The sequence below is a fragment of the Phoenix dactylifera genome, chromosome 11, assembly GCF_051530095.1.
Source record: "Phoenix dactylifera cultivar Ajwa chromosome 11, Ajwa_hap1_PhDact_Kaust_v1.1, whole genome shotgun sequence".
Lineage (NCBI taxonomy): Eukaryota > Viridiplantae > Streptophyta > Magnoliopsida > Arecales > Arecaceae > Phoenix > Phoenix dactylifera.
This window is the reverse complement of record NC_143200.1, coordinates 344,629-460,421: the sequence shown is the minus strand read 5'-3', so window position 1 is coordinate 460,421 and position 115,793 is coordinate 344,629. Positions and strand designations below refer to the sequence as shown.

General features: G+C 43.0%; 8 protein-coding genes across 14 annotated transcripts; 4 read left to right on the top strand and 4 right to left on the bottom strand.

Moving 5' to 3' along the window:
• Window positions 1-32,720: 32,720 nt before the first annotated feature.
• Window positions 32,721-41,842, top strand: LOC120104585 (putative cellulose synthase A catalytic subunit 9 [UDP-forming]). Of its 2 annotated transcripts, XM_089926164.1 has the most exons (11): window positions 32,721-33,003; window positions 33,804-34,002; window positions 34,114-34,349; window positions 34,428-34,521; window positions 34,660-34,843; window positions 35,831-36,097; window positions 36,190-36,535; window positions 36,855-36,992; window positions 38,550-38,675; window positions 38,808-39,020; window positions 39,136-39,480. In XM_089926164.1, exons 1-11 carry the CDS (start codon window positions 32,923-32,925, stop codon window positions 39,442-39,444), a joined length of 2,193 nt encoding a protein of 730 aa, XP_089782290.1. In that variant the 5' UTR covers window positions 32,721-32,922; the 3' UTR covers window positions 39,445-39,480. The 2 variants fall into 2 exon arrangements, with proteins under 2 accessions (XP_089782290.1, XP_088562385.1); XM_088706259.2 differs by lacking the exons at window positions 32,721-33,003; window positions 33,804-34,002; window positions 34,114-34,349; ... (1 more) ...; window positions 34,660-34,843; window positions 35,831-36,097 and adding exons at window positions 39,506-39,692; window positions 39,779-40,129; window positions 40,461-41,842 and having other exon boundaries at window positions 39,136-39,419.
• A 1,504-nt stretch (window positions 41,843-43,346) lies between these two features.
• LOC103710094 (protein YIP4b-like) lies at window positions 43,347-47,990 on the top strand. The gene is made up of 3 exons (XM_008795709.6): window positions 43,347-44,028; window positions 47,176-47,250; window positions 47,359-47,990. Exons 1-3 carry the CDS (start codon window positions 43,537-43,539, stop codon window positions 47,617-47,619), a joined length of 828 nt encoding a protein of 275 aa, XP_008793931.3. The 5' UTR covers window positions 43,347-43,536; the 3' UTR covers window positions 47,620-47,990.
• A 9,022-nt stretch (window positions 47,991-57,012) lies between these two features.
• On the bottom strand, window positions 57,013-65,455 carry LOC103710092 (L10-interacting MYB domain-containing protein-like). 3 transcript variants are annotated; one of them, XM_008795707.5, is made up of 4 exons: window positions 64,638-65,455; window positions 58,280-58,637; window positions 57,654-58,200; window positions 57,013-57,355 (listed from the first exon to the last, which is right to left on the bottom strand). In XM_008795707.5, the coding sequence occupies exons 1-4, from the start codon at window positions 64,643-64,645 to the stop codon at window positions 57,336-57,338; spliced, it is 933 nt and encodes a 310-aa protein (XP_008793929.2). In that variant the 5' UTR covers window positions 64,646-65,455; the 3' UTR covers window positions 57,013-57,335. The 3 variants fall into 3 exon arrangements, with proteins under 3 accessions (XP_008793929.2, XP_008793930.2, XP_008793928.2); XM_008795708.5 differs by having other exon boundaries at window positions 57,013-57,349; window positions 64,638-65,330; XM_008795706.5 differs by lacking the exon at window positions 57,013-57,355 and having other exon boundaries at window positions 57,418-58,200; window positions 64,638-65,330.
• Window positions 65,456-66,182: 727 nt separating this feature from the next.
• LOC103710091 (large ribosomal subunit protein uL3y) lies at window positions 66,183-71,425 on the top strand. The gene is made up of 6 exons (XM_008795705.4): window positions 66,183-66,322; window positions 67,058-67,162; window positions 67,797-67,907; window positions 68,256-68,560; window positions 70,339-70,748; window positions 70,946-71,425. Exons 2-6 carry the CDS (start codon window positions 67,078-67,080, stop codon window positions 71,202-71,204), a joined length of 1,170 nt encoding a protein of 389 aa, XP_008793927.3. The 5' UTR covers window positions 66,183-66,322; window positions 67,058-67,077; the 3' UTR covers window positions 71,205-71,425.
• Window positions 71,426-72,294: 869 nt separating this feature from the next.
• On the top strand, window positions 72,295-86,130 carry LOC103710090 (polypyrimidine tract-binding protein homolog 3-like). Of its 2 annotated transcripts, XM_008795704.5 has the most exons (16): window positions 72,295-73,315; window positions 73,579-73,651; window positions 73,752-73,823; window positions 73,920-73,996; window positions 77,493-77,577; window positions 79,342-79,474; window positions 79,693-79,757; window positions 79,850-79,899; window positions 79,994-80,035; window positions 83,303-83,354; window positions 83,549-83,600; window positions 83,688-83,701; window positions 83,871-83,978; window positions 84,077-84,220; window positions 85,291-85,708; window positions 85,805-86,130. In XM_008795704.5, the coding sequence occupies exons 2-15, from the start codon at window positions 73,595-73,597 to the stop codon at window positions 85,678-85,680; spliced, it is 1,341 nt and encodes a 446-aa protein (XP_008793926.1). In that variant the 5' UTR covers window positions 72,295-73,315; window positions 73,579-73,594; the 3' UTR covers window positions 85,681-85,708; window positions 85,805-86,130. The 2 variants fall into 2 exon arrangements, with proteins under 2 accessions (XP_008793926.1, XP_088562383.1); XM_088706257.1 differs by lacking the exon at window positions 79,994-80,035 and having other exon boundaries at window positions 73,064-73,315.
• Window positions 86,131-88,554: 2,424 nt separating this feature from the next.
• Window positions 88,555-91,126, bottom strand: LOC103710089 (uncharacterized). Of its 2 annotated transcripts, none has more exons than XM_008795701.6 (2): window positions 90,569-91,126; window positions 88,555-89,332 (listed from the first exon to the last, which is right to left on the bottom strand). In XM_008795701.6, the coding sequence occupies exons 1-2, from the start codon at window positions 90,981-90,983 to the stop codon at window positions 88,641-88,643; spliced, it is 1,107 nt and encodes a 368-aa protein (XP_008793923.4). In that variant the 5' UTR covers window positions 90,984-91,126; the 3' UTR covers window positions 88,555-88,640. The 2 variants fall into 2 exon arrangements, with proteins under 2 accessions (XP_008793923.4, XP_008793924.4); XM_008795702.6 differs by having other exon boundaries at window positions 88,555-89,326.
• Window positions 91,127-96,885: 5,759 nt separating this feature from the next.
• LOC103710088 (protein S-acyltransferase 8-like) lies at window positions 96,886-105,996 on the bottom strand. Of its 2 annotated transcripts, XM_026805814.3 has the most exons (6): window positions 105,482-105,996; window positions 104,071-104,256; window positions 100,941-101,237; window positions 98,494-98,727; window positions 97,203-98,209; window positions 96,886-97,119 (listed from the first exon to the last, which is right to left on the bottom strand). In XM_026805814.3, the coding sequence occupies exons 1-5, from the start codon at window positions 105,518-105,520 to the stop codon at window positions 97,706-97,708; spliced, it is 1,260 nt and encodes a 419-aa protein (XP_026661615.2). In that variant the 5' UTR covers window positions 105,521-105,996; the 3' UTR covers window positions 96,886-97,119; window positions 97,203-97,705. The 2 variants fall into 2 exon arrangements, with proteins under 2 accessions (XP_026661615.2, XP_089782306.1); XM_089926180.1 differs by lacking the exons at window positions 96,886-97,119; window positions 104,071-104,256 and having other exon boundaries at window positions 97,342-98,209; window positions 105,482-105,816.
• A 2,712-nt stretch (window positions 105,997-108,708) lies between these two features.
• On the bottom strand, window positions 108,709-111,758 carry LOC103710087 (peroxidase 12-like). Its single transcript, XM_088706255.1, has 3 exons — window positions 111,506-111,758; window positions 111,127-111,312; window positions 108,709-109,406 (listed from the first exon to the last, which is right to left on the bottom strand). Exons 1-3 carry the CDS (start codon window positions 111,734-111,736, stop codon window positions 108,792-108,794), a joined length of 1,032 nt encoding a protein of 343 aa, XP_088562381.1. The 5' UTR covers window positions 111,737-111,758; the 3' UTR covers window positions 108,709-108,791.
• Between the last annotated feature and the right edge of the window lie 4,035 nt (window positions 111,759-115,793).

The following is a 115,793-nucleotide window of genomic DNA, read 5'->3' as shown; positions in this document are numbered from 1 at the left end:
AGGAGGGGCTTATGAGGAGAAATGGCCAGTATATTGACCTTGAAAATCAATGGGGGAAAGATCTTTTTTAAGGGGGAGAAGTTCCCCTTTTATAGGAGGATACAGGGTTACCTGAGATGTGACTGGGCGAGTTACCGTCATGATTCCGCATGATCATGTGCATTAATGAGTTGTCGTTGATGATCGAACCGGAAGGAGTGAGTCAATGAGTTGTCGTGGATGGCCTGAGATTTTGAGTAGGCCGGAGATCTGCGGAGGCTATGCACATTAATTGCTGACAGTCGCTCAGGGCATGGTCCCTGGTATGTCGTAGCACGGCTTGGTGAGGTTGTTGCAGGGTGTGGCCAAGGCGCGTGAACGGCCAGGTCGGCCTTCTGAGGTCGGCTCGGCGTTTTGAAGTCGGGGATGTCGAGATCGGGTGCCTTGGGGGCGGGCGCCTGTCGAGCGCCTTCAGGTCGGGCGCCTCCAGGTCGGACGCCTCCAGGTCACGTGCCGGTGATGCGTTCATGCATTTTGGGGCAATCCGTTTTTCCCCCAACACTACCCTCCGACTTTCGAGTTCGAGCTGCTTACGAGCTCAGACGAAGGAAGTAGTTGCATTTATTGTACTAGCGGGGCCAGGTGGCTTTAAGTTACTTTGCCGTTTTGCGCGCTTTAGGGCATCTTTAATGGGAGAAGACGGGGCGACGCCCTTTCGCCTTTCGAGGTTGCTTCACGTCGTGGGCTCATGATGGGGCTCCGGGATCCGACGGGACGCCGCCTCGATTCTACTTTTAAGGTGTTGATCCAGGTTGGTATGTCGCTTTGATTTTCGGGGCTGACACGTGGTGCGATCTAGACAGAAGGCGGGATCCGGTCCCGCCAATCTGGGCCATCGGGAAGGTCTATATAAACCTCCTGACTTAGCCCTAGAAAGGTCTTGTTTGGCCGCTGCAGTTGCTGCTCCCCTCTCTTTTCTTTGTCTCTTTTCTTCCTTTTCCCGTCGCGACCGAGTCTTTCTGGTGGTGCCCTGAGGTGATTTCCGGCGACTCCACAGTAGGTCATTTTCCCACGTTGGCTCGGGGGATCTTCTTCTTCTTCTTCTTCTTTCCTCCTTCATTCTTTGTTTTCTTCTTCGTCTTTCTTTCTGCAATGGGTCGTGGTCCAAGTGAGGTCGGGTCTAGCCTAACTGAGGAGGAACTGGGGCTGGTCCGTTTTCGGTTTTTCTTCCGGCCCGAGTTTCGTCTCGAGCCTGCAGAGTCGGAGGACCGGGTAGTGAGACCTCCTCTAGGTCGGATCGGGGTGTACATTGAGACCCTCTAGGCCGGCGTTAGGTTCCCCCTGCACAAGTTTGTGAACGAGTTGCTAGTGGCGTACCAGCTTGTCCCAGCACAACTCGCTCCGAACTCGTGGAGGACCATCATCGGGTTCATATCCCTTTGCCTTGCGCACGGGATACCGACCTCGGTGAACGTCTTCCGCCGGTGCTTCATGTTGAAATCTAACCCGGCGGACGGAGAGTGGCTCTATCTCGCCTTTCGGGGCGGCAGGCTACTCTTCCGAGGTGCCCCTTCCTCCATCCATGAGTGGAAGAGAAAATTTTTCTTTCTTTCCTCCGAGCTCATGTAGGGATTTGACCCGAGGTAGGGGCACCCCCGGCTGAAGGCCCTCAATAGGCTTCCCCAGCTTTTGGTGGACGAGCAGAGGGTTCTCGATGCTCTGCATGGCCTCGGGGGGGATATCCTTCTGACCGACCTCCAGAGCGAGGAGGCCCTGGTGAACGTCGGTCTGAGCTCGGCGCGTCCCGAGGGTAAGAGTAGTCGCACTGCTCCTTCATTTTGCTGTCTTTTGTCTCATTCGTTTCTTTCCTTCTCTTTCTGGTGCTGGTTTGACACTTGAAAATTTTTTCTTCTTTTCAGACATTCCTAATATGGTGACCAGTAACACTGCGCTCTTCGCCCGACTGAAAAGGAGAGCGGCCAAGGCCGGTGGGGCTCATCCCGAGCCTAGAAAGAAGGTCAGGTCGGCCTCAACTTCTGCTCCTACAGAGGCGAGGGGCTCTGGGGCCGGAACTTTTGGATCTATCCGAGAAGAGACTCCAGTCGCCGAGCACGCGAGCTCGGGTTCTAGGAGGGCAACAGATTCGGCGCCCCCAGCCTGCCCCGCCCCCATTTCTCAACGGCCAGGTTGGCCAGTCGTTCGTTTGCGGCGCTCGGGCCTTGAGCCGAGCAGGAGCCCTGGGGTCCCGAGCGCATCTCATCTCGCCGTTGCGAGTCCAGGCAGGCCAGGCTCGTCGGGGGCCAACTTTCCGAGCTCATCCGGGGTTGGGGATCGCTCTGAGAGGGGGTCTGATGACCCGGAGTCTTCGATTCATGAGGGCGATTCGGCCCTCCGTGACAGCAATGTCGCGCATGAGGTATTTCGCCGCGCATTGCTCCCAGCTGATCGGGCCGAATTCGAGGCCACCGATCCCGATAGTCTCGTCGATGAGACTTACTGCACTGCCGTCCGAGTAAGTCGTCTCCTCGTTTTTGCTTTTTGTCTTGATCGTTGGCATCTTCTTGACCTTTACTGACTTTCGTTTTCTTTCTTTCTCCTCCTCTTTTCTTTGCAGCACCTTCATCAGCTCGACATGTTGGTGCTCATCGCGTCAAAGTGCGATAGTGAGGCTCGGAGGAGCCGAAGGCAGCTGGAGGGGGCCGAGAAGAAACTCGCCGACTCCGAGGCCGCGCGGCGGGAGGCCATCGCGCGGATGGAGGCTGCCGAAGCCGAGCGGCGATCGACGATCGACCAGCTCAAGGAGGAAAAGGCCTCACATGCTTTGGCGAGGTCGAAGTTGTGCGCTTCCGAGGCGCGTCTGGCCGAGGCCCGCTCTGAGGCCGCCGGCCACAAGTATGAGGTGGGCGTTCTCCGCCTGAAAGCCGAGCAGCTCGAAGCTCGGGAAAAAAGGGCGCTGGAGCAGGCCCGGGACGCGGTGGCACTCTTCAAGGAGTTGGAAGAGTTCCGCGATCTAATGAAGGAGGCCGTGGATGGATTACTCCGTGGCTTCGAAAACTTTCGTAGGCAAATACAGCGGTTTTGCCCCCAGCTCGACCTCAAAGGCATCCGTCCCAGAATAGGGCTCGGCGGAGACGAGGGCGAGCCCAGAAGTTCCAACGAATGGACCTGCGACGCCCCTGCAATTCTCGGGGCTGAGCAGGAGGCTGTTGAGGCCGAGACTGATGCGGCCGAGCAGGCGGCGCGGGAGGTTTCCTCCGCGGAAGCCACCGGGGGCGCTCCAGAGGCCACTGGCGAAGCCCCGTCCGAGGTCGCTGCTGATGGTCCCGAAACAATTTCTGCCGAGGACCCCCAAGTGATTATTGTGGACGACCCCGAGGTCGGTGCTGAAGCAGCTGTTGCCTTTTAGGACTTAGCCTCCTTTTTTCTTTCTTTTTTTTGTTCTTTTTTGTAAGTAAGGTCGGCCTTCGAAATTATTGTACGGTCGAACCTTAATTTTGTACTTAGCTTTCGGGCTTTTATCAATGAAAAACTTTCTTTTTCTTCCTTCATTGAGTGTTTCCACTTGTGCCACCGATAAACTATTATCGTTGGTCGCCTGAGTTGAGTTCCTATTTGGCGAATTTCTTCAAGTCTTCAAGCTCAGCTAAGTCTTTAGACCTAGGTTCCGATGGAATTCAGTAGAACTCCCCAAGTCTTTGAGCTTGACTTTAGAAGAACTCGCCAAATCGTTGAGCTCGGGCTCCGAAGAAATCCTGCTAAGCCTTCAGGCTTATCCTTTGGAAAAATTTCACCAAGTCCTTGGGCTTGGCTTCCAGAAGAAGCTTGTCGAAGCTTTGAGCTCAGGCTTAATGATAACACAAGCCGAGGCCGGGCTATTATTGGAGCCTTCATGCTTTTTGATCTCGAACTTGGTCGGAGTGTCATTAGGCAGAATTTGAACTTATGGCGAGCGACTTAGTATGTCCGAGCTCGGTCAGAGCAGAGCTCGAGGTCGTCATTACAGGCTGTCTCAGCTTGAGTTGACAATTGGACTTGGCCGGGCCTTCGTTCGAAGGAGTCTGGAGTAATTTAAGATCGGACTGAAGATTGGTGGTAAGGAGCTTCCTGAGCTTGGCCGGAAGATTATGCGCGAGGTCGAGGGAACCTCGGCTCATGGTCGATTCAGAAGGGCACCCCGGCCTTAGTCAGAGGGGTCCCGAGCTTGGTCGGAATTTTGTTGATCGTTCTGCGATATAAGCAAGTGAGCGTAATAATGTAGATGCCGGGTAGCATATACCTCTCGTACAATCGGAGCCGGGCATCTCAGGTTGAGGTAAGCGACTCCGCTCCAAGGTCGACTTTCAGTGGCGTTCTTTGGCCTGTAATCAACCCGGTAGGGTGCCCTCGTTCAGCTCAGGGCGTATTATCATGAGGGGCATCAAGCGGCGCCGAATATTGTCGTAGTGTCGTGGGGATGTCATCGAATGTCTTTCCAAGGTCGAGGGAGTTTGGGCTCGCTGTCGACTCAGCGGGGCATCCCGACCTTAGTCGAAGGATCGAGCACGAGGTCGAGGGAGCTTGGGCTCGCTGTCGACCCCACGACGCTTTCCGAGGTCGAGGGAGCTTGGGCTCGCTGTCGACTCAGCGGGGCATCCCGACCTTAGTCGAGGGATCGAGCACGAGGTCGAGAGAGCTTGGGCTCGCTGTCGACTCAGCGGGACATCCCGACCTTAGTCGAGGGATCGAGCACGAGGTCGAGGGAGCTTGGGCCCGCTGTCGACTCAGTGGGGCATCCCGACCTTAGTCGAGGGATCGAGCACGAGGTCGAGGGAGCTTGGGCTCACTATCAACCCGGTGACGCTTTCCGAGGTCAAGGAAGCTTTGGCTCACTGTCGACTCAGCGGGGCATCCCGACCTTAGTCGAGGGATCGAGCACGAGATCGAGGGAGCTTGAACTCGCTGTCGATCCGGTGACGCTTTCCGAGGTCGAGGAAGCTTGGGCTCACTATCGACTCAGCGGGGCATCCCGACCTTAGTCGAGGGATCGAGCACGAGGTCGAGGGAGCTCGGGCTTGCTGTCGACCTCGCGATGCTTCCCGAGGTCGAGGGAGCTTGGGCTCACTGTCGACTAAGTGGGGCATCCCGATCTTGATCGGATTCTTTGATGGAGAATGAGACTGAGCTCGATGTCAGCGTAGCGAGGTGTTCCACACTTGGCCGGGGCATCCGAACTTGGTCGGGCACTCGAACTTTGTTGGGCATCCGAACTTGGTCGGGTACTCGAACTTCGTTGGGCATCCGAGCTTGGTCGGGCATCCAAACTTAGTCGAATTTCCTGAAGTTCACAAACATCCCAATATCAGGAAGAGCATAGAATAATTAAAGGAGAGCTGTGAATGAATTAACATGAGAGGGGGACGAGAATTGTGTTTCCAATTGTCGAGGACCCCTGGGGGGCTCTACTGGTAATACATCCGAAGGTTTTCGGAATTTCAGCTTCATGGAATGAGGGTCCCTTCAAGAGACTCCAACTTGTATGCTCCGGGCCGCTGGACTCGTGCAATCCGGTATGACCCTTCCCAGTTCGGGGCAAGCTTTTCCTGCTCGGCAAGCTGAGAAGCTTCAGCTCTCCTGAGGACGAGATCTCCTGCCTTAAAAAGCTTGGCCTTTACTCTGGAGTTGTAGTACTGTGCCGTTTTCTATTGATATCTCGCCATGCGGACTCGGGCTGCCTTCCTTGTCTCTTCGACGAGGTCCAAATTATTCTTGAGCTGACAGGAGTTGGAATTTACATCGTAGTGCTCTACCCTTGGTGAGGGAAGTCCGATTTCCAAGAGGATGACAGCTTCCGTTCCGTACGCCAGGTTGAAGGGGGTCTCGCCGGTGGAAAGTCGGAACATGGTCCTGTAAGCCCAGAGAGCATTGTATAGGTCTTCGACCCATTGCCCTTTGGATCGGTCGAGCCTAGTCTTGAGCCCCTGAAGAATGGTGCGGTTCGTCACCTCGGTTTCTCCATTTATCTGTGGATGGGCGACCGAGGTGAAACGGTGGTCGATGCCGAGCTCGGAGTAGAATTTCCTAAAACGGATATTGTCGAACTGATGGCCGTTGTCAGATATAAGGATGTAAAGAAGTCCAAATCTACAAATTATTGACTTTCAAACAAAATCTCGCATCTTATGCTTGGAGATCAGGGCCGCTGGTTCGGCTTCGACCCATTTGGTGAAGTAGTCGATGGAGACAACTAGAAATTTTCTCTGCCTGGTGGTCAGAAAAAATGATCCCAGGATGTCAATCTTCCATTGGGCGAATGGTCAGGGAGCACTGATCGAGGTCAGCGGGGCCGAGGGTTGGCATTCCGCTGACACCGATCGCACCTTCGGACGAAGTCCGATGCGTCCTTTTGAAATGTGGGCCAGTAGTATCCTTGGCGCAGAATTTTGTGGGCCAGTGCTCGGCCTCCCAAATGGTTCCCGCAGATCCCTTCATGAACCTCTCGCATAGCATAGTCCGCCTCTGACGGACGGAGGCATCTAAGGGGGGGAGAGGTAAACGACCTGCGGTAGAGCTTGCCTTCATATAGCATGTATCGGGAGGCTTAACGCCTAATTCGGCGGGCCTCGAGCTCGTCATTGGGGAGGACTTCGTTCTGCATATAGCTGACGAGCTCGTTCATCTAGCTCGGCTTGGTCTCGATGCAGAGGGTTGGCTCGGGCTCCTCTGTGCTGGGCATTTGGAGGTTTTCGAGTACTGTTGCCTTAGGGAGCTCGCTCATGCAGGAGGTCGCCAGCTTCAACAGTTGGTCTGCCCTTAGGTTCTCTGTTCTGAAAATGTGCTGGATATTGAAGGAGCCCAAGATGGACGTAAGGTCTCGCACCTTTTGGAGATATCTCTGCATCGATGGCTCTCTTGTTTCAAAGTCTCTCAAGATCTGGCTCACGACCAGTTGGGAATCACTGAAGACCTTTAGGTCCTCCACTTTCAGCTCGTTTGCCAATTTGAGCCCGACAATGAGCGCCTCGTACTCTGCTTCATTGTTCGAGACGGAGAACTCGAAGCGTAGAATCTGCTCCGTGACTACCCCATTTGGGCTGGTGAGAATGAGGCCTGCTCCGCGACTACCCATCTGGGCTGATGAGAATGAGGCCTACTCCGCGACTACCCCATCTGGGCTGGTGAGAATGAGGCCTGCTCCGCTACCCCCCAAGGTCGAGGAGCCGTCCACATGTAGAACCCATGGTTGCCTCGGGGTCTCCTTCGCTGGTGTGCGTGCGAGTCCGGGATCGTCCGGCAAGGTGCACTCCACAATAAAGTCAGCGAGCGCCTGGACTTTGATCGTCGGCCTTGGACAGTATTCAAGATCGAACTCTCCGAGCTCGACTGCCCACTTTGCAATCCTTCCGGCGCGGTCCGACCGTTGCAGAATTTGCTTCCTAGGCTGGTCGGTCAGTATGGCCACAGTGTGGGCCTGAAAGTAGGGTCGGAGCCTTCGAGCCGAGGTGACCAGGGCAAAGATTGTTTTCTCCAATTTAGAATATTGGGTCTCAGCATCCCTCAGGATCCGGATGGTATAGTACACTGGTCTTTGGAGCTTGTTCTCTTCTCGGATCAGGACTGAGCTTACCGCGACCGGGGAGACGGCCAGGTACAAATAGAGGAGCTCACCCTACTGGGGTTTGGTGAGTAGTGGAGGGGAAGCAAGAAGGCGCCTAAGCTCTTCGAAAACTTGCTGACATTCCTCCGACCATAAAAAGTTCTTCGGTCGCTTGAGGACTTTGAAGAATGGGAGGCACCGCTCGGCTGACCTGGAAACAAATCTTCTCAGAGCCACGACCCGCTCAGTGAGCCATTGTACTTCCTTGACTGTCTTCAGTGGCACCATCTCTTGCAGCGCTCGGATCTTCTCGGGGTTCGCTTCGATTCCACGTTGGGTTACTACGAAGCCAAGGAATTTGCCCGAGGTGACTCCGAATGCGCACTTGGCAGGGTTGAGCTTCATTCGATACTTTCTGAGTGTGGAGAATGTCTCATTGAGGTCAGCCACATGGTGTCATGCTGTTCGGCTCTTCACCAGCATGACGTCCATATAGACCTCCATGTTTTGGCCTATTTGATTTATAAAGATCTGGCTGACCAGCCTTTGATATGTTGCTCCGGCATTCTTCAACCCGAACGGCATCACTTTGTAGCAATAAATGCCCATGTCGGTGATGAAGGCCGTTTTCTTCTCGTCTTCTGGCGCCATTCGGATTTGGTTATATCCCGAGAAGGCATCCATTAAGGTTAGCAACTGATGTCCCAAGGTGGAGTCAACGAGCTGGTCGATGCTGGGAAGTGGAAAGCTGTCCTTTGGGCAGGCTTTTTTAAAGTCGGTGTAGTCCACGCACATGCGCCACTTTCCGTTAGCTTTTCTCACAAGGACCACGTTGGCGAGCCAATCTAGATAGAAGACCTCCCGGATGAAGCCGACCTCGAGAAGTTTGTCCACTTCCTCGGCCGCTGCTTGTTGTCGCTCCGGGGCGGAGCCCCGTTTCTTCTACCTCACAGATTTGCAGGTCGGTTTTACCAGGAGTCGGTGAACCATAACCTCGGGGTCTATCCCCGGCATGTTGGCGGGCGACCAGGCGAAGACGTCCATATTGGACCGAAGGAACTCGATTAGGTGGTCTCTCTCGCGGGAGCTCAGGCCGGAGCCGACCTGCACGGTTAGCTCCAGGCAATTTTCTTTTAAGGGGATCTGGGTAAGAAGCTTACCAGTTTCTACCCGTTCCTTCCGGGGGTCGTCCCGCACTTCCAAGGTTTCGATGGGCAGCGTCTGATCTAACGTTTGGGTTGGCACCTTGGCCGGCTGCTCCTCTTGACTTGGTGCTTTAGCCGATTGCTTTGCTTTGTGAGTCACTATGTAGCATCGCTTGGCTATTGACTGATTTCCACGAACTTCGCCCACTCCTTGGTCGGTGGGGAACCGCATGAGCAGGTGATAGGTTGAGACCACAGCTCAAAGGGCGTTAAGCCCTGGTCGTCCAAGGATGGCGTTGTAGGCCGAAGACAGGCGGACCACAAAAAAATCCGTCCTCACAGTGCTTTCTCGAGGGGCGAGCCCAACCGTGACAAGAAGGCTAACCTCGCCCTCGACCGGGACTGAATCTCCGGTGAATCCGACCAGTGGAGCATTCATTCTCCGAAGCTGGCTTTCCGTCATTCTCATTTTTTAGTAGGCATCATAGTACAAAATATTTGTCGAACTTTCATTATCAACTAAGACGCGCTTTACATCAAATTTATTTACAATCATAGAGATGACCACAGCGTCATCATGAGGAGTTTCAACTCCTTCCAAGTCCTTGTCCGAAAATGAGATGGCTTCGGAGGTGCGCGGGCGCTTCGGAGGGGTCCTTCTCCCGATTGGTTCTTCAACCGAGCTTCCTCCTCCGATGGTGTTGATGGTGCCGGCGATAGGCCTGTTGTCATTTGGATCTTCGGGTAGTGCGGCATTTTCTACCGGCCTCCTTTCCTCGCACCGGTTCCGCACAAATCGGTTGAGTACTCCACAGCGGATGAGTGCCTCGATCTCATTCCGAAGCTGGAAGCACTCCTCTGTGTCGTGGCCGTGGTCCCGGTGGAAGCGGCAATACTTCCTAGGATTGTGTCGAGCTCCTGTATCCCGCATCGGGGGTGAAGGTCGGAAGTAGTCTCAACCTTCTATCTCCATTAGGATCTCTGCCCGGGGTACATTAAGGGGAGGGTAGTTCTTGTACTTCTCCGAGAGCATTCGTGGCCGTGGTGGAGATCTCGGTCAAGGCGGAGACCTCGGTTAAAGCTGTCCTCGCTGTCGAGCTGGACTCCTTAGCCAAGGTAGGTTCTTATCTCGGTGGGAAGACCGACTTCTCGGGTGGCCGCACTCCTCGCGGCGTCTCTGCTTCTTTGAGGCCTGCTCGGTCGCACCCCGCCTGGAGGCGATAGCCTCTTCGGCCTTCGCATACTTCCGAGCTCGGGCCAACATCTTAGTGAAGTCGGCGGGGAAACTCTTCTCAAAGAGAAGAAAAACCTGTAGGATCGAGCTCCACTCTTCAGTGCCGACATGGCTATCGACTGGTCGAGCTCCAGTCACCCTCGCGCCTTGCCTTCCAGCTGTGGAGCGCCTCAATCTGGCGCTCGAGCTTCTCGACTTTCCTGTCGAGTTCCCCGCCCTGGGGGTCGCCACGGTATTCTGCCCCGGTTTGGGTTGGTCCAGGGCTGACTCAGCTTCCGAGTGCTGTGGCCTTCTGTCTATACTCCTCCTTGGCGGTTCTCTCTGGGGAGACGCTCGGGCTGAGCCTTGGTAGCAGCACCGTTCTTCATTGTTAGCTCTCGAGGAGCCATGGAGATTTTGGCCATGGGCTCCGGTTCGTCTGGAAGAAGCACTGGCCGGACCTGGGCCTGTGGAGGCAGCATAGGTGGGGCCTCCGCACGTTGCAGGCCTTGGACGGTTGCGGCCAAGGCTTGAACTTGTTGCACCAGGATATTGAACTGTTCCGGCTGGACTTGGAGGACTAGGTCCGTCAGAGGTTGTGGTGGTGAATTCTGGACAGAGCGTCCAGGGCTTGGCGGGGAACGCCCGGAGGCATTGGAGGCTCCTTTGCTTCTCAACTTCATGGCCACAACTCGGGCCCTTCCTCTAGCGCCAACTGTTGCTGGAAAGTGGACCCGAGGGCGACCGCTCGGCTGAGAAGGAGGAGCTCCGGCAGGCGGTGTGGTACGCCGGTGCGCTGCGTCCTCCGGAGGACCTGCAAAAAGCCGGTGGCCGGGGTTTCCGGCGTCGACCCTCCGATGCTTAAGTCAGGAGGGGCTTAGGAGGAGAAATGGCCAGTATATTGATCCTGGAAATCAGTGGGGGAAAGACCTTTTTTAAGGAGGAGAAGTTTTCCTTTTATAGGGAGATACGGGATTACCTGAGATGTGACTAGGCGAGTTACCGTCATGATTCCGCGTGATCATGTGCATTAATGAATTGCCGTAGATGATCGATCCGGGAGGAGTGAGTCAATGAGTTGCCATGGATGGCTTGAGATTTTGAGTAGGCCGGAGATCTGCGGAGGTCGTGCGCATTAATTGTTGAGTAAGCCAGAGATCTGTGGAGGCTATGCGCATTAATTGCTGACAGTCGCTCAGGGCATGATCCCTGGTATGTCGTAGCACGGCTGGCGGGTGGGGCATGGCGTGGTGAGGTTGTTGCAGGGTGTGGCCATGGCGCGTGAACGGCCAGGTCAGCCTTCTGAGGTCGGCTCGGCGTTTTGAAGTCAGGGATGTCAAGATCGGGTGCCTTGGGGGCGGGTGCCTGTCGGGCGCTTCCAGGTCGGGCATCTCCAAGTCGGGTGCCCCCAGGTCATGTGCCGGTGATGCGTTCATGCGTTTTGGGGCCATCCGTTTTTTCTCCAACAATAGCCATTGCTCAGCATCTTTGGTAGTGTTATATGTTATGATGGTTCCTTGTAATAGGTGCAACAAACTTCTGAAAAAAAAAAAATCAAAAAGCATATATGGCATTACTGTCTTTTCTGGCCCCATGAATTGAACACACCAATTAGCATCCAAAACATGCAATGCTGAATGACAAAACCAGGTGCCATTTTGGTGGTTGCGTTTGCTCACCAAGAAAAAAAGAAAAAAAAAGAGCAGCACTCGGTTGGCGAACCGTCCTTTGCTTTTGAAAGGGTCCGGCCAGCGCTAAACCTCGAGGCTCCTCATGGTTATTCCCTCCACGCAAAGTGCAAGAGCAGTCCACTGTACCGCCTTGGCAAAACAGCCACCATCCTTCTTTTAAATCTTCTGGCCCCCACATATGCCACGTGCCGCTTCCGCATAGGTCACATTTTGCGCGTCGTCGACTCTACTCGTGTTGGGGGGTTAGGTAGGAAAGGGTGCACACCCATGATCGCGCGCACTGCATGTCGACGTGGCTTGATATGAGTGGATAAACGGATAGAGTACTCGGGGGACCATGATAGCAGCCAGCGAGGCCGAATGAGTCGATTTGGTGAGCACATGGGAACCCAACATGCTGGTCGCGGGCCCCATCGCATCCATGATCGGGCCGGTAACCAAAGAGACCCAGGGTAGAGACGCACGAAACTGACCTCCTCCCCTTAGGCGGTCTGATGTCATGTGGGGCCAAGTGATGTCACACAACGTTTTGTGACGCACTTCTGTGCTTGTTTTAATCCCACATGCAAGGGGCACCCAGGAAGGCGACTTTAGGAAGTTACCCTGCGAAACCCAAGCTAATCCCGTTGCATCTTCTTTTCGTAAAAAGGAAGTTTAATAATATTAATGATGATGTGAGAGGGGCATGTGGAGAATTTGAATTTAGCTATGGCGAAAGCCAAAGCCAGTTGAATAATTCCCTATAATGAGGACTGGGAGGATAATGTGTACCTGCTGCCTTGCAACCAGCTATGAAGAAATAAAGTGTCTAATAATAGTGGCGTGGGTGGAGGTCACCTGCTGTTCTAACTCTTTTTTGCAATATTATTTATCAGGATCACGTATCTATTATTAGCATTGTCTTGACGATATTAATATTTCTTCAAGTATGGTTCGCTGTAATATCGATATTTTCGATACCTCTAGGATCAATTAACCTTGTCTGAGCTATCTATAGAGGCGGCTGGTTAATTGATCGCTAATCCTAAAACCAACGGGCAGAACATGTATACATTCAAATTTGGTACCATCTTATTGGAGGAAAAATGGATTGACCCGAAGCACGTGGATGCATCGCCGGCACGTGATGACGGGTGCCACGACAACAACCCTCAAGGCGCCCGACCTTAGGGCTCACAGTTGTGCGGCCTTGATCGACCTTAGGTCCGAAGAAGATTCAGTCAAAGAATGAAGCAAATCTCTCCACTTCACCGGGAATCAAGCTCCTCTCCTTCTCTCCCAGGATCTAATCCTGCGATCTCCGCCTGAGCGACTGTCAACAATTAAATGTGCACGATCTCCACGGACCTCCAGCTTACTCAAAATCTCAGGCCATCCATGGCAACTAGTTGACTCACTCAACTCCGTCCAGTCACCCACAGCAACTCATTAATTAACACAATCACGCCTAATCATGACGGTAACTCATTAATTTGCCCGGTCACATCACAGGTAACCCTGTATCCCTCTTATAAAAGGAAAACTTCTTCCTCTTTAAGGGAGACTCTCAGACTTTGCATGCAACCTCTCTCTCTTTCTCCACGAAAGCCCCTCTCTGACTTAAGCATCGGAGGGCCGGCGTCGGAAATCCCGGCCACCGGCTTTTTGCAGGTCTCCCGGAGGACGCAGCCCGCCGACGCGCCACCCACTGGAGCTCCTCCTTCTCAGCCAGTGGTCACCCATGGGTCCAATTTCCAGCAACAGTTGGCGCTAGAGGAAGGGCCCGAGTCATGGCCATGAAGCTAAGGAGCAAAGGAGCTTCTAAGGCCTCCCGCCACCACGCACCAAGTCCTGGACGCTTAGTCCAGAACTCGCCACCAAGGCCTCCGACGGATCCAGTCCCTCAAGTCCAATCGGAGCAGTTCAATATCCTGGTGCAACAAGTTCAAGCCTTGGCTGCCACCGTGGCAGTTCCTCAGGGTGGAGAACTCAACAGGAAGGTCGAGAAGCTTGAGCGGTAGATTGAGGCGCTCCACAGCCAGAAGGCAAAACGCGAGGGTGACTTTGAGTTCTCCACCAATTCACCCTTCTCCCACCAGATCGAGGATGAACCGGTCCCACCAAGGTTCAAAATGCCTCAGGTAGAGCCCTACAATGGGACTACTGACCTCCTTGACCACCTGGAAAGCTATCGGGCCCTCATGGCACTGCAAGGGTCCTCGGAGGCCGTGCTCTGCAAGACCTTCTCTGCAATACTCTGAGGAACAGCTCGGCTTTGGTTATCCGGACTGAAACCGAGCACCGTGTCATCCTTCGAGCAGCTCGGCAGACAGTTCGCCACCAACTTTGCTGCCAGCCAACGCCAGCGGCGAACATCAGACTCCCTCCTCGATATCAAGCAAAAAGAGGAAGAGTCCCTCAAAGACTACCTCGACCGCTTCACCGCTGCAACTTGGGAGGTCCACGAGCTCGATCAGTCGATAGCTATGTCAGCGTTAAAGACAGGAGCTCGGTCCTACATGTTCCTCTTCTCCATTGAAAAGAATGTCCCCACCGACTTCACCGAGATGCTAGCCCGAGCTCGGAAGTATGCGAAGGCTGAGGAGGCCATCGCCTCCAGGCAGGGCACGATCGAGCTAGCCTCGAAAAAGCAGAAGAGGCGTCGCGAGCAGCGCGGCCGCCCAAGAAGTTGGTCTCCCCGTCTAGAGAAAAACCTGCCTCGATTGAGGAGTCCGCCTCGACAGCGGGCGCAGCCTCGACCGAGATCCCCACCTCGACAGTGGATGCCCCTGGGAAGGTACAAGAACTACACTCTACTCAATACGCCCCGGGCAGAGATCCTCATTGAGATAGAAGGCTGAGACTATCTTCAACCTCCACCCCCGATGCGGGAGTCAGAACTCCGACGCCACTTCAGGAAGTACTGCTGCTTCCGCCGAGACCACAACCACGACACAGATGAGTATTTTCGACTCCGGAATGAGATCGAGGCACTCATTCGCCCTCGGTCTACAACGCCATCCTTGGATGACCAGGGCTCAACGCTCTTCGAGTCGTGGTCTCGACGTATCACCTGCTCATGTGGTTCCCTACCGAGCAAGAAGTAGGCGAGGTTCGTGGGGACCAGATGACAGCCAAACAATGCTATATGGCGACCCTCAAAGCAAAGCAACCGGCCAAAGTACCGAGCTGAGTAGAATAATCAATTGAGGCGCCAGCCCAAGCATCGGACCAGGTCCTGCCCATTGAAACCTTGGAAGTGCGAGACGAGCCTCAAAGAGAACGGGTAGAACCTGGTGAGCTCCTCATCCAAATTCCCTTGAGAAGAGACTGCCTAGAGCTAACCATGCAGATTGGCTCCGGCCTAAGTTCTTGCGAACGGGATCGCCTGATCAAGTTCCTCCAGTCCAACATGGATGTCTTCACCTGGTCGCCTACGGATATGCCGGAAATAGATCCCGAGGTCATGGTTCACCGACTTCAGGTGAAACCGACCTGCAAGCCCGTAAGGCAGAAGAAGCAGAGTTCCGCGCCGGAACGACAACGAGCAATGGACAAACTCCTCGAGGCCGGCTTCATCCGAGAGGTCTCCTACCCCGACTGGCTTACCAATGTAGTCCTCGTGAAAAAAAAACTAATGGAAAATGGTGCATGTGCGTGGACTACACCGACCTGAACAAAGCCAGTCCAAAAAACAGCTTTTCCCTCCCTAGGATCGACCAGCTCGTCGACTCTACCTCGGGACACCAGCTGCTGACCTTCATTGACGCCTTCTCGAGGTACAATCAGATCCGAATGGCGCCTGAGGACGAGGAGAAGACAGCCTTCCATCACCGACAATGGTCTCTACTGCTACAAAGTAATACTATTCGGGTTGAAGAACGCCGGAGCGACATATCAAAGGCTGGTCAGCCATATCTTTAAAGACCAAATAGGCCGAAATATGGAGGTCTATGTAGACAACATGCTGGTGAAGAGCCAGACGGCGGAGCATCACATCTCCGATCTCAATGAAGCATTCTCCACCCTCAGAAAGTACCAAATAAAGTTCAACCCCACCAAGTGCGCCTTCGGAGTTACCTCGGGCAAGTTTCTCGATTTCGTGGTAACCTAGCGCGGAATCGAAGCGAACCCCAAGAAGATCCGAGCACTACAGGAGATGGTGCCACCAAAAACAGTCAAGAAGGTACAACGGCTCACCGGACGAGTTGCGGCCCTGGAAAGGTTCGTCTCGAAGTCGGCAGAACGGTGCCTCCCATTCTTCAAGATTCTCAAGCGGCCGAAGAACTTCTTATGGTCGTGTAATAACCCCAAAAAAAAAAATTTTTTATATAAAAGGGATAGAATAGTCCTTTAAAATTGATATAAGGGGTAAAATTGGAAGGAATCAAAAGATAATGGCATAGTTGTAGATGCATTGAAGTGGTAAGGGTAAAATTGGAAGGAATCAAAAGTTAATGGCATAACGGTAGATATGTTGAAGTGTTAGGGGCAAAATGGGAATTTAATAATATTAAACAAAGGGTGAATAGTGTTTTGATGTGATTTAATTGGAGGGTTTGAGCTGGTGAAACCGAGAGAAAGAGGGAGGGGGTTCTCAGGCGTGAAACAGAGGAAAGAAAGAAAGAAAAAAAGGAAGAGGAAAGGAAAGGAAGAAAGGAAGAGGAAGGAGATCCCGGTTGCGCTGCCAGCTGAAGGAAAAAGTGTAGATTTCCTTCCCCTCTACGCAAGGACCTCGATTTCCAAAAAGAAAAAGGTAAATATCCATCCCTATCTAGTCTTTTGATGACATTAGGCTATACAAAGGGTGGATATAGTCTAGAGGGGTCGGATAAGGGTTGTAGAGGTGGTTAAAAGAAGAAGAATCGGATTTTGACAAATTTTTCCGGCACTACGGAAAAACTGTGTCGAAGTCCCAACTTCGGCAAATTATTTAGGGGGTCAAACGGCCTCCGATGATGATGCATGTTATCTCTTGGGAATCCTCTGTGAGTGTAGAATGTTAGGTAAAAATTTCATCAAATTTGGAGTCCTGAAAGTGGATCAAAACCGGGATGAAGTAACCCACTGTCAGTTCGGGTTACTGTTCATCCGGGTGGAAAATAGGGGATTTCATGCCATAATAGGGTATTAAGCCCAGATTAAGCTAAGGGAGACCTTGTACTCGTGCAAGGGAGTCCCTAATACACATAAATGATGAGTTAATTAATAGAAAAAGAAAAAGAGAAAGAAAAGAAAAGATTTAGGGAACGGGGGAGTTGAATCAATTAAAGTTCCCTATATTATAATTGGCACGTAGATTATGGCCCTTGATACAAGACTAAATGTATTGTAAATGCATGTCACAGTTGGGCAAGAAGCTAGGGAACAAGAGGAAGAAGTTCCCCACTGCCTGCTGTAGATTTTTGGAGGCGTATCAGGGCTGTGCCGGATTGACAAGTGAGTGGGAGTCATGTACTTTGCACCATGAGCATCCTTAATTCATTTTCATGAATGTCGCCAAGTGTGAATTGATTCCACTTGAGCATATTGATTGATATTGTGGTAGATTCCTCTATGTTTTGTTCTCCATGCTTGATTATTCTGTACATGCATTTGAGGGAACATTGAGAGGAATTACGAGGGGTAGATGAGTAATTAAATTGGTTCCAAATTGTGAATTAACTTCTTTTGTAAATTGATTTCATTTCCTCCATTTCAAAGATTTGTAGAGCCTTTTTAGTGGTATATTGAGTTGTATTGCACTTCCTTGACCCTCACTCCTAACCCTGATGTTAGTTTATGATTGGGTCATGATCGAGTGAGTGGTAATCTTGATTATACTCCTTTTTAGTAGAGTATTGGGAGGGTGCATTATGGCATTTATGCATGGCTTGGCAGTATCTGCAGGACACCTATAGTCGATGGGGTTGAACATCGGCCTTTGTGCACATAGTAGCCTTCTGGGTGGGCGGAGCCCAGTCCCTTCCTAGGGGGGGACACGGCCCTAGGCGTAGGATCGGCCGGTCCTACGACTTATATTCTGCTTGCCGCCGGGCATAGTAAGACCCCGCGAGGTGCAGTATGGCTTTCCGCGGATGTAGAATTCCCGCGAGGTGCCGTTTAGTATGTAGATATGAGATGGATTTCTGTTCTGGATACTGGCCAGCATTTATATGATCAGTGTGGTGTCTTATCCTGCATATGCATGTGACAGTAGAGAGTTGTTGCTGGTTCGCCTGGGGCGTAAAACCCACCTCCCGATAGCTGTCTAGCATTTACATTATCGATATGGTGTCTTATCCTGCATATGCATGTGACAGTGGGGAGTTGTTGCTGGTTCGCCTGGGGCGTAAAACCCACCTCCCGACAGCTGTCTAGTGATGATTTACATATTGGTGTGGTGTCATATTCGATATATGCATATGGCAGTAGGGAGTTGTTGCTGGTTCGCCTGGGGCGTAAAACCCACCTCCCGATAGCTGTCTAGTGATGATTTCAGCATATTGACACCTGATTTGTATGTTCCAGCATTATGATCTGTTGAGCATATTCATGAGTAGCATATATGTTTACTTGATTATTCCATATATGCTTCAGATGAGTTGATATTGATTGTGGTGATTTTGATGATTTACTCCATATTCTCTATGTTGAGATCATGTTCATCTTGTTATTGATCTTGAGATTTCATCTCGAGCCATGATTATATTCTGTCTCATGTGCATAGTACTCTCTACTCCACTCACTGAGTATTCATATACTCACTCCCCAGTTTGGTGTTTTTGATTGCAGGGCAGGTATTGTATAGAGAAGAGCAGGGTTAGAGATTGCCTGCTAGCTGTGCCGCTCCATAGTATAGTATAGTATAATGTAGATAGAGGTTTATCCCCTTTTGGTGTATTATAAACCTTCTATTGTATATAGTGTATAGTTACAGTCATAGATCCTGTTGTGGATATGGGTTTGACCATGGATGGATTGGGAAGCAGGTATATATATGTGTGCAGATCAGTTGTGTGCCTGTGATAATGTATTGCTATATATTGTCCAGGTTTATATGTGACAGATTATGTGATTGCTGCTCTGACAGGTAGTGTGTTGTATGTATTGAGATAATCCTGACAGGTCACTATAGGAAAAGTGATCATTTTGTGCATGCATCATGCCAAATTTTTCAAGATTTATTGATGATTGATAGGTAGTAGGGTTCTACGCGGTGGCTGGTGGCCTTATGCCTACCCGCACCCTAGGACCGTCGCGGCGGCCCGCCGGGAACGGGGCGGGGGTCGTGACAAAGCTTGGTATCAGAGCAAAGGTTAAGAAGAGTCCTGTCAGAGCAATAGGATGAGTCAGGATTAAGTATAGGATTATACTATGGAGCATAGGATTTTTCTGTATGTTATTTTATGAGTCATTTACAACTCAGTAAAATATATCATGACTCAGTGTGTAACGACCATCCTCTCTTTTTGACTTTTTTAGAAAGATATAAAGAATACCTCCAAGGAGAGGATCTGCTCGTCCTGGAAGGAGGATGGAGCCAGATATAGCATTGGATGCGGGTTCCACACATATCGAGCCCCAAAGAGAAAAATCTCCTCCTGCAGACAGGCGGAGAGTTGATGATCAAGGGGAGGTAGGAAATAGAGATGCATTGATGGAACAGTTACTGGCGGAGAATCAGGCTCTGAGGGAGCAGATTGCTCGGGGGAAATCTCCTGCCCCGTCAGTAGTATCCATCCCACCTCCTGTACCTGTGCCAAGAAGTTTGGCCAGGCGGGCTCTAGATGATGAGGGGATTACTGTACAGGAATTTCTGAGACTCAGAACCTCGGAGTTTAAGGGGATAGTATAAAAGCGAAGTATGTGTATCCTACCTGTGTGGTAGAGATAGAAGGTAAAACACTTCTAATTGATTTGATTTCCAATACCACACCGAGCAGAATATGAAAAGCAGATACACTCACCCCTTTGAGTAATCAGGTGATTTACTCTTTTAAATTCGAGGACGAATTTTATATAAGGAGGGGAGGATGTAATAACCCCAAAAAAAAAAATTTTTTATATAAAAGGGATAGAATAGTCCTTTAAAATTGATATAAGGGGTAAAATTGGAAGGAATCAAAAGATAATGGCATAGTTGTAGATGCATTGAAGTGGTAAGGGTAAAATTGGAAGGAATCAAAAGTTAATGGCATAACGGTAGATATGTTGAAGTGTTAGGGGCAAAATGGGAATTTAATAATATTAAACAAAGGGTGAATAGTGTTTTGATGTGATTTAATTGGAGGGTTTGAGCTGGTGAAACCGAGAGAAAGAGGGAGGGGGTTCTCAGGCGTGAAACAGAGGAAAGAAAGAAAGAAAAAAAGGAAGAGGAAAGGAAAGGAAGAAAGGAAGAGGAAGGAGATCCCGGTTGCGCTGCCAGCTGAAGGAAAAAGTGTAGATTTCCTTCCCCTCTACGCAAGGACCTCGATTTCCAAAAAGAAAAAGGTAAATATCCATCCCTATCTAGTCTTTTGATGACATTAGGCTATACAAAGGGTGGATATAGTCTAGAGGGGTCGGATAAGGGTTGTAGAGGTGGTTAAAAGAAGAAGAATCGGATTTTGACAAATTTTTCCGGCACTACGGAAAAACTGTGTCGAAGTCCCAACTTCGGCAAATTATTTAGGGGGTCAAACGGCCTCCGATGATGATGCATGTTATCTCTTGGGAATCCTCTGTGAGTGTAGAATGTTAGGTAAAAATTTCATCAAATTTGGAGTCCTGAAAGTGGATCAAAACCGGGATGAAGTAACCCACTGTCAGTTCGGGTTACTGTTCATCCGGGTGGAAAATAGGGGATTTCATGCCATAATAGGGTATTAAGCCCAGATTAAGCTAAGGGAGACCTTGTACTCGTGCAAGGGAGTCCCTAATACACATAAATGATGAGTTAATTAATAGAAAAAGAAAAAGAGAAAGAAAAGAAAAGATTTAGGGAACGGGGGAGTTGAATCAATTAAAGTTCCCTATATTATAATTGGCACGTAGATTATGGCCCTTGATACAAGACTAAATGTATTGTAAATGCATGTCACAGTTGGGCAAGAAGCTAGGGAACAAGAGGAAGAAGTTCCCCACTGCCTGCTGTAGATTTTTGGAGGCGTATCAGGGCTGTGCCGGATTGACAAGTGAGTGGGAGTCATGTACTTTGCACCATGAGCATCCTTAATTCATTTTCATGAATGTCGCCAAGTGTGAATTGATTCCACTTGAGCATATTGATTGATATTGTGGTAGATTCCTCTATGTTTTGTTCTCCATGCTTGATTATTCTGTACATGCATTTGAGGGAACATTGAGAGGAATTACGAGGGGTAGATGAGTAATTAAATTGGTTCCAAATTGTGAATTAACTTCTTTTGTAAATTGATTTCATTTCCTCCATTTCAAAGATTTGTAGAGCCTTTTTAGTGGTATATTGAGTTGTATTGCACTTCCTTGACCCTCACTCCTAACCCTGATGTTAGTTTATGATTGGGTCATGATCGAGTGAGTGGTAATCTTGATTATACTCCTTTTTAGTAGAGTATTGGGAGGGTGCATTATGGCATTTATGCATGGCTTGGCAGTATCTGCAGGACACCTATAGTCGATGGGGTTGAACATCGGCCTTTGTGCACATAGTAGCCTTCTGGGTGGGCGGAGCCCAGTCCCTTCCTAGGGGGGGACACGGCCCTAGGCGTAGGATCGGCCGGTCCTACGACTTATATTCTGCTTGCCGCCGGGCATAGTAAGACCCCGCGAGGTGCAGTATGGCTTTCCGCGGATGTAGAATTCCCGCGAGGTGCCGTTTAGTATGTAGATATGAGATGGATTTCTGTTCTGGATACTGGCCAGCATTTATATGATCAGTGTGGTGTCTTATCCTGCATATGCATGTGACAGTAGGGAGTTGTTGCTGGTTCGCCTGGGGCGTAAAACCCACCTCCCGATAGCTGTCTAGCATTTACATTATCGATATGGTGTCTTATCCTGCATATGCATGTGACAGTGGGGAGTTGTTGCTGGTTCGCCTGGGGCGTAAAACCCACCTCCCGACAGCTGTCTAGTGATGATTTACATATTGGTGTGGTGTCATATTCGATATATGCATATGGCAGTAGGGAGTTGTTGCTGGTTCGCCTGGGGCGTAAAACCCACCTCCCGATAGCTGTCTAGTGATGATTTCAGCATATTGACACCTGATTTGTATGTTCCAGCATTATGATCTGTTGAGCATATTCATGAGTAGCATATATGTTTACTTGATTATTCCATATATGCTTCAGATGAGTTGATATTGATTGTGGTGATTTTGATGATTTACTCCATATTCTCTATGTTGAGATCATGTTCATCTTGTTATTGATCTTGAGATTTCATCTCGAGCCATGATTATATTCTGTCTCATGTGCATAGTACTCTCTACTCCACTCACTGAGTATTCATATACTCACTCCCCAGTTTGGTGTTTTTGATTGCAGGGCAGGTATTGTATAGAGAAGAGCAGGGTTAGAGATTGCCTGCTAGCTGTGCCGCTCCATAGTATAGTATAGTATAATGTAGATAGAGGTTTATCCCCTTTTGGTGTATTATAAACCTTCTATTGTATATAGTGTATAGTTACAGTCATAGATCCTGTTGTGGATATGGGTTTGACCATGGATGGATTGGGAAGCAGGTATATATATGTGTGCAGATCAGTTGTGTGCCTGTGATAATGTATTGCTATATATTGTCCAGGTTTATATGTGACAGATTATGTGATTGCTGCTCTGACAGGTAGTGTGTTGTATGTATTGAGATAATCCTGACAGGTCACTATAGGAAAAGTGATCATTTTGTGCATGCATCATGCCAAATTTTTCAAGATTTATTGATGATTGATAGGTAGTAGGGTTCTACGCGGTGGCTGGTGGCCTTATGCCTACCCGCACCCTAGGACCGTCGCGGCGGCCCGCCGGGAACGGGGCGGGGGTCGTGACAGGTCGGAGGAATGCTAACAAGCCTTTAAAGAGCTCAGACGCTATCTCGTCTCCCCTTCATTACTCATGAAGCCTCAGTAGGGTGAGCTCCTTTATCTATACCTGGTCGTCTCCCCGGTAGCGATGAACTCGGTTCTAGTCCGAGAAGAGGACAAGTCTCAAAGGCCAGTATATTACACCAGCCGGGTCTTGAGGGATGCCGAGACTCGATACTCCAAGCTGGAAAAGACGATCTATGCACTGGTCACATCAGCTCGAAGGCTCCGACCCTACTTCCAGGCCCACACTGTGGCCATATTGACCGACCAGCCTATAAACCAAGTTCTGCAACGGTCGGATCGTGCGGGAAGGATTGCAAAGTAGGTGGTCGAGCTCGGGGAGTTCGACCTTGAATATCGCCTGAGACCGGCAGTCAAGGCCCAAGTGCTCGCTGATTTTATTGTAGAATGCACTCTGCCAGACGATCCCGAGCCCGAGCTCACACCAACAGAAGAGACCCCGGGGCAGCCATGGGTTCTACATGTAGATGGCTCCTCGACCTCGGGGGGTAGCGGAGCGAGCCTCATCCTTACCAGCCCAGACGGGGTAGTTGCAGAGCAGGCCCTACGCTTCGAATTTTCCGCCTCGAACAATGAGGCGGAGTATGAGGCGCTTATCGCCGAGCTAAAACTGGCAAAGAAGCTGAAGGTCGGAAACTTAAAGGTCTTCAGCGACTTCCAACTGATCGTGAGCCAGATTTCGGAAGATTTTGAAGCAAGAAAGCTGTCAATGCAGAACTACCTCCAAAAGGTGCGGGACATTACCTCCTCACTGAGCACCCTCGACATTCAGCATATCCCCAGAGCGGAGAACACGAGGGCGGACCAATTATCAAAACTAGCGACTTCCTGCATGAGCGAGCTTCCGAAGACCACAGTGCTCGAGTACCTCCAAGCACCTAGCACCGAGGAGCCTAAACCAGCTCTCTGTATCGAGATCAAGCCGAGCTGGATGGACGCGTTCGTCACTTACCTGCAGAGCGAAGTCCTCCCCAATGACGAGCTCGAAGCCCGCCGGATTAAGCGTCAAGCTTCCCAATACCTCATGTACGAAGGCAAGCTCTACCGCAGGTCATGCACTTCTCCTCTTCTCAGATGTCTCCGCCCCTCAGAGACGAATTATGCCATACGAGAGGTTCCCGAAGGAATCTGCGGGAACCACTTAGGAGGTCGGGCCCTAGCCCACAAGATTCTGCGCCAAGGATATTACTGGCCCACGCTCCAAAAAGATGTATTGGACTTTGTCCAAAAGTACGAACAGTGTCAGCGGAACGCCAACATTCAGCGCCGACCCTCGGTTCCACTGACCTCGATCAGCGCCCCCTGGCCATTTGCCCAATGGGAGATCGACATCTTGGGACCATTTTTTCAAGCCACCGGACAGAGAAAGTTCCTTATTGTCTCCATCGACTACTTCACCAAGTGGGTTGAAGCTGAACCGGTGGTCCGGATATCTGAGCCAAAGATACGAAACTTTATCTGGAAGTCGATAATCTGCAGATTTGGACTTCCCCACATCCTCATATCCGACAACGACCGCCAGTTCGACAATGCTCACTTCCGAGAGTTCTGCTCCGAGCTCGGCATCGACCATCGTTTCACCTCGGTCGCTCATCCACAGACGAATGGAGAAACCGAGGTGACGAACCGCACCATCCTCCAAGGACTCAAAGCTAGACTCGACCGAGCCAAAGGGCAATGGGTCGAAGATCTTTATAATGTCCTCTGGGCCTACAGGACTACATTTTGACTCTCCACTGGCGAGACTCCCTTTAATTTGGCCTACGGAACGGAAGCCGTCATCTTCTTGGAAATCGGGCTTCCATCGCTAAGGGTGGAGAACTATGATGAAGCCTCCAACTTATCTCAACTCGGAAACAATTTGGATCTCGTCGAGGAAACAAGGGAGGTTGCCCGAGTCCGCATGGCAAGATACCAGCGGAAAGCAGCACAGTACTACAACTCCAGGGTGAAGGTCAAACTCTTCAAGGTGGGGGATCTCGTCCTGAGGAAAACTGAAGCTTCTCAACCTACCGAATAAGAAAAGCTTGCCCCAAATTAGAGGGGGCCATACCGAGTTGCTCGAGTCCAGCGGTCCGGAGTACAAGTTGGAGTCCCTTGAGGGAACCCCCATTTTCCGAAGTTGGAACTCTGAAAATCTCCGAATGTATTATCAGTAGAGCCTCCAGGGGTCTCCGATGTTTGAGAATATAACTAACACTTCTCCTCATGTTAATCTACTTACGGCTCTTCTTTAATTATTCAATACTTCTCCTGATATTAATCCACTTGTGAACTTTAGTATGCCCGGCCAAGTCCGGATGCCCCAATTAAGCTCGGGACGCTTCGTCGCGACAATTCCAAGTTCGGTCCTCATCTCCGACAAGTCCTCGACTATGCTCGGCATGCCCCACTGAGTCAACTGCAGGCCCAAGCCCCCTCGACCTCATGCATGATCCCCCGACTAAGGTCGGGATGCCTCGCTGCATCGACCGCGAGCCAAATCTTCCTCGACCTTAGGAAGCATTGTAGAGTCGACCGTGAGCCCAGGCTCCCTCGACCTCGCACATGATCCCCGACTAAGGTCGGAAAGCCCCACTGCATCGACCGCGAGCCAAGTCTCCCTCAACCTCGGGAAGCATCGCAGAGTCGACCGCGAGCCCCGGCTCCCTCGACCTCGCGCATGATCCCTCGACTAAGGTCGGGATGCCCCGCTGCGTCGACCGCGAGCCAAGTCTCCCTCGACCTTAGGAAGCATCGTAGAGTCGACCGCGAGCCCAGGCTTCCTCGACCTCGCGCATGATCCCCCGACTAAGGTCGGGATGCTCCGCTGCATCGACCGCGAGCTAAGTCTCCCTCGACCTCGGGATGCCCCGCTGAGTTGACCGCGAGCCAAGTCTCCCTCGATCTCGGGAAGCACTGCTGGGCGCTGCTGAGTCAACCGCGAGCCAAATCTCCCTCGACCTCAGGGCAACATCTCCATGACTTTTCGACGACATTCAGCGCCCCCCGACTCCTCCTACGACAATGCACCTCGATTTGATTAGAGGCACCTTGCTGAGTCGACCACAGGCCGCTGAAGTCGACCTCGGAGCAGAGTCGCTTAGCTCGGCTCAGACAGCTCGACCTGAGACACTTAGCTCCAGCTACACGAGAGGTATACCCTACTCGGCACATACATTTCTCTATATTTACTTGGTTATATTACAGAACGATCAACGGACGAGGCCCGCCTCCTATGTGTATCCCCGATAAAGCCTCGACCAGGCTCGGGATGCCCCGCTGAATCGACCGTGAGTTGAGTCTCCCTCGACCTCGGGAAGCATCGCAGAGTCGCCCACGTCAAGCTCCCTCGACCTCACGCACGATCCCCCGACCAAGTTCGGGATGCCCCGACCAAGCTCTGAATGCTCCACACCGCCAATCTCCAGCTCGATCTCCACCAACTTCAAATTTCTCCAAACAAAGGCCCAGCCTAAAGACTTAGCGAATTCTACCAGAAACTGAGCCTAAAGATTTAGCGTATTCAACCGGAAGTTGAGTCTAAAAACTTAGCGGGATTTTCCCGGAGTCCGAGCCCAAGGCTTTAACAAGATTTTTCCGAAAACCGAGCTCGAAGACTTGGTGAAATTTGCCAAACAAGAGTTAAATTCAAGCAGCAAAGATAACATTTTATTGACTGCACAAATAAAAACAAATACGCAATAGAATTTGAAAAAGAAGATTTTTCATTGATCAAAAGCCCGAAGGCTAAGTACAAAGTTAGATCTCGAGGCCGACCCATCTGGCCGTACAGTGGCTACAGAAGCCAACCTCATTTACAAAAAGGAGGAGAAAAAAACTTAGTCCTAAGGAGCAACAGTAGCTTCGACGCCGACCTTGAGGTTGTCCACGACGATCACCTCGGAATTTTCAGCGAGAGTCGCCTCTGGGTCCTCCACTGGTCCGCGCGCGTCCACAGTGGCCTCAGCCGGGACTTCGTTAGCAACCTCGGAAGCAGCCTCGGGCACTCCTTCAGGGGCGTCTTCAGTAACTTTTCCAAGGAGAACTTCCCGAGTTGTCTGCTCGGCCGCCTCAGCCTCAGCCTCGATGGTCTCCCGTTCGGCCTCAGGGCTCGTAGGCGCGCCGCTGGTCGCACCGTCGTCCGCCGGACTCCCGGGCTCGCCCTCGTCCTCGGCGATCCCCATGCCGGGCTGAAGACCACTGAGATCGAACTGGGGCAGATCCGCTGCATCTGCCTTCAGAAGTCCTCGAAACCGCGGATGAGCCCGTCCACGGCCTCCTCTTCCATTAAGTCACGGAACTCTTCCGACTCATGGAAGAGTTGCACCGCATTTTGGGCTTGCTCCAAAGCCCTCTTCTCTCGAGCCTCAAGTTGCTCGATCTTCAGCAGGGGGACCCCCGCCTCGTACCGATGGCTGGCGATCGAGGAGTGGGCTTCGACCAGACGCGCCTCCGTGGCGCGCAGCTCCGACCTGGCCAAGGCATGCGAGGCCTTCTCTTCCTCGAGCTGCTCAACCGCCGATCGCCGCTCGGCCTCGGCAGCCTCCATCCTCGTGATGGCCTCCCTCCGCAAGGCCTCGGCTTTGCCGAGCCTCCTCTCAACCTCTTGCGCCCTTTGGCTCCTCCGAGCCTTAACCTGATAATCGGCCGCCACGGAGATCAACATGTCGACCTCGTAAAGATGCTGTTAAAAAAAAAGAAAAAAAAAGAGAGGAAGAAAGGAGTAAGCAAAGGTCGAGAGTCCAAAAGAATATGAAAGTTAAGGCAAGAAGATAACTTACCCGGATGGCGGAGCAGTAGGTTTGATCGACAAAGCTACCAAAGTTAGAAGCCGCGAACTCGGCCGGTGAACCGGAAGCAGCGCGCAACGGAACACTTGGCGCGCGATTTGGGCGTCATGGATGGCCGAGTCGTTCTCATAGACCACCCACTCCGGGCAGAAGGGCCTCCTCTCCAGACGGGCCTTGGCCCTCGAAGAGCTCGGGAGGTTGGATCTCGCCGAGCTCGGCAGAGATAAGCTCGGGACCCTGAGACCGCTGCCTGGCTCGGGGCCCGAGCGCCGCAGACGAATGACCTGGCGAATCAGCCGCTGGAAAACGGGGTCGGGGCAAGCAGGAGTCATGGAGCTCGAGCCCGCGCGCTCGATGGAGGGAACCTCCTTCCGGACAAAGTCAGAAGCCCCGGCCTCAGGGCCCCTCACCTCGGTAGGAGCAGAAGTCGAGGCCGACCTAGCCTTCTTCCTAGGCTCGGGTGGAGCCCCACCGGCCTCGGCTGCCCTCCTCTTGTACCGGGCAAAAGGAGATGTATTGCTGGTCACCATCCTTGAAATGTCTGAAAAGGAAAAAGCGCCCAAGTGTCAGGTCGTCACCAAAGAATGATAATAAAAAGAAGAAGAAAACAAGTAAGACGAAAGACAACAAAATAGAGGAGCAGTGCAACCGTACTTACTCTGGGGGCGCGCCAAGCTCAGGCCGACGTTCACCAAAGCCTCCTTGCTCAGAAGGTCGTTTAGAAGAATATTCTCTTCAAGGCCATAAAGAGCATCGAGAGTCTTCTGCTCGCTCTCTGAAAATCTAGGGAGCTTGTTGACGGCCTTGAGCCGGGGCTGCCCCCATCTCGGGTCGAATCCCCACGTGCGCTCAGAGAAAAGAAAGAAAAATTTCTCCTTCCACCCACGAATAGAGGAAGGAGCACCTTGGAAGAATGGCCTACCGTCCCAAAGGGCGAGGTAGAGCCATTCCCCGTCCGCCGGGTTGGACTTCAACATGAAGCACCGGCGAAAGACGTTTACCGAGGTCGGTATCCCGTGCGCAACGCAAAGGGATAAGAAACCGACGATGGTCCTCCGCGAGTTCGGAGCGAGCTGCACTGGGACGAGCTGGTACGCCACCAGGAGCTCGTTCACAAACCCGTGTAGGGGGAATTGCAGGCCGGCCTAGAGTGTCTCTACGTACACCCCGATCCGACCTGGAGGAGGTCTCGTCACCCGATCCTCCGACCCTGCGGGCTCAAGGCGAAACCCGCGTTGAGGAAAAAACCGGGCGTGGATCAACTCCAACTCTTCCTCGGCCAATCTGGACCCGACTTCGTCCGGACCGTGATCCATCTCCGAGAGAAAGACAAAGAAGGAGAAAAGAAAAAAGGGAGCAAAAAAACAAAAACCCTCCGAGCAAACGTGGGTAGAAGACCTACTGCAGATTTCGCTGGGAACGTCAACGGCCGAAAGCAAAGGATCAAGACGGTCACCGGAAATTGCCTTGGAGCACCGCCGGGAAAAACTGAGCAACAATCGGAAGAGAAAGAGAGAAGAAAATGGAAGGGGAAAGCAACAACAGCGGTGGTGAAATAAGAGCTTTTAGGGCCAGACCGGAGTTTATATAGACCCCCCGACGGCCCAGATTGACAGAGCCAGATCCCGCCTTCCGTCTAGATGATGCCACGTGTCGACCCTGAAAACCAAAGCGACGTATCAACCTGGATTGACGCTTTAAAAACGGAATCGAAGCGGCATTCCGTCGGATCCCGGAGCCTCATCATGAGCCCGCGGCTCAAAACCGCCTCGAAAAGCAAAAGGGTGTCGCCTTATGCCCTCGAGCCCTCATTAAAGACGCCCCGAAGCGCACGGAACGGCGGAGCAATTTAAAGCTATCTGGTCCCACCAGCATGATAAAGACAATTACTTCTTTCGCACGAGTTCGCGAGCGTTTCGGACTCGGAAGTCGGGAGGTAGTGTTGGAGGAAAAATGGATTGCCTCGAAGCACGTGGATGCATCGCCGGCACGTGATGACGGCTGCCACGGCAGCAACCCTCAAGGCGCCCGACCTCAGGGCTCACAGCTATGCGGCCTTGATCGACCTTAAGTCCGAAGAAGATTCAGTCAAAGAATGAAGTAGATTTCTCCACTCTACCGGGAATCAAGCTCCTCTCCTTCTCTCCTAGGATCTAATCCCGCGATCTCCACCTGAGCGACTGTCAACAATTAAATGCGCACGATCTCCACGGACCTCCAGCTTACTTAAAATCTCAGGCCATCCACAACAACTAGTTAACTCACTCAACTCCATCCAGTCACCCACGACAACTCATTAATTCACACGATCACACCCAATCATGACGATAACTCATTAATTCGCCCAGTCACATCACAGGTAACCCTATATCCCTCTTATAAAAGGGGAACTTCTTCCTCTTTAAGGGGACTCTCAGACTTTGCATGCAACCTCTCTCTCTTTCTCTACGGAAGCTTCCCTCTGACTTAAGCATCGGAGGGTCGGCGCCGGCCACCGGCTTTTTGCAGGTCCTCCGGAGGACGCAGCCCGCCGACGCGTCACCCGCCGGAGCTCCTCCTTCTCAGCCGGTGGTCTCCCCCGGGTCCAATTTCCAGCAGCACATCTTGACCTATTTGACTGTATTTTTACTATTTGAACTCCTAGACATTTTAAAAATATTAATCACCTTGGATAGAGAGAGAAAAAATAGAAAATGATAAAAATTGAAATGATATGTTTGAATTGATATTCAAATAAATGTAACGGTATCTTAGCCGTTGTGTGCGTTGTTTTATAGCTGACGTTAGGAGGAGAGTTAGTCAATGAAAGGTTTGATTTTTTTAAAACGTCCCTTTTAAAATATACGTTAGAATGGCAACCTCTTCTTGTCGGATGGTTTGTTTCTTGTGAGCTTTCTTAAACAAAGCTATCTCAGTGAGAAAAGAGAGCTCATCCCGGATTGGTTGACTTCCAAGAATAATATACTTAACCCAAAAGCTACCAACATATTGGATTTCATAATGAGCTTATAATTTTGTTCATGTCCCAAATTAGAACATATCATGATGGAGCTAGTATATTTTTTCAACACCCAAATTTTGATGCCTTATTTGCCATTTTAAATAGCATACAAATTTTCATAATTATGATGCAACAACATTTTGTTTACAATAAAGAAATTAAGGAAGGCAGGACATCTATCAACTTGTATAACTATGAGATGTCCTTAATTTGGACTCGTTGATTTTTTCGTGCAAATCTTGGAATGCCAGGACTTGGCATCCGCATGCCATTGCAAGGAAGCGTGGGACCAGCGGCTGATGCAAGCAATCATTACCTAATTAAGACTGTTAAGTATATATATTTTGTAAGATAAACACTCATTCATAAAATAACCATTCTGTACCAACCATGTACAAATCCCCTAGAAATTTATTTGATTTGGATGATGCCAGATTAATCTGATAATTTTTAAAAATTGTTTATCTACAAAAATAATTACCAGGGAAAATAAATTTTATTGCATTTGGTTAGTAAAAAAATTACTACTTAAAAGGATAATAAGAAAAAATTATTATGTTTGTTTGAAAATAATCTTGTAAAAAATATTACCAAATTTTCAATAATGCCTTAGATAAACAATTCAAATAATAATTTTTTTATACTCAGTCCATATGTATATATGACCCACTTGTCTAAAGATGGTTAATATTGGCCATTTCGAATATTAAAATATATTTATATAAGTTAATAAATATCTTTAAAGTAATACGTATATCAAAAAATAAATTTCTTATAATAAATAAAATTTAATATTAAATATTTTGAAATATATTTACATGAGATTCATCAAAAAATGATTAGCAAGTTTTATGTTTCGAGTTGAGACTGTTGTGGAGTTGACAATATTGAAAAGAAATAGTTGTGGGCTTCAATAAAAAAAAAAGGGAGCATTTCGTTGAGCAATAACAATTACATATTGTCGCCACTGGATAATTAAGCGTAAGAATAAAATACCATCTTTTTGGCATATTTATTTTACCTTCGCTCAATAAAATAGATGTGGGATCCATCATTTATTTTGGTATTTCCATCGTTCTTTTTTTATACCAAAAATAATAATCTATATATAGAATTTATTTTTTCATGCTAGAATAGTTGGCTGCAACCTCGTAACAAGGGTCCAAATTTTTATTCTTAGGTCGCTGGACATGCTATTGTGTACCCAGGACAAGGGATATATCATTGGACAACAAAGGGCAGAGAGATCTCCCATGGTGGTCCTATTATCAGTACCATGCATTGCATGTTGCTAGGTTTATTGGGCTTGCAATGGAGCAGAGTTGTTAATCAAGGGATCTCACTATACTTCATCCTTGTGCATGACAACTAGCAAATAAGAAGATCCAACTATTTTTCATATAAGAAAGAACTGAGATTTCAAAAGTTTTAGCCACCGATTGACCGGCACAATCCCTTCGACTCACTTATACATAAAAGCATCTTAAGCAGAGAAATAGCAATAGAAGATTGCAGCACCTAAAATGCTTCTAATTTTTATTGAGAGTACTGGTCAAATTGATAGAAAATCTTTTCTTATAACAATATAAATTAAAAAAGAATAAATATGGTAAAATGTAATGAAAATTTTTATTCTTATCCTGCTTTATCAAATTCACTAGTTTGTTATCATGGGGTAATCGGATTGGTATCAAAATCATGCAAACCATCCAACATGACATTCTTTGATGGTCATGTATACAATGGATGTGCTAAATATATATACATCCTGTTCAATCCCTTACACATCCAAAGTATGATAATAATAATAAAAAAAACACTTATTGTCTTAATTACAACCCGATCATAAAATTACTATGATTAGTCTAGAACCTATTTCCAATGAACACATACTTTACAATTTTTTTTTTTTAATGCACATCTTAACATGGTAATTGAAAACAGTAATCCTCCTACGGGGAGAGAGATGTAATTTCCGAAAAGCAACCATCAACAAATAAAACATGTGAAGATAACATTTGGTAATTTTTCTCTGCTTTCTCTCTCCTACACTGCCCAGATCCCTTTCACCGTACTCATATCCACAAGAAGAAAAAAAAAAAAGAAAAGGAGAAGACTGAGGCAACTTCAAAAATCAAAAAAAAAAAAAAAAAAAACTACTTTCTCTGTTACTCTGCCTTCGAGAAGGAAAGGAACGGGCTGAGAGATACTCTGGGCCCCGCGGCCCATGGCCACTCTTTACCAGGCCCCACCTCCCCCTTGCTCGAAGTCGGGTAGATTCTCTCTACTGCTCTCGGCTTGTCGGATCTCCCTTGGCGCGTTGAAATACTGATCTCTTTTCCTCTCTCTCTCTCTCTCTCTCTCCTTGCTCCGGTTTTTTACTGTCCTGTTTCTTTACCGCGTCTGTTTCTTTAAATTGGTTGGCGCTGCCCTCCCCGCTCCACAAGCTCGGTTTCCAGAAGCTACTCTCCTTGGAGCCCGGGCGGAGGAGGAAGGTGTTTGATCGGCCGAGGCGGGTGATGGATACGGGAGGGTGGCTTGTCGCGGGCTCTCGGAACCGGAACGAGTTCGTGGTCATCAATGCAGATGATTTCGGTCGCGTAAGTGTGATCAAAATCTCATCTTTGTTCGATTTAAGTACGGGTTTCTGTTGATTTGGGGGATGAATATTTGGTATTGAATTGACTGGAAGTGTCGGAAATTTGTGGGGTTTTTTGCGCGAATTTCTGTTAAAAATCTCATCTTTTGTATATTTCTCATGTTTTCTGTTCTTCTTCTCTTATGTTCGAGGTGCGCATTTCTGCATTTCGACTCCACTAGTTGATTCTGGGGAGTCTGCAATGGAGAAATTCACCTGCTTCCCCCCTTTCTTTTTGATTTCATAGGGAACATATTTCGAATATTCCTGCGACTGTTTTTTCACCTTAAGTTTTCTGTTAATATTTTCAGTGCCTCTTCTAACCGTTCATCTTAGTACTGGTGATAAGAAGGATGAATATAAGTACTATTAGTAGTTTTTAACCTTTTTGTTCCTTATCTTAGTACTCCAGTAGTATTTTTTCTGAAATGATAGTATTCCAGTACTATGACTATAAGTTTCTTGCTACTTCTTATAACGAGTTACATTAGTTTTTAAACCTTGGGGATCCTTATCTTAGTACTCCAGTAGTTTGACTATAAGTTCCTGCTACTTCTTACAGCGGGTTATGCTTTTATATGCTTTCGCACTTATGTTCTCTCTACTTTTTTTTTTTTAACAAAAAAGTTGAGTAGATTATGCAGTCGATCATACGAATGAAAATTTTAAGTTAGCAGCTGTTATTTCTTTATCCTACCAATTCTTCTGGTTTTCGCAACCTGTGCCTCATGGATCATTACTGCCTATTCTGGAACTTTGCAGGCCAAGTCTGTCCAAGATTCCAATGGGCAGAACTGCCAGATATGTGGAGATGATATCGAGATATTAGAGGAAGAAAAGGAGCCCTTTGTCGCCTGCAATGAGTGTGCCTTCCCTGTGTGCAGGACTTGCTATGAGTATGAGAGACGTGAGGGCAGTCAGTCCTGTCCCCAGTGCAAGACCCCATACAAGCGCCGCAAAGGTTTAATCTTTTTGCTCTCAATGAACCTCCTGAACTGATTATGAAACTTTATCGAATTTGTTTAGGGTGCATTGGCTGGTAAATTATCCTATCAAGTTGATACTTCTGCAGGTAGTGCAAGAGTAGAGGGTGACGAGGAAGAAGATGGTGATGATGATATTGAGAAAGAATTCAGTTTTGGTAATTTTGATACAAAGGAAACACCGAGCGTATCTTTGTCAAAGCTTCACAGCCAGCTTAGGATTGGACAGGGCTCTTTCACTGGGTCAGGGATTGGCACCTCCAGTGTCCACAATCCTAGTTTCTATACTGACACCAATATCCCACTTCTAACATATGGTGAAGAGGTAAGTTCTAAAATGCAAATTTAGAAATTCTATTAACTTCTATTTTCTGTAGGCAGTAACTGTAATTGATCTTTTTAGGCTGGTGGAATTTCTTCTGATCACCATGCTTTTGTTATTCATCCATATGTGACACAAATTCATTCAAGGCCTACTGCAGGATCATCTGTCTCTAGTAAGTTGATTGGTTATGGTTGGATACTTTCTGTATCTCTTGCTGTGGATTTTGGTAACCTGTTGGCTTGGTTAGATTTCTCTGGTTTCTCTTACCAAGTTTAACAAAGTGATACTTCCTTGCTTAATACTTTTGCAGCGCAATCTAGGCCTATAAACCCTGATAAAGACATAGCAGTGTATGGCTATGGAACTGTCGCATGGAAGGATAGAATTGATGACTGGAAGAAAAAGCAGCTTACTAAACTGCAAAGGCCTCAGCTTGAAGGTGGGGATGGTGGTGGCCTTGATGGAGATGGGCTAGATAACCCTGATTTGCCAAAGTAAGCTAACATCTTGCTCACCTTTATACTATATTATTTAGATTTATATGGTAGGAAAAGGACTAATTTTCTCCTTTATATGTATTATGTTTGAAAAGTTCTCTCCATTCATCAATACATTTTCTTTCATGCCACATATTTCTATGTTTCCACACTAACATTTTTTGATTATTTACTAGAATGATGCCAAATTATGGATTTACTACCGTGGACGAGTTTATTTTAATTTCAGCTTGCAATTTTTGGATGACAAATCATTAAATGAAGAACTCATTTGATCTCCTGATATTAATCAAATCAGAATCTTTCTTCGTATATAAAGAAAACATTTTCAATCTTACTTAATTCTTTATACTTCTAGTTCTTAGTATCGACTGATTGATGTAAGCGCCCAACAGGAAGAGAAAATCATTGGGAAGAAGTCTTAGAAGGCATGAAAGAGCTAAATTAGATATGTTCTTTTGTTACATATGTTGATAAAACACTTACCTAAGTTTCCATTTTCCCAGATACAACAGTGACGGTAAGAAAAAACCAATTGACAGGATTAGTTTAGTTCAATTGAAAGTTCGTATTTTACTCCACGAGAAATTGAACAAAAAGCTGCCGAATTGGCCTATTTCTTGCACATACCAATTGAAGTATTTTGAAATGAACTGAAGAAAAAATTGAAAAAGCTCAAAGACCTAGAATTCCAGTTTCTCCACCGCTCCACGGTTTCGAAGCTTCGGCTTGACCGCCTGCTCAATCAAAACCGGGGCTTTCTGCAGTCAGTTCCCATTCACCTATGTATATTGTTTTTGTTCTTTGTCCTCAAAAATCATCATGGTTTGTAATTGTCATTGGGGGCATAAAAGACCCTTGCTCTAAACTGAGACCTGATAACTTTAATTCAGCATATGTTCTTCTGATATCATTTATCAGTTATTAGATTGTCTACTTTTATCATATTTTTATTTATCCAGTGCTACTTATTTATGTTTCTAGGTCGGATGAAAGCAGACAACCATTGTCAAGGAAGCTACCCATTGCTTCCAGCAAGATAAACCCATACAGGATTATAATTTTGCTGAGGCTTGTCATACTTGGCTTCTTTTTCCATTATAGACTTCGGCATCCAGTTCCAGATGCTTATGGATTGTGGCTGACATCAGTTATATGTGAAATATGGTTTGCAATTTCATGGATTTTGGATCAATTCCCGAAATGGTATCCTGTAGAACGAGAGACATATTTGGATCGCCTGTCGCTGAGGTATCATATATTTCATTCAACTGCATGTTGTCATGTGTTTTATTCATTGTATAGTGCTGTATTATCATCTTTGTTTGTAACTCTGTACTCAGGTATGAGAAAGAAGGAAAACCATCTGAGTTAGCAGATATTGACATATTTGTAAGCACAGTTGATCCTATGAAAGAACCTCCACTTATCACTGCAAATACAGTTTTATCCATTCTGGCTGTGGATTATCCTGTTGATAAAGTTTCGTGTTACGTCTCGGATGATGGTGCTGCCATGCTTACCTTTGAAGCGCTTTCTGAAACTTCTGAATTTGCCAGGAGATGGGTCCCATTCTGCAAAAAGTTCAACATTGAGCCTCGTGCTCCTGAATGGTACTTTGCTCGGAAAATTGACTATCTAAAAGATAAAGTTCATCCAGATTTCGTGAGGGAGCGGCGTGCAATGAAGGTTTGTAATTACAAAAATACTTGGTCGTTATTTTGCTTTTTCTAACACTGAATAATTGCAGCTTGTCATATATTTTAAATGCAATCTGACTGAATATACCTGGTTGTAAGCTTTCATCCCTTTTGTACAAATGTAATTGTTACTATTTATCACAGCTTTCCCTTTTATACAAATATAATTGTTACTGAGTGTTTTATTATATTAACACTGTTTGCTAGCCAAATTCACACACTAGCTATTCATATATGCTCTACATTATTCATTAATACCTTATATGCTGATGTGCAAGTTAACTAATCTCTTTGTTTTGTGCATGCAGAGAGAATATGAGGAATTTAAGGTTCGTATCAATGGATTAGTGGCCATGGCACAAAAAGTTCCTGAAGAAGGCTGGATAATGCAGGATGGAACTCCATGGCCTGGAAACAATGTACAGGACCATCCAGGAATTATCCAGGTAATTCTTTACTGTTGTTGATTCTTATTAACTTGAATAATCTTCTTCTGATACTGTGGAGAAGCTGTCAATCTTCCTGATAATTAGATCCTAAAGGGATCACGGTTTAATGATCTGTCCTTCAGAGAAGAAGTTAAGTCGCAGATGTGAAAGAAAAGTAAGGATAGTACAATATACTTTGAAGAAACTGGTGGATAAAATAGATTGCTTTCTTGTTCATTGCTTGTGAATTCCCAAATATTGCTAGAAGTCTAGAGCCATTTCTGACCTTCCATTATCATGCTTAGATGCAGACTTGTGAATGGTCTGATCAAGTGATTTCTGTGAAGGCAGAATGGTTATATTTCGAGTTTGTAATTGGCAGGTCAAAAGGTGATTTACAGATTAAATGAACAATACTGAACATGCAAAACCCATTATTCATTGTCAGGAACTTGTGGTGGTATATGAGCCCTTAAATAACCTCAAATCATTGAGGCATACATTGATAACTATCACTATGCCTGTCTGTTTGAGGTGGCTTGTCGATTCCCTTTGAGGACCTGTTTCTAGTCTACAAATTTTGGCTGCTTTACTCATCTAGCTTTTGTTAGATATGAGCTTGCCATTCAGTTGGCTTTTTTATTACTTTAGCATCAACCTGTGTGAGGTTGAATTGTTGATAAAAGTTACTCTTTTATAACATATGCCTTTACTATGTTTACATTTCTCCACTTAAATACTCTCAACTTGTTTCATAAAATGTTTTTGAGCACCAACATATGTTGGCCTTAGTAATTACTGGAATTCATTTTTCATTACATTTTTTTTCTCCTTTTGAATTCATCTGCATATTTCAATGTTATGATACTCTAACAGTTCATATCGACCGCTGTGGCCCTACTCTAATTTTATTGGAATTGCTTAAACTGGATAATGAAAAGCTAATCCTGACAGCAGACTACCATCCAAAATCTGATCAGTACTGAAGATGGAGATGACTTGGGGAAACAGACTTGATTACTTTTGGGGCTTTGCTTACTACATCAATTGAGCATCTACCACAGTGTTTTTTAGTTACATGCAATCCCTGGTCTGCCTAAATTGATTTCATTGAACTGATTTCTTACTACACTTGGTTACCTTGGTGCGGCGTCTATCTGACATCACTCTGATATGGGCATCTAATATTTAGGTTTATATTTGCTCCATGTTGTAATTGGTCATAGATGGACCTGCTGGGTCCATTGCTTCTTTTCTAAGATGTTTTATATTTGTGTGTGTGTGTGTGTGTGTGCATTGTGACAATATTCGGACAACTCAGTAAGAGGCACCTGCTTCAACATTCATAAGTATGAAACTTAGGAAAGCAAATGATACATAAACACCCTGAATTGTTCATGTTAATAAGAGTTGTTTAGATCAATATCTTGGTAAGGTCATACAGTAACATAATTCGGTTCATCAACTGCATACATTTCTGAACTCTAACCTGATGAAAAACTTTTATATGATATGGTAAATATCATTCTCCTATATCATTTTAATCTTTGATATCTTGATGGGATGCTGTAACAGGTCTTTCTAGGTCATAATGGTGTGCTTGATGAGGCGGGAAATGAGCTCCCGTGTTTGGTCTATGTCTCTCGTGAGAAAAGACCAGGATATAATCACCACAAAAAAGCTGGTGCCATGAATGCTTTGGTAATACAAGTTGTTTCACAAAAAATTTCTGCTTAGTTTTGTTTATATTATTACGGAAGATCAAACTTTTTGAATGTCATCTTCTACTTTTTTTCAAATTTTCATTTTATTAATCTGTTATTATAATTCTAGGTGCGAGTGTCCGCTGTTCTCTCAAATGCCCCTTACATTTTGAATGTTGACTGTGACCATTATATAAACAATAGCAAGGCCCTGCGAGAAGCCATGTGCTTTATGATGGATCCCATATCAGGAAAGAAAGTTTGCTACGTGCAATTTCCTCAGAGATTTGATGGAATTGATAGGCATGACAGATATTCAAATCGAAATGTTGTGTTTTTTGATGTATGTATTTCTGTTTCTGGACTTGCCAGATAATATTCTATTGGATTTTTAATCTATTGTCTATCTACGCTCTGTCAAATTAAATAATCGATCTTGTTTCTCCTCTGGAAATCAGATCAACATGAAAGGCCTTGATGGGATCCAGGGACCAATCTATGTTGGGACAGGATGCGTTTTCAGAAGGCAAGCTCTATATGGATTTGATGCTCCTATTAAGGAGAAGCCCCCAGGAAAAACCTGCAATTGTTGGCCGAAATGGTGCTGCTGTTGCTGTGGATCTAAAAGGAAGAATAGGAGAGGGAAACAAGAGCAGGAGAGGAAGAAGACAGAGACAGAGCATAGAGAGTCATCTACACAAGTACATGCACTTGAGATAAGTAAAGAGGAAGCTAAAGGCGAGTTGAATACTTGGCTTGCTTACTGAATTTGCGCCATCCATCCCTAGCAGTCATTAAACCTATTATAATTTATACAGGACAAGAAAGTGAGAACTCAGCCTTGGTGCCTCGGGAAAAGCTTGAGAAAAGATTTGGGCAATCATCTGTGTTCATAGCTTCCACACTTGGGGAAAATGGTGGAATTGCAGAGGGTGTCAGTTTTGCTTCGTGTCTAAGTGAGGCCTTGCATGTAATTAGCTGTGGTTATGAAGATAAAACTGAATGGGGAAAGGAGGTATACATGGCATATCCTGAGTGCCAATGCCTGTCTGATTGCACATAATTAGTTGCCTACTTCTAATTCTCTTCGTGTTTGTGCAGGTTGGCTGGATATATGGATCTGTTACAGAGGATATTCTTACAGGTTTCAAGATGCATTGCCATGGCTGGCGCTCTGTTTACTGCATTCCTAAGAGAGCAGCATTTAAAGGGTCTGCTCCAATTAACCTCTCCGACCGTCTTCATCAAGTCTTGCAGTGGGCCCTTGGATCCGTTGAGATTTTTCTGAGCAAGCACTGCCCTATATGGTATGGCTATAGAGGTGGTTTGAAGTGGTTGGCGCGGTTTTCCTATGTAAACTCAGTTGTCTATCCTTGGACATCGATTCCCTTGGTCGCGTACTGTACCATGCCAGCAATCTGTCTTCTCACCGGGAAGTTTATTGTACCCGAGGTGCCATTCCAAAACCAATATTTCTTCAACATTTTTCCCTTTAGAAACACTATCAAGTCATGGCCCCTTTTTGGTAGCTACGGTCCGATGATTCTTCCCACATGTTCTGGAATCTTTCTTGGATGTCTGCGATAATTTTATCGTACATTTACTTGACGTGTTCGAGTGCCAAGCTGGCAAGAACAGTTAAAAGACGTTTTGGAGCAACAACCGGCCGGGGCAATATACAAGACAATACCGGACATGCCGGTCTTGATTTGATCCTCTTCAACATTTCTTGCTATACTCCTCCACACTAACTGAAACTTGTGCATGGCTCCTTTGTTTACAGATCAGCATCTATGCCAGCTTAGTATTCATAGCTCTCTTTGTCTCCATTGCTGCAACTGGTATCCTTGAGATGCAATGGGGAAAAGCGAGTGTTGACGACTGGTGGAGGAACGAGCAATTCTGGGTGATCGGTGGCGTCTCATCGCATCTCTTCGCTCTCTTCCGGGGTCTCCTAAAGGTTCTAGCCGGAGTTGACACCAACTTCACTGTCACATCCAAAGGAGGAGATGACGAAGAATTTGCAGAGCTTTATCTCTTCAAGTGGACCTCCTTACTGATCCCTCCCTTGACGCTGCTTATACTCAATTGCATCGGGGTTGTGGCTGGGATCTCCAACGCTATTACCCGTGGGTATGAATCATGGGGTCCACTCTTTGGTAGACTCTTCTTTGCCATCTGGGTCATCATGCATCTGTATCCATTCCTGAGAGGAATCACTGGGAAGCAGGATAGACTGCCCACCATCATCATTGTTTGGTCTACGTTACTTGCTTCGATTTGTTCGCTGCTATGGGTTCGGGTGAACCCATTCACCAGTAAATATGATGGGCCTGTATTAGAAGTTTGCGGGCTAGATTGTGATTGAAACCTGTTTATGTGTGGGAATTTTAGATGTTTTTTTTTTTTGTAGCTGGGAGTTGCAGAAGGGTGCTCTACTTTCAGCTGTGTTGAAAAATTCCATCTTTCCATGGTGACGGAGAGAGGTGGAAAGCGTAAAGGAAAGAGAGAAAGAAACAGAAAAAAAGGTTGCATGCCTCTGTAGATGGAAGCTGACGCATTGTTTTTGTTGTTGATAATGCTTTATTTATTGATTCATTATTGATACTGTACACCTTCTTTTGGTTGTTTTGAGGGGATGACAAGCTTAGGTGCGCAATCTTTTAGTTTTTATACTCGATATAATTGATCTTGACCTATATTTATTCTGCAGCAAGTATCGGCTTCACTGTTGGATGATGCCCGTCTTCTGGAAAGCTTGGATGCGGTAAGGATTTTGTTTTTCACGTTTCTAGTAAACTTCTAAGCTGAATCACCTCCAAGAGCCTATCAGCTGTGCCAGGAGCAGTTGCTATATATACTACAGTGGCAGGAATCCTTCGGGTGCACGGAAGCTAATACTAGCTGCTGCATGGTGTTGGAGTATTTCAAAATTATAAAATTTTGAAAAAAAAATAGATTGTGTGATTAAGTTGAAAAAAATTATAAATACAAATAAATTGTGTAATTAATACAAAATGATAATTTGTACCTCATTTTATTATTTACTATCAAAGTAAATTTTAATAATACAACTAGATAACATTATAAAAATAATAATAAGTTACATTACATATATTTGGAACTAATTTATTTTATTATAAATGGAAAAAAAAAGGAAAAATTGGGCTTGAACTTAATTAAAATTAAGCTGCCTACGTATCCTCTTGGGGTTTAGAGGAATCAAAGCCCTCGTAGTTCACTTACCTTCATGGTTGAGCAATTAACCCCCTTATCTCAATGATCAATCACTATCATTGCTTGACAAATATGTCGGATTTTGGAGCCCTTCCTTTTGATTGTGGATTTGATGGCGGAACTGTAAAATAACTTTCTTGAGTAGCTGCATTTGGATGCAATTCTTGTGGAGATTGAGTTAAATCAAACTCATCAATAGAGGGGGGTCGGTAATTTGGATCGAAAGTATTGGACATATTACAGCACTCAACATTAAAGGGAAGATCTGATTCGAAAATTGATGGAGGAATGTAATTTGGATCCCAAAAATTTGGGTTTGGAACATATTTTTCCTTGCCTTTATTTGAGCAGGAGGAAGACATTTTTGATAATTGGATTGGAAAAAATAAAAATATAACAAAATTATGTGGAATGTAATTATTTTTTTCTCAAAATTTGATGGAATTTTGAGAGAAAAATAATTAAGTTATGAAATGTGTAGAGAATTGGAATAGATTAAATAATTGAGAGAGTGAAAAATTGAGAGAGAGAGATTGGAAGATTGAGTGGTGTGGTGAAAAAATTGATTTGGAGAGGTATATATAGTGTTGGGGGTAATTTTCGTTTCCCAAAATGCCCTCAAACTAGCTATTTTTTAGTTGTTAGGAGGGGTAAAATTGTCTTTTGGATGAAAAAGTAAAAAAAAAAAATTAAGAAATTCAAACGGTCATTTCCATATGGCCGTTGGCCATTTGGAAATTCAAATGGTCATCATGATCGGGTCATGTGACCGTTTAAATTCAAATGGTCTTTTCATTTCTTTTTTTTTTTTTCGTGTTCGAACCGGAACCGAACCGCCGGTTCCGGTTCGGTTCCATCAAACCTGGAACCTTAACCGAACCGTATTCCTTAAGGTTCCGGTTCAGTTAAGAACCGTGAGACATGGTTCCGGTTCCGGTTCTTTCCGATTCGGTTCCGATCCAGTTCTCCTGTTAGAACCGGACCATGGTCAGGTCTAGCTCAACTGCTTTGGCTTGTGCATGCAAAAGGAGTGCTATATATATATATATATATATTCCACCTACTCGATAAAATCGATAAAAGTATGTTTAAATTAGTTTAGCCCTTTCTCAAGAGGGACAAACGGAAAAAAAATGAAGTGCATTGTGATCATAGCTCACTAATTATCTGCACATCAATCTATGTTCCTGTATTCTCTTGCAGTGCTATGTAAACAATGCTCCATGAAAGAGTAGATGAGATGGTTCTCAATGGACAAACTCGAGTGCCAATTACGAGTCCCTTGGAGACATTTCTTCATTACATGCTGTGGCCCAATAAGTTTTTGGGTCTGACCCAAACCCAAATCAACCCAAACCTGACGGTCCAAACGAGCGAGACAAACGGACGAACACTTCGATACAAATCCACCACACCATGTGTTATCTGCCCCGATCTTGACTTGAGTTACCTCCTAGCCTGTTTCACGCTTGGGAACAAGCAGCTACTGTAGAACCCAAGAAAAGAAAGCGCCCAGCCCCGGCGTCTTTCTCTCTAAGCCCCAATCCCTCTCCCCTTGTGCTCTCGTCTCGTCCTCGCCGGATCCGGCGGTTGCGCCACGATCGCCGCCGCGGACTGCGAAGATGTCCCACGGCGACACCATCCCCCTCCACCCCTCCTCCCAGTCCGACATAGACGAGATAGAGAATCTCATCAACGCCGGCCCCGCCACCGTCCTTCCCGCCCACCCTCCCAGCCCCCAACGGGCCTCCATCCCGGTCTCCTCCTCCCCCTTCATCCCCTCCAACCTCCCCCCTCCTCCCCCCTCGGCGCCAGCAGCCGCCTACCAGAAGGCCCCCACTTCCACGCCGCCGAGCGTCCCCGCCGCCGAGAGCTCCCGCCGCGGCATCGCTGCCGACGGCTTCGGGTCGCCGCCCAACACGCTGACGGAGCCCGTCTGGGACACCGTCCGGCGGGATCTGTCGCGGATCGTGAGCAATCTGAAGCTGGTCGTCTTCCCCAACCCTTTCCGGGAGGATCCGGGCAAGGCGCTCCGGGATTGGGACCTCTGGGGCCCCTTTTTTTTCATCGTCTTCCTTGGACTCACTCTTTCTTGGTCGGCGTCTGTGAAGAAGGTTAGATCTCGGATCCATCTTCTCGATTGTTTCGTCCTATGGTGCTTGTCTGCTTAGATCTTCTTCTTGAAACATATAGGACGCCTAAGTAATGAGTTAGATTCGATGCCAGTAGAAATCTGTGGGACTTTAGTTCCTTATAGATCTATAGCTAATGGAAGGAACTTTGGCAGGGGGAATCATGGAAGAAGATTTAGGTTCAAACTAGTACTGATGGGATCACAATTGAATAATATCGCAGTTATTTTTGTCCTTGAAAAGATAAGACTAACATATTTTGGAAGTTAACTGATGGCTGGAAGTCAACTAATTGTTGTTCGAGGGGAAACAATAAATTATCCATATTGAATAGGTGTTGCGAGATGGACCAAGTGAAAGAACTATGAACAAATACTTGATCAATCATTTCATCTTCCAAGGGATAAAGGGTATCTCTCTTTTTAATGATGCTACATCAATGTTGCTTAGATTAGGTGAAACTTTGGTTTACATTTTAATTTAGGGATTTTGCAAGGAATGCCACTTTTCTTTCTCACAAAGTAGGTCCCCCTTATTTGCCTTCCCTTCCCTCATCACTATTTTGAGAATATTTGGCATTTGCCTTGACCTATATTATGTGTGCATTTGTGCATCTATGAGCTATAGTGTGTATTTATTTGGGAATAGAGGCATAGTGGTCTGATAAATCCCAAAATCGACCATTTTGCACAAAAAAAAAAGGTACATAGAATAAAGATGATGATTTTTTTTTCAAAATTGAGACAGCAAATTTCTGCAAAATCTAATTATTAATATGATTTTTTTTACAAATATAATTAAAACATTAACTTTTTGGGCTGTGATTTTACTCTGATTCATATATATTACATATTATTTTTGAGTGCCTTGAAGTGACACATTTCTTGGATATTGTTTTGCTCAATGAGATATGGCTTTAAAGTGCCCTGGGAAGATTATGGATGCGTAGTCCACTTTTTTGTGCTTTCAGTAGTTGTAAATATGATTTTAGGAGTCAAGATTAGCCGAATCAGTGGCTTAGGTTAGATATAGGTTTCTCAGGATTCAGGTTAATATCGTCTATATACTAGGATCAGTTCATCCATCAAACTTTTGATTAGGGATTAATAAAATTTTTATATGTAGTATGTTTGGTTTCTTTCCTTTTCCGTTATGGATTTTATGTTAGATCTAGCTTTCCTCGAGCTTGAGGAATCACCCATTAGATGGAAGATTCTATCAAATCATCCCCCCTCTTTTTTCTAAAATGTGATCTTGTATTCATATCCAATTATTCATACTTTTTTTAAATCCAATCATAAAGGATTCATCTAGATTACATTGTTAGCAAGGTTAACCGATAAGAATTTTCTTTAGATGATTATCTTAAAAAAGGCTTGGATCTAATTATAATTTTGCTATTGCATTTGCCATTTCTTAATTATATGGCATTCCTCCTAAAGTGAGAAAGACATGAATCTTGCAGAAATTGGTTAGTTGTATGGTAAACATATTCTTGTGATTCTTAAAGATGCCTACTTGATGCTACAAAACTTCAGTGTGGAGCCTGATATCAGGATTTCAAGAGTAGTTATGGAGTAGTATTTGGCAGAATTGATGATCAAACAAAGAAAGGGGATTTATTGTCCTCAACATGCGTTGCGATAAATCTTGGAATTCACAGTGGGATAGGAAATATTAGAACAAAGAAAGGGGATTTATTGTCCTCAATGTGCACTATGATAAATCTTGGAATTTGAGAGGGCTAGAAAGTATTTTAGGAGAATGTTATTTGACAAATGATCAGGTTTAGAGTCAAGAGAAAATAACATAAAACTTGTCATTGTGATTGAGACAAAATGACTCTATGTAAGATTTATTATGAACTGGATCAGTTAGAAAAGGGCGAGAAGGAAAAAGTTAAATATCGATGGATATGCTGGATTTTGCATGAATGTATGGATCAACATGCCAGGAATGTTTTTATAGCTAACTAGTTTCTCAAAAAAATTCTTTTTAGGGTGTCTTTTGGTGACTGGATAAAATTTGACAGGACTAGCTGTACATTATCATCAAACCCAAAGATAGTATTCTGTGTACTACTAAATAAATTAATCTTTCAACTTCACGGATTTATTTCTTGTGCTGGGTTTTGACTCAATATTCTTTAGCTTGCCATATTTGACGTATTTACATGTTTTCTACATCATTAACCATGCAGCAGTTCCTCTCGTTTAGTTTCTTGCTCCATATTCTTGATATACATCCTAATTCATAGGAAAGTGCTATGGTGTTCATTTTTTTTAAGATTTCTAAATATTACATATCTTTTGTATCAAGTGCCTTTCCATGCGCAATCTCGCATTCTTTCTTGTCTCAGCTTCATGTGCACAGGGAAAATCAAATTGCACTTGAATGGCAGATCATCTGTGGCTGCTCTTTTGTTTATTTTATACCCCTCACTATGTAAAATAATTTATTCTTTCTCAGGAAACTTATGTCCTTAATAATTAAAAAAATGTGGAGGGTAGCCAGACATTTGGATAAAGTAGCTGATTCGATTTTTCAAGTAGTGGATAAGTAGGCTGCCAAACTCATTTGGACTATCTTGCCTCTCAAGAGGGTGATATGGAGGCTCTAGATTTTTCCTGTGCATGTGAAGGTTGCATAGGGTTTGGGCATTCTCAGTTAGTGGTTTCATCAATGAGGCTTTATCACGATCATCTTAGAAGAAATAGTAAGTAATTTTTGGCATCAAAAAATGAATCTGTTCTCAATTCTTGGACTGTTTTGGGCTTTTCTTTCGATGAAACTATCATCCTTATTTTTCTCATTTGTGCTACTGTTTGCATTCTTCTTTTTGGCTTTTCAGGCTTATGGATCAGCAACTTCTTCCTTAGTACTTTTCCATTCCTGTTATTGTTACATTCCCCTTGGCCAATTGGAAGTTACTATACTATGTCTAAGAAAATGAAACTATATGATTGCCGTTCTGGATTTAGCTATCGGTAATGCACATTTTCACAGGATTAAATGTTAAAACTTCTGGTTTTTGAAGGTTTGATCGCTTTCTTTGAACAAGTTGTTATATGATTTGATAATTTCATTCAATGACTTTTGTGTAAAAATCCTTTTCTTTTATTGCTGCAGTCTGAAGTGTTTGCTGTTGCATTTGCGGTACTTGCAGCTGGTGCCATTATTCTCACTTTAAATGTTCTACTTCTGGTAAGCAGCTTTATCATAGTCAACTCATTTATACTATTGTGCAGCCTAATTTTTTATGGAACGTCTTCATATTTTTCTTTTCCTTTTTTTTTTTTGCTGTGATTACAGGGTGGGCACATTATATTCTTCCAGAGTCTGAGTCTTCTTGGATACTGCCTTTTTCCTCTGGATCTTGGAGCTCTAATTTGCATGCTGAAGGACAATGTCATAATCAAGATAATTGTAGTGTCAATAACATTAGCATGGAGCTCATGGGCAGCATATCCATTCATGAGTGCAGCTGTTAATCCGAAGCGGAAGGCCTTAGCCCTGTATCCTGTTTTCCTCATGTACATCTCTGTTGGCTTTTTAATCATTGCAATAGATTAAGGAAGCAATGGGTAGTCTCTTTGTGATTTTACAGTTTGTGGGTTATCAACCTCTGTTTCTTTGAATTGCCAAGACATATAGAAGTTTACTTACATATTTACCTGTCGCAGGCTTCTTCTGTCTCATCTTATAGTTTGACTTTGTTGTTTAGAGACTCATACAATACATTTGTCTTAAAGTTGTAAAACGTTGGTTGCTGCTAGCTTCATATCTTAGAAGGTTCCATATTGTATGGAGCGGGCCTAACACCTGACCACCAGAATCAAGACGGCTGTAAGTTTTCACCTATGAAATGAGATTGAAAGGTTTGTCTTCGAAACTGAAATGCAATAATGTTTTTTCTTTGGAAAATATATGATCTTCTCTTTCCAGATTTGTTCTATCACTTGTCCGCGCATGTCCATGGTAATGTTTTCTAGTTGTATGAATGTCAGTTTTTTGCATGTGCGGTTATTATACTGTCCATCAATTTATCTGCCTCCACATCCTATTGCTTATGATGTCAAATCTGTCATATGCTTGATACCTCGAACATGCTGGCTCTTCGGAGTAGGCTAGGAACATTTGGGGCTCCTATTTCGTTACTATAGCGCTCTAAGTTACTCTTGTTTTTTGGAAGCCCTCACCTTCTGGTCACCTCAAGATGAATTTTGACGGTAGCACCTTGGCGAGTAGAGACAGGAGAGTTATCGGGGTTGTAATCCAGGATCACAATTCTAGGTTGATTGTGGCAGGTGGGAGGTGCACCTAGGATATGACCGCTATTGGAGCGGAGCTCAGAGTAGTGTGGGAGGGAGTCACTTATGCGAGGAGGATTTTAGGGGCAGATTGTATCATTCTGGAGGGAGACTCGACTATGGTGAATAAGTGGATCCAAGACGTTGGGCGATAGAGCGATGGTCACCCCTTACTTAGTGATATCTAAAGCTTAGTGGCTGATTGCAGCTCGTTTCAGGTGGCTTATATATTTAGAGAGGCGAACACGGTAGCAGACTGAGGCGAACACGGTAGCGAACACGGTAGCATTCGAACCTTCAGGCTGTGCTGCTCCTTCGGCGGGCTGCTTTTCTTCACGCCGGCCTTGCACAAACCGATCAAGCACCCCTCGGCGGATGAGTGCTTCGATCTCATTTCGGAGCTGGTAACACTCCTCGGTATCATGACCTTTGTCCCGGTGGAAACGGCAATACTTCCGGTTATCGCGCCGGGTTCGGGTATCAGGCTTCGGAGGTGGGAGCCGGATGCGATCTCGACTCTCGATCTCCATGAGGATTTCGGCCCGAGGGGTGTTGAGGGGAGTGTATTTTTCATACCTCCCTTCGGGTGCACGGGCCTGCAGTGGGAACCTCGGGCGGAGTGGTGACCTCTGCTGTGGCGGTCCCCTCAGTCGGGGTGGACTCCTCGGGCGGGGCGGATTCTTGGCTCGTCGCGGAGACGGGCTTCTGGGCTGGCCGCGCTCCTCGCGGCGCCTCTTCTTGGGGTTCTGCTCGGTCCCGCCCCGCCTGACGGCCACGGCTTCCTCAGCCTTGGCATATTTTCGGGCCCGAGCGAACATTTCGGTAAGATCCGCTGGGAAATTCTTCTCAATCGAGAAGAGGAATCTGTAGGACCGGGCTCCAGTCTTCAGCGCCGACATGGCGATTGACTGGTCAAGCTCCCGGACTTCCCATGTTGCGGCGGTGAACCGGTCCAGATACTCCTTGAAGGACTCTCCCTCCTTTTGTTTGATGTCGAGGAGGGAGTCGGATGTCCGCCGCTGGGGCTGGCTAGCGGCGAAATTACCAGCAAACTGTCTGCCGAGCTGTTCAAAGGAGGAGACAGTACTCGGCTTCAGCCCGGTGAACCAAAGCCGGGCTGGTCCTCGGAGTGTCGCCGGGAAAGCCTTGCACATCATGGCTTCCGAGGCTCCTTGTAGGGCCATTAAGACCCGGTAACTCTCCAGGTGGTCAAGGGGATCAGCCTTGCCGTTGTAAGGCTCCACCTGGGGTATCTTGAACCGGAGGGGAACCGGTTCATCTTCAATCTCCTGGGAGAAGGGCGACTTCGTATTGAACTCGAAGTCGCCGTCGCGTCCCGATTTTCTCCCGTGGAGTGCCTGGATTTGGCGCTCCAGCTTCTCGACCTTCTTGTCGAGTTCATCATTCTGGAGGATCGCTACAGCGGTTCCTCCGGGTGCAGGTTGCCCTGGAACCGACTCAGCTTCTGAAGGTTGTGGCCAGCCTTCGTGGCCTCTGACTGGGTGCTCTCTCCAGAGGGAGGCCTGGACTTGAGAGTCCTGACCTCGAAGAGGAAGCCCGCTTGTAGGGGGCTCCGGTTGAACTGGAGCCGGGGGAGGCGGTGCCGTTGGGATGCCTCTAGGTTGCAGGCTTTGGACAGCGGTGGCCAAGGCCTGCACCTGTTGCGCCAGGGCATCAAACTGCTCCGGCCGAACTTGATGAACTGACTCAGCCGGAGGTGGTGAGTTTCGGACGGAGTGCTCAGGACTGGGTGGAGGACGTCGAGAGGCGTTGGAGGCCCCTTTGCTTCTTAGCTTCATGGCAGCGAACTCGGGCCCTTCCTCTAGCGCCAACTGTTGCTGGAAATTGGACCCGGGGGCCGCCGTGAAGCCAGGGAAGGAGGAGCTCCGCTGCTGCAGGAGGCGGACGGCGGTGCGCCGGCTGGCTGCGTCCTCCGCTGCGGGGGGTGTGCAAGTCCTGCAAGGAAAACCGGTGGCCGGGCTCCCCGGCGCCGGCCCTCCGATGCCTAAGTCAGAGGGGGCAAGTATGTGGAGAGAGCGGGGGAGAGGAAGTGTATGGAGAAGACACAGTATTTTATCAGATCAAGAAGACAAAGGGAATGATGTCCTCAATTGTGTCTGTGCTTCCCGGAGGGTTTAGTCCCGGGGGTCTGTTTCCGTTTTTGTTGTCGTCCCCCCTCCTTGGTTCTTCCAGGTTCCCTTTTATAGGAGGGGATTACGTTACCTGGGAAGTGACCGGGGGATTTGTCCCTGTCCGTAATAATTGGGCACGATTTGGCCCATTTATGGCGTAGTGGAGAACGGGGCCGAATCAGACCGGAACCAGGGAGTTGTCACGGTCGATCGGACCTGTTGGAGTGGTTGAACCGCCGGCCGTGGCGGGCCTGGGGTCTGTGGATGGTAAGTGCATTTATTACCGAATGAACCGGCGGTCAGGTAGAGCCATGCGCTCTGATGGTTCAGTGATCCGGAGATCGTCTTGGGCCGTGTTCATTAAATGCCTGAGTGCATCGGAGACTTGAGGGAGTCTCATGCATTAATGGCAGGTCGCAAGCCGTAGGAGTTGTCAAGTCCCTTGGACTTTAGGCGGAGGTTGAACATTTGGTTAAGGTATCGGCTCGGCAAGGGTGCCGAGCCGAGCTGGTCGCCCAATGGGGCGCCCTGTGGCGGGGCTGCTTTGAGTACTCCTGGTCGGCGCCCTTTAGGCGAGCACCTTCTAGCAGAGCGCCTCGGCGCTGTCTTTGGTCGGCACTTTCTAACCGAGCAGCTTATTTTGGTTGGGCACCTCTTGGCGCGCACTCTGGTCGGCGCCCTCTAGTCGGGCGCCTTCCTGGTCGGCATCCTTTGGCCGAGCAGCTCTCTGGTCGGCGCTCTTTGGCCAAGCGCCTTTCTGGTCGGCACTCTTTGGCCGAGCGCCTCCGTTATGGCATGACTTGGGGTTTTTTCCCCAACAATTGTATTGTTACAGAATCAGCTTCCAAGGCAAAATCAACGTGCAAAGTATAAGCTTGTTGAAATAATTTGGCGAATGTGCAACTGATAGCAGAGGCAATTTGGTGAGCTGGTTTCAATACTTTTTGAATGTTGAATACTGCCTCCTTGATTAGGAATTTGCTTTGCTGCTTCTCAAAAGTTATCGTGTCTTGCACTCTCTCCTTTTTCTTTCAATATTTTTTCTCATTGTATATGATTACACATAACCAAATTATGTAAAATATATTTTCCGCTAACTTGATAGAATTAGTTACAAGCATGTCAACCATATTTTCTCATCACAACAGATTGTAATTTGCCTGGTTTTGAATTGCAAGGTAGATCTTTAAATCGACAACCCAGGACAGTTCGCCATATCATCTCTTTTAAGGATATGAATAAAATTTAGATGGTTTTCTTGTCCCTTGCTTGCTCTTACGTTACCTCTTCCAAGTCTTGCTGCTTTACTACTTTTGCGTGCATGACGCTGGAGCCAGTGGTTGGTTGGTAAGAAGCGTGACAGATGTACCAATTGCCCTTGCTATTGACCCATGACCATTCGCACAGGAAGAATCTGAACGGAGACTTGATTTTCTATTCTTTTTTGTTGAATCAGCTAGCTGATCAATTATTTGACCCAGACTGGAAGAGTCCGGCGATCGCAAGTTTTCCCAAGAAGCATCAAGGATCATAATTTTGGTATCTGATCTCATGAAAAAGCTCGAAATATACGGTCATTTTCTCATTTGACTCGGTTAGCCTCTTTGATTACAATGGTCAATGGTCGACATTGGAAGAAGCTGCTCGTTAATCTCTCTCTGCAACGGAAAATAGGAATGCTGCAGTGCTATGACCACAGCTGAAACAACCCCAAAGCGGGTGCTTTTTGGTTGCAATTGCATAGCTTTGTGCAAGAAACCTTGCAACTGGTTAAGCTTAACCATGACCGGCCCAGGTGGCCACTTAAGCTTGCAGATGGCTGCGAGTGGGAATTGAATTTTTAAACTGCAAATCCATCATGAAAATAATAATAAAAAAAAGAAGAATACAAGACCGCTATATATCAAGAAGAACACAATTAAATTGATTAACTGCAAGCTAGCTCTTGACTCAACAATATGCTTCAAGATAAAATGGCATCAAGAGGCCGCAAAGACTATTAGAATGATGTCAAACCAGTCATACTGAATTATTTTTTTCGATCATCATTGCATGAGAGAGAATGAAGCATCTTAGATAGTAAGGAGGCTGCCCATACCATGCTCAACGGATAACAAGTTGATCTCAAGCATGTCAATCGAGACCACGCACACAATTAAACCTTAAACGTGTCAAAAGTGTCAAGAATACCTAAATAAGATTCTAGCCCATGACTTCGTTTAAGGAAGGAGATGTTCGAACTTTTTTTCCGGACAAAGCCTACTACATGACATGATTCTATTTTCAAGTTCTCATTGACCTCGAAACTTCGCTTCAGGTAACAATAACACAATGAACGTTAAACAAAGAGATCTATTTTCCTAAAAAAGCACAAAAGGATCTGATATAATCTCCTGTCCCACAGCTTGGCCGGTGATTCAAAAACGAGTCAAAAAGTAGGAATTCTGGGACACCCGTCTTTCTACAGTAAGGCAGGCAGGAGCATCCCCGAAGCATCACCGAAGAGATAACATTGAAGCAGATGCGGTTCTGCTCCTGCCGGTCGGAAACCCTTTTGATACGACCAACATTGAAAGCGTCAAAACCCCCGCCAGGCGTCGACATCCTCGGACAATTGCAAAGTACGGGCCTTGAAATTGAAATGGAAAAGCGAAAGCGAGAAACGTAAGAAGAGGCGGCCGCGGGTAGTGTCTTCGGCACGAAAGAACGATTGACCTTCCTTCGAGCGAACACCCTTGGATCTGGTCGTTTTGAGATATTTGCGACAGGAATTTGGAGCGCTTTGAGAGCTGAAGTGATCCAACGGTGGATTCGCGCGAAAGAAGGTGGATCCTTCTTTTCTTTCGCTCGAAAGGTACAACCCAGTCCGCGGGGTCGTCTTCCTGCCACCTTCATCGCGTCCACTTACCATTCCCTCTCTCTCTCTCTCTCTTTCTCTGTGCGCGCGCGCGCGCGTGTGCAAGCGTGCTCTACCACGCCAAACTCTCCTTTATTTAAACATTAAAGGCATCAAGCTTTCCCTCCCTCCCTCGAACTTGGACATCCAGAAGTAGCCTTACATTCCTTTATGTAAGTAGATGTATAGGAATGATGAAGGAGGGGTTGGCGGAGCCGGACATGGAAGCAGCGCAGCAGCTGGTTCAGCTGAGCGGGGGAGAGGAAGAACATGGCGATAGCCACAAGAAGAAGAAGGAGAAGAAGAAGAAGAAGAAAGAGCAGGAAGAGGAGGGTAGAGCTCAGATCTCAGGAAGAGGAAAGGAGGAAGAGGTGGACGAGGAGGAGGAAGAGCATCGGCTGAGGAAAAGGCCGCGCTTTCGGTCCTTGGCATCTATTTACAAAGTGAGCAAACCCATAAGCAACGGTCATCGTGGGAGCAGGAAGAAGCGCCTGCAAAGAGGAAAGGAAAAAGGATTAGGAGATTAGAGAGGAGGAGCAGGTAAGGATATGATAGTTTTAGTTATGTTGTAGTTAATCTTTTGATCACGAGGATGATGAAAATAGTTGACGGAAAAGCAAACTTAATCTGTAGCTTCTTGTGGGGCTGATCTAGTTGTTGGCTCTGTTCTTCTTAATGATAAAAAAAAATTCATTGTGATGTGGATTTGGATCTACCGTCTCCTTTTCTTCATTGTTATTGATTGTGATAATGATGGCATTGATGATGATTAAACTGATGATGAGATTTTTGAGTTGCTGGTGCACAAGTTTTGCTTCTTGTTGGACATGGCTTCTGTTCATGTCCTCTTTTTTCTTCCTCCATGCGGTGAGAAACCAGGAAGATAAGGATGATGGTTATAATGACAATTGACAGTGATGTGCCCAAAATTTTGTGCACTGCTTCGATTACCATCTTGCTTTTACCTTCTATTCATGATCTTTTTTATTTCTATATTTTCTTCTTTCTTCTCGTCTTCCCTGGTGACCATAATATTTAAGCGCATGGAAGAAACATATCGGTACACAGTTATGCGTGAAATTATAGATCGGAATGAGTTTATTAATCCACCGGCCATATCTCTACTCAACTTTATTTGTTTTACTAGACAATCTCATCCATCTGTCCCTTGGCTCCATCAAAATTTCAATCAGAAAAAAATGAAAGAAATGAATTCTGCATTTTATTTAAGCATGACCATTCAGCCTTTCTCCGCTATTCACGGCCGGCTTCTATAGCATTTGAATTCAGGAACTAAAGCTCAAAGATGAGGCCCTCAAATTCAGTAATTTGAGATTTTCCTGACGTTCCAATAAGAATCTTCAGTATAGCCTTCCTAGGCAAGGCTTCTGCTTGGTTGGTCTCTGTGTCGCCACGCCGCACATCCGAGGTGGCACCACCAACTAGTAATTAGTAAAACGCCCATAGATTAATTTCTTTGTGAGTTCAAAGGTGATGGTTGATGGTATGAGTTTGAAGTCAACAAGCAAGACTATCCGAACCAAGTTGGACTGTTGGAGAGTCGAGAAATTTTTAAATTTTTACTCGGCAAAAACTGCAATAGCTGATGCTTCAATATGTTTTTCAGATAAAGCACAATACAAGGAGGTCATGTTTTCATTGATGGTGCATTACAAACACTATTGCATAGCCAATTGCCACAAGCAATATCGAGTATCCCAACAGAATTTAATATCGGATTTAAGTAGATCACAATATTTGTTAGTCGGTAAGACCATCACTCTGCACTGTTGATGACCAGCAAATTGAGAGAGAGAGAGAGAGATCAGCATAAAAATTGTTTAGCAACAAACAACATAATAACTCCTCAATCGGCCATGTGAAAATAAATAGTTGGCTGCATAGCTACGAATCTTTCAATTGATTGCAAGTTATCAATGATCAGGCTTGAAGGTTGCTTCATCGTGGTGGGAGCAATTTCAAATCTTGCGATTTAGGAAGAATATAGAAGTTACATGGTTGAAGCAAGGAAATCAAAGAATCCACTGCTAGAACAGCATGCAACCACTACTCATCTCCTCTTTGAATGTTTAAGCCTCGTAAAAATTGACTAAGAAAGAAAGAAATTTTGTAAGCAACCAAGAAGGTTCCTGATGTATTTGGTGACAACACATGAATCAAAGCCAACAAGAACAGAAACGTCAACCAGCCAAACCACTCGGAGGAATAGATATTTTCTCCGATCCTGCTCGAGCAGTGAAAGCTGTCTATTTCTCATTAGTAAATTATTCTCTGCAGGTATGGAATAAACATTGATGAAAAAGGTTGATCACAGCAGATATGGCTTCAAGACAGGTCTCTGTGTTGCTGGCTCTCTAACGAACCAAGGCAGAAAGCAGGCTAGGAACAGAACTCCCTTAAGAGCGTCTCACCCTGAATTTGTATTAATAACATTCTCTGAACTTCGAGAAATTCCCAGATCATTCATGAATTTTGATTGGCCAATTGATTCTCCAAATTATTTTCGGGGAACAAGTTAATCAAGAATTATTGTATGATTCATAAACTTCATGATCTATCGACAAAATCAAGGAGCACGTACAGACTATAAATAATGATGCTATTTGTTGAAGCCTTTCCTATTATTTATTGCTGTTTCTCTCTTCTGCTTGTCTTTAAATGAATTAACGTTTACAGATATATCAAGATATATCACTATTATTTACATTCTTTATGCTCTATTTTTTTTTGGATATCTAAATTCTTTCTTTCCAAACTTGTTCCCTCCTTTTGTATTTTTTCCCAGCTGCTGAAGATCCCAAACACCAAACAATTTTCAGATGTATGTTAAATCCTGATCCCTACATTCATGACACTGCCAAAGTCACCACCTTAAGACTTTTCTCCATCATCAGAGACAGCATACCCAAGGGGGAAGGCTGAAGAGATTGTGTCATCCTGAAATTATAATATTTCTAGTTGACAACCTTATAGTCTTCTTTTCATCCTTTTCTCTTTAGATGTACCATACCCCTATTAAGAGTAAAGAGATTGTACCCTCCTCCCAATTCTTAATTTTTCTGGTGACTTACAGGACGAGCTTCAAGATATCAAAAGTAGTTCTGTGGAATAAAATTGAAATCGGCAGCTTTTTGCTTCCCTGTGGGTCCACCTAAGTGTCAAAATCATACCATGAGTGTTTTGACCATAGATGTTGTCAGAAATCCATGCACATATGGCAGGGTTGAACTCATGCAAGGACATTGTAAACCCTTTCCACAGTAAAAAGAGAGGACTATGATTATTCTACACTAATGAAGCTTACGTTTGGATCAATTTGTTTGAAAAATGCTAATAAACGCAGGCATACATTAATGGACTTGAATAACAGTAGCTGACCAAGAACAGAGAGCCCTCCAAGGAGTAACAGAACATCTCGAAGTCGATCAAAATAAGAAAGGCGCAACTGGACAAGGCTAGCATCTCAACAAAAACCATCTCAACAGCCTAGTAATCTAACCAGAGAGGACATGCAATGATTGTTGGTGGATGGGCAAAAAGGTTGCAGTGAAGATTTTTGACTCCATTTGGTAATCATTTGTAATGAAATGGTACTCAATGAATGAAATTAAAGTCCAAAAAGTGCTAGCTTTACTGCAGAATAGGAATTTCAAATTAGTGTCAATAAATATCAAAAGACAACAACTACATACAATGGCACAACATTGCCGAGCCATAAGTGTTGTTTAGCCCTTCAACGAAATGACCGAACTAGCTCAAAATCAAGAACAGTCCAGTTTTGCTCAACCTTTCCGTAGAAGTCGTGCTAATCTCACCATACTCAAGTGGTTGGAGTGTTCATGTCCACGACATGCATGTCTTGCCCTCTTCTTCATTCATTTGAAAATCATGTTTCCAGATCTCAACTAACTAGGAAACCATGTCATGAACTTATCCTTGACCTTCTGTTTCTTGGATTTCCATGCATCATCAAAATTCAAAAAAAGAAACAATATCAGAAAAAACAACTCGCTGAGAGAAACATTATCACATTTACATGAAATTGAGCTTTAACATGAAAAGGTTAGCATGTCTTTACACAACTACCCTCTTAACATATGTAAAGGTTAGCATGTCTTTACACAATTACCCTCTTCACAAATGTAAACTGGTGTTAGTTCCGAGAAGAAAATTAACATCAAGCAATAAAAGATCACTGAAGATTAATATCTTTGGTCGCTGCCCTCAACCACATTATCCTCCTAATACCTGTGGTCTTCAAGAATATGTGTTGATTATACTCCTCCTTGAAGATAAATAGGGCCTTCACGTATAACTCATTATCGATGTCTTTCATGAGATTGAGCTCTTCCAGGCATTCATCAAGTAGACTCAACTTTTCATCTTTTGCCTCTTCAGCCGATATTCGTCTCTTTGAGGCTTCTGCGATTTCCCGCAGGGCTAATAACGCATCATCTGATTGCCGTCGAGACTTTCTACTATTTCCTCTTAAGATATTTAAAGGTGCAGCTCGACGGATGTAAAAATTTTCTGCTTCAGGAACATCCTGTGGCACCTCTGCATGTATGTCAGCAGATGTAGCCATAGGATCGTTAGATGTTTGTGGGGTATCCGCAAAAGAGTTCAATGTCCCATCACCTTCACCTAAATTGCCATTTGTGTCATTTCTTTCACCATAATGAATCCTAGAAGAGGACGCACCGTTGCTTTTTGATGCTGACGATCCAAAAGTAACCTCCAGTTCATTAATAAAAGGTGTTTGCCTCGTCCGGTATAGCTTTGCTTCAGGATTTTTCTGCGCAACATAATAATATAAATAATTCAATCTGGTTATCAGATAAAATATTTCAACTTCAAAAGGTTTAGAATCACACCCTAACATATTCATCCCATTCAGCATCATCTGCAGTCACCATTTGCATTTTATGATCCCAACTAAAACCTGCATGGTTCTTTATAGCACTAACTATCCGATATTCCCGTTTATAAAACCTCAGACGATTTTTCAAATGATCAACATCATAACGCAGCCTCGTACGTTCATTGAACCTATCCACCATGTCAAACCAGGCATCCCTTGTAAAGCCCGCACCCACTCTAGCACCAGCAAGAGTTTGCTCTACCATCAAATCAATAAGCACTCGATCATGCTCTCTTGTCCAATACACTCGTGCTTGGTTTGCCGTTGCAACTTCCTTTCTTTTCAATTTTGTGCCGCTCTTGCTATCCATTCTATAGATACAAGTAAATTAAGGGAATCAGCAATACCAAACTTAGACACAAGAATTGCAAATGAACAAATTAAAAGAAAAGGCAGCAGCATCCTAATCCTTGTAGTGAATGGATGGTGTAAAGAAGGTCCACAGTATTGAAGAATCTAAAGTCAAGGCATGAATATATCGATTACCATACACAACATTTAGAATGAAATGACCTTTGTAATAGATACAGAGGAAAAAAGATAACAAAAATGAGGTGTACAAAAATACAGTAAAAGAGAACATAGAAAATATGTCTAATCAAAAGCATGGAGACATAAAATTTGGAGAGAGAGCTCTTCATTTGACATTGTTTAGAAAATGAGACCGTCTTGGCCCGGAATGACTAATAAATATATGAAACCAGTTAAAAATGAAATGCTAAGGAAAGCTATGACCAATTGCCATCAAAATTTGCAAGCAGGGATTGCAAGCAAAATTACAGTTATGTAAACCTGAAAATCAAATCATAAAACCATCAGAATGGACACTATTATCTTTCCTATAATGTTTCTTTCATGGCTTCAAGGATAATTGCATGATGCTAATAAATTTTCATACAACCCACATCTGGTCTAAAGCATGCTGATACAAGCAAGGGGATGCCTCAAAATATGACCATAGGGGTGCAACTTGGTTTGGGCTCAACTTGAACCCTCCCGACCAACCCACTCATTCTATATGGTTGGGTTGAATTTTATAAACTTGGGTCGGGCTTGGGCTCAAAAATGAAGAAATACGATCTCAAGCAGTGTTGTGTTAGAGCTGACCCTCAATCCAACCGGAACCCGATCCTAACTCAACCCGACCCGATATATAAATAAATAAATAAATCATATTTATGTTGCATATATGTTACTTATATGTTTATTAATTATCGTTAAGCTTATTAAATTGTTTAACTGTATCATTGAAATTTACGGATGATTAGGCCACAATTCACAAATATTAATTCAATCAAAATGTCCTAGACCTTTCCCTTATCTTAAAATTCCCATTCAACCAGATTTAATTCAATTAACATGGTACAACTTAACTCAACCTTACTAACCCGACTCGACCAAGCTAGCCCGACCCAACCTGAATTAAGCTTTATAATAGGATGGGTTTTTTGCATGAATATCCTTCTAAATATCGGATTTTGCATGAATACCCTTCCAAAATTGATATTTGCATGTATACCTTCGTAAAATATTTGTTTTGCTATTATACCCTTTTTTATTCTTATTTTTACATAGGTACCCATGCCCTCTAACGCCGTTAAAAAATTAACGGTTTTAAATTAAAATGACTAAAATATCCTTAACGAGTAGGCGTGTAAATAGAAATTTTTATAAAGATATACAAGTAAATAGAAACTTTACCATGCTTTTGGATAAGAATTTGGGCAAATCTAATTAATCATATCATAATTATGGGGTGCTGGGCGACCCATGACTCGAAAGACTTGCAATTTACCTCCGGTCCGAATAGTTGAGTGTTCCCTCTCTCCCTTCAAAAGTTAAAAGAAACAAAAACCAAAAAACAGAAGGAAAAAAAAAAGCCAGCTACCGAGACACCAGAGGTATCAACAGTGTAATAGATCGAGGGAGAATCCTGACGGGCCGAGGTTCCTTTGGATTCTGTGAACCTATGGTTGTTGCTATCCTTCCACACTTCAACCCTACTCCCCTTAGGGCTTTTCCTCCTCATGGACTGGCATTTCCCATCCCTTTAGAGAATAATAAGGCCATGGGAGCAAGCTAACAAGCTCCTAAGAAACCCATATCTCCTTCCTGTCTGCCTTGAAAACCCGCCATAAATTCACTTAAAAACGACCAATAGTACCACCACCCACACACAGAAAAAAGAAGAGACTCTCTTGCTTGTTATCACAAAGCAAACTCATTTCTCTGAGCTTTTGCTGGATTTTCAGTGGCTTTGTGCAGCCTTTATCCTGATTTTGTTTCTCTTTTTCTGTTTCCATTACCACCAACTCAGTGCTGTTAAAGCCACCTACTTAGCATCATTTCTGGTCCTTAGATAAGCCACCTTCTTTCCAACTCAAACCAGCAGTCCTCTCTCCCTCTTATGGGCCCAAGAGATTCTGAAGCAGAGCACAGCTGTGTGGAGCTCCTGTCTTCTTCTTCTTCTTCTTCTGGCACAAGAACAGCTGTGTGGAACGCCCGCGATCGGGGTCCCGATACGCGGGGGGCGGGGGGGAAGCCGGGCACCGGGGGGGGGTGCTGAAGCCGGGATGGGGAGGGGAGGGGAGGGGAGGGAAGAGGAAGGCACTGGGGGTGGGGTGGGGTTGGGGGGAGGGGAGGAAAGGAAAGAGTAAGGATAATAACGCCATTTCAAATTTTTATTTTATTTTTAATTAATATAAATATGATTTTTTTTAACATTGTTAGAACAACCGTTATATTAGGGGTATTTGTACAATAACAGAGTTTTACGAGGGTATACCTGCAAATATCAATTTTGGAAGGGTATTCACGCAAAATTCGATATTGAGAAGGGTATCCATGCAAAAAACCCTAATAGGATTGGGTTGGGCTGGGCTGGCTTAGGGAAATCCTAACTGAGATTAGTTTGTGTTGGATTAGGGTTTGCCCTTAACCCAACCCTCCCTACCTAAGTTGTAGCCCTCTATGACCATGCCGATAGTGAATAAAATTACAACCATAGAGCTCTAACTGGTTTTTAACTTGATGACTTAGAATTTCATGTCTCACAATTGTCTTGTCAAAACCATAGGACAAAACTCTGAATCTAGTGGATCAGTAAACTCAACCCAACTCAGCTAAGCTTGAATCCCAAACTAGTTGGGGTTGGCTACATGAATTATTTCCTCTATTCCGCATTGTTTAGGGTCTCACTTTCTAAAAGATATGGCAATATCAGGTTCTATCATACTGCTTCCTCCCATGTGATTTTCAGTCTACCTCTATCTTTCTTTCCTTCTACATACATCAAATCACTCCTTCATACCGGCGTATCCCTCAGCCTACATTGTACATATCCAAACCATCTAAGTCATTCATCTAGTGGACCAATAAAATGCCCAGAAACTATTTTCCTTTTTGTTGTTCATTCAGTTTTACTATCACCTTGTTCCATGACCCTGAAGGTCATAATTGCGCTCCAAAAGTCAAAAAGAAATAAAAACCATAAGGACTAGGGAACCTCAATAGGTAAAACTAACGTTGAAAGAAAAGTGCATAACCACATATATATCAGATATAGCATGATAATATTTTGACACAAATATCTATAATGGCTGCAAACAAATAAGGCTGTGAAATTGGATTTGAGGAAGATATATATTTGATTTAAAGATATGAATATGAATGTGGTCAAGGTAAACAACAGAGTTCTGGCCCATGGGATGCATTGTTCACAGCTGCATGGCTTAATAGATAGTTGTTTCATACATGGATTCTGATTTGCACACATAATCTATATTCATATCCAAAAGCAAATCTTATCAATTATCATGGATACTGATATCAAAACTAATTGAGTATATTCAGCTCCCTTTTCATCCATTATTCAAGTTAAAATGAAAGCACTGCCCGCCACACAAAGCCATTAACTAAACTGCCCGGAGGGAAGCAAAGAAAACTGAAGAGAAGAGGGACGAAAAAAGGGATCTGAGTGGGGATGGAACTTCTTTCCCCTCCTAACTTGTCTTGATATCCTAATTAAATTTGATGGAATCTGCAGAGTAGATCAGATTTACTTGGGGCAAAAAGAGGAACTGGTTCTGCAATATATTGAAATTGGAATGGTGAGACAGTTAATGGGAGCACTTATACTTGATAATCTGATTGAAGCAGGTGGGGCAAAGAGACACTAAATATCCCATCCAACGATAAGGTTTATTTTTTGAATTATTTTATTCTCCCAAGACAACAAGCATATCCCATTGATTCTTACACTTCAAATCAGCAGATAACAGTGGCATATAGAATAGAATGCTATGATTAGGTACCAGGGTTGACATTGACATCAAAAGAAGCCCAAAAAATTTGAGTAAGATAGCTCACAAAGATATGCAAATGATGCTCAAGTCGCATTTAGAGTTAAATATTTTAACTTGGATAACATAATGTCCAGCAAGAAAAAGTAAGTCACAATCATAATAAAAGCGGCAGTTATACATACAGGGATCTTAATTACTAACATGCCATTGATGATTTGAATAATCATGCAAGCGAAAGCATTACAGAGAAAAATGCTTTCCTTGTGCCACACAGTAAAAAAAAAATTAACCACTGAAGAAGTAGAGGAAAATCTCACAACCTACTGACAAAATGCAATAAAGTGAGCTCAGCAATCCATATTCATATTGATGATTGAAAAATGCTGCTCTAGCACAAGATCCTCATCATTCTAGCTTATATGTTAAAAAGTAGTGCTAGCTTACATGCATGAAAAGATGATAACCATCTACACAAGAGGTGTTCTTCACCCATTGACCTACTTTGCAGGAGCTCATTGGCACCTCAGGTGGATTCAAGAAAGGGGGCTAAAAGCTCATGCAAGCAGCATATACATGAGTTTTATCTACACCACTTGCAAACTATTCCAGGACTCAGTTGATCAATGAACAGCATTGATGAAGAGATTTTGTAAACAAAAAAGCAAGCAAAGTAACCACATGAAAATTATTATCCAAAATTTTTCATGCTAAATTTATTTTAAAAATTGTATTCATTCTCACAAATCAATGTACATGATCTAATGCCCAAGTTCATAATTCTTGTCATGTCATTTATGTCTAATTGTAGCATAGGGCCATGCTTATGACATCATGACCTCCAAAAACCACTCCATTTTGAAAAGTCTCAGTTGACTTCCCTCATAGTCTAAAACGTAACATGTGGTCAGATTTGAAAAGATTTTACTTTCAAAAAAGCATCATGCATGCAAACAAATATACAACCCGGTTATTTTCTTTTTAAAAAAAACACTTCCAATAATGGAGAATTTGGTATTGGATTAGGCTAAAGACTTGACTAACCAAGCAATTCAAAACTGCGATCTAGAATTTACATGTTAATTAACGAAAGCCAAAATAAAGCAATAGATGTTTAAGAGTTAAGGATTAGAAAATAAATTTTGTTATACATCAAATTAGATGTTGAAAGAAAGATGCTAGCAAGCAAGAGATTTCTGATCTCTATCTTATTGGTTATACTCCAAATGATATAGGTCCATGAAAATATTAGAAGGTCCACCTCTCAAAACACATCGCCTCACCATCCCTTCACTAAATTGTGGAACAAACCCCATGCAATCCAGACATGTCAGCAAGAGGACAAAGTTTTAGGTGTTATCAAAAGCTGGCTCCCTGAGCATTGTTCTAGAACCATTCCCTAGAGACGCATGCCGGACAGATATACATGCTTTAAGATGCAGAACCTCACTATTGCGGATACAGTGTATTAAAGGTGAACCAAATGCATGTATATCTTAATTACAGAGTTGTTAGCTATATTTAAATCAACCATCCTCCACCCCCGCCCCCACCAAAAAAAAAAAAAAGTGATCGAAATCCATGCTGGTCCGCTTCCAGTTAAACCTAATAGATTCAAAAAGTTTTATTTTGTTGTTAGCAAAAGAAGATGAACTATTTCTGGCTTTCTGCAAGACTCCCATTTTAGCTAATCAGAATCCCAATTTTCTCCATATTGAAGAACAGGCAGGATTTATTTAGATGTAAATGGCTAACAAAAAAAGAAGGTTTATTTCGAGAAACCTAAGAATAATATAAAATAAATTCTATTATTGAATGCTTCGAAAATGTCAGAAATCTCGTGCGGAAATGATCATTCATTGTATCCAAAGATGCTCCATAATCACAAGATCTTCATCATTCTTTTCATATTACTCAAGACAAAACAAAATCGAGAACCAAAGGGGAGAGAAAGATACCATAAAAAAAAGACAATTTCATCATGAAACAAGGGGTGGGCAGAATCCTAACCTCGACATTTCTGGAAATCAAGAAGAAGAAAGGAGCAATCGAACGAATCGATCCAAATAGCTAGCAAAAACCCCGGCGCGAGAACTCCTTCGCTCCCTCTTCGAGCAGCATCTAGGGAAGTTAACACACGATAATCCTCGCAATCTGAACCCTAGACTTTATCCCCCATCTCGACCGTCCGCTGAGATTCCAACGATCGGATGGTATATATGGTCACACGTGGAGAGAATAAGGAACTATCTATAAAGGAATGCGAAGAAGATAAAATAAAATAAGGAAAGAGACAAATCGGAGACGTCCGCTGCTGATTGAACGGACACCGATCGATCTACCGTCGTTCCGGAGCGGCCGGCGATTTCGAGCTGTTTCGCCTAGCCCCCCTCCCCGCCGTGGACTCGGCGGCTCCGGCGAGGCCCTTCGTCCCTCCTCTCCTCGCCCCGGCGGGGACTGGGGAGTCTAAGCTATGTCATTGGCCCAGGGTTAGGCTCGATGGAGGGCGTGCTGTTATGTGAGCTTCTCCGGGAGGGGGAAGGGGTACAAGGGGCTTTGGGAGTTTCTAGATCTCTTAGACATCGTCCCGGAAGCGTCGTGATCCGTGCACCGAACGGAACAGACGACGGTGGCGACATGGCGTCGCAGACGGGAGCTGCGGTGCTTTGAGATTTGTGTAACAGATTTCGGCCTAGTTTGGAGACGGAATAAGGAGAAGGGATAAGGCATTTATCCCGCTCAATCGCCGCCACCGGGATAAATAATGCCCGACAGACCAAATTGCGGGGTGGAACCATCGGTTCTTGGCAATTCGGTCAACCACGGATAATCAGGAATCAATGGGTTCTTTCATAAATAAAAGGTCCGATCACAGAAAGCTTTGAGATCAGAACAGAAGAGATGATCTCATGCCAACCTTTTTCTCATGTTCACTTTTGAAGGCCCAATTAAGATGGTCTCCTATGTAATTTGCAAACACAATAAACTTTAAGGGCATCTTTGGTTGAAGAGAGCTGAGGTTTACAATGAGAAGAAAAATGAATGGCTTCTATTCTAGCTGTTTGACTGGATGGAGTTCTATTTTTATTTTGATTCTAGAAAAAAATAGAAATCCACTGATCCCCTAAAATCTAATTTGAACTCCCATCTAGTATTTAAACTATTTTGATTTCGATTCCAATTTACGTCGCGGACCAAAAAAAAATAGTCAAATTTGATATGCTTTTGGCTTAGAGTTGAACCGTGCTCAAGTTAACTCAGCTCAACGAATTTTAATCCCAAACTAGTTCAAATCGCTTACATCATTTTTCTCTATTTCGTTTTTTTTAGGGTCACGCTTTCTGAACCTGAACCTGGGTTTGATGACCCAAACAAACTTAAAAATTTTCATCCCAACCTTGACTAACCCCATGTTCAACTTGCACTGCATACCTCAGGTTCTGCATTAACCAGGCAAGCCAGACCTACCGTGGGGTCAGCATGAAAATGTTGGGCCAGGGTCAGACCAATTACATTACAGCGCTAAAAAATTCCAAGGTGGGATTTTTTAGTCTTTTCAAAAGTGTCGAGATATATCCTTCTCCGCGCTCTCTCGCTCTCGCGTATATAAACCATTGCTAGGGTTTTGAGGAGCCGCCCGGAGACGAGAAGAGGAGGCCATCGCTGCCCCCACGTGGAGTCGGTGCGGCGCAGAGGTAATGATCCGGTCTTCCTTCCACTCTATTTCTTAGGGCTTCTCCGTTCCAGTTGTTCCTGTCAATTCGCGAAATCTCAACCTTGGAATTTGGATCCACTTAAGTGTCAGATTGGTGTCCCGTTTCTGAGAAGATTCTAGTGTTTCTTCGCAAAATGTGGTTTTGATTCTCCCTTTACGAACGGTTTAGGCTGTGACAAAGATGCCAATGCTGTTAACTCGTGGATCGAGTTTGATTCGTGTTGGATTAATTGTTCTCCTGTAAATATTTCGGTAAAAAACTTTTTACCTGCTTGCTTATGATCCGCGATTTTCATGTTGATTTTTCGGCAATTTTGTTTTTTTGGGTTAAATTCGTATCTTTGGATTTGTAATCTGGGCTCCTCGTGAACTGTTCATATATTTGATATAAAATACAATATCTGTCTACAAGAAATCCCCAGTTTTGTTATGTAGCAAGTAATTTATGAAAAGTTTTTCCTTCTATCAGTATGATTTTTTTTGATCTTATGATGACGATCCAAACACTGAAAGGAGCTAAATTTAATTTGCGATGTACTGAAACCAAATTCATGTGTTTGTTTTACTTCTTTATGTCAAACGATCACTTTTCTTCCCTTTTGATAGATATGGATAGTCTCTGTGAATAAATGTATGCTCAGATAGTTAAAACTGGATTTCGGGTTGTGATTATCCCCGGGTTTTGTTTCCATAACTTTACCTATTGGTATTTCAGGGTGAAGGGAACTAAATAAGATGTCTCACCGGAAGTTTGAGCACCCTAGGCATGGGTCCCTTGGGTTTCTCCCAAGGAAGCGAGCTTCTCGCCACCGCGGGAAAGGTAAACTTTATTGCCATCAATTTTGCAGAATCATTCATATTCTGTTTTGTATTTTATTTTTATGCCACCTATTTGTGTGTGTATGTTTTTCTTTTGTTCTCTCCATCTAACCAATACCAGGTTTTTCTTTTATTGTTCTCTTGGCTTTTATTGAGTTTTCCCTCTTGTTTTATCTGTTGGTTATTCTTTTTTCCTTTTAATTTTGAGCAACAAATTTGGTGCATGCACTATAAATAAATGTCTTTTATAGTATTGTTTTACTTTTTTTCCCCTGATGCTTTATCATTCCAAACATGTTATGTTGAAATATAATATTGTTAGTTTTCTCTTTTTCTCCTTTACAAGCTGATCTTTTGCTCATGTAAGTGTCACCGTTTTCCAGTACTTTTTAGACTTAATGCGAACTTTTGAAAATGTCAAATTGTTACATATGCAGTGTTTTTTTTGACATTGTTCTTATCATTGAAATGCTTTATATTGGCCTGTACTCTGCAAAGCCATGAAGTGAGGCTGTCTTTCCCCTTTTTTGATTGCATTTCATCCAACATTTCTTTGTCCCACTAAAAGTTTTTTACGCTACCTCATTCATGAGTTATGTACTAACATGATCAATATATGTAATTTCTTAATACAGTGAAGTCCTTCCCAAGGGACGACCCAACAAAACCGTGCAGGTTGACGGCCTTCCTTGGTTACAAGTCTGGAATGACTCACATTGTCCGTGAGGTTGAAAAACCAGGATCAAGTATGTACTCAATTTTTAGCTATTTTCTTCTTGTATATTATATGTTTGCAAATATTAATATGGTTAGCTTATGGATGCACTGCCTGTTCAGTAATCTTTCAAATGTATCTTTACAAATGGCTGATACATCTGTGTAGTGATAAGTCAAATATGTGCTTCCATTAGTTCTCTATGTGCTCAAAATGTTATGCTGTCATCATGTCAGCAGAAGTTATTATCATGAGGTAGCTCTGTTGATTTTTTTTTTGTTTGTTAATGATTCAATGTGTCCTTATAAACTTGATGCTCGTTAACATTGTACGAAAGATTATTGGTGTTTTCTATACCATGTTTTCTTCTGACATGCAGAGCTTCACAAGAAGGAGACATGCGAGGCTGTAACTGTCATAGAAACTCCACCAATGGTTGTTGTTGGAGTTGTTGGTTACGTGAAGACACCACGTGGCCTTCGCACTCTTAATACAGTGTGGGCTCAGCATCTGAGTGAGGAACTGAGGAGGAGATTCTACAAGAACTGGTACAAGAGCAAGAAGAAGGCCTTTACAAAGTACTCCAAGAAATATGAATCTGAGGAGGGAAAGAAAGAGATTCAGATACAGCTAGAAAAGATGAAGAAATATGCATCTGTTGTTCGTGTACTGGCTCACACTCAGGTAAAGTTTGAGAACATGGTTTCAACTCATGCATACTGTCATTTTCTTCTATAAGCTTCCTGTTTTTTGGTTTGTTTTTAATATTTCTCGATCTGTCATAACTGAAGAAAATGTTTGGCTAAGGTAGTCCTGCATGGTTGCTTTCTGGTTGCGCGAGATAAAAATCTGTCATCAATTAAGTAGGTCATACATTCCTCAAACTGTTGTTGTAAGTCCTTTGGCAGGTACTTAAAATTGCCCTAGAAATTGGCTAGGTTTGATATAAGGTTAAGAACAAATGTTGAAACCCAAATTCTTATATATCTGTTTGTTGCTTGTTTAAAATTGACTTGTCCAAGAAACTGACTATGGTTTATATAAGGGACCAATGTTGAAACCCAAAGTCTTGTATATCTCAGTAGATCAATAAAACCCATTCTATATAAATACGTGAAGGACTGTATGCTTGGATCCATGCTACATTGCTTGTTGGAGCTCCATAAGCTATGTATGATGTAGTCATGGTTGATCATGGTGTTGGGAAAGGTTAGGAGTGCTGCCTGCTGATTTATAAATTAGACAATGTTGACAGGTTAGAGGGGTTTATTTGGATAGCCCCTTGGTTATAGAGATGTTGATTAACTTTTTGACTAGGAAGAGGTATAATTCTTTTTCATGGTCACTCTCTTCCTTTCATGAATTTGAGATTGGGCATAGGATAGGAATCACTTTTGGTTGGAATTTTGCACATATAATCCTTATTTAGTTTGCATCTAAACTTTTAGATCTGAAGCTAGATTTTTAATGCTAAAATCAAGTATCAAAGTTCACAAAATCAACAAAATTGGATTTCTACTTCTCAAAATCTAGTCCTCGTCATGATATCTTGATTTTTTTAAAATTGCTGATGAATGAGTGAAATTTCTCAGGTCGAAATTTTCAGTTCTGTAACTTGTTGGAGCATATAAATTATACTCTTTATATACCTTATTTTGCTAAAATTAACAAATCATTGTAATCTGCAGCTTAATAAGCATATATAAGATGATTACACTTGCTAAAGATTACTGCTTACTTGCCAGAATGATTGTGTATTTATCTGTCTTTGTGTGTGCACTGGCAAGTGCACACATTCTGTCTGATGGATATTCTAGCTGACAAGGTTCTGTCTCCATTAGTTGGCATGACTGACATGCATCACCCTGTATGAATCTTGATAATCCTCTCATTTGACTATAAGCGTTCGAGGGATGCAGTTGAGCTTTGTTAAATATTTTGAGCTGCACTAGCTGATCATGTTATTCAAGTCATTTCTGTTTTCTCTAAGGGACTGTTTGGATGGCTGGGCTTATATTTGTGGATTAGCGTCTGCCACTAAAGCTTTTGTTTGAGAAGAGACGAAGAAGCGAGGAAGTTTGAACGATTAGGGGAACCTCTGATCCACAAATCCCACATTGATCAAAATTGGGAGTGGTGGTTTGACTCAATCTCCTGATTACTCCTTCTCTCCATCTTTGTTCTTGACTCTAAACTCTTCCAGTGCACATTGTTCCCTGAATATTGAGTTTGCGAAATCTGAAACAGGCCCTAATTGCTTACTTTTTCTGGGAGGCTGTGTGCCTTTCATTTTTTCAACATTATTGATATCTAGTCATATGAATTTACTACTGAAATTTCATGTGTTCATCTTTCTGATTATTTGGTCTTTCTATGAGTCAATTTTTTTCAATGTATGACCTTTTAATCTTCCATTTCCATTTTTTCTAACGAATGATGCTTTCTGCTTGTCTATGTTTTAGATAAGGAAGATGAAGGGTCTGAAACAGAAAAAGGCTCACTTGATGGAGATTCAGGTGAACGGGGGGACTGTTGCACAGAAGGTGGACTATGCTTACAGCCTTTTTGAAAAGCAGTTCCCAGTCGATGCTGTTTTCCAGAAAGATGAGATGATTGATATCATTGGCGTAACCAAAGGTAAGGGCTATGAAGGTGTTGTAACTCGTTGGGGTGTCACCCGTCTTCCACGCAAAACTCACAGGGGACTTCGCAAGGTTGCCTGTATTGGTGCATGGCATCCCGCCAGGGTGTCCTTCACCGTTGCTCGTGCTGGGCAAAATGGATACCACCACCGCACTGAAATGAACAAGAAAGTCTACAGAATCGGGAAAGTTGGAGATGAGACACATACTGCAATTACTGAGTTTGACAGGTAATCTTCTCGTCTTTAGATACTCATTTTGGCATTACGAAGATCTAGCTGAGATATCAATTAAAATTATCCTCCCATGTGCTTTCACTGCTTCCAATGCCGTCTGTCAGCAAAACAACAGAGCGTGGTTTTACATTGGCAAGACATTTGATCATATCCCTCTCACATGATGCATTCGATATCTTTTGTTTAAACAGGACTGAGAAGGATGTTACCCCCATGGGTGGTTTTCCTCACTATGGTATAGTGAAAGATGACTATGTTATGATCAAGGGTTGTTGTGTTGGCCCAAAGAAGAGAGTTGTCACCCTTCGCCAGTCCTTGTTGAAGCAGACTTCTCGTGTTGCTCTTGAGGAAATCAAACTCAAGTTCATCGATACCTCGTCCAAGTTTGGGCACGGACGATTCCAGACTACTCAAGAGAAGCAGAAGTTCTATGGTCGGCTGAAGGCTTGAGTTGTCTTTGCAAACATGGCAATAGATCATTTGATTAAATGTCTTCATTCAAGGCTCTGCTCTTGATTTTGGTCGGTTTACGTTTTCTTGAACATTCTAAAACTAGGAAATTCTGGACTTGTATGGTGATGAGCTACAATTTCACCCGTGTTTTTTCCTCTTATGTTGAGTTAAAGTTCGTTCGAGAAAATATGGAATTTGAAACAATTGGCTTTGCATCAGTCTCGTTTACATGGATTGAAGTTGGATTTAGTTTACAGCTTATGGTGTCATTGATATCTCATTTTTTTGGTTTACCGTCTGCCGTTATTCTTTAAAATTGTTCCATTGTATGATTTGCAATATAGGTCTGGCTTGAGTTTCACGATGATATGAGAATCTTTCATCATTCTTTAGAGGATGATATTGGGACTTCAACTATTAAGGTGATGGTTAAAGAGGATTAAATCCTGTAAGTTGTTTCTACTTGCATGGTAGGAGTAGAATTTTACCAATTGTTACACAATTTGTCATTAGTGTCATTCTTTAATTTTTTTTTTGGGTCAAAATGATCCTCTGGCGTAAAATTTGATCTTAGTGGACGGGTCTGTGCAGCGCTTGGAAACCGGTCCTGACAGTTAATGGGTGCTGGGACATGGGCTGGCGGTTCAATCAACATTGTATGAGAATGACATGATATGAATCTATTTTGCTTTTGGAATAAACTATGTTTTATATGATGGAATTAATTATTTTCGTCTAGGTGGAAGTAGTAGTTTTAATTCAATCTGTTAAATGTTCATTTTTCCCTGAGAAGAAATGTTACTTTTGTTATGAAATCTTTATTAAGCCCTTAATAAACGAATTTACTTCTAACAAGCCATACGCATTTGTAACACTAATACTTTGAAGTTGATGAGAGTGAACGGTCCGACGTCATAAGACCGTAGGTCTCATTTTGAGATCCAAAAAATAAAGAAAGAAGACGAGAAAATCATAAGCAGTGAACGGTACAGCCAATCCAACCGCACCGTCAACCAGCCAAATCCTGGTCCCGATTCCATTCTGGTTTTGGCGCGCTTACAAAGTGGAAGCCAGGGAAGATCTCCCCGGAGGCGCGCGCTAACTGGAGCAAGCGTATCAATTCGTCGAACGGTTGGTGGGCTCCTTCCGAGCGTCCTCGTCCGTGATCGTCTCTTACTCCTGGTCGGTCGCGGCTGGCGGCGTCCAGATCGGGAGAAATCCGGTCGTGATCTCCCCGGAGGGTGGCGTCCGGAAGCGGAGCTCGCCCGTTGCCGGATTTGGCTGGCCGAAGCCGTCGTAGGGAAGAGATCTCACCAATCCCTCCCCTCTGCTGCGGGCCTGAAACAGAGGGAGAGATCTCCCCGTTCACGACCTGGTCACCGGCCGCCCCTCCGCCTTCTTCTTCGACCTCACCAGCGTCGCCACCCACACGCGGCCGCCCGCGGCTTTGTATTCTTCTAGGGGTCCGCCGCCGTCCCGTTCCACCTGCATCGCCGGCCGCCCGCGGCCTCCGAGCAGAGGTCTTTCCGGCACCCGCGGACTCTTCCGGAGCTGAGAACTTTCCGCTGAGGTGGCAAGAATGTTCGCGTGGCGGTATATTATTGGTCCAGTGCACTGCTGAGCTGGGACGCCTGGTGTAGGTTCAATCCTGCTGGGATAACTTACGCCGCAGGCCCAAATAACATCAACACAACCACGCGGCTCTTTCAAATCTCGGACGTCAATGTTAGCCCCTTCAGACGGGCGATATCATCGAACGGCCATTATTTTCCCATCTGAAACCCCATGCGTAACGACCAATCAAGCCCTGGGGGAATCGTCGAATCGAGAAAGAAAGACCCTCGTTGTTCCGAGGAGCAGAGTAAGACTTCTAATCGGTTCGGTGGTCGCGAACTTAATAAGAAAGATCCAGAGCTAGGGTAGTTGCCGCTCCATCGCCCCATTTCGAGCCCAATCTTGTCCTCCGATCTTCCATTTCCACGATTTAAAAGCGAGCCGGATAGAGGAGAAAAACCCTAGCCAAAGTCTATTATCTAGATTCCGTATCGCTAGCTCGGTTCCCAAATCCTTGGAACCCTCGCAGATCCTCGGATCTCTCGTTTTGCAAGGTGAGGTCTCGCACTGCTGTTGGATCTGCTACTTTTTGGTGTTCTAATTCGGTATGAGGAACCGTAGCTTGCGTTTAGTGCAGTGGTGGTCATCTACGGTTTCTCGTGGCTCCGATTTTGAACTCTCTTTGCTGTTTTTGTTGTTTGTTCTCTGTCTTCGAATCGAAGGAATGGGTAGAAGTCTTTTTTTCACTATTTATGGTTTGTCTTTTGGAAAAAAATAGTGAAAGATATCGACATTTTGCTGCTATTTTTGTTTGCAGAAGAGATCGAGCAAGGATGACGGAGCCCTCCAAAGTCATTCACATCCGAAATGTTGGGCATGAAATTTCTGAGGTGTTTTTTTTTGGAAATTTTTTGAATGTATTCTTGCAACTGAAGCACGTAAGCTTCTCTCTTTTCGGTCAATTTGACATATTTATTCCTTTTTCTACAGAATGACCTTCTTCAGTTAGTGCAGCCATTTGGCCCTGTCAGTAAGCTTGTGATATTACGGGCTAAAAATCAGGTTTTACACTTTATTTTATGTATTTCACTGTTTCTCTTTTCGTGGTGATTTGTATGGATTACTCGTGAGTTAGCTGGTACCTTCCTATTGTCTCAGGCTCTTATCCAGATGCATGATTTGCCTTCCGCTGTTAATGTCCTGCAGTACTACACAAATGTTCAACCAAGTGTCAGGTATTGTTTTGGACATCGACCACCCGCCCGCCCGCACACCGCCCCCCGGCGCGGGCGGGCCCTGGTTCTCATTTGTTTTTATTGCCCTAAAGGGATGCTACGTTATGGTGGTCACGATAAGTTTTTTCCCCTTGTTTATTTATGTGTTTACGAGACTAATTAGCATGCATATGCAGTCTTAGGAACCACATTTTTAAACAGCAAGATTTAGATTGCTATATCGGTCCTCGGCTTAAAGAAAATCAATACAGCAAAGTCCAACAGATTTATATTCTTAAGAATGACATAAAGCTTCTTCCCAAAGTAGGTAAGAAAGTTGGAATATTATTCAAATTGATGCTACTTTGCATTCTAATGGACTCCCAGTTCCTGGTTGATCACAAATATTATTGAAGAGATATCAGATAACAAAGCTGCTAGGACTTCTGTTGTAATTACTTGAAAAATATCATAAAGGGATTGTTCTGTGAAAAAAATGTCAAAAACAGAAGTAAATATATGAATTACCTCTTTGCAAAGTTCTCTTGGATAAGCCTTTTCTCATTTTCCATGAAAATTTTATATCTCATAGATTTTTATTTGTATGGCAGCTAATACCACATATAGCGTACACTTTATTAACATTGTTTTAGTAACTTAGGAAGGCTATCATGTACCAAGACTTTCTTTTGACCCAAAATCCAACTAAAAACTTCGGGTGCCCGTCCAGACTACAAACAAAGCAGAAGTGAAGCTTTGCACGGCATCGTGTTCACATGACACATACCGATACACATTTGATCACTAACTTTTCAATGGATAAAGGATTTTCTGGTAGTGCTCTTGTTTGTATGTGGGTTGTCTTTCGAGGTTGTCACTGTGGCTTTTGAGATTTTTAATCCAACATTTTTCTTTCTTAGATACTATAAACTACCCTTTTTTTGGTACTTAAATGTCTCATTCGTGTCAACAGATTATGCTTCAATTTGATTTGCTATCAATGAATCATAACCATAATGCTAACCGTCAGTCATTGTTCCAACTATTTGGAAGTGGCTTTATTAATTCTCATTTTCCAAGCACTCCTGTCCAGGGCTGCCTCTGATATTATTTCAAACTCTGCAATGTCCTTTTTACAATTTCCATTCATGTAACCTTTGGTTTTCCCTCCTCTTTAAACATGTTTGCATCCTTTAGCATACATTAAAACCCATCCTTACTGGAATCCTCTCAGATCCCTTTTTTTGACATGCCCATACCATCGAAATCTGATTATTCCTCCGTCCTCATCATTGTCCTTATGTTGTGCAACCTGTACTGCTTTTACTCATATTGCCCTCTATTCTACCTAGTTTTACTGCATAACCATCTCAAAATTCTCATTTCTGCTACATTTAACTTACTTTCATGGACCTTATTTATTGCCAAACTTTCTGAGGGATGCAAAATTTTCTTAGTAAAAAAATTGAGAACAAATTTTATTTTTCTTTTTGATTTGAAGCTGAGTGAGATCCTTGTAATTTGTTTTCCTCTCACACCACACTCACATGGTATTATTGGTGTAGTTCAACCTTTACATTTGGTTGTTGCTTTTGTTTCTTTACCTCAGTATGGTGCTAGTGTCATCAACTCAGTACTGACCACCGTCCTTGGGGAAGAGCCATTTTGTTGGTTATATGTTCACTTGCTAATAGGTCTTTAGGAATTCCAAGTTATTTTTTTCATCAAGTGGTTGATTATATTTATGATTTTTGTTCTGGTACACTAATTAATAGCTTTTAAGATATGAATATCTACAGATTTGTATTATTATGTTAATTGATCTTAAGTAGAATGAGATAAATGATAAACGAATCCTATTCGTCTGGAAGATGTGAGAGAAGGGGCTTAAGTTGATGCTAAACTACTCTTGGGCTATAGTAACATGAGAGGAAGAACTACATGATTAACTTAAGTTCAATTATCCTCCTTTTACTGTGATTTTAATCATGCTTTATTATTGTTTGGTAGCTATTCCACACTTTGCAGCTGGTGTTTTTGGATTCCGCCCCCCTCCCTCTCTTTCTCTCTCTCTCTCTCTCTCTCTCTCTCTCTCTCTGTATGAACTGTGAACTTCCAAAGCCTATAACAGAGATGGCTAGATTAAATCATGGAGACAAATTTGGCAGTCATGATTGTTGGATTTCATTGATGAGGTGATCTGGTAATCTTGTTCTGGATTCTCTGTTATAAGCAGATTTGGCAAGGGGTAGTTAATCTTGGCTGGATTTGAAAATGAATTTGATCCCACTTGAAATTTAAATATTTTTTAAAGTTCTTTAGAATTTGATTATTCCTTGAAAAAGATTACCAGGTCTTGTTGAGTTGCAATGAAAATTTGATTGTTGGATTCTAGATATTGAGATTAATGAAATAATATGGTTTCCTGCACTAATGGCGCCAAGAAATTGGTAACAGTGGATTGCCTTTGACATGAGTGCATTGTTAGTATCTGTCACGTGTTGTTGTTGACATATAGTTTGGTAGCTATGAGCTCCATTGACACTCGAAGCCTGCCAGGCCTTAAATGACTCCCTTACATGGGTCTAGGTAGGTGCCTGGTGGATTTTGCTGTGATATTTTGGGAGAGAAAAGGGGCACTGTCAATAAATAGGAACTGTCTTTGCTGTATGATCCTTGAAAAATGGTGCTATATGAGTGACAATTTAAGTATGGTTTGAGCAAAAAAGTAGCTGTTATCAGCTATCTTTGTGGTCTCAAGTCAAGTAGGTCTGGTGGGAACATTTGATTCTCGGTATGCTATTGTGGTTCTTCCATTTCATTAAAGTAAGGCCACTTTTTTGGAATTTTTGACAATCGATTGAAATTTATTGATCACCTCTGTTTGTAAAAGTTCATGCAATTGTGTTCATGTTTTGAAAATATATTTATATGTGCTAGTTAACGAACTGATTCAATATCTTCCAAGATCAAGTTATATCTGTGCCTATGTGAATGTAGGCTTTATTTTTGGGTTAGACTTATGCATGCATCATTGTCCTTCCTAAAAGTGGAGCTCCTCAAACATTGTCTCTGACACAATGACTAGCTTTGGGAATATTCTCCCATCGCACATTGCATGTACTAAAGAACTCTTCTAGGTTCTTCTTATCCTCATTCGCAATGCATTAAATGTGAATCAGAAGTTCATATGTATGCTGTCAAGTGTAATTTTTTGGCTCAGTCTCTAGCCTGTTATGATGGTCATCATGTACATAAAATATTATAGGACTATGGCGCAGCTTGTGGTGGATGTTCGTTTGTGGTATCTAATGTCTAATATTTTGATCACTTGGTATCCTTTGTTTACTTCATTTTGGCTATAGATGATTAGAGTCCTATATTTAACTGAAATGGGTTAACTTAATCTCTCATATGCTAAAATCCCTGCCTACTCAATATTAGTTTTTATTTTTTAAATTTTATCAAGAATTTTTTTTACAAGTATCTGACCTGGGTTACAATGTTGCAAGTTCAGGGGAAGGAATGTTTACATCCAATTTTCTTCGCATCAGGAACTGACAACAGCAGACCAGACCTCTCAAGGACGGAAGAGTGATCAGGTTAGTGATTGAATAAGTGAATTAATTATAGTTGTATGTACAGATGTGATTTTCTGAATCCATTTCAAGAAGATTAAATTTCAAAAATAGGGCATTCTGTTTGTTATCTTGATGTTTATTGACTGTTTGAGATGGTTTGGACAGTTTGTTTGAGTAACCAGTGACTTGTTATGTAAAACTGATTTCAACTATAGCCTGAGAATTATTATGCTCCTTCCTACATTCGTGTTCCTATATCTCCATTTTGGTATTTTGTAAATCAATCGGTAACTATGGACTCAGGACTTTCATGCAGCAAAAAAAGATGTTTGCTCGGCACTCATTTCTCCCCAACTTCTTTTGAGTCAAATATAGTGTGAATTCAATCATTTTTCAGCAAAACTGTCCAATTCTTCGTTATGATAATGAATTTACATAGGTGGATTATGTTGCTTCTTAAGTAGAAATCCACTCCTTTTAGGACACCTAACCAGTTTTTCTTATTTTGCATACTGATAGTACATGTATACTGGAGACTAGGTATTATGGTATGTAGACTAGCATGCTGATTTTGTAGGTAGAAAGCCTATGTCATGGCAGTCAAATCTATCTTTCTTGGAACAGAGCTTCAGCACTATTTTGAATTGTAATTCATTGTTGGTGAAAGTAACTTTGGTGCTTTCCAACCCGCTCATAAGTGGTTGTGTTGAAAAATGTTGTCAAACATAACTGAACCATGTTTTGTCAATCAAGTCAATCCCATATATATTGGAAAAAGCATGCTAGTCAAGGGTAAAAGTAAGGAGAATGTAAGCACATATGCCTAGGCAGTTGTCTTCCTTCAAGGGAACTAACTTTCTTAAACGTGTGCTCTATGTTAAATGTTTCAAACATGCCTATGCAGTCCTCTACCTATCGCAGGGTAGAACTGGTGTCTGTGATCAGCAATTCATGCTAGATGCATTTGGCATTGAGATATTATTTGCTTTTAAAAGACTGAGAAAGTGTGTAGTTTTAATTATGTAATTGTGGATTTGATCATATTTGCCATTTTGGAAGATATCTTATTAAGTCAGCAAATAGTCACGAGACTTCGTACGAATTAGGTGGCCATTGCTGTATTAAGCATTTTGAGTATAGCACATTACATTTTGTGGTTTGAGAGAACTGCTAATAGTGAATCCTATTTGGTGACCTGCTACTGTTTCTATATATTTTAGAAACTTGAGATAATATAACTAGCAGAAAACCTGGGTTTAGAAACTCTACGTAATGCATGTCAGGTTGAATTATAATGTATTATGGGTAGCATCCCGGGATACTTATATTAACCATGAAAGTACTTACAGTACACCCCTATAATGAATGTATGTATCTATATATGTATGTATGCATATGTGTGTGTATGTGTGTCTGTGTATTTGTGTATGTGTATGTGTGCTTGGCCAACTGTGAGAGACATGAGTGGGCATTCCATGTGTTTCTATACTTGTGGTAATGATAATAATGATATAATCAAGTTACAGGGTTAATTGCATGTGTGGGAGAAGAGACATTTTAGCAAATTTTACTTGAGGACTTTTTAACAATTTATCTGTGTCGTATATTTTTCTTATTTTCCTTACCTATCTATTCACCTCCATACATACTTCTATATAGCTCAAATTTTAAGTAATTTATTCTCTCTACAGTTTCTTGTTCTTTCAACTATATATTCTTCTCTATTTATTCCTCTCTCTCTCTTTCTCTCTCTGTCTTTATGATGGTCTGCTATGGGGCACTCAGGATTCACAACCCAACCGAATCCTCTTAGTTACAATTCATCACATGCTCTATCCTATAACAGTGGAAGTTCTGCATCAAGTGTTTTCTCCTCATGGATTTGTGGAGAAGATCGTCACATTTCAGAAGTCAGCTGGTCAGCTTCTTCAAGTCTTCTCACTCTTCTCTTTTAAGTCTTTCTGGATTTTATAACTGGTTGGGTGGATTTTATATTATGCATTTGTTTGTATATTTGTTTAAAATATTTTTTCTCAGTTTGATTGCTATGATTTATATTTCATGATACCTACTTTCTTTCATGCTATGAAGACCATGCAGTAGATATTTAGAATGTTCCTTTTCCTAATTGTGTAGGTTTTCAAGCCCTTATCCAGTATCAATCACGCCAGAGTGCTATGCAAGCAAGAAGTACACTGCAAGTATGACATTTATATTCTGTTTAGTTTCCATAGTTGCCTGGTGCCTTCGGATCAGGAAGCTGATATTAATGATGGTATGGTTATTTATGTAGGGCCGCAACATATATGATGGTTGTTGTCAGCTAGATATACAGTTTTCCAAGTATGTTCCTTCTAGACTGGCAATTATTTGGTTATTTCTTTGTTCCCCGTGTTGTAGATTTCTTACTGGTTTCTTTTTCCTGTTCAAAATCCAGTCTCAATGAGTTACAAGTTAACTACAACAACGAGCGGTCTAGGTATGTTGACAACTAGAATGCCATTTGATGTATCTGATATTAAGAAAAAATCTTGTATTTGTACTATATGATTTCCAGTTGCCCAGTTCGGGACTGACTATTTGGAGTAGTCTATTGTTAATGGTCAATCACATTAAAGGTGACCACATCTTTTTAGTGGACGAGAAAAATATCAAAAATTATGAGAAGATGCAAGCAAATCCTTTCTGAGATTGATAAAAGGTAAGAAAAAAACCAAAATTATTTTGAAAGTACAAGGGGAACGCTTTTTTTGAGGGCAAGAATAGAGGGTCTCTTTTGGTGAAACAATGTGTCCTGTTACCTATCACTCACGAACCTATAGGGGATTAAAGGCTTTGCAGTACAATATTGTCAAAATTACCTTTGCTATTCCTTATCCGAATTCTGAATTACATGGCATTGAGTATTCGGGCTTGCATGCTCCTTGAATTCCTCCATTATCAAGTTTAGTGTTAGTGGGATTTGGCTTAGATTTTAGATTTTTCATTGCCAACAAAGGTAACAGAAGCTTTAGTTGAGCAAGTATAATATACTAAATAGACTTGATGGTCCATGATCTCGTCCTGTATAAAGTGAATGGTGTTTTCATGTTAATGTTGACTCCTTTTTCTGCAATGATATCAATCGTGAGGTTTCTTTCCAATGTAATTGTACAACATAAAAGACGAACCTTGTGGGGGAATCGTTCGGTTTCAGCAACAATCAGTAATCTTATTCACTTGATATGTGGTAAATTTAAAGAATTAGGTTTGCTATATGAATAATTTGATACCGTTTTATGATCTGCTTTCAGTGAACTATCTAAATTAATGACGTCTTCGTTGCCTTATCTTTATATGAGATAAGGCTCTGGTTTGAAACTAGGATGCGTATTGATGTGGACTTAAACTCAAGCTCCTTGTGATGTACTTTAATGCAATTGAGGAGAATTTCTGACCAATTGCATTATCTCACTACCTTAACAGTAAAAGTTCTTTAGAAGCAAGAATGGAAAATAATCCACTGGCATTTCTTACTAACAAAACCTCTTCTATGATAGAAAACATGCAATTGACCTTACTCTTCTCATCTCATTGGGTTTCTTTCATGAGTTCCATACACCACCTCTCCAGCAGAAGTAATCCAATAATCACTGACTGATGCCTAATAATACTACTGCAACATTAAAAGCTTAGGCTAATCAACTCTTTGTGGTCAAACTAAAACGTTTTTTCCTGTCCTTTCAAACACTAAAGCTCATCAATTCCTCAAATCTTTTAGACCTAGCCATACACTTCCATATCACTTTGATGATTGGGTGTCTCCATCTTGCTCATTTCTTCATCCACCTACTGCCTATCCAATCCCCCTGCATTCATTTCCTGCTTGATATTCTGCAACTGCAAGCCACTTTTCATTCCAAATCCTCTGCGCTAGGCTTTTTGAAACTTGGGCATTCCCCCTTCTACAATCCAGGATGTGCCACCCCCCCTCCCCCACAAAAGAAACATATACAATGAGAAATATGTTAGAATGTTTCTTAGAAAAGCCGTGGCTTAGATCTAACTATGGCAAATAAATTAAAGGTGGATTGGCATGAAATTATCCAAATAGAAAAGAAAGCTCCATAATGCATGTACTCAGAATCCTGTTCAATATGAAAACTAAAGTTCTCATCAAATTAAGACTGTAAATAAGCCATATCAAAGGAAAATGTGAATTAAAGAGGATCTTACTCCAAATCCAATGAGATCACCGCCATGTCATATTTCTCTTGTAGTATTTATATATTTTCCATCTTTCATGGGTTATCATTCCTCTGTCGTGTAGATGATTCACTTCTCCATTTTCATACTGATTGAGGTCAGATCATCGTCCATGATTCTTTTTTCTGTTTCTCCTTTATCCATGCCATATTTGTTTCATATATTATTAATATTGCAGGATAACTGGTTGGATCCATTTTTTGTCAGAATAATCATTTATTTTTTTTCAAGAGTAGGTGTTTCAGTATTTGATATGATAATGGCGAAGAATAACTAATCTACTCTTACAGATATTGCCAAGAGACGAGCATAAAGGACTAATGGGTCAATATTGTAGCATAGATTAGTTAAATGCTGGGCATTATATAATTGGAATGGTCCCAAGTCTACAAGACTTGAATGGATTATCAATAAATTTAAAATATTTTCACTTTCAAAAAATATTCTTATTAATTATAGAGTTAAAATATTTTTATTAATTATAAATCTGTCGTTAAATGTGGTTCAAATGACATTTCAATTTTGTGAAACTGCTATCATGTTAAAAAGAATGCAAACTTTTTAAAATTTTAACTGTTACTATTATTTTGTTGTTATGAGCCATTACGTTATCATGAAATTATCACAAACATATAAGCAATCTAATATGAAGTTAATTTTAAAATATTTTTATAATAATTGATCATATTAAATTATGACAGTTTATAATGATTTTAGATCATTGTCATTATGTGACTGTAGCATAATTGTTTTAATCACATTGTCTCATTGTCTTTCCCGTTTTTGTATTTGCCCATTTATCCCACACCATCACCCCTCTCCCCACCGTGTCTGAAGCTGTAGTCGTGGCTCTGCCCTTGTACAATATCAAGTTGGTGATTGCCATTTAAAGAAAGGAGCAGTATCCTTAATTAACAAAATGATCTCGGTCCGCCTGGCCATATTTAACCTTCTTCAATCAAGTTAGAGCCATTCACCTTATGTCTGTGCATAAGCTGGAGGCTGAAATGCATCATGATCTCATGACCATCTGTTTCATTCGAGAACATTTTAACTAAATTTCAAAAAAAAAGGCATCCAATTAAATTAAGGTAGGAGGAAACTAATGTTGGGTGACCATCGATAAATATTTTCCAAAGCAAGGGGGCATTATTATATGTTTAAGGGTTTGTATGAAGTTGACCCTCCTGCAAATTCTTGGTGCAGCTAATGGAGGCTACTCCCTTTCTCTTGGTAAACTTTTTTTACAGAAAAACTCCATCACCAGGATTTCTTTGAGGTTGTCAAATTTAACTATATGATTGATTACTTTAATAACTAATTAACTATACTATACTGTATCAAAAAAAAAAAAAACTATTTAAGGAAAAGCAATTGTTGTGTCTTGGTCTTCTTTTTATTCATTCTTGCATGTTTCTCTTTTTTTCCCTTCCATGTCCTTTTCGTTTATCTTAATACAGATTTTGCTATTTTGCTAAATGTGCCCGTTATCCTTGTTCAGAGATTTCACAAATCCATCTTTACCTACCGAACAGAGAGGTAGATCATCGCAAGTAAGTTGGATTTTCATTGGCTTTGGTTTTTTTTTTTTTTTGCCCAGCACCCTCCCACCCACCCACCCACCCCCTGCGGTTTTTTTTTTGCTCTAGCAGTCAAATGCCGAAAGTGTACCTTTTTCGAAGCTAAAATTTTTCTTTTAATACTTTGTATCATTTATTGTCTCATTTCTTTGTTTTATTTGAGGCAGCCTGGGTATGGTGATGCAGGAGGTTTGTACGCACTTCAACCTGGAGCCAGAGGTGCCTATTCTAAGTTCCTCTCTTACTCAAGTCTTTATTCATCATCCATTCGCTGATATTTCTTTTTTTGGATTCTTTTTGTTTCAGTTGCATTTGCACAGGTGAGTATTTGTTGAGCCAAATCTGAGTCATTAGCAGGTTATGTTTATTTGTGATGCCATTTTCTTAATTAATTTGAGTAACATGCAATTTCATTTATATTTTCCTAATGGCTACAAAAAAACTTCTCACAATTATATTTGCATGCCATGTTATCATTGTTTTTATTAGATGAGCAATGCTGCGGCAATTGCAGCTGCATTTGGTGGCGGTTTGCCTCCTGGAATAAGTGGTACTAATGACAGGTGCACAATCTTGGTCACTAATTTGAATCCTGATGTAAGTCTAACTCTACCCATTCTATGATTTTCTCCTTTGCTCCTCTAGCACTCCTCACACAGGGCTGCTTAATCCTTCAATTTGTATTATGACTGTAGAAAATTGACGAGGATAAGCTTTTTAATCTGTTTTCAATATATGGCAACATCATAAGAATCAAGCTACTCCGCAATAAACCAGATCATGCACTTGTTCAGATGGGGGATGGGTTTCAGGCTGAATTGGCTGTACATTTCTTGAAGGTTTGCTTGTTCTTGACCTCTCTTGTACTTTAACTTTATTAGCTTTAATTGTTGAATCACCATTTGGTCTCCAAGATATGGATTGTTGGAAAATAAATTAGTTGCAACAATGTTAATTTTTCTTCAGTTGTATTCATCAAGTCATAATTGGAAAATATTCACTTGGTGCTTCCTAATTATTGGTGCTTCCTAATTATTGATTATGTCTTGATATGATCGGTGAATCTATATGGAAGATGAATCCTTGTTAGGAATTAATGGTGAACAATGGCAGAAGTCAACCATAGATGGAAAGGATTCTTGGCAATTGTTATTTTTGTTTTTCTATGAGTGCTTGAATAACTTAGTATTATGTGACATGACAATTTGGATTTATTTACCTACTGTTTACTGTGCTTCCAAAAACCTTGTCAGTTAATCCACAGAAAAAGCCTTTTCAATTTCTGATGTAACTGTGCACTGTCATGCTATAACCTGAACGCCCTTTATTCATCAGTTTTCAACTTTTCTACCTGCGCTGTCAAACAAAAGTATTTTCGTGATGAGTTCCATCTCTCTGTTGTCAGCAACTTCAACCTTCGTTTAATTTTCATATGTAGCGGCTAGTCTATATCTGCAAACCGTGCTGAAATAGATAAAAACAAGCCGCTACATTTTATCTCTTGTGCATACCATGAATGACCAGAAGATTTCTTATGTAGGCAAATGTAGAGCAAAATGATCTCCCAACATATTTTCGGATAGAATGCTGTCGGTGCACGTTTAATTACTGTTTCTTTGTGCCGATAGACATCTTGGAACTGAAAAGCCTGTGCTTAGTGGTCCCATTATTGGTGACTACCCCGCTTATTGATTGGACAATCACTGCAAGTGGTTTGTGTAATAAATGCCACTGAGAATGGAATAAATACATTTCCCTTCTCTCTCTTGATAATTGTGAAAACTGGAACTCTGATGCTTAGAGCTTACCTGCCTGTTTCCAGCTTGATCTGGTCCACATTCCATTACTTTGAATTTGGAGTACCTTGAATTGTCCTGTTTGCTTCATTTTTCTTCCCCTTTTATGTCAGGGTGCAATGTTGTTTGGGAAGAGAATGGAGGTGAACTTCTCGAAGTATCCAAACATCACGCCAGCCCCCGACACCCACGAATATGCTGGGTCCAGCCTTAATCGCTTCAACAATAATGCAGTTAAAAACTACCGATATTGCTGTGTTCCAACCAAAATGATCCATGTGTCAGCTCTCCCTCAGGACATCACAGAGGATGAAATTGTGACTCACCTGGAGGAGCATGGCCCAATTGTAAACAGCAAGCTTTTTGAGGTCAATGGGAAGAAGCAAGCCCTGGTTCTGTTTGAGAACGAGGAACAGGCTACTGAGGCTCTGGTATGCAAGCATGCAAGCACCGTTGACCGGTCGGTCATTCGTATTTCCTTCTCCCAGCTTCAGAGTATTTAGATTGACCTTTGGATGGTGGGAGATAATGGTGGGTGTGCTCCCTCTTTTTCTTGCACTTGGTACTTGCATACATTTTTTTTGGTGGGAAGAAGACTGGCACATTTTGGATTTGTGTTTTGTGTAGGCTTCTATGATAGTACGGAATGACCATGGCAACTATGGACATGTATGTCTCGGTTCTAGCCATCTTTGGCAGCAGAGGTGGTGATCGGCTTCCTTCGTCTAAAAGTTCCTTTTCGTAGTTAATTTTGCAGTGGTGGAGCTCATATATGGATATATTAGTAGTGGCATGTGTCCTTTATCATGGTTGCTTGTCCTCGACGCAGCCTTTCAAGTTCTTGTCATTTTTTTTTTGTCTTGTATAAAGCTCATTTGCGAACTAATCATGAAAACATGTTGGTCAAGTGTAAGCGTTGAGTAATGAAGGGATGTTGGTTTTTCGAGTACCTATATGTGACAGAAAGCTGTGGAATGAGTGATAGAAACTAGCATGTTGCTATTTTTTTAATAGTCATTCAGGATCCAAAGTTGCTGCTGCAGCTTGCACGGTCTGCAGGGATGGAGATTTCAAAATGTTATGTGCCAATGGAAAGCAAAACCAGCAAGAGTGACTTTATAATGGTAACTTAAAAGGCAGGAGTGCAAAGTACATTAGAATTCATACTGTTCAGCTTAATGTCCGGGTTGCTGGTTTCTCCCGGGCTCGTTTAATCTTCGGTGCAAGGTCACGTTTTTCATGGAGCAGCAGAATGTATGTGCTGCGTGTGATCTATGTTTGTATTCTCTGCGACAAGTCTGGGGGCTTCTTTCATCATAGAAAAAGAACCAGAAAGAATAATCTGTATGAATTCTCTCCAGCTTGGGGCTGGATTGGAGAAATCCAGTTTCGAATCATGGACCATCCGTGATTGGAGATGCGGCAGGTCCAGCAGGCAAGACGGTGCAGCTCGTTTTATATATGAAATGCTAATTGCTAGCAGTGTGAGTGGACACAGTTTCTGAAAACGAAAATGGCTTCACTAATATCTATTCTCAGTGATGAAATGGTAAATCGAAGTTAAACAGAATTATAATCCGACTGAAGTTTAATTTGATTTCTAGTTCTTCCATTCTTAACGAGAAACAGACAAGCATTAAGTGACCTCATTTTCTGAAACAACGTAGTAAGAGAGGCAATTTAGGAGATAAGGAATTAGAAATACAGGGAGGTCCTATCTTCCAATCATGGCCATCCATGATAAGCATGACCATCATGATTGGATGGATCGTCAGGCCCATCCAATCACAGCCATCTGTATTTGAGCCAGTACTTTGGGCTTCATCAATATATAATCTGAAGGAGGAGTGCTAAAGGTACTCGTGCGTGCATGCCTTTTTGGTTTACACGTGCTGAGGTTGTGCCATCTTGTATCTTTGGAATTCTCTTATTGATTCTGCTTCTACTAAATACTTGTGGAGAGCTTTTGGTGGTTGGACAACAAGCTCACGGGAAGAATCCAGCAGGTAACTATTACTAGTTAATAATTTTCCAAAAGCTTCCTTTCCCATGGTGGCTTTTATTGCCGGTAAAGACGCACGCATAAGTAGACAATCACGCAACTTTCTCATTTTATAATTTTTAGCCTAGGAACTATTAAAAATATTTTATTATATAGAAGCTAATATATAATTAAAACAAGTAAAATAATAGGTTTTCTTGGGCCTATCCCACATTTTATCTTTTTTTCCAACAATTGCTTGCTATAGTTTTGGGGTTGCATGAAAGGAAGCTTCATCTTCCTCTAAGCGAATTCATCGTGCAATGACCACTTCGAGATCTATGCGAACGGATGAATGAAAAAATTCGGAGTGCTTCAAGATCTATATAGGCTACAATGAAATAGTCGACGTCACGAAAAAAGATCAATCATTCTTTCGCATGAAAGATGCAACTCGAACATATCTACTCGTGAGTCATACGGTTGGACCGCTGAGGTCGATGATTTATCCGAATTTTTGATAAAATCGACTTGACTCACCAAGGGCAAGAGTCAAGTTAACTTGGTCAACCTAGGCCGACTGGATCTCAAAATCTTAGGAAATAACATCTTTATCTAGTTTGATAAACTCCTTAATAATATCATAATTGATTTAAGGAGTATACATCTTGCTATCCTTTACCACACTATATTAATCTTCCAAAAACATATACTGATAATTAAATCAAACTGCTAGTAATAATAATGTTTTTCAAAGTTGAAATTAATCAATTTACTATGATATGTTATCATGGCACTCTCGTGTTGATGTTGGGCATTATAAAATATCTAGTAATTCCTCTCTGTTTTGCTAGGAAAAATAGGGGTCATCCCCCAAACATCTGTTTCATTCGAGCATATAATTACATTGTCAGAGCAGATTCCTCATTCCATGACCATTTGATATATATACATATATATATCTATGTATATATACTATTAAAATATGCATGGGGTGTTTAAAAAGAAAAAAGTTATTCCAACATCAATTAAGTTGTTGGATGTGTTTTAAAAGGCCTAAAATATTTATGTACAAAAGAATTATATATTTTAAAGATCTCCAGACCATGGATCAAGTCTTCCACGATATCAAGTTGTAATGAAACATCATAGTATTTCAATTTTGGGATGATTTTATGTGCAGTCTACCAATATGATTTTTTCAAATAATTGAATAGCCATTTTAGATATGCTTAAGCACCGAACGCAAGGGGTTCCAATATAATACTACCGAAACTAATCTATTTGGTATTTCTTTCCGAGTTAAGATTAGACATTAGACTTCTAGATTTATAATATCTTATGTTATTTTTTTTCCAAAAAATAATTTTTGACTAAATATAATAAAAAAATAATATATGCTCCAAAGGGGATCTCTGGTGGAATTATACTCAAAGGAACAGAAGGCCAAATTCTCGGGAAAAAAAAGAGAAAGAAAATACCCTACTCAGAAGTGGGTGGCGGTAGTTGGCTGGAATCGGCTGAATACGGCGTCAGAAGCGCCGAGCCACCGTTCCCAACAAAATTCTCTGACGCTGTTGCCTCCGAAGTATAGAACCGAGGAGGTGGAGGAGGAGGAGGAGAAGCGGAAGCAAAAACAGAGGAAGATGTTTGCAAGGAACCAGAAGCTAAAGAACCATCCATCGTCGTGGAAGCCACTGCCCAAGGATAGTTGGAGTACATCGACCGATCCGAAAGGCTTGTCGGTGGAAGCGTCCGGTACTCCCCAAGCCCTTGCGGTAGCCACGAGTACTCCAAGTAGTCCCTCGATGCATCAGAGCTCAGAGTTGCCGGAGAATTCGAGTTTGCTGGAGCAGCAGAGGGAGGCGTCGAGGGGAGGCGGGCGTCCTCGGGGAAGTTGAGCTTGGCTCGGCTGCCTCGGAAGCGGAGGGCGGCCTCGTCGTAGGCCCGGGCAGCAGCCTCAGCTGTGTCGAAGGTGCCGAGCCACACACGAGCTGCCTTGTGGGGGTCGCGGATCTCGGCAGCCCACCTGCCCCATGGGCGCTGGCGGACTCCCCTGTATCGCCTCCTTGGTGCAGCCTCCCTCGCTGCTTCCGGGTAGGAGGAAGGGGAGGACTCTTCCATGGCTGGGGCTTGGATGCTGGTTTGGGGGCTCTGTTTGCTATGTTCTGTTGCTATAGAATAACGGAAGAACAAAGAAGGAAAAAAAGTGAAGTTAGGATCATGGTGTCGGTGAGAGAGGAGAAAATTAAATAATAGAAGGGGGTGGATGAATATATGGATAACTTAAGATAAAAATATAAATTACTACTCTTTGACTGGGTCAGGAGATCAAGGTTCTGAGAGAGAAGGTGTTATATAGGGGTATCGATCGAAGTTGTATAAAATGAAACAATGAAGATGATAAGATGTGTCGCCAAATGATTTAAGAAGCGTATTACTTCAGTTTCTGCATTCGTGCGAAGACGAAGTTAAAAGAAGATAAATCCTATGAAGAGCACATAAAGAGTTGGTGGAGTTTGAGACTATCCTGTCATCTTTGGGTTTGGTTGGGAGGGGAAGGAGAAGTTCTCTGTTGCCATGGAAGTCTTGCAACATAGAGAAATAGAAGGAAGATAATCGAGGAAGTTATTTGCTGCTGCATCTTAAAGACAGATAAAAAGAAAAAGGGAGACTAATCTATAATTATTTACATGCCACCTTGTTAAACATGCAACGGATAATGACAGCAAGAGAGACTCATGCATGCTAGAATAGAAGCTGAAAGAAGAAACTATAAGAGGTTATATGTTGCTGCATCCGGGAGTTTAAAAGCATAGAGACAGGGAGTATGAATTTGTTAGCTGTTCGTCATCTTGTTAACATGTAGGGATCAAACTCGAGCATGCAACAAATAATGCACTCAATACAAGATGGAAGAGACTGAACACGAAAACCTGGTAAGCGAGCTCTTGCATGCATATATAAAGTTGCCAGTAAGATGAGTTATTAGCGTGATCATGATGCTTTGAACATCAAAATATATGATAATTTTAGATAAATTCTCACATGACATGTGCAATAACGCTACTCAGTACTTAATAGTTAGAAAACCTGTACATCAAGTTCTGATCAACATTAATTCGAGATGCTGCCACAATAATGTCCGATACAAATTAAGGGAAATATAATTAGTATTTGTCTGTGTTCGTTCAAAGATAAAAGTAAGAACACCAGGACAAGGTGTTGCTTATTCTTGATATATATCAAACCCTTCAGAACTGTAGCAGTGGAGTTATTTTCTCTATTAAATCATCTGCATGTCGACAGTGAATTAATAAGAGAGCTCGAAGCGCATAAAAATCATAGGAAGAACAAAAGCGAGATCTAGCTAGAGAGCAATCAAAGCTGCAGAGAAACGAACAACTCACCTACAACATTTGGTGATGCCTCCCCCCTATGATAGCTGTCAAACTGACCATAACCATGATGATACCTCATCACCAACTCGGGGGGTAGCACCTCTCTCGTTCTTTTCTGCCCGCAGCCGCCGCCGCCACCCTGACCACCCCAAGAATGCGAAGATGACGAAGAAGAAGGCGAGCCAACCGAGCCCAAACAACCGGCCGGCACCACCTCCCAAGCCAAGCCCCCAGGCACCCGCTCCCCGGAGACGATACGGGTCGAGGCCGGGATCATAGTGGGCGTCTCCTGAGCCTGGCGGCGCCGCCCCGTCCTCGTCGATGACATCCTCGCCACCGCCCCGTCCTCTTCGACATCATCATGCCGTGCTGGGGCAGAGCTACCGCCTGATGCGTTTGCCAGTTCGAAGCACATCAAACTCATGCGTACCAGCTCCTCAAGGGAAGCCTTGGAATATTTGAAGGGAGTGGAATGTCTGTAGAGAAAGAAAGGTATCCGGATCAAAAAAAGTTAGTGCAAGTCAATTAAAACGTGCAGAGCCGCCATCCGTATAGATGTCTCCATGGCTAGAGCTTTAGGAGAGAGGGTGCATGGGCTCTTGCCGTTCTTTCTATTTAACAAGGTAATTTTGGAAGCAGAGAGAGAGAGAGAGAGAGGCTAATAGGCCTGTTCACACACAGCTTTGACCGCATGGACCCGGACAGGACGAACCGCGCGAGGGAGTCGGTGCCGGATGACGAGGACAGAGAATGACGGCGAGAGGAGAGTTTAAGTCCGGATTGGCTTCTCCTTTGTGCCGACGCGGGAGCGGTGCGGCCCATTGGGCTTTTCTGGCCTTGGAGGGACCGTACCTTCCCAAACAAATCATGTTTCTCTACAGTATAATATGAAGTTTATCACCAAATTGGAAATCGGTCTTCGCAATGCCGATTTGCACTCCTCTTTTTTTTTTTTTTTTTGTGTACAAAAAGGAAAAGGCGGGAGGAAGGGACAAGCCCACCCCTACGTAGCAGCTCCCACTGGACCCCCACCCCACCAGGAGAATGTTCGATGTGGGCAGAAATGATCATGTGTTGGGCACCCCAGCCGATTTTACTCATATCCTTCCCACCCGTGGGCCCGGCTCGGTTACCCCTCTGAGCTCCGGCACGAATACCACGTGTGAATACGTCACACCTGGCACCACCGAGACTACCAGTAGAGCGATACGCCCTTCTAGACCCCGTGTCCGAGTAGGGAGCATCTGGTCTCCACAATTTAATCGATGCCTGTGCGTATCGAACTCGGAACCACTTGATTGGAAGTAAAGCCATGCTCCCAGTGGGTTACCATCTCCGGTGCTCCCCTTGATTTCTGAGTTCAACAGTCTTTTGAACTCATTGGAGAGCGCTGTGATCGCTGCCAATCAAGCTTGATAAATTGATCTCGGCCACCGTCGGAGAAAAGAGAAGGTCTTTAATTATGATTTTGATCGGTAAAGGAAAAATGTCCACAATCGAAAAGCCGCTGAAAAAGAGGGAATTAATGGTCCCTGCCCTCTTGATGTCCGTAGTGTGAAAGTTCTTAGCCACACAACCATGGTCCTCCTTCCTCAACAACCCGGTCTCTCTCAGCTTTATCTAGCTCTCTAGATCACATTTGGTTTGACTGGCCCTTAACAAGGCTGATCAAGAAGAATTGGAAAGTGGTGGTTGGTTGGTTTTTGTTGGACCATCTGAATTCATGGGAACGACATAATCAGTAAACCAGATTTCTCTTACGGGGCTATGATTTTTTTTTCCTCCTCCTTTAAAATTTTTAATAATTCCGGATCTCACTCAAAAAGACTAGCCAAAAGATATTATTTGAGTTTCTTAGCTTTGTATTAGTATTCGAGATCTGCCCAGCACATAGCTGATATGGGACTAAACACACGTCCGCGCGAATCCTCACATACTTTCCTCACTTTAAGCACTGACGTCCTCACCAGACTAAGAGTTTAAATCCATTCAAATTTAATTACAAACATCACACTCGTGGCCAACCCCAATGGGCCTATGCTATAGGGTCCTCTTATCCGCAAAGGCCATGAGCGAGATTTGCTCTAATATTATTTGTAACAACTCAAAGCCTGACCCAAAAAGACTGGCCAGAGATATCATTTGAATTACTTGGCTCGGTATAAATACTCAGGATCTATCCATCGCATATCCGATATGAGATTAAACACACGTTAGCGTGGGTCCACACAAAATCTCTGTGCTCTCATTTGCTTAATGAAAGTGATTAGATCCTGCCTAATCTTTTTTCAAGAAAAAGATATACTATCAGATTTTAAAAAAGATTTTTGTTTCTTAAATGATAGGGCGGTAAAGTGCTCGGGTCTAAACCCTAGAATGCCCGCTAGTGGAGCTAATAATTATTGGCAAACAGGAATATTGTTCTTAATCAAAATGTAATTAAATTTAAGAATCCAAATTAATCAACCTCTTTATGTACAATATAAAGGTAAAATCTTTATAGTATTAATTTGGGGCCAAATAATAGCTATCAATTACAGGATCCTTCTACTTACAACATCTCCATGGTGTACGTAGAACATCTCATTTCAATTTGTCACAAGAAATTGACTGACTTGGATTTTTAGAATGAACATTGGCTATGTGAACCATATGACAGCCTAATGCTGCATCTCTCCGCACGTCCCACTCGTCACCAAACTAATGGTTGTTTTATAGATACCATGGACTCTGTTTACCAACATGCCACAGAGAATTCCTGCCGCATTAAGCCTGCCGATTTGATTCTACCAAAAATAAAAGAAGACTTCGGACTTGAATTCAGTTGCTCATCTATTCGTTCTCCGTTAGCCGGCGAATGTGGTAGAGTTTCAGCGTGTATATGTTTTTTGATTTCTTGGAGAGAAACTCTGGAGTTAGTCTAATTATCTGGGTTTATTTGTCAATCATTAGGTATGGCATTGACCGTCTCTTCAGCAGCCACGTGTGTTGGATCTTGGTTGAGGTAACCAACTTGTAATAGTAATAGAGTCACCATCATAACTAACTAAAATTTGTTACAGTTAGACTCGTGTATATATATTCTGTACATAATACATTATAAGCAGATAATTCATACACAAATCTAAAATTCGGAGATTTCATCTTCTCCTTTTCCCTCCGCCATTGAAGGATCCAAACTAAAAATTTATAAAAAAAAATATTATTAAAAATAAATTCGAATTTATGTGAAAACAAGTAAATAGGTTAAACAAAATCATTTTAGTCCCTAATACACACGAGTGGCTATTTCGAACCCTGAGGACCCAAGGGTTCCGAGGAGTCAAACGGCATTGCCATCACGGCGCGAATCACATGAATGATAGTTGAATAAAGCTAAAGAATGGAAAGCTCTTTCCTATCTCATATAATAGTGTCAAGGAACAAACATGTAAGTCGGATTTTTTTTGGTTGGTATGCTATTCAACGTTGATATTTCCATACAAAAGTCATTCGTGCTGTGGGAAAGGGAAAGGGAAATGTAATTGGTCTTGGTTTAGGATTTTCCTGCATCTTAGAATAAATTTATTGTTGAACTTTTAAACTACCCACCCTTGTGCTTACCGTTCCACGAGCGACTTTAATTTAACATGACAACCAAATTCAGGTAGAACACCAGACCAGATCTAACCCATGACTATACTATATCATGCATGCTTTTAACTTTTTGATAGTGGGGTAGATGGTTTTAGCACGGTGGTCTCTTAGTGCGGCTTTCATTACATTTTCAACTTTCAATCATGGAATAAAAAACGATGTGTTACACATTTGTACTACTTCGAATTACGGTGCAATTTAGGCCCAACATGTACATTGAAGAGACTTTATTTCCATTAGAACATGATGTAATACATATCATTTTTTTTTTGTGAGAAATAATTCACGTCCTATATTCAAATGTATGCCTGGCAGATATGAGTCATGCTATTAACATGGTCATTAAAAATGAGATCTATTGAACGTGACTCTCAAAGTATTATGCATTGCATTCTGCTCTTACAAAAACTAATATTTTCCCTTGCATGACAAGTCAGAATGGCACTGCTCAGATTAAATATTGCCATTTATTATGCAAGCGAAGAAAGAATTAATTTTAGAAGTTTAAGAGACAAAACTCTATTGTAGTTTTGTTAGACCAAAGGATTGTTTATACCCATGCAATTCTAACACATAACAGCCGATCAACGTGCTTCATTATTATATAATTGTTCTATGGAAGCTCTCTTTGGAGAGAGAGAGAGAGAGAGAGAAGAGCAATCAAGTTTATGATCTCATGAATCATTTGTTTGTATGCAAATGTGTGCGTGCCCATACAGGTTGGCAGGGGCACCATCAAGATTGTTAAGAGGATATCAAGTGGAGGAAATGCGTTGTGGTCCACCAGATGGACCCGCACGGTAGATGGTTGTGTGGTTGCGGTGCCCTAGTTTGTTCGGCTAAACGGACAAGTCTAAATGGGCGATAAGCCCGAGAGGGATAGGCGGTCAAGCTCTGCCGAATGCTGCAGGTACGACGATTTCTAGTTTTCTACTTCTCTAGAGGTTGCGTCAAAAGAAAAAAAAAAAAAAAGAGAAAGAAACATGGCTGAGGCATACCTCGCAGCGTGGTAGGTGGTAGTTTAGGGGTAGCTCAAGATTGGTCCTATTAATTTGCTGGTCCGTCTCATCTAGACCTAGCCTCCGTCGCCAACGAAGCGATGACCGCATGAACGCTTCCAACTTTCCTTCTGAAATTTTTAGTGCAACGCACCTAGATATAATATTATTTGATCAGATGAGCTCGCTCTTCTTTATTAATGACGTGTCATCCATGACAAAAGAGGAAAAGAACACCATAGCTTGTTTCATGGATTTAGAAAGGAAAAGGATGGAATGGACCATTGCATCGGTTCCTTCTTTATTTAGGTACACGGTTCGTGCACGTTCCTCTCGTGTTGAAGAATTGCGAGGCTTGTTTACTCTTCTTCTTCTTCTTCTTCTTCTTCTTCTTCTTCTTCTTCTTCTTTTTTCCTAAAACCGATGATTCATACTATACGGGTACGAATACACCTAGAAGAGTCAGCATACAAAATCTCCCGGATAGCACCAGGCAAATCACCCTCACCAACCCATAGTGAGCCGCCTGAGTGGCACGCAACATATGCCGCCACCCAGTCTGCCGCCCCATTGGCCTCCCGATATACATGCCCAGCTCGAAAGAGTACCCCCTCCCTCACCATCAACCATATATCCCGGAGCAGTGGATGAACTCCCCTATCGCTATAAGGGCCCTTCCGGACCCAACTGATCACAGTGGCCGAGTCTCCCTCCAGGATGATGGAGCTCGCCCGAAGAACGGATCGCGCATATCGCAACCCCATCCAAGCTGCCCGCAGCTCTGCCCCTGGAACCGAGATGTCGAAGATCTGACAGCCTCCTGCTGCCACCAAGCAGAAATCCGGGCTCCTGATGACAAATCCAGCACCTCTCCTCCTACCACCATCCTGGACTGAGCCATCAAAATTGACCTTGAGGAAGCTCGGTGGTGGGGGCTCCCAGGTGAAAAACACCACATGAGGAGCTCCTTTGGGAAGACCTCCAATGCAGGATATGCTTGCACTCAATCAGCATAATAATAATATATATTTTTTAACTTCTTTCTAGATTTAAAATATTAATTTTCATAGCTCATGAGCATCACCAGAAATCAAAGGGGCCTTGTGCCCAAATATCTTATTGATGTGATTGCTTGTACATCACCTTCGCCCTGAAACCACATTCACCGTCAGCAAAAAAAAAAAAAAACCAGAGCCCAGAAATCTGAATTCAACCAAGACTAGACAATCCAAAATGGGATACATCCAACACCATTGGATAAATGGGGAGAAGAAGGGAATAGAATACACAAGTATAGTCACGGAGGCTAATCGTGTGGCACGGTGAACTCCTCGTCGAGCTGGCTGGCGGCGACGCCCCATGTAGTTATCGGCCCTGGCGCCGGACCTTCTGGTCCACGAGCACAGAACTCAATGCATATTTTTTAAACTAAGAGTCTGAATAATTAGATTAATTTTTTTAAAAAAATTATGAATTAGATCTGCAAAATCATAAAATTACAGATTGAGCTGCATCTATATTCATTAGATACTTAAAAAACATTTGAAGTAGACCAATTTCAGGAGGGAAAAAAAATACTGAGATTTTTTTTTGCCCAATGGGATGACTCATGGGAACTCCTGGATTCCACTGTTGCTCGTTTTCCACGACATCCTAAAGGTCCCCCTGGCTGGGCACACCAGAGTCAAATCATTTTCCTAGAATTCAGACTGATTCGTATAAACTGTGGGAATATAAAATTGTTGTCTGCACAACAGTGCATGTAGGAAGAAACAATAAGAGGCAGCAACACTTCTCGCAATTAGCTCCTACATTACCTAGAATTTGTTCAGATATTCATTCAGCAAATGAGAACCGAACTCATCATACGTTTCAATACTTTGAAGAATACTGCAGCAATTTGTTGGAAAAAAACTCCACATTCCCCTGATCCAAGAAAATTAATATTATGTGTCCAGTGTCATGGATGCAACAAGAACGGTCATTTATCTCAGGTGAATGAAACTGACCTCTGCAACACGGTAGGGCAGCATCTTGCAAATTTGAGATATCCTGTATCCATGAGGCAAAGAATATCGTCACCAGCAAATGAGATTCCTGGGCATCCACAAACCACCAGTATCATATGCTTTAATTCAGAAAAAAAAATTGGAAAAAAAATATGGATTTCACATCTGGACATCCTGCAACAATGCTTTACAGAAAGAATATGCCACAATCCAGATAACCCACAGATCAAACTATAACATAAACAGCAAGATGGAAAAAGAGGACAGCATGTGGCTTTCAAATTCCTTCGCTTCTTCAACTGAACTAAACACCGATACATATATGTGCTACTGCAAGAACAAATGGAGCTTGTTATATCGGAAAGACCAGTCACAAGTGCAAAAGCCCTCCTGCCATTTCTTTCTTTCCCTTTGATTTTTTTTCTCCCCCTTTCTTCCTTTGAAAGGATTTGAGCATCTGATAGTATCCTGGGTTTTCACAGTATAAATGGCACAATGATCGACTAATGTGCATCCTTTTGTGATGACCCTCCACCATCAGTGGCTGAAGAACTGATTGCCAGAACCTCTGGTGAGATATCCCACTTCCCGCTTCTCCTACCCCAGCTTGAGTTCCTCACTTCACCTCTAATAACGGGAACCTGTGTGTTTGGATTGGCCGCAAGTTCAGATTCTGGGAGAACGCTGTGCATCCCATTGCTGTTTCTGCCACCCATCTCCTCATTGACCTCTTCATAGTTACGACGCTGCGAGATCTTCAATAGGTCCCCACCTAACTCCAGATCATCTTCAACTTTTGCACGTGGACCACCAGCTGGTTCGTCTTCTACCTCCCTAGCATGGCTGATTCGGGCAGGTCTTGCAGCTTCCTCCTGTACATAGGCTCGAAAGTTGTTTCTAGAAGGTTTTATCTTTGAGCAGAATACTTCTAAGAAATTATTCAGGCAACCCCGGTCATAAACGTTGGGCCTGTTGTCTGCTCTGTATCGGAAATTCTCATTGGTTGTCTGCAGAACAGAAAACTGCTTATTATGCGAATAGATTTCAAGCTGAGAAAAAGCACAATCTAATGCAGACAGAAAGATCACCATACTGTACAAGAGTAGAAAATGTGCATAATGCGAAAACTATGTGAAGTTGTGAACCATGCAATATGACAGAACTTGTATTGTCAAAACCAGCATTATGCACTTTCAGAATTTACTTATCAAACAACCTGCAGAAATACAAAACAAATAAATAAACAAAGAACACGCAATGAACCCAAGCAAGCAGGAAGAAACGGATTGACCTGGTTAGAGCCGATAAGATATAAATGAAATCCAGTGAGACCACCAACAAACCACAGGGAAATGAAGCAGTATATCATGAGTATCACAGATGCAGGAGACTTTTTCATTGCCTTCCATACTGTAGGATAGTCCTCATCCATAAGAAACTTGATGTACAATGCAGACATTGCAAACACATAGATGCAGAGAAGAGTTGAGGAAGAAACGAACAGGAAAAAGTATCGGTAATTGCGCTGCACATAGACAAACCCATAATGTAAGGAGACAATACAAATAGGAAACCTGATAGATTTAAGTATATATACAGTTATACACTACAATGAAGCATGAGAATAAAATAACACAAAATAAAAACAGAAAAGTTGCTTAAGTGCACAAGAATGGTGAAGGAGATAAATACCATCATACACAAGCAAATTAGAAATAAAGAGAAATAGCACTGGCATAAATAAATTATGGGCCACAGAATGGTCGTGCATACAATGAATCAGATTATATAATTCTTAAGAGATATAAAATTAGGTGATTATTTCCCTAATACATCCCTATATTATATCAACACAAGCAGAAATAGCACCACATCAATATCAATTCCTCTGCATATAACATATAGGAAAAAAATCAAAATGCAGCAATAGCACATCTGAAAGCTAGAAGGACCAACTTGACATGATATAACAAAATAGGCATTATAAGATAAAGCAAGATAAGATTTAACAAAATAGAATTGGAAGGCCTTGATGGATCATATAGAACCAGATAAAATAAGTGGAGGACTTGGAAGCTCAATGGCAAGGCAGAATACTAGGGCAGTCTGCAAATGAAGATGACATTCTTCAAATAACAGAGATGGCACCTAATTACTTCTATGTCTGAAATTAACCATTAAATATATTCCAAAGTAATACCTTGCTATTGCCAGCAACTACAACTGTCTGTTTCTTAGCATGTTTCCATGAAGTTCATTGAATTAACAATATACACTGTTAATTGATTGACATCCCTACCAAGCTGGATTTTATGGTTCCAACATATGAGAAGGTTACAACTCATGCAGTTCAACTTGTTTTTTGGATGTTATAACAAGAGAGTCTGGGTAGTACCAGCGACCATAGCAAAATGGTCATAAGATTAACTTGTGATACGCCATGGCATGTCCATGGCATGAACACGCAAAATGTGCATAAGATTAACTTGTGATACGCCTCATTTGGTGAGAACATGGTTTTACAAATCAAAAACAAATTATGCCATCAAAGTTGAATACAGGTTCATATTATGTGCATTGCAATTATGTTATGAAATCAGTAGGAAATTTCACCCAGATTTATAATTCAAAATCAGAAGAACATAAAGATACTGGGGGAAAGATCTTTTATATATTATGAGAAGGACCAACATTTTTAGCTTATATGACCTAAAATAAATATTCTCAGAAATTATCTCTACTTATCTTTAACTTGATTCACTTAAATTTTGTTTCAAATATTAGGAATCATTTTCTTTCAATTGAATTTCTAGTGCATGACTACCATAATTGTAAATATATACTGGGGTTTGATGAAATGCGTGTAAGCTCCAGACATAATTTGAGAGATCCTAGAAAATTTAGGAAATATCAAGTAACAAAATAAAATACATTTTTGGTATAAGTCCAAAAATAAATGACAAAAATATGTTTGGATTAATTAACTAATATTCTGTATAGAACCATATTGCGTTAAAAAGGTGATCATTCACATATTTAATATAGTTTTATATAACTTTTATATGTTTGAGAATATGTGTGTGTGAGGGGGGGAGAGAGAGAGAGGAACGAAAGTGGGACGAGGACAAGTACTTGAGTGTTAGCTAACCTGGATAAAAGTTCTATGAGGATATGAATAACACCGGAGGAAGCTTTAATATGAATACTTGGCAACTAAAAACTCATAAAGCTGACTAAATAGTTGACCCAAAGCTGACAGTTGCGGTTATGATTATTGTCTTGTATTTTTATTACAACTCTCATGCAAATTTGCCATAATAAAACAGTAATGCATATATCAAGACCCATCAAAATACCATGATTTCTAAGACATATGTTGAGGACAACTCCCTTAAAAAGTTAAATTAGCCGTGAAAGTGGAATCTTATAATCTACAAAGCTTGTATCTACAATGTGTAACACACAATTTTTGGAAACATACTAATTGTCCATCTAACTAATTGAACAAAATACAAGTTCAAAACAACCGCATGACGTAATGGTAACTGTGAAAGAAACATGGTCCATGTTATAGGTGTTATAGGTATCCTAAGAAGCAATATACTTGATTACTGATATGATCCAGTAGTACCACATACTTAAGGTATTTTCATGTGTTTCAATGGATAAAGAACTAAAGCAAGTGTTTAGTCATTATCATGATTTAAAAAGTTGAATACAACAAGTCATGTAAAACACCTGTCCAATGCATTGTCCCACCCAGGGGCAGTGGTGATCAAAGCGTTCCACACAATTATTGCAGACGGAGCAGTGAGAACAACGGGGAGGACGATAGACCATACAGGTCTCACAATATTTTACTTTCACAGGGATACCATTAACCATTACTTCTTTAATGCGTGGAAATTGTAGATTGGGTGTATGCCTCCCACCAACCTCTGAAGTATCATAAGAGAATTCTTCTTCAAAAGGACGTGAAGCACGTGGTACAATACCCGGATCTCGAGCTGAAGTAACCAGCAGCAGCAACAGAATCTAGAAATCAGAACATGAGACAAACATAAGACAAGACTCTGGTGTACATGTGGATTTTTCCCATAAAATTCAAAATTAATATTACTTGTACAATAATGTGGAGGAACGAGTTTTTGTTTTTGATGTCCGAGTTTGAAAAAGATGCTATGCTAGTTCTAGGAAAAGGCATACTTTTTTTTTTGATATTATGTCTCATGTTGGATATTGCTGCTAAAAATTCTTAAACAGCACCAGGAAGACATGCACCCATTCATGCATACTTGTGTCAAAAGATTAAACAGCTATTAAGAACAATTAACATGGGCATATTCATAGCCAATCAAATTGTTTCATGATCAAGAAGATTCACAAATCAAGCACAATGCATACAAGAACTAGCTGAGGACCAAATGATACGGATTACAAAATAATTTTTCAAACTAAGAGTAGCTAATTGAATAATAGTTATGCAAATGAGGCTGCAACTGAGGCTACAAATGAAGGCCACAAGCCATTATTGATAGTGAACAAAAGAAATTATGATAACAAACCATACAGAGAGAAATCTTTTTATGCTACTTGAGAAATGAACTGTTGATACTTGACAAGGTTACAGGACCACAAAATGCAATTCAATAGTTAAAATGCTTCACAGACAAAAAAAAAGATACATAATTGTGGATTTTGCATAAAAATCCCCTAAATTTGCTTTGCAACAAAGGCTATATTTTCTTTCTGCAAAATGATACACATTTAGGCGTCCTCAGATGATTTTGTCCATGGTCCTATGTAGCTGGTAGGCAGTATTCTAAATAAATTGCATCAGATATCCAAAAAACATGTATCGCATGTTTATTAAATACATTAGAAACTTAGTAAATGTGTATCCTCCATCTCATACTTAGACTCAGGGGCAAAATTGTCCAGAAACATCTAAATGTGGATTGCTCTTCACAAAAAAGACCTTTTCTTGCAAATGAATAATTAAGTGGATTATTTATGCAAAATTCACTTCATAATTAGACAGTTTTGATTACAAGATCCTGTTAATTTTCAATTACCGTTAAATAATACAATGATGGGATTACAGAAATGCAATGCTGTCAACCAGAAATTTAAAGAAGAGGTGGAAATTGGGCAGGTCAATACGAAACCATCCTGAGCCCAACTCAAAATTGGGCCAAGCTTGGGCAGGTTTAGGCACAGCCAAGGTTGGATTTGGATTCAAAAATCCCAACCAGACTCAAATTCAGGTTGGATTTGGGTTGAGATATTGAGCAACCAGGATATATATATATATATATATATATATATATATATATATATATATATATATATATATATATATATATATCGTGGACTTTGCTCCTCTTGAGAGAAGATGGTATCTAGTCTCAACTCCAAAATCAATAATTGAGCATCTAAATTGAAGATCCACACAACTAAACATGATCTATGCCACTAAATATGCCTAGAAATAAAAAAACATGTATTTTATGGTATCATATGGATACAAAGATAGACAATTTCCATTATGCTACTATGCTAAAATACATCAAAAAAGCATTTATATTGAGAATCCACCTTATTAATCATGGTCTACATACGTCAAAATATACATAGATTGAAAATCAATATTTTTTTAAGATTTTTAATTTCTTAGCATTCTCGATGGTATAGATCATGATCAACAATACAAATTTTCAATATGGATGCCCTATTATTGATTTTTGAGTCGAGAGCATTTGTATGGATGTATAGATACCCTCTTCTTTTGAGAGGAGCAAAGTCCATTTCTCCCCCCCCCCCCCCCCCCCCTCTTTATATATGTATGTATATAGTAGCTTCTCTCGAGAGGAGCAAAGACCATCTCTCTCTCTCTCCCTTTATGTATGTGTGTATGTATGTATGCATGTATGTAAGATGTGCTGCCATTTTTCAATATCTCAATAGTGCTTGATTAGCTATCTGAAATTACGACCGTGTTGTACTCACACGTGACGTCACTATCCCTAGTTCATTTTGTTTTACATTTAGGTATTATTCATATGACATAGGAGCATTTATAGGTGACTTGGTTAACTGATCCAACCATCCCAACCCAACACCCCAATTTTGAACCCAAGCTCAAAAAATTGAGGTCAGTTTATGTTTGGGTTGAGGATCTCGATTAAAGATCAGGCATGACTAGGTTTCAAGCTAAGGTCTTAGGGTCTCAGGTTGGGTCTAGGTTGACCAACCCAACTCAACCTACTGATTTCCACCCCTAATTTAAAGATGCTAGTAATATCTCATGCATGGTACACCGTACTAGCCCGAACCGGATGGTACAGGGCGTACCATACCGTATCGATTCAGTACCGATATCCGGTACGCCAAAAAAATTCATCCCGTACCGTACTAACACTGTGCTAGTATGGCACCGATACGGGGCCCAATACTGAGACGGCGAACATTGATCTCATATTTAGTTACAACAATAACAACTCCATAGCCTTGACAGAAACTTCTTCTTCATGAGTTTACTTGCACTTATTAATCTCTCAACAAGTGTGACAAACAACAGCCAAAACAGTTATACATAATACAAGGGACATCTCATAGGTTTGGTAAACTAGCACGATTTTACTCGTAAAACAAAACAGAAAAAAGAAAAAGTAATGGTCTACTCACATTGTGATAAGAAAAATGAAACACATAAACATGTTGATCAACAAAGATAAAACAATAATTTGTTTATTTTATTAATACTGGTTAGAATTCTTTTTAGTATTATAAGCCAACTAGCTAGGAAGCTTTACATTAAATGCAATGTCTCGAAGTTCCAAGATTAAAATAGGCAAAGAGTACTGACATGGATTGTAAAGGCTATTGCAACTACCAAGACTGCATATCCTGCATTGTATGCAGGAAACCTGTGGAGAAGATGTCTTGCAACAAATACGCAAAAGATTATAACAGGAACAATGATGAGTGAAACAGTGATAAATAGTGACCTAGCATCAGGCCCAAATATCAACCTTCCCTCAAAGATGAATTTCTGCAGAAGACAAGCATACAAGTTAAACATTTCTTGAGAATTAAGGAAAACAAGTCATGATAACTCTTTATGGGTCATGAAATAAGCTGCAATAAAATCTTCTACATCATTAGCTATTCCATCAGATTCAAATCTCAACTTCCAAACAGATGCATAAAATTTTATATCATAATATAAGAAAAGGAATGCATAATAAAATAGAAACCATCACATTTCATGTTCAACCATCTGACATGCTAGTATCAATGATAACCAAGATAGCAAAAAAACTGCATTGCACCAAAAAATCAAGACAAGATAGAAAAAGCAGTTACGCAATCAGACAGCTGTTGCTAGATGTTACAGTATTACACGTGGCAAAAGTGTCATAAGCCAACACAATCACCCTAACATGTCAGGTAGCAAAATGATGGGAGTTAGAAGGCAAGCTGAGGTTAAAGCTCCTGCACGGAAGCAGCACCACTGAAACGAAATAGCTTTACTTTATAAAAAGATTAAAAGAAAATGTACAGAAATATGTCCATTTTGTGGTTCAAAAAAATAAAAGTAACTAAATGAAGCAATTTAGAACATATCATCAAGATAATTTTTCAGAGCTTAATTCAGAATAGCTATCGTAGATGCAGTAAAAATTATAAGAAACTTAAAGAGTAAGTGCTCTTCTAAGTAATCCCCAATGCTAAGTATATACAAATACCAAAGACTCACACCCTGAGACCGAGACACCATGCTATAGTAAAGGCAAAAAGGTCGAAGATTGCAAGTATAACACCAACCATTTAAACTTCCAGAAATGCTCAAACTACGCAATCATAATATTTAACAAAACCTACCGCTGTAAAATGGTAGCGAGCAAATTAAATTCTAAACACCGACAATCGATTTTTTTTCTTTCAAACCAAAGCAGCCCAAATAAGACATAATCACTGAAAACGCAACGAAACCCACCCAAATCACATAGCATCTAGCAAAACCTAATTTAATTGCTAATCAACTAATGGACATAATGACCGGCAATCGATTTTTCTTTCAAACCAACAATTTTCCATCACAATCCAACCACAACCAGCACCCAAAACCTCTCCAAAACTCTAAATCAACCAACACTCCCCAAATTTGCCAAATCCCCTTCATCACCAAATTAAATCCACAAAAAACAATCCGAACACCGACAAATACACCAAAAACAAGATCAAAACGAGGGGGACAAAGGCTGAAATCTTACATTGTTGCCCTTCCAAACTTGATAGACTCGTTTTGCCATGACGAACCAAATCCGCTGCGACTACGGCGCGAGGGAAACGAAGACATAGAACTCGCTCATCCTACACGGGCCTCAAAATCGATGAAAAAAAAAAGCAGCAAAAGAGATAAAACATCGAATTTCGGAGCGCTTTTTGGTCTTCCTTCTGAAATAAAGAGAGAAGAAATGGGCTTTTTCCTTCTTCTCTTCGATTTTCAATCGAAGGCTGTCGAGAGCAAAGAGCTGAGGAAGAGTGAGCTGTAAAACAGGCCCAGGGGTTTTGAGAGAGAATGGAAAACCCTCTCTCTCTCTCTCTCTCTCTCTCTCTCTCTCTCTAATTTTATCACTCCCTCTTGCGCACGTTCCGCCGAGGAGGGTTTAATGAGGTGGGCCCGGGTGACCGTTTTGGGCCTTTGGGGCGGAGGCAGTAATTCCCTCCTCGCCGTCCATTTGTACCTCCGACAGAAGCCCGCTCTTTTTCCAATTTTTTTTAGCCTAGATTAGCAGGGAGGTAAGGGCGTAAGGCTTTATGGGGTTCTTGATTCCCATTCAGGGACAGGGGTGCACCTTTCGCGCGAAAAAAACATGATTAACCTTCTTTCGCGCGAAACCACCGTTGGATCATCATCCTCCTGCTTTGAGAGATGTGCCAACGGATGAAGACGAACTCCGCGCGCTTCGAGATGTGTGCGGCGGGTGATCCAATGGTGATTTCGCGCGAAGGAAGGTTGATCACCCTTTCGCCCGAAAGATACAACCCGATCCCATGCATAAATGCGCTCTTATTAATTTATTTTGGTTTTACGGTTGCAACCGCACCATAGATGCACTCGCCTGCCAAAATACAGTAACGAGTTAAATAAGAAGATATGGTGCTTAAGTACTTCAATTTCATTCCTGTACTACACTGCATCGCATGGAAATTAAACAAGCTATTCTTATGCATTGCCATATTTATCGCATTAAAACTCAATTTAACTTTTCATTATTTTCAGGTTAAATCCATACCTCAAACTATGTGGGCGTATAAGAATTTTTCCCACATAGTTCCATTTTTCTCGTATTTTTACTATCGGTTATGAGATATTTAAGAAAAAACTCTGCATCCATTTATTTCTCGAATGCAAAGGATGGAAGTCATCTACCACTCTTCTGAGCATAAATTATGGATTGATGATCATCATAAAATGGAGTTATGGATCAAATCCAGCAGCTGTATTTGTAGATCATGCCCAGTGACTTATAATAGCTATATATATGTGCATCGTTAGAAGTTGGATGTCCGTTCAAAGTTCATGCTGCAAGTTGGATGCCCATTCAAAGTTCATGGCGGGCATCCTGATAAAATAAGTTACAAACGATTAATTGGTTCATGTAACTTTTCGGCGACCACCTTCCTCTATATCATCAACTATATAATATAGGTGGGTTGGCGAATCTTAGAGAGAGAGGGAGAGATCCATTTCTTTGTCATATATAAATGGATGGGCAATTTGGCAAGGTAAAGTGCTTTTAACGAGAGTTTTATAAGCCAATATACTACCACTTCTAAGGTGGGCTGCCAACTAACATGTTAAGTGCGTTGCCGCCACCTCACCTCTTTGGTACCTTGGAAGGTGGCAAGTTGGGTTTTCGGGTGATTCCAAGTGGCACACTGCAAGCTGATCGATTTGCTTGTAGACAATCAGGCCAGTTGGGCCTAGTTATGGACCTAAAAATAAGGTCAATGTCCTAAGAAGTAAATATATTCTTGTTGGTATTGCTACCACACTGGAAAATATTATAGGAGAATGCCCTAGGAGCATAAATCCTTTGCAACGTGATGGTTTGTACTGCAAAATAATGTGCAGCACTTGATGACCATCATCAAAAGATGTACAGTCATCAAACAAGACAGTTTAACATATTATACGTGCATGGCTTGTCTTGCTCGATAGCTAGCTGTCCATGTTCTATATATATAGCACTTTGTAGTGCAAATAGTGCACCAAAGAGGATCCTGGGTCACACTCAAGCTTGCATCCTCTCCCACACAGGCCTGTCACATGTTCCACACATTTGTTACGAAAGCTTGGTACGTGTTAAATGCAAAGAAGGCTAGCTACAATCCTGTAATCAAGTAGGAAAAGGGTAGGATTTCATGATGTGCTGGCTGATGACATAGGTGACGGGTAGAGGCAGCAATGTAGTGTTGGATAGAGGCAAGAGGATATGGAAGAAGCGGAAAGGAATGCTGATGAAATCTAAAACTGAAGAGGATGGAGCCATGCTCTTAGACTTTTTCGGTAAGATGGTACAGCTTTAGGTAATGGACAGGAAAGGAATACCACCCTTGAACCATCCTGAACAAAATGAGTCTCTTACCTCTCCGGCTTCCCTTTTTTTTTCTTCTGATCATTTGTTTCGATATCAAAAGTAAAGAAAGGAGCTAACTGAAAAATAAAAGAACCAAGTAATCATATATACACATAATAATTAGTACATATATGGTATCGAGTTGTCTTCTTTTCTATTGGATCCTTGGATCTTGTGAGATCCTTCCAATCTGCTTGTGGCCTACAAAATAAGGCAGATGCTTCAAAACCAAAATGCATGGGAAGTTAAACTATAACATCCATGCAAAATATGAAAATAATCCAAGCCTGAGTTTGTTCCGGTCTAGCCTCAGGATCTGAAAAAAGCATCCCAAACTCAGAACGTACGACAGGAAAAAGGCCGGCGATATTATTTCGCGTGTGAGAGCGCGACAAGGCTGCCTGAAAGAAGGCAGACAGGTAGGAGGGGTCGTGACGCCGCTCGGGGCGGGCGTGAAGCTGCCGTCCGGGCGGGAAGAGATCGGCCAATTATAGGCTTTTGCCCTTCTTTTTCTTGAACAAAAGGTGGCAATTTTACCAAACAGCGCCCGAAATGCATGAGCCCCTTCCTCTGAGGAAGCAAAAACTAACAGTTTCTAATCATAACGAGACATGAGATGCATTGGAATTAGGTGGATGCCTTACATTAATTTAACTACTCTCTACGTACCAACCCATCCTGGATATATGTATGTGGATAGATATATGTATGTATGCAATGCACGCATGTAAACGGGTTCCACTTCGGTTTTTGAGTATGATATTTCGGGAACTGAATCCAGCTCAATAGCTTGCTGGATTTATTTTCAAACCGTATTTCAGTAGCACGCAGCAAAAGAAATATGAAGGCAAAAATAGAAGCAACTATAACCTTTATTTCAGTGATTACAGTTAGATCAGAGTCGACCGGTATCAGATCGATCCAACAATTGCAAACACTAGACGGCCGGCTTCTGAGCAGTAGCACCACCAACGGTAGCTGAAAGTCCGGAAGTAAGTAAGTTGGGGACGGTGCAATCATTCCGGATCTCACCATCGTTCCCCGTCAGCACATCCAACTGGCTCATCTTCACCATGGCTTGGGCAAAGCTCCAGAAGAAGAGCCGTGGTTTGGCCACAAACCTCTGCACGATTGGCCGTGTTCTCGCATCATTGAACAGATCCTGGTCGGAGGTGAAGAGCCCCCGGCGGTCGAGAAGGTTGAGGAAGTAGCCGGTGTCGAACAAATTCGGCGTTCGGATGTCGTTGAAGGTGCTGTTGCCGGTGGCCGGCGTCGGGCACGTGGCGAGTAGTTGGTCCGCGAAGGCGGCATCCATGTCGGGGTCTCGACTGGGGAAGAGGCGGGTGAAGGAGGAGCAGTGGGCGATGCCGACGGTGTGCGCGCCGGAGAGCGCGACGAGGTCGGTGGGGCCGAGATTCTTGCTCTCGAACGCGTTGAGGAGGGATGTGACGTTGAAGAAAGGAGGAGGGAGGTTTGCGAGCGTAGTTTCGTTGGAAGCGAAGGTGAGGCCGTCGCGCCGGCCCAACGGCACGTCGTAGTAGGGTCCTCCAGACTACATGCATGCAGTGGTAGATCGATCAGCTTTACACAAACGCAACTTAAAATGGCTTTTTCTTTTTCTTCAAATAAAAAGAGAGAATCTCTTGCTTTCAAATAATTTGAAAATATCTTATATATATATATATCAAGGAAAAAGAAATATTACAAACAATGGGGAATAATCTTCATTTTATTTTGTTGCTAAAGAATTGAAAGTGAAAGAAAAAAAAATTTGTCATGAAAGAATTTTCATTTTTACTGTTTCATAATAAAACGAAAGTATGGAAAAAGAAAATCAAAAAGTATCTAACAAGTCTAAATTCTTCATAAGGTGGTAAATTTAATGGCTCAAGACAACTTAATCATACCTTGCAATTGCTTAGTTTATATATATATATATATAATGGTAAATATTTATTTTTTTTATTTTCTTTCTTTTCTCCTACTGATTTACCTTTCTTTTCTTACTCGGTGAGCGGACAAAGCATTATAGGTTTGAATGGGAGAGGTTCACTTCAAATCTGTGATGATAGAAGGATCCTAACTATTCTTATTTAAAAACAAGAAGTGTTCGGTATTACATGCCCACCATGTAGTAATTTTTTTGAATAGAAAAATTAGTTTCTGCTCGTTAGTTTGACCGCCACTCAATAATTAGATTCCTTGGCTTAATTTGTTATTTTTATGACCCTTGCGCAAAAACTTACTTTTGTGATCCATCCGTACGTGCAATCAAAAAATATAAAGGAAAGCAAATCCTACAACAATCATACTCAGTAAAAATATTCATGAATTACATCCGAATCATAGAAAAAGACTAATATTTTAATAATTCTTGTATTTGGTTCGGTCAGAAAGTTGGTGAGTTCATTATATTAGGGAATATTTTTTTTCCTTCTTATTTCTTTTGGAGCCATTGATTGTGCCCGTTGTTTGCACCAAAAAAAAAAAGAAAAGAAAAGAAATAGTTACTGGACTTATTTTTCATTCCCATGCCCTATAGCAGATTGGGTCAGCGTATTGCCAACCTCCTTAATCTCGTAACATAAGCAATTGCTATGCCTCGAATGCCCATGCAGGGACCAAAGTGGGCGGTGGTCTCCTATGAAGCTTTGCTGCACGTAAGATAGCTTGCGAGGCCATGTGTCATCACAAATATATATAGGTCATCATGACATTTTTCCTTTTAACCCCAAGTAGCTGACACAAAGCATCGATAAAGTCGACAGTTATGTCTTTAAACAGTGTCCATAGATTAACAAGAATTTAACTCTAACGGCTTAGGTACAAGAATTAACTGGTTGGAGTCAGGGATCCTAGACCACGTAATAAAGTTCAGGGACTACCTTTCATTATCTTAAGCCCTAATTTAGTATTGGATTCCTAAAAAACTAATCAATTAACATATTTTAATGTCTGGACCCGAAAATCTCTCTCCATTTATCCGCTGCTCCCGAGTGAGTCCATTTTCTGCAGAATAGAGTAGGAATTAAAGCTCTTCTTCCAATGGATTTTCTTGTTCATCTCCATACCTTTTCTGGAGCGCAGCAGCATCTTAGTTCATGATATTGGTGCTGAGAGTATGAAGTAATTAAGAGACTATCTTTTTCAAGGTGCTAAAAAAGGGAGAGTATATGCTTTATTAAGACTCTTTAGGAGAAATATATATATAACTAGCAATTCAGATAATGAATATATAGGAGCTGAGAATAAATGGAGCTATATATATATACCAGGAACACCGATTCACGAGCAGCAAGAGTGGTGATATCAGCACAGGAAACCACCACACCACACACATCTTCGACCAGGTCACGGAGATGGTTGATGACTGCGAGTGCTTTTGGCCTCAATGTGAGGTTCGGTGGCGACTTTTGCTCACTGGTCTCGCCGGCGAGCAGTACTGAGCCATCACACCCCTAACAAGCCAAACATACTTGCATATTAATTGTCCTGAGCGAAAAAATATAATTAAAGTGGCTCCTAGGCAATGAACATTAGGAGCCACAAGACATGGACCAGATATCGGACACCATGCTACAAAATATGGTGGTGGATCGGATCCTTTAACTGCTGACAAGGGACCATCATTCAATAGTAGTGGCTGCATACCTGAACAAAACAGTCGTGGAAATGGATGCGAAGAAGACCGGCGGCCGTGCCGATGTCATCGCTGAAGACTGAAAGGAGATGTCCACGGATGATGACCTCGAGCTCGGGACAGGAGTCCTCATAGAAGTTCCATGAGAGGCCATTCACCAATGGTGGGTAGTTATGGGCCAACGAGAGAGAGGAGAGGAGGGGAAGAGAAGAAATAAGGAGGATGAGAAATGTGAAGGCCATATTGCTTGAACTAGCTGGAGAACTGGTAAGTGCTTTTGCAAGCATTTGGTCTTATTTATAAGGTGGTAGAGGTGTAGGGTTCAAATGATTCTAATTAAGAATTAGAGGAAAAGCTTAATCTTAGTAATTAATTAAGTATTAGGCTCATCCAACTAGTGATTTTATTAAGGAACAGTTGGTGCTGGTCCAAAATTTGACTCTAATATCATTACAGTCCTTCGCTTTTCATAAATTCATGCTAGGACTTCCTAGCAAACCAGACTGTTCTTATTTACGTTATACCACAATAATGTTAATGGTACATACATTCATGCATACCTTCCTCGAGCCCCAATATCAAGCATTGTTGACCACCCAACCCACTGCAACCATGCCCCCTTTTCTTAAAGATTTTTTTTTTCTTTTGTTTTGTTTTTTTTTGGATAAGAAGTCCATAACAAATTGCCTTCCCTCAGAATATAAGGGTTTCAAGGGTCTCGCCAACGAAAAAATAAAACTAATTTCAAATTATTGCCCACTCAAGGAGCTATGCTGCAACTTTGAGCTAATGCAGAGCAATAGTGGTGCGGACACCAGTGCCAGGTCAGCCGGTCGCCACAGGATCCAGCCAGCTCAGCGGGTCCCAGCCGATTCAGCCAGCCTGATTTTATTTTAGATTGATTTATTTTATGTTGATTGGGTTTATTTGCATATTGTCATTTGGGTTTATTTGCATATTGTCATTTTAGGAGCTTTTTGGAATTATTTTATTTGTAGGGGTTATTTGTTATTTTGTGACCCTATATATATGGGTCCATCCTGATGTTTAGGGTTTGATGAATGATGAAAGAAAATTAGCCTCCTTGTCTTCTTCTTCCCCTTCTCTTTTTCTCTTCTTCTTCTTCCCCTCCTCTTCTTCCCCCTTCCCTCTCATTCCTGCAGTTGTCCTGCATCAGCTTTGGTATCAGAGCCACCCGGTTTTGCCTCTGTTGCCAAAACCCTTTTCTTTTCTGGGCTGCCGTGGGTCAGGCTACGAACGAGAGGAAAAAAAAAAAAAAAAAGAATCCATGTTCCCGTGGCCATCATCCTCCCAAGGGAAAAGCCCCTAAGACGATTCCCCCACCCCACCCCGCGCACGTCCGACACCTCCAACGCCGTCGCAACCGCTACCGAGAGCACCAACCGCGCGCCCTGCGACCCGACGAAGAGGATCTCCCTGAGCCACCGGCCAACCGTGGCCGTACCCAAGCACGGAAGAGAGGAGGACGCGCTCAGCTCCGCCCGCGTCCCCGTCGCCAGCTGCCACGCTCCATTGCATCTCGGCGTCGCCGTCCGTGGCCAGATCACTCATCGACGCTCCATTGTATCCCGCTTCCACACGCTCCCGTGCGTCCCCGGTCGCCGATCTCATCCGGATCCGAGGAAAGGGGCACTGCCACTCCCGAGCGCCCATCGTCCCGATCGTCGTCGCTGCCTTCCCCTCTTTGCGATTCTCGACTCCTCGCAGCGATCGCCCGCCTGTGCCCCCCATCTCCTTCAACCGCCACCGCACCCCATGCACCGGTTGCTGCGGAAGCAGGTAACCACCTGCAACCTCCTCCCCTCAAAGCCCCACGATGGAGCCGAACCCGTAGTGGGTTCCCGGAGCGGGTGCGCCCGCTAACCCGAACCCAATCGGGTTAAAAAAAAAAAAAGAAGAAAGAAAAAAAAAGAAAGAAAAAAAAAAGAAGAAAAAAGAAAAAGAAGAAAAAAAAAAAAAAAAAAGAGTACCTTTCATCTTCCTCCTCTGATCGTCCGCAACTCCACCGCCGCCTCCGCCTCTCCTCCCCCGTTCATACGCCGCTTCCGCCTCCACCGCAGCGCTGCCTCCGACGTCGCCGCTTCCCCTCCGCCCGCACGCAGCGCCGCCCTCTTCCTCTGCCGCCCGCACGCAGCGCCGCCCCCGTGCTGCGACCGCCTCCGCCTCCACCGCAGTGCCGCCCCCGTGCTGCAACCGCCTCCGCCTCCACCGCAGTGCCGCCCCCGTGCTGCAACCGCCTCCGCCTCCACCGCAGCGCCGCCCCCTTCCTACGCCACCCACACGCAGCGCCTCCCCCGTGCCACGATTCCCTTAACCCTTCCCTCCTCTTTCTTCCACTGATCGCACCCCCCCTTCCCCTCTGTGGGATCAAGGGTAACCCCATCTCTCCTCCCCTTTCTTCTTCCTTCACGGCCGAACCCACCTCACCTCCCACCCCACCTTCATTTTCTCTCTCGAGCCGATTCTCTCATCGGGCCCGCGCCCGCACCCCCAAAGAATCCACCGGGCCCGACTCTCAGGCCCTAAACACCGGGCCCAATCCGATTTCCTCCTCACAGGCCCAAGCCCGTCGGCCTGCAACGCCACTGCAGAGCCCATTTCGACCTGCCGTGTTGCTGAGATCAACCCCAACTGGAGCCGTTTGACAAGCCTACTTACTGTGCAGCATTTCTGGTCGTCACCCCAACCCAGGTCAGGTTTCTTCCCTTACTACAAATTTTATTTGTTTGTCTAAATTTAGAATTAATTAACTCTTAAGTGCTCTATTGATATTGCTTCCTGAAAATTCAACACATCCACCCCAAACAACACCAAAATCCTAGTAGTAGCCTATCTTTGTCATTAATTGTAGAGCTATCTAAGCTTTGGGAGTTCTTTGAGGCTCTGTGCAGCCCTGCAACGCACTGAAAACTAGTACTATTTGACTGCAACTACTTATCTGAATTTATTACGTAATTCAAAGCCAATTTCAATTGCTTGAGTTAGCTTCCGATTATATTGAGCATATACCTTGCTATATTAAATTACTTTCATGCATTAGGTCTACTTAGGAACCTCTATAGTTGGTAGGATCATACATTTTGTTATTCATTTTATGCATCTACGTAGTGGTTGTGTCGCATCTCATCCTAAGTCCCAATTAGGCATGGATTCCAAAATCGAAGCCCTATTAAAAGCTATCCACGACACTAGTATTCAAGTCCAAAATACCAATGCCTAAGTCCAAGCAAACAACGCCCAAATTCATGACCTAACCACAATGTCCACCCAGGTTAATGCCCGACTCGATTCAATTGAGGTTTCACTTCAAAGGGTTATTGGATCCCAAAGAGCTAGTACTCCCCATTTACCGGGTGTTGATGAGGACGACATCCTAGAACAACAAGCCTCGGTTCGGCAGGACAACTTTGATAATAGGTTTGTTCCAGGTCACCATTATGCCTTCCCTCGCCCTAGAGGACCTGGTCCCATTCCTCATGTTGATAGAGGTCACCGACATACCGTAGAACCCAGAGAACCTCGTGATCCTGATGAAAATGTAATGCGAGGCATTAGGGTTGAAGCCCCCACTTTTGATGGTCGTCTTGATCCGAAGGTTTTTTCCGTTTGGTTACGCGAGATGGACCACTTCTTTGAGTGGTATAATTTGTCTGAAAAGAAAAAGGTTCGGTTCGCCAGAATGAAGCTCATTGGTCGAGCTAAACTTTTCTGGCAAAGTACCGAACATCTGTTAGCTAGGAGACATCAACATGAAGTAACTGATTGGGTAGAGATGAAAGAGAGACTTAAAGAAAAATACCTGCCCCTTAACTACCAAGACGATCTCCTATATCGATGGAACACTAAGTCCACATTTGTAAGGCGCCCTGAGACACGGAGCACTCCCACCGGCCTTAATTCCTTAGGGTCCAAACCTTCTGTAGGGTCCACTACTCATAGGCCCCCTCCTACTGCCCATGTCACAGGTCGAGACACTAATGGCAAGGGAATGCTTGGTGAGCCTCCCAAACCACATTCCAAAATTCGGTGTTACAAATGCCAAGGTTTTGGTCACGTTACCTCCCAATGTACGAACAAATTTTTCGTTATTGCTCAGCAAGAGCAGGGAGGTGACATAGATGACTTAGAGGAGCAAATCTATGAACCAAACCTCGATGACATTCAGGACATTGAGGAAGAGTGTGATGACAAACCTGAAACCCTAGGATGCACCCACACTCCACCTAGCTTGCTTGCACAGTCAGATAACGAGTCTGACCAGTCTACCATGAGTGTAGT

Coding starts and splice junctions, on each gene's coding strand:
- LOC120104585 (XM_089926164.1), top strand. CDS start 32,923: ATGGATACGGGAGGGTGGCTTGTCGCGGGCTCTCGGAACCGGAACGAG. Junction 34,844..35,830: donor GATAACCCTGATTTGCCAAA/GTAAGCTAACAT, acceptor TTATGTTTCTAG/GTCGGATGAAAGCAGACAAC. Junction 36,536..36,854: donor GGGAGCGGCGTGCAATGAAG/GTTTGTAATTAC, acceptor TTGTGCATGCAG/AGAGAATATGAGGAATTTAA.
- LOC103710094 (XM_008795709.6), top strand. CDS start 43,537: ATGTCCCACGGCGACACCATCCCCCTCCACCCCTCCTCCCAGTCCGAC. Junction 44,029..47,175: donor GGTCGGCGTCTGTGAAGAAG/GTTAGATCTCGG, acceptor TTATTGCTGCAG/TCTGAAGTGTTTGCTGTTGC. Junction 47,251..47,358: donor CTTTAAATGTTCTACTTCTG/GTAAGCAGCTTT, acceptor CTGTGATTACAG/GGTGGGCACATTATATTCTT.
- LOC103710092 (XM_008795706.5), bottom strand. Junction 58,201..58,279: donor AATGGGATGAATATGTTAGG/GTGTGATTCTAA, acceptor TATGTTGCGCAG/AAAAATCCTGAAGCAAAGCT.
- LOC103710091 (XM_008795705.4), top strand. CDS start 67,078: ATGTCTCACCGGAAGTTTGAGCACCCTAGGCATGGGTCCCTTGGGTTT. Junction 67,163..67,796: donor TTCTCGCCACCGCGGGAAAG/GTAAACTTTATT, acceptor TTCTTAATACAG/TGAAGTCCTTCCCAAGGGAC. Junction 70,749..70,945: donor GCAATTACTGAGTTTGACAG/GTAATCTTCTCG, acceptor TTGTTTAAACAG/GACTGAGAAGGATGTTACCC.
- LOC103710090 (XM_008795704.5), top strand. CDS start 73,595: ATGACGGAGCCCTCCAAAGTCATTCACATCCGAAATGTTGGGCATGAA. Junction 83,979..84,076: donor TCACTAATTTGAATCCTGAT/GTAAGTCTAACT, acceptor TTATGACTGTAG/AAAATTGACGAGGATAAGCT. Junction 84,221..85,290: donor TGGCTGTACATTTCTTGAAG/GTTTGCTTGTTC, acceptor CTTTTATGTCAG/GGTGCAATGTTGTTTGGGAA.
- LOC103710089 (XM_008795701.6), bottom strand. CDS start 90,983: ATGAGTTTGATGTGCTTCGAACTGGCAAACGCATCAGGCGGTAGCTCT. Junction 89,333..90,568: donor GGCATCACCAAATGTTGTAG/GTGAGTTGTTCG, acceptor GTTATTCTATAG/CAACAGAACATAGCAAACAG.
- LOC103710088 (XM_026805814.3), bottom strand. CDS start 105,520: ATGGCAAAACGAGTCTATCAAGTTTGGAAGGGCAACAAT. Junction 101,238..104,070: donor CAATAGCCTTTACAATCCAT/GTCAGTACTCTT, acceptor TCTGATTTCTAG/ATTCTGTTGCTGCTGCTGGT. Junction 98,728..100,940: donor TGGGACAATGCATTGGACAG/GTGTTTTACATG, acceptor GTCTATGTGCAG/CGCAATTACCGATACTTTTT.
- LOC103710087 (XM_088706255.1), bottom strand. CDS start 111,736: ATGGCCTTCACATTTCTCATCCTCCTTATTTCTTCTCTTCCCCTCCTC. Junction 111,313..111,505: donor TCCACGACTGTTTTGTTCAG/GTATGCAGCCAC, acceptor TTGGCTTGTTAG/GGGTGTGATGGCTCAGTACT. Junction 109,407..111,126: donor CTCGTGAATCGGTGTTCCTG/GTATATATATAT, acceptor GCATGCATGTAG/TCTGGAGGACCCTACTACGA.